Source organism: Podarcis melisellensis, assembly GCF_964234715.1.
Source record: "Podarcis melisellensis genome assembly, chromosome: 5".
NCBI classification, from domain to species: Eukaryota; Metazoa; Chordata; class Lepidosauria; order Squamata; family Lacertidae; genus Podarcis; species Podarcis melisellensis.
In genome coordinates, this window is record NC_138537.1 from 15,503,753 (window position 1) to 15,647,931 (window position 144,179).

At 43.7% G+C, this 144,179-nt stretch overlaps 3 protein-coding genes across 3 annotated transcripts; 1 reads left to right on the top strand and 2 right to left on the bottom strand.

The window, feature by feature from the left end:
* Window positions 1–11,001: 11,001 nt before the first annotated feature.
* On the top strand, window positions 11,002–67,186 carry SLC7A14 (solute carrier family 7 member 14). The gene is made up of 8 exons (XM_081910947.1): window positions 11,002–11,619; window positions 34,166–34,666; window positions 53,862–54,098; window positions 55,242–55,459; window positions 58,878–59,024; window positions 60,307–60,515; window positions 62,143–63,020; window positions 65,130–67,186. The coding sequence occupies exons 2-8, from the start codon at window positions 34,363–34,365 to the stop codon at window positions 65,447–65,449; spliced, it is 2,313 nt and encodes a 770-aa protein (XP_081767073.1). The 5' UTR covers window positions 11,002–11,619; window positions 34,166–34,362; the 3' UTR covers window positions 65,450–67,186.
* A 10,581-nt stretch (window positions 67,187–77,767) lies between these two features.
* On the bottom strand, window positions 77,768–91,142 carry CLDN11 (claudin 11). The gene is made up of 3 exons (XM_081911420.1): window positions 90,740–91,142; window positions 84,356–84,520; window positions 77,768–78,914 (listed from the first exon to the last, which is right to left on the bottom strand). Exons 1-3 carry the CDS (start codon window positions 90,963–90,965, stop codon window positions 78,682–78,684), a joined length of 624 nt encoding a protein of 207 aa, XP_081767546.1. The 5' UTR covers window positions 90,966–91,142; the 3' UTR covers window positions 77,768–78,681.
* A 22,807-nt stretch (window positions 91,143–113,949) lies between these two features.
* On the bottom strand, window positions 113,950–141,462 carry SKIL (SKI like proto-oncogene). Its single transcript, XM_081910997.1, has 7 exons — window positions 141,226–141,462; window positions 135,235–137,022; window positions 129,418–129,515; window positions 125,400–125,647; window positions 125,048–125,286; window positions 120,738–120,962; window positions 113,950–114,900 (listed from the first exon to the last, which is right to left on the bottom strand). The coding sequence occupies exons 2-7, from the start codon at window positions 136,327–136,329 to the stop codon at window positions 114,739–114,741; spliced, it is 2,067 nt and encodes a 688-aa protein (XP_081767123.1). The 5' UTR covers window positions 136,330–137,022; window positions 141,226–141,462; the 3' UTR covers window positions 113,950–114,738.
* Between the last annotated feature and the right edge of the window lie 2,717 nt (window positions 141,463–144,179).

Here is a 144,179-nt window from a genome sequence, read left to right on the forward strand (position 1 = left end):
CAAGCTTGGATTAAGGGACAGATTTGCCACAGCCATTACAAAAGGTAGAAGCAAGTAAGGTGCATCTACTACAAAAGTGGTTTCAAACTGATTTAGCTGTCATTCTTTCCTCAAAGGTATGCTGGAGATTATAACTCTGTAAAAAAACCAAACAAAAAAACCAGGCACTCCTGCTAGAAATCCTTTGGTTCTCCAATTCCCTAGGGTCTTTTATTTTATTTTATTAGGTTTTATAAACAAGAATAATGTAGCACAAGCAAGTATAACAAGTTTTCTCATGTCATTTGTATATCACAAAAACAGCTTAATAAATGTGGGAAAATATCTACAACATATGTTTCATTATTAGTGGTCAATACACAGGTTCTTGGTTCATGAATTGGTTTAAACAGTTGAAAGAAAGAAAGAAAGAAAGAAAGAAAGAAAGAAAGAAAGAAAGAAAGAAAGAGGGGAAGAGGGGAAGAGGGCGGGGAGGGAATGGTGAGTGGGGTGGTGTTGGGTGGTTATGCTTTTATTCTTCTTTTTAGTGTGTTCCTTGGGGTCTTTGAATGGGGTCAAGAACATTTCTTGTGGCCAATGGGATATTGTGAACAGTGCTGGACTTGTTAGAATTCCTGATCTATGATTGCAGTCATAGGATTTTTGTTTATCACATGATGGTGTATGTTTTGACGTGACGGAGACAGGATGTTTGTGTTACTGTGTTCCGTGAAGTGGGACTATTGTCCTAGAGAGAGAGGGAGCCATGTTGCAGTGCTCTCTGTGTGTTTATATGTAAATAAAGGTAGATTAGCCAAAATGCTGACTTGCTGAGGTCTGTCACGCAAGTTGCGCAAACTCTGCGGATCCCTAAGTGTGCCGGTGTTGGCTGGCATCGGTCGCTGTGATGTTGTGGCTGACGAAAGCTTATGAAGCTCCCGAACGATCAACCAGGAGGGAGAGAACATGCCAGTCGGGCATTTGTCTCTGCCAGAGTCCTACTCAAGTGTAGGCTGAACTCCTGACAGGACTTGGGTTGGGGAGGGTGGAGGCCTTTTTTTACTTACAAGCCAATCCAGGATGTTGCACTGCCTATCAGTTTCCTCCTCCTTAAGTCTCTGTGTTGTCCTTGTAGAATGCAAAAGGGAGGAAGAGGAGGCGGGCACAATGCTAGACTCAGTTGGGTCCACCTGTCATTGGCTCTGGTTCCACCCAATAGTGGGCTTCCCACGTTCTGCCCCACCAATGGGCACCAACCACCACTGCCTGAGGCCCCATCTCCTTGTCTGCCAAGCCCATGCCTCACTTGTGGTTTGCTGTATGGAACACGCTGAAAGAGTTATACGGCCAGTTTGTAATTTTATTGCACAAACATCCAACTTCAACACATTTAATCATAGGCTTGGCTATCACTCAGTGTCAGTGTGTGAAGCCAATCATTTCTCACTCTTCCTCCTCCACCTTCACAGACATCTGCTACCATTTGGAGCAGCAAGCAAACAGGCATTAATCCTTTGCAGCACCTGTCAAAGAGAAAGCTCTGATTCCGATTAACAAGATCTCCCTAATCTGCTCATTTCTACCTGTCTTCGGAGTCATTAATATACAGTTAAGGGAGATTATTTCCTTTGGTATCAAGATTAACGATGGCTGCTCATAGGAGAGGCCCATTAATTTTAGACAAATGCAGACCACAGGAACTAGGCTGATAGTTCGGCAGATCTGGAGGGTGCTGGAGATTTACAGTCAGACAGCTCTAAAATATTTAGATGTGCTCTGTGAGCTCCTCTTGCTAACGTGCATGAAATGTCACTGGCAAAAGGTTTATATACGAGTCTAGTCTCATATGGATTCACAACTCAGTATAATAATTAAAAGAATGAGATTCCATATGACTGAAGTTGTTTTAATGCAGGGTGAAGGTAGAATGATTTAGTGCAGATATATTGCCTGTATTTCTCTCTGCAAGGGAACCTCACATGTATGCCTGAGCTATGTAGTAAATCAGGCTCCTTCAAATGATTGATGTACCAAGAGTAATTTAGCCTAATATGACATGCTAGCTAATTAACTGCAGTCTGCTCTGAAACAAAAAAAACTGTGACTCAAGTTCTGTTGCTGCTCAGAATCCATGCAAACGCCCTTGTCTGCATCTTATTTCTTTATTACAAGTGGAATACACATCAGGAAGAGCTTCCAAACTGAAGTCAGTCAAAGAAAAAAGAGGGATTGAGGGCCATTTCACACTTGACTGTCAATCACAGCTCCCCAATATTTAGGCACTCCCCTTCAGAATTCACGGGTGGTACTCAACCGAGTTTTTCTCCTAATAGACACCCTGTAATTAATGAACATGACTAAGTTAGATCCATTACTTTCAATGTGTAAAAGTTAGTTGACTACCACCCCATGGCAAAGACAACAGTGCATCACTAGCAAAGTATGAAGCAGTGAGCAAGAGGCAGACAAGAAACCCAAAACAAAAAAGGGAGGTTAAGCAAACAGGGAACAGCAAGCTGCTGGTCCTCATGGTGACAGCACAGTGGGCAATCCTCACTTGAGAGCCAGTGTGGTGCAGTGGTTCAGAGCAGTGGACTCATAATCTGGTGAACCGGGTTCGCTTCCCCGCTCCTCCACATGCAGCTGCTGGGTGACCTTGGGCTAGTCACACTTCTCTGAAGTCTCTCAGCCCCACTCACCTCACAGAGAGTTTGTTGTGGGGGAGGAAGGGAAAGGAGAATGTTGGCCGCTTTGAGACTCCTTTGGGTAGTGATAAAGCGGGATATCAAATCCAAACTACTACTACTACTACTATTCTTCTTCTTCTTCTTCTTCTTCTTCTTCTTCTTCTTCTTCTTCTTCTTCTTCTTCTTCTTCTTCTTCTTCACTTTCCTTCTACCTCCTTTCTGAAAAGGGAAGTTCAGTATATTCTAACCAGAGCAACCAATAGCTCAGTTTCCCAGAGCTATCTAGAGACTGAACTTGAAAAGTATATGCTTTACTACCAAGGACAACTCCCTAATTCATTTGTTGTTGCCCAGTCCTATTGTCTCTGTCCTATCGAAGCAATCAGATTCTTCTTCAGACTTGCAGAACCCTTCTCTCTCCCTCTCTCTCTCTCTTTCTCTTTCTCTCTTTCATACACAAACACACCCCTCCATGGAGAAGAAAAGTACAGTGGTACCTCGGGTTACATATGCTTCAGGTTACAGACTCCGCTAACCCAGAAATAGTACCTCGGGTTAAGAACTTTGCTTCAGGATGAGAACAGAAATCATGCTCTGGCGGTGCAGTGGCAGCAGGAGGCCCCATTAGCTAAAGTGGTGCTTCAGGTTAAGTACAGTTTCAGGTTAAGAACGGACCTCTGGAACGAATTAAGTACTTAACCCGAGGTACCACTGTATGTTTATACCGAACACACTGGCGGTGGGCGTTGTTCTAAGGTTGGATGTGTATGTTTTGTTAGATATTTAAGACAGTCCTGTGTAGAAACTTGGGAATGGGTAGTTGTGCTGGCTAAATAAGGGTAATTGAATCTCACAGTCTAGATGTACAGTAAAGGAATCTTTGAAGTCATCAAGGCAAATATAGATCTATTGTGAATTGGCTGGGTTGGCTTTTCCTCACATAGAAGCAAAGATGTGCCTGTTTTCTGAGGGCAGTAACTATTCATTAAGGATTAATCTGGCTTGCCTAATTATGTTTTCATATCTTAATTGCAGGCGGAATATATTCAGAAATTATTTGGTTCATGGTTTGAGCTGCCCCTCCCCTAACAAATTCTATTTGCCATTCATACATTATGCCTTCCACTGTTTATAGTTTCCGGAAAGAAAAGACAAACTCAGATGCTTTGTTTAACCTGTGTCCTTGTTCCTTCCTGCCTTTGTGAGTTTTGAAACATCTCTAGCTTTTCAAGACCAAGAAGAAAACACATTTCTCAAAAGTCCTAGCTGATATGATTGTTAGAGCCTATGCTATCTTTTTATTTGGGGTGCGTATCCAGTGCACTCCAACTGTTGGGTTGGGAAGCTGCGTACACACACGGTTAGCCACAGTCAACATCTGTCCTGTATCTAGCCTGTCTTTTTAAATGAAATATTGATGCACACACACACACCCTAATTTGATCCAAATTGTTTAGGAGGAAGTTGCATCTAAGTTTTAAGTTGGTAATGTGCATGCATCCCAAGTCTCCTGTTAGCTTTGTCCTCAATTGACTCCTAGGAGTATGTACCCACATTCCTGGAACAGGATTTGTCTATGATCTGAGCAGGGAAAGGCTGTTTTGAGTATGGGCAGAAAGAGAAACCATTTGGATTTTTGAGCCTGATAACTAAAAGAAGCCTTTGGCAGCTGCAGCGATATGCTGTTGCTTTAGAGGGACAGATCTAATTTAGGACTAGCACCTGTCTGTCTGTGCGTCTGCTTGCCTCGTTCCACTTACCCTTTTATTTGCAGAGAATATAAAGGCAGGACACCTTTCCAGTCCCTGCACAGGGAAATTGACCCTCTTAGGTTACCCTGGAACTTGCTTGCGCTCAGAGAAATCAGGGAGCACAGGCATTATTAATGGGGCAAGACAATTGTTATTGGTTTTAGGAATATGGGAAAACAGGAAGCTCACTTAGGCCCAATTAAGTCAATACTGTTTACACTGATTGACAGCAACTCTTTAGGGTTTCGCACCTCTACCTGGAGATAGATTTTGGGGTCTTCTTCATGCACGGTAGGTGCTCTATCACTGAGCTAGGACCCTTCCCTCATTTTGAAAGGTGCACCTTCACACATAACCCAGGACATGGATTTCTTACACATGGGGAAATCTTTCTGATCCCAACCCCTTCTCTAAATTTGGACTAAATCCTGTTTGCATTTCACCTCCTGAGCTAACCAGATGCACCATTTGGTTCACAGGAACTGGCTGAAAAAAATCCAGCTGATTAAAAAGTCTCCCTTTGAAAGATGTGATTTGTTGAGTTTCTTTACAGTTCGCTTGACAGGTCATACATTTCCACCACGATGAGCTGCCACAATATTGTGAGTCTGGCCAATAAATTAGCACCAGTCTGTAGAACAGCCAAATGTGAAATGTAACCAATAGCACTGTTGGATTTTAACAGAAAAAGAAAAGGGAGGAAGAAAAATACTGTCTGGTCCTTCGCATTTCAACCCACACTCACTGTATCAAGCCATTTAATCTTCTCCTAGCTCCATGTCTCCCTCAGCTTCCTCAAAGCATTTGTCTTCATATCTGCAGCAAATCTGCCCAAAGACAAGAGAGATTGTTCCAATCTGGGGATTGGGGGAGGACCTGTGTGTGTGTGTGTGTGTGTGTGTGTGTGTGTGTGTGTGTGTGAAAACCCTGCACTAAGACCTTCCCAGCAGTCACTTTCACTAAGAATTGACAACTTTCCAACTCTCCTTTCCAGCTGCACCTTTAACAGCTGAATATCCTTCAGAGACACTCACCAGTGACCATGTTTATCTTTGTCTGCTGACCAAACTGGTTGCTTTTCTGCTCAGTTGGCCAATGCATTTGGTCAGCCATCAAAAAGAACCCCACAATAGCTCTTGCTCCACAAAGCCAAGTCTTTCATGGGGAGGGTGGAGCGCCTGGGACTAGCAAATATATCTCACATGTAAAGGTAAAGGTAAAGGTACCCCTGCCAGTACGGGCCAGTCTTGCCAGACTCTAGGGTTGTGCGCTCATCTCACTTAATAGGCCGGGAGCCAGCGCTGTCCGCAGACACTTCTGGGTCACGTGGCCAGCGTGACGAAGCTGCTCTGGCGAGCCAGCACCAGCGCAGCACACGGAAACGCTGTTTACCTTCCCGCTATAAAGCGGTACCTATTTATCTACTTGCACTTAGGGGTGCTTTCGAACTGCTAGGTGGGCAGGAGCGGGGATTCGAACCGCTGACCATACGATCGGCAAGTCCTAGGCACTGAGGTTTTACCCACAGCGCCACCCACGTCCCTTACATGTACTGCCTTACAAAGGATCTAAGCTTTATTGCATTGCTGGAGGAATTCCCCTGTGAGTTGAACCATTTTGACCCTTTTGCTGCTTGCATCAGCATCAGGGAGGAAAATATGTTAAGGCTTGCTCAGTTGGTAGAACATGAGACTCTTATCTCAAGGTTGTGGGTTCGCTTCCAACTCTACAATTCTATGATTCTATCATCACCATCATCGTTATTACTAACAGTAGCAGCAGAGAAAACATGTTCCCCTCTTTATTTTCAACTTTCTTGGGCACATGAAACTAACCACAATTACCTTGAATGTCTGCTTAACCCTCAAGAAAGAAGGGTATTTTCGGTGGCCAGGTTTAATTCAAATCCATCAAACCTCCTTTGGGGAAGGTTCTCAGGCAGGGTGGGAGGAGAAAGAACTTGCCCATGTGAAGACCACCTGGTGGAAACCCTTACACATATGGTTCTTAATTGTAAACTATATGCTGATCTCCATCAGCAATTTCTAGATCAACTCTGTATCCCCAAATGAAAACCAGAGTTGGAGGTCATACATTTTCTATTACTGGGGAATGATCAGGAGCTCACCAAGTTAGTGGCTAAATATCTCTATTTGGTTTTTTGTCATCGAAATACACTGCAGACCCAGAGATGTGACAATAGACTGCTCTGCCTCCTTTCTTTTAGCAAATGTTTTGTGCCACTGGGGAAGTGGTAAATCTGTATTGATTTGTTTTGGATGTTTGTATGTGATGCCAATAAAAGGTTTGATGATGATGATATTTCTATACCACCCTTCGATCACAGGATGGTTTATAATATATATTTTTTAAAAAATACAAATAGAGCATACATGCACCTTTGTGTTCCTTAGTCATCAAAAAGATATCATGGAGTTACTGAGGTGCTTCCATAGAGGTGCTTTATTCTGGAACTCAGACTCCCCCAATGAATATTTAAAATGTTCCAGGAAAACCAGGCACATTTCTGTGTGCGACTCGTACATCGTCCGCATGGATGCTTCACAGCTTCCTTACATATTTCCCTCTGGTATTACTTGTCAGATGGTATTCATAACTTACTGCCCACATTTCTTACTGAAGAAATTTTCACATCCAGAGAAACTATGGTAAGATGGTTCTGCTTGGTAAAGGGTGGTTTCAAGAAAATCTGCTTGCAGGGATGTAGAGTACCCCCAGAACATGTGAGTACACCCAGAACGTTGAGTGCTGGAACTAGCACAAACTCTTCACTGGTCTTGCAGGAGAAATATAATAAATAAACAAGCCAGCTCTTGGAAAACCACCAAATAGGGCAAGAACCAAACTAGACATGATATTAACTGTTGTTGTTTAGTGGTTTAGTCGTGTCTGACTCTTCATGACCCCATGGGGTGACCAGAGCACACCAGGCACTCCTGTCTTCCACTGCCTCCCGCAGTTTGGTCAAACTCATGCTGGTAGTTTTGAGAACACTGTCCAACCATCTCATCCTCTGTCATCCCCTTTTCCTTGTGCCCTCCATCTTTCCCAACATCAGGGTCTTTTCCAGGGAGTCTTCTCTTCTCATGAGGTTGGCCAAAGTATTGGAGCCTCAGCTTCAGGATCTGTCCTTCCAGTACAAATATTAATTGTACCTTTGCAATTAACATGCAGGTATTTGAAAATGTAAATAGCATCAAAAGGGGGAGCTGATAATTATTGGAAACACAGCGGGGAATGAAACCCCTCTCCCCAAGCTGCTATTTGCATTGGAAAGATGCTCTCCCCAATGTCAATAAGGTATTCCCCCGCCGCCGCTCCCCCAGCTAATACCAGTTTCAGAAGAGAGATTTCCCTCAGGATCACAGGAAAGGCTGGAAATGAAGTTGCCTTTGCAGGCCTGTGATCCAATTCACAGATGATGCTATTTATATTTTAAAATGCCTGCATACTTCAGTGGGCATGGGCAATGATTGAGGGTGATGGGAGTTGTAGTCCAAGGCATCGGGAGTGCATCAGGTCAAGGAAGGCTGTTCTATAACAGAGCATGATAAATAATAATATAAACCAAAAGCGATTCAGGACAAATTATCCTTCTTCCCTCAGATGGCGTATAGCAGTCATTGTGACCTCCAAAAGACCATTGTGACTCATGAGTACGAGGGTTTTAGTGGATTGTTGAACAAATCTGCACAAAACATTCACGTCCCAGCATTCTGGACACCTTTCTAAAAATAACTGTTAGAATCCAGGCTTCCACCTGGTCTTCATCCAAAAGCACAGCACAAATGATGACTCGAAGCAACTGGCTGGTCACGGAACGATCCTGCTGGCTGCCATTTAAACAAATTAGAATAAGAACCTTTGCCCGCTGAACATCCTGACTCATCAGACCTAAAGAATGGCCTGCAAAAACTAATCATATAATTGCTCCTGGCACTTCCTCTAAACAATGATTTTGCATTTTGAAATCCTTCTTATACAAACAGACTCGGGCACATAGTGTGGAGCTGTGCAAAATGTCCTGCACAGAACAGACATGTTGGAGTTAATAATGCCTGTAAGATACACAGCGCTTGTGTAAGGCTAGTGTTGCTCAGTAATGGGCAACATGGAGTCTTCTATTTTCAGTAAGGAACTTCTTCAAGTCCATGGAGCACGGGAAGCTCTGTGAGAGAACAGCTTAAGCCAGTGTCTTGCGCATTCACAGAGTGTGAGTCTATGGAGAGTCACCTAGCATTATGTAGCAGGTACAGCAGGGATGGGTAAGCTATGGCTTTCCACATGTTATTGGACTATAGCTCCCTTCATACCTGACCATTGGCCATGCTGGCAAAGGATGATGAGTGTTAAGTCCAACTGCATCTAGAGTGTCACAGATTTCTTATCCTCAAGGTTCTAACAGGTTCTAAGGAGCTGGGATGGCGTCAGGTTCTACAGGACCTGGGACAGCTCTCAGGGATGGTAGGCATTCAACAGTAGCCTTTTCTCAAATGATACCAGGATAAGAGGCCACATGGGAATCACCCTAAGAATGCCATATTGAGTTTCATAATGAAATTCTCCTCATCCCTGACCACTGGTCCTGCTAGCTATGGGTGCTTGGAGTTGCAGTCCAAAAACAGCTGCAAAAAGACCCATGTTTGGGAAACCCTGATAAACGGAGTAAGAACTGGCCCTAGTTCCTTGTTGAGTGTACACACATAGTGGCAAATTCAAGTTTGCCACTCAGTGATATGTGAATGTTTGTTTGTGCCAAGGCTTCCAAGTGAGCCAACAACCAAAATCAATAAAACACCCCCAAAAAAATTAACAAGAGTAACAAAACAATTTCAAATCTAACACAGGAATAACTGTGATTAAATGGCAGTTTAAAACAGCAATAAATGCAGCAATAAAACAGGGCTCAAGCAGCATCAAAAGTAAATTATACATTTAAAAACACTGGGAGAGAGAAAAGGATTTTAACATGGCAGGGAAAAGAACCAGTCAGGTTTCTCAAGAAAGAGCCTTCTGAATGCTGCTAAAAAGGCCCTAACCCCCCCACCCCCATCACCATCAAGCCTGGCATGCAGACAAATGTCTCCAGAGTGCTTATATGTTACAGATGAGCTAGAGTGTCTCTTATTCCCTGCCCCTGTGAACATTAAATGGGCTTTGTCATACATCGATTGTGCATGACTAAATTAAGAAGGGATACAGTAAGCAGCACAGAATGGCATTCAGAGACAGCATCAAAGGATCTGAGACATGGAAGCTGCTTGTAAAACCAGAGAAAAAACACTAAGTCTTGTTTATAATAGAATCTTAGAGTTGGAAGGAACCGTAAGGGGTATCTAGTCCAACCCCCTGCAATGCAGGAATCTCAGCTAAAGCATCCGTGACAGATGGCCACCCAACCTCTGCTTAGAAACCTCCAAGGAAGGAGAGTCCACAACCTCTCGTGGGAGTCTGTTCCACTGCTGAACAGCAATTACTGTCAGAAAGTTTATCCGAATGTTTCGTCGGAATCTCCTATCTTGCAACTTGAAGCCATTGGTTCAAGTCTTAACCTCCCAGGCAGGAGAAAACAAGCATGCTCCCTCCTTCATGTGACAGCCCTTAAGATATTTGAAGATGTCTTGAAGCCTTGGGGAACTACTGCAAGTCAGTGTAGACAATACTGCACTAGATACGCCAATGATCTGACTCTGCATAATGGAGTTTCCTATATTCCTAATTCCCACACCTTTCTAGCAAAGACTGCATCACAAGTTAACTTCCAGCTGCTCTGTGGGTGGCTGCCAGAAGAAGACACTATGTGAATGGACGGAAGGGAGATATATTTTTTACTTTATGTTTTCTTGCTACTTTCCCATGATTCTATACCTAGAGGACTGGTGGGGTTCCCACTCTGCCTCTGGTCAAGATCTTCAAGCAGAGACTGGACAACCATTTATTGGTGGCAACATCCAGGTAAGACTTTGGGGCTGATCATTCATTTTATTTATTTACTTATTTATAACCCACCCTTCACTATTTGGTCCCAGGGCAGTGACACGTGACATGCAATGCAGTCAAAGCACCATCAGAGGAATGGAGCAGTGGCAGCACTTACAACCAATTGAAGAAAGTGAAGTAACAAACATTTCCATTTAAAGACAAGTGCCCACCTTTTTCTCCAAAGGATTGAGTCCAGAGTCTAAACTTCCCTAACTGCACCACTTGGCTAGTGATGCTCTCAACGCTGGCTTCGGAAAGCATGAAGATGGGCGTTGGACTAGATGAACATCTTCAAGGCCCAACTCTTCTCATGCTATCAAGCCATCATTGGGCAGGAGGAATGTGGGGCGAGGAGGGGGCAAGCAGCTGGCGTAGAGAAAACACTTCATAGGAATGGATCGGTGGCTCCTTGTCAAAGTATTAGCACATGCACAGAGAGAGAAACTGCCTAGCTTCCTTTTTTGTCACACATAGACAAGATTACCCTATGAATTCCAGCCCAAAGCAAGAGGTTGGCTTCCAGGGTGTGGTGGGGTTATCTCCGTGGGGGCCACGTTAACGCTGTCTGAGTCTGACTAACACGTGGTGGGGAAGGATGGTTGTCTTCGCGGCTCCTGCTGCTGGTGCTGCTGAGCGGATCACGTGGGCACGGGAGGGAGGAGGAGAGAGAAAGAGAGAGAGCAGCGCTGAATAATTGAGGGCTGCAGCGATCCGCTTGCCTCCTGCCTGCAAGCCAGCAGCCCGCGGGAGCTGTCCTTGGTGCTGAAAGCAGCGCCGCGTCCCGGAGGTCTCCTGCCAGCACCAGAGGCGCCCGCCTCAAAAGCCTGCAGTAGCCTCTCCTCTCCTTGGAACAACTCGGGAGTTACCCCCGCTCCCTCCTCCTCCTCCATCCCAGCTGGATCCTCCCACCCCGGGCTTGATTGGCAGCCGGGGAGAGAGGGGAGGGGGTGGATTCTGTGCATCTGAGCGACAGCCGGCCTCTCACCATCCTCCCCGCGCCCCCTCCACCCCCGCTTGGGTCTCTCCAGGGAGGGAAGCCGCGGAGATCCTGGAGCGGCAGGTGCAGCCAGCCCCCTCCCTCAGCACCAGCCTCCTCCGGCATCCTCCACCGGGACCCCGCGCAGCTCCTGGACCACCCTCGCCGCCGCCGCCGCCGCCGCCTCTCCAGCCCTGAGCTCATCCAGCAGCATCCGCGCGGGGTAAGCGATGGGTCTTTTCTCTCCGCTTCCATTTTACGCCCTCCCTCCGGCTCTCCTCTCCCGCAGAGAGCCTGGTAAGGCGATTATTGGGGGGCGGGGAAGGGGGATGGGGGGCAGAGAGAGAGAGAGAGAGAGAGAGAGAGAGAGAGAGAGAGAGAGAGAGAGAGAGAGAGATATGAAAGGTGATGCATCCACCCTATTAGAATTAGTTTTATTTTTGCCCTCTCCCTCATTCCAAATTTGGGACGCCACAAGGGACACCACCCTTGAATTGAGGCGTGGTGCAGAGTTCCCTACGGGAAGTGGACCCTCGAGAGTTGAGTAGCTGCCTGTTTGGGCAGCCCAGGGTTTTCTGCTACATCCCCTTACTCCTCGGATGATGAAGAAGAGGGAAATTATGAAAGAGGACGCAGGAGCCGCCTTCAGCTCCCTTCCCCTGCTTGGGATGTCTCCCATGTGAGTTCCAAGGAGGGTCTTTTATAAGTACTTTCTTGATGTTTGCGGAATGGGAGGAGTTTCCCCTAGGGCGAAGGGGTAAGAGGAGCGCCCCACACACTCCCCCCGTGGTTGAGAAGGGGGTTTAGTCCGACTCCTTCCTCACTTGCAGAGGACTCCTGGCAATCACTTCCTTCTGTCCCCTGCTCTATAAAACTCCACTCATGGGCAGAGGCTCATTCAATGGACAGTCGAGGGTGCTTCGTCTGTCCTCAACATCACCATTGGAAGCAGCAGCAGCATTTGTGTCGCCCCCGCCCCGAATATACAAATCGCTTTAGTTATATTATCTCAGCACGCTTTGCAACCACTTTGTAAGGTGTCGTTTTCTTATATATCCCGTGTTGCAGGAAGAAGGACGTGCTTTGAAGCAGAGAGCCTTGCCTAATCTTAGCAGCAGAGGTGAAAATTTGATTCCAGCTGGGGTTTCCCCAAGTTACTGTTCAGTCTCGCCAGCTCCGTTTAGGGTGTTGTTGTTATTCCTGTTTCATAACTGAAGGGAGAAAAGGACTATGATGGCTTCATATACAGTACACCGTCTCTGGCGTTTGTGAGAGTAGATGGTAATACGCTGCCAGCAGGAAGGGTGCCGGGGAGGGTTGGAATGGTGTTTGGGCAATGGAGAGAAATTCGCTGGAGAGATTTGCCACTGTTCTTCCCCCAAGTGTCTTTCCGTCTACCCCCCCCCCCCGCCCCCGGCCCCCATGCAAACACATGCACAGCAGGCAGGGACATGCTCCTTTGATTTCAAGTTGCAAACCCACTTTCTTTCACGGCCCATATCCAAAAAGTAGGGGCATAATTTTGAGGGCTACCTAACATCTTAACTCGAGGGATCTCAGAGGAGTCACCTCAGAGGGTGGGTTATTGCTGTTGTTTTAAACTGTTAGTCGCCTGCATCGTAAATGAATCAGAGGGCACGAGGGATTTAAGACTGATGAGCTGAGAATTAATAGAAACTGAGAGTGAGAGATAGTGGAGTGAACGGATAAACACAAATGGATCACACAGAAATAATGCATCCATCATATGTCTCTGCCATCCCCCCACCCCAGAAAACCCCTTCTATGTATCAGATTATGAAACAAACTGAAAAAGAGCAAAAGTAAGGAATGCTAGGGCAGATGGAAGCAGAGAATATAGATGATGGCAAAATCATCAATATATTGAGAGGGAAAGAGTTGGGAGTGGGGAGAGAGAAATAAGCAAAAGACAGAAGATTGCAGTTATCTGGCTCAATCCATTAGATCTATCTCCTAGATTATTGGGCAGGTCTGATGTTGGAAAGGACTGTATCTGCCATTGCTATTATACAAGCTGTTGCTGTTAAAGGAGTTGAGGGTCTTCTTGCCAAAATCAGCTACAGATACAAAAAAAGGGAACAAAAGACTCTTCCCTATCCAAGAAAGCTTTTTATGGTGGTACTGGTAGATTTGTAAAACCTCCTGCAGTTTGCTCCAGAATAGTCCCATTAACAGAACTCCAGAGTAAATGTTTTGAAGGTTGTGGACTCTCCTTCCTTGGAGATCTTTATGCAGAGGTTGGATAGCCATCTGCATGGATGCTTTAATCGAGATTCCTGCATTTAGGGGGTTGGACTAGATAGCCCTTGGGGGTCCCTTCCAACTCTACAGTGCTATGATTGAAGTGTGACCACACAGGCTTTGCATTTTAAGTATTTCATTTATATTTATTTTTTGTGTTTCATTTATATTACACCTTTATTTTCTCAAGGTAGCATGCATGGTTCTCCCCCACCTCAGCCCCCACAACAACCCTGTGAGGTAGGTTAGTCTGAGAGGCAATGACTGGTCCAAGGTCACCCAGTGAGCTTCATGACTGAGTGGGGTTTAGAACCTAACCTGGCTCTTTACGGCTGTGTAGAGCAATTATATTGGCCCCAACTATCATGTCTCACTTGGCTATCCCAGTTGATCTGCCTTATTCCAATCCCTAACCCCTAATTGGTTCCTATACCTTTCAGAGCATGGAGAGGATGAACAGGTGCAGAACTTTCCATGACACAACTGTCATGGATGAAAAACCCTCACCTGCTGAACTCATCTTCTCTGGCATGAAGCTAGTGGTGGTTCAGAAGCATCTTTCACATGCCAGCTGCTTCACTCATTGCACATGCTGAAGTTATACCTGTAAATGATATTGCAAATATGTGCAGAAATGTAATATAATACTGTGGAGGTGTATGTTTGCAAGTCTGTGTGCTACGCAGATACAATAGTAAGAGAACTGGGACTGGCTCCAGCTCTGCTTGAGGGTACCCTCAGTTGTATGTCCTATTTACTACAACCTATTGTTCAAAATGGCTTTTACTTGCTGTCTCACCAGCACTCTTATAGGCCACCAAGCAAATGTGCTTGCGACCGCTTCATTTAGAAGTGAGGGCCAGATCTACCTCTTGGGTAAACTAAAAAAGGTAAACGGGGACCTTTTTATACAATACAGTTTTCACACAGAAAGTCTTTGTTATTAATTCATTGCATTCATTTACTACATTAAGGTCTCAAAGGCAAAAGCATTCATACCACAAAATGTAGAATACGTCAAAAAGATAAAAGAACGTCATTAACTAAAAGTGCTCATTCTGCAATAATATAAAAAAATGCAAATCCTACCCCAGCCTGCTAAAAGATGAACACCTATGTAGGCTAAGGTGTCTTTATGCCATGTGACCCCAATTGAGAGCCTAATATGTGGAATGTCAGTTGAGTCAGGAATGTCTTTGGCTGGTGCCTAAGAGTTGATAAGGATGGCACTAGGCACATCTCTCTGGGGAGAGCATTCCACAATCCAGGGGCCACCACTGAAAATGCCTGTTCTTCTGTTAACACCTTCCACACACCCCTCAGGGGGTGCACATGAAGCACTTCAGATAACAACCACGTGTATGCATGGCTTCACACATAATTAGCTTTCTGAATACATTACCAAAGAATTTGTAATAGTCAAAAGCTTAGATCAGGGATAGCCAATGTGGTTCCCTCCAGATGTTGGTGGACTACAATTCTCATCATCCCTGACTGGCTGAAGTTGATGAGAGTTGGAGTCCAATACCATTTGGAAGGCACCATTTCGGCTATCTGGCTCAGATGGCTTTTTTAAAGGATGAAACAAGCTCATGGAGAATATGAGAATTTATAGCGACATGATGACCAAATTAAGACTCCATGTTTAGAGGCTTATCAACAGAAGCTCTGAACCAGCAAAGGAGGACTGATGTCTTCACGCCCTGCTTGCAACCTTCCTGGAGGCATCTGGTTAGGCACAGCTGGAATCAAACTGCAGGCTGGCGGAGCTTTGGTCTGACACAGTGAAGGCTCTCATTCTTATGTTGGATATGACCTAGATGTCACTTTCCAGATTATCAGCACCATTTCTGTCATCCAGTAGACAAGGCAGTTTTCAATTTACATTTCTGTCCCCTATTACTGTATTTGCAGTGCCTCTAATTGCTGTGCATTGTTGCTTTGCTTTTAGAATTGGTGATTTGTTTAGTGATGTTGCCTCCAGTGTATGGTGCATGGCTCCCCTTCCGATCACATCACATTTCTTTGTTTGTGCTTGTTTAAAACACAATAAATGCAGGGCCATTTATCTGGGGTTTTATGGCATTCCATTCTTCCATGCTCACCTGCATCAGCGAATATGTTCTCCTGCACTTGTACCTTTGTGTCTCTCCATTGCGTTTCCACTTCAGGCATTTTTCAGAAACGTGCATCTTGATTTAAGTCCTAGCGCATTTTAAATTGTCTCTGTTTTGTGCATCTTCAGTTATTGAAGCACTCAGGCTCTCCTATGCTCCTAACCTCCACTGCCCATAACCTTAGTCAGTTTATTTATATACTGCGTATTCCACTAACACATTTGTTCTCTAAGTGGTTCACAGAAAACAGCCAAAATACAATAGCACAATAACCACAATACATACCTAACTATGGCATAGTGCTTAGCTATGGACATGGAATGACTGGAGGCACAAAGTGGTCAGAAATCTACTCAGCATTTAGGAGAAGGGTTGTCATTCAGTGACAGGGCATATGCTTTGCATGCAGAAGGTCCCATGTTCAATTGCCAGCACCTCTAGACAGAGTAAGGAAAGACCCTTGTCTGCAGACCCGAAGAACTGCAGCTGCCCATCAGCATAGTCCATAAATGGAAAGCTTGTGGCCCCTCCAGCTGTTGTTGAACTATAGCTTCCATCATTCCTGACCATTGGCTATTCTGGCTGGGCCTGAGCCACAGGTTACCCAACTCTAGTATTGATCTAGATGAGTCCATGATTTGGTAAAAGGCAGCTTCAGTGATGTAAAAGATGCATGTGTATGCCCAGATGAATGGATGAATGGTAGGGTAGGATATCAAAATGCAGAGGTGCTGTCCTAGGTGCTGAAGTTCCCATTCTCATAACTGTACCATAGAACAAGAATATATACCGGATTGATACTGAATGTTTTAGAAGTATAGTTAAGTATTAGGATAGTAACTGTTTGGGATCTGCTACTGTTTATTTCCAATTTCTGCCATTCAAGGTTTTTGGATTCCTGCGCCAGGCAGCTCATGCTGAGCATTCCTCTGTACCACAGGCTAGTCTCGTGTTCTCTTTGGCCATTCCACCTCCTGTGATAAGCCTATGTGTACTTGAATAGCTATAGTTTTAAGTGGCTTGGGCAAAAGGTCTGCCACTCAGTCTTAGCTGAAATGTAAACACAAGCATACAGTGGCAAGTGACGCTCAGACAGCTTCATTGGTTGGAGCCATCTGATGAGCAAATGATAAATGTCTTCCGCAGATGCTGGTTTGAGTCCCTGGTGGACTACTTCTGCCAAATGGGAGTCTGTGCCTTTGGTGCTGACTTAGACTAAAGGGGGATTAGATAATAGGCCTATCGATGGGTGTTAGGCGTGACACATGTGATGTGCAACAAAATGAGGCAGCAGATCACTAGCCCCCAAGAGGAGAAATCTGGGAATTTAACATAGTTGTATCTGGGCAGTAAAATAGGTCCTCTCTCTGCTCCTCCAACAACAAATGGGGTCCCTGAAGCAATCTCACCAGAACATCAGTTACTATTAACACCCAGAGGCAGCATGGCTGCTGTTAGGCAGCAAGAACGTGGGAGAGCTGTTGGCTTCTTACTCTGTTTTCACAGAGCATCTGGTTGACAACTGTGGGATACAAAATTCTGGACTGCACATACCTTTTGCTTTTTGCAGCAAAGATTCTGCTTATGATCTTACAACCTTAGCAAATGCAAATTCAAACAAGGCAAATTTTTATTTTATTTATTTCATTTTGTTAAGGCAAGTTGAGGACATTTGCATGGTAGGAACAAGCTCTACCCTCTGGACCTACTCCAGAACTCTAAAGGAACTTAATTACTAGGAAACCTTCTCCCACCATATATGTAGTTAAAACACAGTATTGGCCGAGGAAAGGTTAGCTATCAAAATGATGCCAGGTATAAAGCCATTTATCAATAATCATCTATAGCCATTTACCAGTAGGCTCCCAGGTTGTTGTCAGTGGCACTATATTCCATTCATAATATGGTCTGTTTTTGAATTTTCTCAAAGAAGAAAAAAAGAGCAACGGTCTCATTAATTTTAAATGGCATTCAATGTGTCAGTGACATTTTGGATATATATCACTTTTTCATGATCAACGGGTAAGGCAGCAAATTCATCTTAAAGGCAATGTGAATTTGGACAAAAAAACAATGCAGCTGTTAACCAGCATTCTTTTAACTTTTTTTAAAAAGCACTTTTTTGCATGAATTAGCCTGTATGAATTTGTATGATCTCAGAACCCTTTTAAAAATCTGGACGAAGCTGCAGCACTCTCAGAGAGGCACACTGGGTGTCGGTCAGATTGAAGAATATGAGCTGCCTTATTCAAATGATGATCTAGCAGAGAGGTTTGAATTCCTCCTGGGTCTCAGGGTCCCTTGTGACCCCAGAACTGCTAGCAGTGGGAGCTGCCGCTGTGCTTATTTCCCTTCACGCTGTTCCTGTAATGCCAGAAGCCCAAAGTCACATGGAAGGAGCAATGCCATAGATTCTACTGGCATACATTTTTAATATAACATACATATTTTATTCACACAACTTGGAACTTCTGACAAAAGAGGATTGCTACAGCTGCAACATGTGGAGCATAAATTGCACAACACCCTCCTACTTAGAGTCACAGAATCTTAGAACTCTAGAATTGAAAGGGACCCCAAGGGTAATTAGTCCAACCCTCTGCAATGCAGGAATCTCAAGGAAGGAGAGTCCACCACCTTCTGACAGTTCCACTGACGAACAGCTTTTACTGTCAGGAAGTTCTTCCTGATATTTAGTCAGAATCTCCTTTTTTGTAATGCTAAGCTATTGGTTTGGGTCCCCTACCCTCCTGAGCAGGAGAAAACAAGCTTTCTCCACCTTCCATGTGACAGCCCTTTAGATAGTTGAAGATGGCTATCATATCTCCTCTCAATCTCCTCTTCTCCATATCCCTAATTGGAACCAGAACTGGAGTCCAGATTTGTAAGTAGCTCCATCATTGAGTAGCAAAACATGTGTGTGTGCTTTTCGTGTAGACGTTCCCAAGTTCAGTATCCAATTAGAAGTGGCAGATGGTATGGAAAGCCTTCGCTTGAGTTCCTGCTGCAGATTAGTGTCTACAATACAGGACCAGTTGGGCAGATAGTTTGACTTGGTATAATGGAGTTTCCTAAGAGCCTCTGTGGTGTCAACAAATCTAGTATTAGCAAGCCAGGAAAGGCAAATTGCCCAGGCAGAAAAGAAGCAATTAAAAGAAAACCTTAGACCAAGTATCCATCCACCAGTTGCTGCATCAGCTCACATACCTGTCAAAGTTGTGGTGTCTTGTGGGAGACAAGCATTGTCTAAGAAGGGCCTGAAGCGTTTCTCTAGGTTTATGGCCTACAAAGTTGATCTGAAAATGGAATCACGTAACATCCTTGTTTCTCTGAAGTTTTGATTTAATTTATTTAGGCTTTCATCTCAAGCTCTCAGGGGCGCTCTGTAAATATTTATGATGTTATGCAAAAGAGGAAGAAGCTGGATTTCTCTCCTCAAATTGCTCACAGTCTAAAGCAGCTTTCCCCCAAATTGTCCCTAGCCAGATGTTTTGGACCACAACTGGCTGGGGCTGATGAGAGTTGTTCATCACAACATCTAGCAAGCACCTGATTGGGGAAGGTTCATTTAAAGTCTGTATCTATTTATGAATCACTGATGTGATTCGTAAAACCAGCGTCTTAAATGCATGTCAGTATCAGTCTTGACAAGGCTCAAACTGGGAGAGAAAATTGCATGTAATTGTTATGGTTTTAAGCATTCTAAAATGCCATCTTTGAGCTTTGGCCAAAATGTGAACCGCACCCTTTAAAGTGATATCTGGCACATTTCCAAATGCAGAACAAGTGTGGTATCAGTATCCAATACAAGTGCTTTTCAGCCTATAATTTATATGTTGTTAATTAAAAGATAACCCCCCCCCAAAAAAAAACAGAAAATAACACTTCTGTGATTTCCATTTCCCCCGTACTTAATGTGGGCATAGGCTACATTAGAGCATTTCTAAGGACATTATTTCTGCTAAATTGGTTTTATTCCAGAAAACACTAAATGGCTGCCAATTTATTTATTTTTTGGAAATGACTCCCACAATGCTTATGACATGAGCTCACTGCATGGAGGGGGGCGAGGAGTGAGTATGATGCATGCATGTTTGTTTTTTTCACCGCTCTTCCAAAATATGGCTTGTGACCAGAAGCTTGACAAAAGCTTTTACAGCAATCTGAGAGTAATGTGATGCCTTTGGTTCTTATTGCTGTACCCAGACCCCTTTTCAGGCACCTTCTTAGCTGGCCTTACTGGCAAGAGGCTCAGTGCTACTGACCATAATATCATTGAATGCTACCATGATACAGCCTAATACATGTGCTTGAACTTCCATGCAAAGCCACTAGAGCTTGAGAAGACTGACATAGCTACACCTTCTGATGCTTTCGTTGCTGCTACCCAACAACAGTGTGGTGCAATGGGAGTGATATTCTCCAGCAGAAGTCATGGGCCACCTCTTACCTTTCCACTTCCTGCCTGATCTGCCCTTTCTCTTATTGCTCACCAATGCATCCCATAGCTTCTCAGAAGCAGACACGCAAGCAGAACCATTCTGTCTGCTCACACTTGTGGTCTTCCAGACCTCTCTTGAGCAGCCACCAAGAGGGAGCATTTGTCTACAACCAACAGTACCAGTTATCTCGCCCGTAACTCATTTCAGGTACTTTTATGGAGCAAGGAACTCCAGACACCTGTACCTGTCATCTCCTGGAAGCAGCAAAAGCCTTCTGGGAAGCAGCGGAGAAGGTTGAGAGCCAGAGAAGGACCAAATGGGAAGCATCTCTTCAGCTTCTGCATTCTCTGCCTCTTGCTGAGTAAGGGTCCCCACTCATGGGTCTCTTGCCTCCTGTCCTGGAGCTGTGCTTGCCATGCCTTCAAAATCCTGAGGTGATAACCACATCTCTCTTATTGGTTGTGTGTTGTTAGCAGCTGGACTTGTTATGGCCCAGTTTTGGCAATATTTGGAAGGGACACCCTTATCAAATTGGCTTAATAGGGTTTGGCAATTGACCAACAAAATACAGCTAGCTAGGTGACAGAGACACAAAGACTCATTTCCAACTGATTGGTACTGTTTTATTGATTACATGAATAAGAAGGGGGGGCTGAACTTTCACAGGCATCCTCCCCCCCTCCATTTCTCTAGGTTAAATCATATTTTATGCTTTAGACCGCTGGCTGTGTATTCTTATGTTGCACTTTCACTTTTTACCTTAGGATTTCTTTTAAGGCACGGATGCTATTTTCAAAAAAACCAATAAACCTCAGACATCTGGTTGGCATGCCATATTTGATTAAATACGTATTTTATAACTCCTTCAAATAACATGCTTAAAAACGAACACACCTAGAATATATGGAACCTCCGCTATGTCACTACTTTACTATGCAATTTTGCAAGTACAGATCCCATCAGTTGGTAGAGCATGAGACTCTTAATATCAAGGTCATGAGTTTGAGCCCCGCATTGGGCCAAAGATTCCTGCATTGCAGGGGGTTGGACTAGATGACCCTCGTGGTCCCTTCAACTCTATGATTCTACCATAACTAGCATTCAAAAATGTGGAACCACCACCAGCATTCTGAAGTGCTGGGGTAAAGGTAAAGGGACTTCTGAAGATTAGGTCCAGTCGTGGCCGACTCTGGGGTTGCAGTGCTCATCTTGCTTTATTGGCCGAGGGAGCCAGCGTACAGCTTCCAGGTCATGTGGCCAGCATGACTAAGCCGCTTCTGGAGAACCAGAGCAGCACATGGAAACGCCGTTTACCTTCCTGCCGGAGTGGTACCTATTTATCTACTTGCACTTTGACGTGCTTTCAAACTGCTAGGTGGGCAGGAGCAGGGACTGAGCAAAAGGAGCTCACCCCATCGCGGGATTCAAACCACCAACCTTCTGATTGGCAAGTCCTAGGCTCTGTGGTTTAACCCACAGCACTACCCACGTCTCCTGAAGTCCTTGAGTACATTCTACCAATTTACAAGTCTACCACCTCAGCTCACTGCAGGCACCTTGAGCCACTGAGAGTAGAAACAAATTATTAGAACGGTCTTCCTCAGCATAGGGCCCTCCGGGGTGTTTTGGACTACAATTCCCATCAGGCCGAGCTGATGTTTCTGGATGTTCACATGAAGAAACACAAAGAGGATGGCAACCCCAATTTACCAACAGCATATTTATTCCCTGAACCTTATGCTGCCAAAATAGCACCATCCATTCACAAGAGAAACATATCAGCAGGCTTGGGAGATGTTTGCAGATGCATACAATGTTCTTTGAGGGGAAAACCCTAAAGTGGGGTATTGATGGGCTGGGCCACAAAGCAACCCAGTGAGAACTGAGCGTGCTCAGTGGCCACAGAATGCTGAGTGACTGATGGGAAGGGGGCATGGGAAATGTGGCTGGCGGGGGAGGGGGATGGAGTGGGATCCTGGGCAGCAACATTTTGTTGGAGGCCGCACCTGCAGATATATTAACAGAATTTTTGCAGGCCCCCACTTACAGATATATTCTTCCAGTCTGCAGCAGTCCAGACCAGCAACTGATTCTTTGCAGAATCATTCTGATGATTTGGTTCTGCTCTCTGAGTAATCGCTCCAGCAGAAGCTACTACTATTTTACACCATGGTGGCTGAGAAGGGGAGGGAAATGAGTCAGCGTTAGAAACATCACAGCCTCGTAAACGATTACTAATTCATGGAGGCTGAGGCACAACCGAGCCGTGAAGTAGCAGCCAGCTTGCTGATACAATTTTCATAGCTGGTCCGTCCGTGAGCAATTTTCATAGCTTTGTCCGTGAGCTATGTGGTTTTTGGTTCCAGTCCCAAACCAGGGTGTTAGGTGGGTCCCTGCTGTCCCTGAACCTGCCTCTTATTTTGTGCTTCATAAAGTCTCTGGAATAGAGCATCGCCACAGGATCCTTTTTCCTCCCTAGCATTTGTAGAAAATAAAAACAGCGAGTGGGGAATCCTGCCAGAAGGAGTCCAAGCAGATCACGTGGCTCCTGTTTTCTTCTCCTTTTATGTGATTATATCAATAATTTACTGAGCTCTATAATACTATAAATTAAGTCAACGGGACAGGCTGTTAAGAAAGAAGCAGGTATTGCAGTGGCATGACTCACACAAGGATTGGCCCCCCCCCACCCTACTCTTTTTAATTCATTTACATCTACAAAATTACAGAGTCAGGCAGGTTTTTTACAACCCTAGCAGGAAAGTGGATGATTGCTGGAATAAACAGGATTGTGGAATTAATGTGTCAGTGCTGGGGGACAATGTGGCACTGCTGAAAAGAAAAGAAATCTATGCAGAGGTGTGTGGGAATAATACAGATCTAGGCTAAATACTGGGAGGGGATCTAGAATTCTGTTTAGCCCAACAGAAATTAGGTTTTGAATAATGGTGTGTAAATCAGCATACTTTACTACTTTACTCTGTGGGCAAAAAAGTGTTGTGGCTAGAAGCATTGATGTCAAGCATGGGAGCCTGAGGGCCACATGGGGGACTTTCTAAGGGCCACCTGTCCTTGGTGGGCATGGCCAAAGGAAAGGATGAGAATCTTTCCTTTATACAATAAGATACATTCTAGGCATGCAAAAGTTAGAGGTTGTATACACACACACACACACACACACACACACACACACACACTCCTTTCCATCCTCCACCCAGGCAGACAGTATCACAGTTGAAGGCCACATTCCAGGCTGGCAGAAGCATTTGAGGCAGGTTGGGAGCAGGGCTGACGGTCCATGAACAAAGGGGGGGGGGGAATTAGGAAATCTATAGTCTTAGGAAGCTGAGTTCTGCATTCTGTATCATGCTTTTCACATTTCCAGCATTTGCGCACAATTGCAGCATGCTCACGTTCCTTTCCTATTCTTTCATCCTGCCTTACTTTGGCTCATGAAATCGCCTGCTTTCTGTGGCCCCTCGCTTTGATCAATGGGCCAAGGAAAACAGAGAAGTGGAGCAGCGAGTTGCAATCCTTCATAGCTGTATAACCAGTGGGAGACCTTGATCTTGCATTAATCAGACCACACAGCTCACAAAAGGAAGGTGTAGTTCATTTGCGGGGAGGGAACAAAAATCACATTTGAAAGACAAATGTGCTCACCGCTTGGAGAGTCTCAGCTGCGTTCTTTGTGTTAAATCGTCATAGGAAATGCTGGGAGGCTACTGAAAGGAGGAACTTTTATTAAGGAAGGAGGAAAACAAACCTCTTATCTAAGTGACCTGTGGCAAAAGGTCTGAAAATGAAAGATGTCACAATTCACACCTGCCTTTGCTGAAAATGAAAAAAAATAACAATTTCAGCATTAACTTGAGCAAGAGGCACAAAAGAGGCACTGCAGGGGAGAGGAGCCAAAGCTTCCTGGTAGGAGGGCCGGCCCTGTTATTAGGCAGACAGATATGGCCACTACAAGGCAGCTCATTTGGGACTTCATTATTATTCTCATTTGAGTGCATCCCATTTTGCTGCTTGAGGCCAAATGGGGATGCACTGCTGCGCTGCATCTGATCTTGTGTGCTCCATGAGATCTTGCAGGAAACTGGTGCTGCCACCAATGCACCACCTCATGGGCTTCTGCCGCTCAAGGCTGTTGCCTCACCTTGCCTCATGGGTGGACCGGCCCTGGGCACTTGTGAGATTTTCTGACTCAGGAGCCAAAATAACTTGCCTGGTCTTAGTCACTACGCACCTTGCTTTTGGGGGAGCAGGTGCTATTTGCTGCTCAGCTTCAAGCAGCAAAATATCTTGGGCTGGTCCTGCTGTATGGCACGCCGAAAGTTCCATGCTCAGTTGCTAACATTTCCAGTTAAAACTATCTCTGCATGAGACTATGGAAGGCTGCTCTGCAAAAAGAGGACACAGATTTGCATTGAAAAGCCATATGTAAATCTGTAAGTATAGATGCAGATTTGGAAATAATTTCTATAATTTAATGGAAATATAATATGCCTTGGCGGATTGGGGGAGACTGTGACTGTGTGCCTGCACAGTCTGCTTTCTGGGTTGTCAAATAAGCAACTGCAAGTCCCCTGCTCTCCCTTCCCATGGTTTTTAAAAATCTTTTAACCGGCTTTGTTGCCAGACAGTCCTTCAAACAGAGGACTGTGCTCCGTAAATTAAGACACACAGCCCCCCTAGAGCTGCAGCCAGTTAGTCAGCAGTACTGGACTAGGCTAGACTCTTATATTCATCCCAGACTTTGAATTTTAGATTCCTTGACATAAAAAAAAACATTTAGGATGGAATTTCTTATGCAGCAAATCAGTGATCTGATGGCCATCAAAATATTAAGTGCAGAATCAAATTACATGGCTGACGCACCGAAGAGTGGATAATGAGTGGATGAGTATCCTACCGAAGCAGGCATTCCACATTTTCTCTAGTGGTTGGTAGCTGAAGCTTGACTCATGTAATTTTATTGAAGACATATTGAATTGCACAGCTGATGTCATGCCTTTGCCTACATTAGAAAAGCTAAAAAAAAAAAGGAAGCAAAAACTGCTTCGCTAGGCTGAGATTTTACCAGACAAAGAGCAAGAGCAAAAACCTGTGGAATAGCTCCAAGAGGGCACACACTGGGGTGCAACGCTGCCAGAGCCCCCAAAATGTTCTACTAGAACCCATAGGGTGGATGTTCTGGAACAGAAAGCGACTCAGCATTTTGTCCACATATGTCCATTCATGGGCAATACTACATGCCTCAATGTATACATGCCTTATTTTCAGAGGTAAATCATATGGGTTCTTTGCACTCAGAAGGTCCAGGGTTCATCCACTGGCATCTCTAGGTTAGAGTCAGGAGAGGTATGTGGAACCCTGGAAAGTTGTTGCCAGTGAGTGTGACCCAGAAGTAGGCAACATGATGCCCTCTAAATAATTACAACTCCCATCATCCCTGGCTAGGACTGATGGTTGTTGTAGCCACTAGGGTGGGTGCAGCCAGCCCACATCCTCCTCCTTCTCTTCCCACCACCTCTTCCATTTTGTGTTGATGAAAACAGCACCTGCTTCCTCCATCCCATTCCTCCATGTATTTCATGCTCCACCCTTTCTGAGCCTCACTCTGAGAAAGGGCCAAAGGTATAGTGGAGAGCCAGTGTGGTGTAGTGGTTAAGAGCAGTAGATTCATAATCTGGGGAACCGGGTTCGCTTCCCCGCTCCTCCACATGCAGCTGCTGGGACCCCTTCGGGTAGTGATAAAGCAGGATATCAAATCCAAACTCTTCTTCTCTTCTTCTTCTTTTTCTTCTTCAGAGTGAGGCATTCTGGGAGAGGAAGTCTAGAATGGCTGAGCCACTGCTGTGGTTTGCTATGACAGCTTGAGCGCAGACTTTAAAAATAATTTCTTGCAACTTGTTTAAGCTGCATTTATAGCTGCTGGGGCAAAGGACAGGATTGGCAAAGGCATTCTCCAAGACACCTCACCCAGAATGCCTTGCTCTGAGAAAGGACCCCATTGGCCAGCCAGCCTGCCCAGTCCACCCAGGAACAAGGAGAACAGGGATCCAAAGGGCACCCCATGCTCACCACCTGAGACAATTCTCCTTCAACCTTGGCCCATCCTTGCCAACATCAGAAGGGCACAGAGTTGCCTATCTCTGGTAAAGATGGACCAATGGACTGACCTGGTATAAGCCAGTTTTCAGTGCACTGTCCTGCCCCATGCCCTTTTCCAAAGTGCAAAATGTCATTTCTGAGATGGAGTGTGCAAAGTCAGTCACTTGTAACTGATATCTGTGCAACATGACATTGTCCTCTGTCTTACCCAAGTTGATTGGTTGCTGGCTGGGGAATGTGCTAGAGTTTAGGTATTTGCATTTCTATCCTTCCTCTGCCTGAAAATATTAATAGCTTGTGTTACTTGGAAGAGGTGTGCTTACCCAAATGTATAAAAGGTAAAGGTACCCCTGCCCGTACGGGCCAGTCTTGACAGACTCTGGGGTTGTGCGCCCATCTCACTCAAGAGGCCAGGGGCCAGCGCTGTCCGGAGACACTTCCGGGTCACGTGGCCAGTGTGACATCGCTGCTCTGGCGAGCCAGAGCCGCACACGGAAACGCCGTTTACCTTCCCGCTGGTAAGCGGTCCCTATTTATCTACTTGCACCCGGAGGTGCTTTCGAACTGCTAGGTTGGCAGGCGCTGGGACCGAGCAGCGGGAGCGCACCCCGCCGCAGGGATTCGAACCGCCGACCTTTCGATCGGCAAGCCCTAGGCGCTGAGGCTTTAACCCACAGCGCCACCTGCGTCCCTACCCAAATGTATAGGGTTCCCATATTTCAAAAAGCAAAATTCCTGACACCCTGGGCAGACCTCCCCGCAAAATAGTGATTTTAAGCTTTTTCCATACATCCAGGTTTTCCTTGACATTTTGCCAGTTCGGCAAAATTCCGCCCTGATGCCATTTTTACACCCGAAAAAAAGGACATGTCAGGAATTTTCCTGACGTATGGCAAGCCTACCAAACGTAGTGCTTGATGCCTCAGTGACTCAGAAGACTCTGATTGGCATGATGCACTGGGGACTAGAGAACTTTGATCTAGTTGGCAAAGATCAGTTGGGAAAGGCCTTGTGTCCATATCAGTAAAGAAGGGAGCATCAGGGGACTGCCAGAGCTCAGTGACAGAGCATATGCTTTGCATGCAGAAGGGCCCAGGTATAATTCCTGGCCTTCTTAAAAAGATCAGGTAAGAGGTGATGTGATGGACCAGGTTGAGTCCTGGCTGCCAGTCAGAGTAGTCAGCACTAAGCCAGGTAGACCAATGGCCTGATCCAGTGTAAGGCAGCATAATATGCTGATCTCAGGCTGGTACTAATAGGAGTCCCTACTACTTAAGGCAACTCTTTCTCCAAGGGGGTGCTAATATGGGCAAGAAATCCAGGGCAGACAACAGCTAATAATTCTGAGACTTGTTTCTGGACTCAGACTCTGACTATATAATGCTTTTTCCAGGAAGAGCCTTAATGCCTGCTTTGCATGCAGGAAGTCTCAGGTTCAATCCTGGCATCTCCATCTGCCCAATCTTCAATCCTGGAGAGCTGCTGCCAGACAGTGTAGACAATACTGGCCTAGATGCACCAGTTGTGTGAGGTGACAGCTTCCTCTGTTCCTGCATTCCAATTTCCTGTCATTCCAAAGTCTGCAGAAGTGGTTCGAGGGGAAAGCAAGGAAGGGCGAAGGAGTTGCTCCTCCATACTGTGCTGGTTCCTGTCCTGTTGATCAATCCAGCAGCCAACAAGATCTTAGAGAGGCAGGACTGGTTGTGAAAAGTATGTCCAATTTTTGCAGTCACAAACATCTGGAAGAACTTTCCCACAGTGGAACAGACTCCTACGAGATGTATTAGACTTAGAGGTTTATAAGCAAACGTTGGATGGCCATCTGCCATGGATGATCTAGTTGAGATTCCTGCACTGCAGGGGGTGGGACTAGATGCCCCTCAGGGTCCCTTCCCAATTCTGTGATTCTATGATTCTATGAAAAGCTCATCCCTTTCCCACTGGCAGCTCACAGGAAAGAAGCTACTTCAATGAGCACGAGAGGAACAAGCCTCTGTGCTCGTTTCTCTCTGCCGTTTAATTCCTTTTTAGCAAGTCCATGACGTAACTCGTTCCACAGATGCGGCTTTAGCAGTGACCAGCCTTCACTGTGTCTTAGTACAAAGACCATCTGCTCCGGCCAGCTGAGGGTCAGCTGCCAGTGTCACCAGTGACTAAAATAGCCCAGCATCTCTCTCTGTCTCTCTTTCCATCTCCCACCTTCCCGTGTGCACATTCTTCCTGCACCAGGTGTGGCTGCCTTTCTGGATTCTCAAAACAAAAAAAATTCCTTCCAGTAGCACCTTAAAGACCAACTAAGTCAGTTCTTGGTATGAGCTTTCGTGTGCATGCACACTACTTCAGATACACTGAAACAGAAGTTTCCAGACCCTTCTATATAGTGAGAAGGTGGGGAGGGGTATTACTCAGAAGGGTGGTGGGAATGGGTGATTGGCAGATCACTGAAAACTTCTGTTTCAGTGTATCTGAAGAAGTGTGCATGCACATGAAAGCTCATACCAAGAACTGACTTAGTTGGTCTTTAAGGTGCTACTGGAAGGAATTTTTTTTGTTTTGACTATGGCAGACCAACACGGCTACCTATCTGTAACTGGAACTATGGAAGGCACCACATTGAGCCGCATGAAATGGAAGTTCATCAACCTCACCAAGAAACTTGCACAGGTACAGACATCACAGCTATCTGCCAATCACCCATTCCCACCACCCTTCTGAGTAATACCCCTCCCCACCTTCTCACTATATAGAAGGGTCTGGAAACTTCTGTTTCAGTGTATCTGAAGAAGTGTGCATGCACACGAAAGCTCATACCAAGAACTGACTTAGTTGGTCTTTAAGGTGCTACTGGAAGGATTTTTTTTTGTTTTGACTATGGCAGACCAACACGGCTACCTATCTGTTTCTGAATTCTGTACAAGGTTCAGCTTACCATAAGCAACGTTCAGCTCTCCTCCTGTCTAGCAGGCTGTAGTGCAGGCAATGGGTATCCCTGGGGAAAGAAGATGGGTTGGGTGGGCGGTCAGCCAGAATGCAACTAGTCTGCAGGCTATTTCGGGGCCCTTTGATATATGCCTAGGTAAGTCAAACCAATTGCACATATCCGGAGGCTCATACAAGTCAAGCTAGTAGCCAGGATGACTTTAAGTGCCACCATAGCAACAAATTGAACCTTCGCTGAATATGAATAATGCAGGAAATGTTTCCATAGATAGAGACGATTTGCGCCTGTAAACATGTTTCTCTCTCTATCTGCAATATGATTGCTGTTTTAGTTTAATTTTCCCTAATGAAGAATGTTGTTGTGGTGCAAACAACCCTTTCCTAATAATGTCTGGCATCACAGCAGTAGGTGGTAGACTTTTGATTAATGACAGTGAGAATGGGAAAAGCCAATTAGAATTCAAATAGAGATGGTTTTCTTCTCTCTTCTTGGGCTGTGGGGGGGCCATGGGCTGACAAAGTGTTTTTCTTAAGCTTTTGGGTATCATTGTACAAATTTTGTGTTTATCCACTCATAAGCCCATTTATTCCTATTTCTGCATCAATCTTTCAATTTCTTTTTTAAACTCACACCATTTTTTCATAAAACTTGTATTTTTCAGGTTTTTTTATTTAAAAAAATACATATTTGTGTATCCTGTAGTTTGCTGAGGGTACTGAGAGTTGTGAGGAGAGTGGTTTATCAATCGATCCCTCTTCCCAGGGAAGTCTGGGAATTGTAGCTCTGTGAGGGGAATAGTGGCCTCCTAACAACGGGTGGCGCTGTGGGTTAAACCACAGAGCCTAAGACTTGCCAATTAGAAGGTCGGCGGTTCGAAACCCCCCGACGGGGTGAGCTCCCATTGCTCTGTCCCAGCTCCTGCCAACCTAGCAGTTCGAAAGCACGTCAAAGTGCAAGTAGATAAATAGGTACTGCTCCGGCGGGAAGGTGAACGGCGTTTCCGTGCGCTGCTCTGGTTTGCCAGAAGTGGCTTAGTCATGCTGGCCACATGACCCGGAAGCTGTACACCGGATCCCTTGGCCAGTAATGCGAGATGAGCACCGCAACCCCAGAGTCGGCCACGACTGGACCTAATGGTCAGGGGTCCCTTTACCTTAACAACTTTTAAGCACCCTTAATAAACTACAGTTCCGAAGAATCCATGACTGTTCAAGTGGAATCCTAGTGCTTTAAATGCATGGTGCAGATGTGGCCTCACTTATTGGTCTAGTAAATGCAAATCACCACCATCAAGGAAAAGAACACTGTGGGTTGGACACCATCTTTGGAAGCAATTTGCAAAACCAGAAATGAACAAAGTTTTCTCCAGGAAAAAATAAATAAACCTGTACAGGTTTAAGCCCCTCACCAAAGTGTTTGTGCCATTTGCTGTGTTTAATGAGCAAGAAGGTAATTAGTGGATGAGTGAAAAATGTAAATTTGGCCATAGGGTGCATTATACATCTTTGAGTTTTCTATGTCCCCACAGTGGGATGCTTTTGAGCTGGAAAAAAACAGACAGAGTTTAATTATAAAGCACTCAGTTGAAACCCATCCAGATGTTTTAAATGTCACTGCTGAAGTTATGAAACTGATGTCTTTGGGTGCTCTTTGAAGCCACACAGATTAAAACTCTGAATGCACTTAAACTGAGCCAGATCACCGGCTCATTATACCTGCTGCTGTCTACGGTGCCTCTCCAATGTAGTTCCCACCAGCCCTGCCGTCTGAGATCCTTGCTTAAAAATAGCAGGTAAAAGGTAAAGGTAAAGGTACCCCTGCCCGTACGGGCCAGTCTTGACAGACTCTGGGGTTGTGCGCCCATCTCACTTAAGAGGCCAGGGGCCAGCGCTGTCCGGAGACACTTCCGGGTCACGTGGCCAGCGTGACAAAGCTGCATCTGGCGAGCCAGAGCCGCACACGGAAACGCCGTTTACCTTCCCGCTAGTAAGCGGTCCCTATTTATCTACTTGCACCCGGAGGTGCTTTCGAACTGCTAGGTTGGCAGGCGCTGGTACCGAGCAGCGGGAGCGCACCCCGCCACAGGGATTCGAACCGCCGACCTTTCGATCGGCAAGTCCTAGGCGCTGAGGCTTTAACCCACAGCGCCACCTGCGTCCCTGCAAAATAGCAGGTACCAGGGGCTAAATCTAGTGCAGACAAAGCTATGTTCCAACAGTAAGCTATGACATGTGTCCCCTGTCCTCAGAAAGCACAGTCAGTAGCACACTGGACTAGGCCTCCCACATTGGAAGTAAGAATTCGACCACTTGGCTATGAATGAAGAGCTCAACCTTGTGGCTATTGGCTGCTAGTTGGGATGGCCATCTGTCGCATCCAGGATCAAAGGCATTGTGTCACTGAATTCCAGTTGCTGGGGAACAACGGCAGGAGATGGCGACTGTGCTCCTGCCTGCCTTTGAGCTTCCCACAGGTCACTGTGGCTGGAAACAGGCCTATTCAATAGGTCTTTGTTCGGGTGGTCTTATATCCTGCTTTATAGAGCACAGTCCCCGATTTAAAGTCCAATCCTAGCCCTGTTGAAAGATAACAATATTGATGGCCATTGGTAAGAGGATATATTGGTTATATCTAGTCCTCTACAGACCCATGTGTGTGTGTTAGGAAACAAAAGAAGAAATGGCTGGTGCCTGGATTTTTTAGGAATGCAGGGCTTGTGCATAAAGAACCCTAGTAGCAGAGTTTAAATCCCATCGTTAGGTAGATGTAGTGAAGTGTAGGAATAGGCTTTTAAGCCTTATTTTAATATGCTCCAGCTACTTGAAGTGGTTGGCTCCCTTTACCTCTCCTGCACACCATACATTGAAGGAAGTTTAAAATATACTTTACTTACAGTCATGCATTGTTCTTAGCAGCAACGATAAATTCCTGGTAAATGTTCTTGGTTTAAAAGTACTATAAAGGGTGGTCTCAGACATATGTCTGGGACAGAGAGTTAAGGTGAGGGACGTCTACTTCCGTCACATGCAATGAGAGAGAGAGAGAGAGAGAGAGAGAGAGAGAGAGAGAGAGAGAGAGAGAGAGAGAGAACAGGAAATAAGAATTATTTCTTCCCTCTCAGGAGAAAAGGGATCTGACATCACTGAGTCTATTCTAGCAATTTAGAAGTCTGTGGTTCTTAACTCTTTCACATACTAACTCTGTCCTGAACTAGAGACTCTTGCCCCCTTGCTATCTATTCTGATTGGCAGTAAATTTTTTGAAGTCTTTTGTAGGACTTGAGCAGGACAATAGCACCCTCCCCTTTCCAGCAACTGGTATTCAGAAGCATACTGCCTTTAGCTGTGGAGACAGAGCATAGCCATTGTGGCTAGCAGCTACTGATAAGTCTTATCCTCCATGAATTGGCCTAATCCACTTTTCAAGCCATCCGTCGTCTCTGGCTGCTGTGGGAGTGAGTTCCACAGTTTAACTATGCAGTGCATGAATATGTACTTTCCTTTGTCTGTCCTGAGTTTTTCAACATTCAGCTTCGTTGGATGTGCACGAATTCTAGTGTAATGAGTGAGACAGAGAGAGAGAAAGTTTTCTCTAGCCACTTTCTCTATGCCATGCATAATTTTATAAACTTTGATCATGCCACCTCTTCCCCACCTTTTCTATAAACTAAAAAATCCTAAATGCTACAACCTTTAATCATGGGGTAAATATTGCTTAGGGTAAATATCTGGGGAAACTCTCTAGGTTTTAGTCAACCAACAGCAGTCAACTTAACGTCATGTTTTTGCTAACTTGGCAAAATTTCTGTATGTATTAAAAACACACATTTAGATACAAAGGAAGAAAATAGTTTCTTTTTAGCCAAAAATGAAAAAGAGACCATTGTTTCTTCCCCAGGCAGCTAGAAAGATATTGTTTCACACTACCCCTTTCCTAAACAGTGAAAAGTTCAAGGCACCATTTGCCCAGTAAATATCATTTGTGGAAGAGAACACAGAAGAAAGCTTGTTACCTTTCTAATCATCTATGTCCAAATATACAAAGTAATCATTTCTCAAGCACAAAAAGCAATGGATTGCAGAAGCAAGCACACAGACAGTGTATCTACAGCACAGTCCTATGCTTATTTACTTGTAAGTCAGGCTCATTAGCTTCATATTCCCACACAGTGTATGTGTGCATAAGTTTGCAGCCCAAGTGTAGAGCAATTAAGTGCTGAAAATCCAACTGATGTGCATAGATATGTGATCCAGGCCTTATTGTGCTGCTGACCAATTGCTCCATCCTTTTTGAATATATTCTGAACAATAGCACCAACTGGACAGGTTACAAGAGCCCTCTCAGCAGGACCCCCAAACCCAGCAGGGCTCTCTTACCACATTTTAAAGTACCGTAAGTGAAGTAATGCACATTATCATCTAATTACCACATACACATGCACACAAGACTATTAAGTCCAATGTTTAAAATTATCTAGCTTAACCACTGGTTCTGAGTGCCACCTATCTTGAGTGAGGAAGACAAGGAAAGAGAAGCCACCCTCATTGCTTCTGAGATTCCTGCATTGCAGGGGAGTTGAACTCCATGTCCCTCGGGATCCCTTCCAATTCTATGTTTCTGTGAAAATGATGCCACCACATGAACACATAACAGGTCTATCGTATGGGACTTAACAAGAACACCAGAAGCTGCCCATTACCAGGTCAGACCATTAATCCATCTAGAAATTAGTATTGCTTACACTATACACCAAATATGGCTGGTCCTCCAGCATATGCTGCTCACGTATGTATTACTGTAATCTTGGTTCCTAGGAGTGGGATAGAAATGTTTCGTGGTCCCACTTTCTTTCATTCACACAGGAATATATTTTCCTCCTCTTTCTCATAGGATCTCACAAGGCGAAACTGAAACCCAGGTTGTTAAAGCTGCAGTTTACATTCACACCGCAGTGGCTTTGAGTTGACATGGACCATCTCTGAAACTGACTACCTGTCTGCTAAAGTCTATGCTGTCAGACTTCGTTACGGGAGCTAACTGAACTCTGTGGTTTTCGTTGGCCTTTCTTTCCATCCCTTGACATCACAATGAGCGGCATCCTCTCGCACTTGGACCCCCGACGGATCCAGTGGGGTGCCACATGGTATGCCATGCACTCTCGAATCCTCCGCACCAAGCCAGTGGAATCCATGCTGGAGGGAACAGGCACCACCACATCCCATGGAACCAAACTGGCCCAAGTGCTCACTACCCTGGATCTGGTTTCACTGGGTGTTGGAAGTTGTGTTGGCACCGGGATGTACGTGGTCTCTGGCCTGGTTGCTAAGGAGATGGCCGGGCCGGGCGTCATCGTTTCCTTCATCATTGCAGCTGTAGCCTCCATTTTGTCTGGTGAGTCTTCCCAAACTGTATGCTTACTAAATGCCTATTTACTGAAGAACAGTTGTGGCTGATTCTATTTCTCATGAATTTCTAGGGGGGACTTTTTAGTTTATCTTTCATCAAGCACTGTCGTTGCTCATAATCCAGGGGTTGGGGTACCTTTTTGGCCCAGGGGGGCAGATCTTTATCCCCACCCCCACCCCTGCAAACCCACTGTGACAGGTGAACAAGTCTACCCATCTGTCAATCATCTTATATCTTGATGCCATCATGACCAGCTGATGAGCTAAGGGTTCAATCCTGCTGGATACAGGGGTCAAAGAACATGCTGTTGATGCAGCACCCAGTGGGACTGAACCCTGCCCATCAGCTGACATCACTCAGTGTCATCAGTGAGTGGACAGCTGGGGTTGGTTTGGAGAAAATGGCCCTGAGGGTCAACCTGGACCACCTGGCAGGCCAACATTGACCATGGGCCATGAGGTTCCCCACTCTTTTTCTTAAGCATTCCAGGAATACATATTTTATAAGCCATTTGTTCTTTGAAGTATGTATGTATTTATCTATTAGAAACCATTTTATGCCGCCTTCCACTTCCTGTCTCCAAGCTGTGTACAACCATATAGAAATACATGTCAAAACAGCATTAAACTACAGGAAGAAAATGCAATGGAAAACTAGGGCAGAGTTAAAAATATAATATACTGAGATCAAACACCAGCTTGGGAGCACAAATGTCTTTTTAAAATTAAAGAGGGATGGGACGACTATTGCCTTCAGGTGCTCAAACTGTCAGCCCAAAGTAATATGTAATGCTCATAAGTCATCATTTTACTTTTCAGGAAGCAGCATAATCGTCTCAGGCTATTGGGGTGGCACACATTGGTGTGCAATGCTGAATGTTCAGAATGTAAAGAAAGTAAGCTGTGCTATCTTTCCCTCTGATTAAGGACATTATTAAACTTGTTTATATTACCTGCCTTCCATTTTATGAGACCTGCTGAAACTCTCTAGATGGCACTGACTGTAAATGCCTCTCTGGGCCTAAGATGCTATTTGTTCAAGTAGAAAAAATGGCAAAATATACAAGAGCTAAGTATTATTCTTTTAATGAGTCAACACCTTTAGTAGCACCAACACCTCTGCCCCAGACTAATGCCAATGAATGATAAAACCTTTTGCATTACCAAGTGGGAAATTTTGACCATCTTACAATAAGTCCACCATGGCATCTGATTGGTTGTGACTACAGCACTCGGTAATCACTCCTAAACCTAACTGGATAGCATAATAATTATGTAAGAATTCTACCTCTATATTAAGATAGGGTGCAGTCAATTAGAACTATGCTCAATTTAAGGTTTAGCTGAACCATGACCAAGTTTTGTTGTGTTTCCACGATCCTTTTCACATATCATGAGAGTCAGCTCAACCACTATGCTGAATATGAAATCTTTGTAAACCTGGGGTCCCCACCATGGTATCCCCAGACCCCCTCTTGGGTCCTGCCTAAACCTCTTGCCCTCCCAATTTTTATTTAATTTTTTTTATTGAGGATTTTTTTGGCTTGGCGGGTCGTATGATTGGAAGGAGCTGTCTGTTTTAGGGGGCTGTTTGCTTTGTTTGTCCGGGTCCTATTTGTTTTTTTGGTGTAAACATTTCAACTTTTTTAATTAAGGGTCTGACCTTGAGCTGTTTTCCTTCTGGATTTTGTGGTTTCCAAATGTACCCTGGGCCCCAAACAAATGAGGACCACAGGAGCCAACTCCTAAGGGTCAAGGTCCCTTTGCTCCCCAAAAACATTTGAGGGAGCTGCCCCACTCAAGTTGATGGGCATTGCTATTCAAATGATGTGCGTGCACCATGTCTTGTGATCAGTAATGTGGGGCGGGGCTTTCCTGGGTCCCCCCAATATTTTATTCAAGTTGGCACCCCTGCTGAGGACCATTGTTGTAGACGTAGACTGTTTCAATGACCTAGCTTAACTGGATTTAGTCAAGTTAGAAAGCAAAGATACATACACTGTGCTTAAGATAAGGATTGCTTAGACCAGCTTTCTTTAACCTGATGCTGTCTGGGACTGATGGAAGTTGTAGTCCAATGACCTTTTGAGGACATCGCTTTAAGGAAGGCTGGCTTAAACTATCAGGGGAGTTGCATTGACATCATGAGAGCCAACAAATACATCCAGAGGGTCTCTGGCTACCAAATAAGGCTTGTGGATTACTCACCGGCTACACCGAACATATTTGTAATCCATCTCAGTCAATTAACGTAATTGGTCTAGCAATATGGTACGAACTGTACTTGTGTGGATTAATTAACATTCACTTCCGCTACCCTATAATAATGAAGATGGAAAGGAAGTTTTCAGGACCCTCTAGGACTGTCAGAATCTATTACCCATTATAGTTAAATGGCACCTCATGGTTTAGAGTTAAGCATCCTTTTGAATATCAGATGTCAGGAACAAACAAGAGGGGAAGGCTATTGAATTTGTACCCTGCCTGCAAGTTTCCCAGATGCGATTGGGATGCAACATTCTGGACCAGGTTGACTAAAAGAATGCTGGACCAGCAAGACTCTTCTGTTTACATGCCTGAAATTTGATTGCCGGTTTCAGAGTTGTCTGATTGAAATTTGATTGCAGGGTCTGGTTTTTAAAGGATCGCGATGAATAAGAAGAAGTTATCAAGTGTAAAGCAAAAGTCTCTGAATCCTGGCTTCATTGATTGAATTTAGCCAAGGGTATGAATTGGTCTATGCATGTTTTCCACGTGAGCCCGTTTACTGCTGGTGTTCGTCCTTTACAGTTCAATGATAGCAAGCAGACACAATGTTCCAACGCAAGCAGTTGAAAGGAGCCTTCTGTGCTTCCGAGGCGGGTTATTGATGCTTCAAATTTGATGTGGGTGTCAGTTAAGAAAACACTGATAAATAACAGAAGAACCTTGATTTGAATTCTGCATTGTAAATGCAACACAATGAAATATCCTGGATAAATTTAGCTTTTTAATACAAGCTTTTCTCTAATGCTTTTATCAAGGATAAAATAGTTGTTTTCATTCTACTTTCTCTTATGAGATTGGAATTTCTCATCCAAGGTCTACACCTGGCCTGGTGTAGTTTCAAGGGAAAACATTCAACTCATTGTTTCACTTAACTGTTTTTGAGGACTGGGAATGGCTAACTGGTGCCACAATGGATGGGCTAGAAGCAACTTTATCCACTCTGGTGGCACCTATCAGATTTTTATCAAGGTGGGTCAAGACAACAGTGGGCAGAAGACAACCATGGATCTGCCATTAGCTTCCTGGATGATTGGCAAGGACTTCCAACATCCACCTGATTTACTAGTAGCAACTAAAGGACAGTCCCCCGGCCCTGGCTCAAATTATACTGCTGAAATGAAGAAGGCTGTTGATAGATTTTGGCGTGGAAGGGCTGTGAGCTCCATTTAGATATGGTGCCTAAAATAAATTCTTTGGCTCAGAATTCTTTAATTCTAAGTGTATATCCTTTGCAGCAGGTTCCAGTTGCTGGATCACAGGGTCTACTAAAAAACCCCACCCAAGTATTTCCTGAGGTCTGCCCAACCCAGATTATGGGCTTATCCGCAATTAACTTTCCAGGCACAGCCCACCGCTTAAAGCTCTGTGTCCAAGCACTGTCCGAGCTCTGTGTCCCCTCTTTTGCAAAAACAAAACAAAATGAAACCCTGACCTATAAAGCTCAATAAAAGCAAATGTCAATCCGCAGAAAGCCCAAATGGATGTTTTCTCCAATTGAGCACTAAAGAGCAGGTTTTCATGGAGAAAGCTTGGGGCAAAACAAAAACAGAGACTCAGACACAGAGCTTTTAAGTATGGATAAGTATTATCCACAAAGCATAGAATCAAATAGGATGGTATTTATGTGGGTCTGGACCAAAACATCTGAACTTGCAAAGCAGAACTTCAGGAACTATAAAATTTAAGAAGGTAAAAGCCTGTTCAGGAGGAAAAAAATGACATAAATCCATGCCTATAAAAAAAATTAACACAACCGGGAGCTAACACTCTGACTTTACCTAGAGATGGAAAATGCTATTGAATGAAAAGACAATGCTTTTTTAGGCATCAGAATTCTAAAGAATAAAGCTGGCCATAATAATAATTCCAGAGTCTATATTAGGTCAACCAAAATGCCATAAAATAATGAACAAGCTTTTGAATTCCCCCGAACACTTCATCAGTTTTTTTTTAAAAATGGGTAGAAAAGGGGAGAAAAGGCAGCTGGTGTTTGTCAAGCCGTACATGTCTCAATTTGGCACATTTCAAGAGGCAGAGTGGGAGGAGCTAGCAGACATTCAAATAAGGCACTTTAAGTTTCAGATGTTTGCAGGTTTCATGTTGCCCAGTGGCCTCCTGGCAAGAAGAAATACATAATGGCTGCACACCCATCTCTGTAAATATAACAGCCAGCTGTCATTGATCCAAAGTTACTAATATGTTTTCTGACGGGCGTTTGTTCTTTTGAGACAGAGATAAAAATAAACCTCTGTGCTATCATAGCAGCTGGACTGCAAAATGTGAGGCACCACCCAAACTGCTGCTGAGAAGGGACGACAGCACACCTTGTCCGATCACAGTTTCAGGTAGAGCTCACACGACTCAGGTGGTGTTCTTAGCCAGTTGAAAGCGTTTCGGTTACAATACAAATTGGAACAAATGGATGCAACGAAGGAGGTCTGTGACTTTTACATGTTAACACGTACCAAGAAGGATTTCTGGGGTACCTGGTGGTTTGTTAAGAGAGCTGGGAATTGTAACCCTGTGAGGGATCTCCTAAGAATTCTCAGGACCCTTAAAACAGGGTTCTTTAGGAGTAGACCTGACTGTTATAGTGGCATAAGAGTGCTTTAGACACACGGGCCGCATGTGAACTCATAGAAAGCCATCAACTACCTGATCCTATAACCTTGGTAGCTTTCCATTAAGATATTACTTGGGTACAAACAACACAGCTACACACTATAAGCAAGAGTAACACACAAAACTGCCAATATTGTATCTCTACCACAGGGGTTATGTTTTAAAAATTTAAGATTATAGCAAGTTTGCTGTGTTGGTTATTCTTTTTCTTCTTTCATCTTGATTTGCTTTCATTCCACTGAAGAAAAACATTTTCCCAAGCACTGAGATATATTTTTATAGTCTCCTCGGCCATTTCCCCCTTTTTGATCATTCCTGAGTTTTGTTATTTATAACAGCAATGCATTCTTGGAAAGCAAAAGTGAGGCTGAGCTAGGAAATCACAAAGCACATGAAACTGAATCTTTCTCTTCACCTTCTGCTTAACCTTTTAGCTGCGGTTCTCATAAGCATCTGGGATATAAACAAAACCTTGGGATGGGTTCTCATGTTACTATTTTCAAGAGCCAGCTCTCTTTTCACTGAGCTAGCCTGAGTGATCATATCTCAGCTTCATAAACTGAGATAAGAATGAGCCTTTTCCCAGGACACATAGCCTCTTCTCCTGCTTGAATGTGAGCCGCGATAAAGACCTCCACTAGTGTAACTGGTGCATTGCTTCACAATGTCCACACCACAATCAAGGTTTACGCAGAATAAAGTTGAATAGATGTCAAGAACAATTCTTTCCAGGTAAAAATTATGCATAAACGTATAGGCAAGATTCAGACCCTCCAAATGTCCCTATTTTCCAGGATGTCCCTGATTTAGAGAAGCTGTCTTGGTTTCTGATCTGATCTCAGAATGTCCCACTTTTCCTTAGGATGTCCCTATTTTCATTGGAGAAATGTTGGATGGTATGGAGTTATCTAACCCCTGAGCCATCTGAAGGCAATCCTGTATAGGGAAGGGGTGTATATATATATATATATATATATATATATATATATATATATATATATATATAAATATATAATGTTTTATTATGGTTTTGTATATGTTGGAAGCTGATCGCCGAAGAATTGATGCTTTTGAATTATGGTGCTGGAGGAGACTCTTGAGAGTCCCATGGACTGCAAGAAAATCAAACCTATCCATTCTTAAGGAAATCAGCCCTGAGTGCTCACTGGAAGGACAGATCGTGAAGCTGAGGCTCCAATACTTTGGCCACCTCATGAGAAGAGAAGACTCCCTGGAAAAGACCCTGATGTTGGGAAAGATGGAGGGCACAAGGAGAAGGGGATGACAGAGGACAAGATGGTTGGATAGTGTTCTCGAAGCTACCAGCATGAGTTTGACCAAACTGCGGGAGGCAGTGGAGGACAGGAGTGCCTGGCGTGCTCTGGTCCATGGGGTCACAAAGAGTCGGACATGACTAAAAGACTAAACAACAACAACATATGTTGGAAACTGCCCAGAGTGCTGGGGCAACCCAATAAGATAAAATTATCTTTATGGAATGGGATGTCCCTATTTTCATCGGAGAAATGTCAGAGGGTATGCAGGTTTCTGGGTTGTGGCTGGTGGTGGCCCAGAAATATTTGGCTAGCTGAAGTGGAGACCAAATAGCGCTCCCTCCCCCCTGCTTTAAAAAGTCTTCCTGCATCATAGGGACACTGCCTTTCCTGATATCATCTATTTGCTCCTTCCACACCCCAGGGTTGTCTGAAGCAGGTCCTTTCACCTTCATTTGCTCCCATCTGATTCCAACATTCCCAGGGTCTTTGGTAAAGGCTTGTCCCTGGTTGTTTACTAGAACTCAGCTCCTGAGTCTGGACCTGCTGCCACTAACTCATGACCTTGCAGGGGCAACTGCCGAAAAAGGAAGACTTATATCAATCATAGGCTGAGTGCGTTCGAGCTGTTAAGCAAAACATACACGCAAGGACTGGAAAATATTTGCCACAGTAGTTCATGCATTGGTTACTTCAAGACTGGATTACTACAATGTGCCTCACACATGCACACTTGACCACTTTGATCAGCAGAATTGGCATTGCTGCAGGCGCTAAATAATAACTATCCCCCGACCTGGCCACAGTGATGGGCTGCATCAATAGGAGTATAGCATCTAGATCAAGAGAAGTAATAGTGCCACTGTATTCTGCTCTGGTCAGACCTCACCTGGAGTACTGTGTCCAGTTCTGGGCACCACAGTTCAAGAAGGACACTGACAAACTGGAACGTGTCCAGAGGAGGGCAACCAAAATGGTCAAAGGCCTGGAAACGATGCCTTATGAGGAACGGCTAAGGGAGCTGGGCATGTTTAGCCTGGAGAAGAGGAGGTTAAGGGGTGATATGATAGCCATATTCAAATATATAAAAGGATGTCACATAGAGGAGGGAGAAAGGTTGTTTTCTGCTGCTCCAGAGAAGCGGACATGGAGCAATGGTTCCAAACTACAAGAAAGAAGATTCCACCTAAACATTAGGAAGAACTTCCTGACAGTAAGAGCTGTTCGACAGTGGAATTTGCTGCCAAGGAGTGTGGTGGAGTCTCCTTCTTTGGAGGTCTTTAAGCAGAGGCTTGACAACCATATGTCAGGAGTGCTCTGATGGTGTTTCCTGCTTGGCAGGGGGTTGGACTCGATGGCCCTTGTGGTCTCTTCCAACTCTATGATTCTATGATTCTATGATCCATGCGACAGTCACCTCCAGGCTTGACTACTGTAATTCACTCTACGTGGGGCTGCCCTTGAAGCTGCCCCAGAAACTCCAGCAGGTGCAGAATGCTGCAGTGAGGCTCCTCGCGGGGTCTCTGCCATGGGAGCATATTCACCCAGTGCTTTTCCAGCTGCACGGGCTCCCGGTGGAGTACAGGGTCAGATTTAAGGTGCTGGTTTTGACCTTTAAAGCCCTTCATGGCCTAGGACCCTCATACCTACGGGACCATCTCTCCCGGTATGCCCTACCTCAAGGTCCATAAATAGCAACACCCTAGTGGTCCCGGGCCCTAAGGAAGTTAGATTAGCTTCAACCAGAGTCAGGACCTTTTCAACTCTGGCTCCGGCCTAGTGAAACGCTCATGAGACCAGGGCCCTGCAGGATCTGATTTCTTTTTTTTTAATAAATATTTATTGGAGTTTTTAATAAAAGAAATACAGAAATAAGAAACAGCATTACTTTGTTTTTACAAAATTTCATAACATCTTTAGACTTCCTCACATCCCCCGCTCCCACTTACATCATTAATGAGTTTTTATCAAGCAAATTATCATCTTATTTTCAATTTTATAACCACTTATTTAAATACAATATATTAGTTCTCCTACAAATTTTGTTTCTCTTAATCTCTCTTATCGTCAAATTCTAATCCAATTTAGTGATGGCCAATTATTTATAACCAAGCATCCTTCTTAATATTCCACTAAATCACAATATTTCTGTAGATAAATCTTGAATTTCTTCCAATCTTCTTCGATCCTTTCTTCTCCCAGGTCTCGGATTCTGCCAGTCATCTCCGCCAGTTGCATATAGTCCATCAGTTGCATCTGCCATTCTTCCAGTGTGGGTAGATCTTGAGTTTTCCAGTTCTTAGCGAGTAGTATCCTTGCTGCTGTTGTTGCATACATAAAGAATGTTCTATCCTTCTTTAACACCTTCTGGTCGACAATACCCAGAAGAAAGGCCTCTGGTTTCTTAGTGAAGGTATACTTAAACACCTTTTTCAACTCATTGTATATCATTTCCCAGAAGACCTTCACTTTAGGGCAGGTCAACCAGAGGTGAAAGAATGTTCCTTCATTTTCTTTACATTTCCAACATTTGTTATCAGACAAATGGTATATTTTGGCAAGTTTAACTGGGGTCATGTACCATCTGTATATCATTTTCATTACATTTTCCTTCAAAGCATTACATGCAGTAAAGTTCAGCCCAGTGGTCCACAACCTTTCCCAGTCTTCAAACATAATGTTATGCCCAATATCCTGTGCCCATTTTATCATAGCCGACTTAACCATTTCGTCTTGTGTATTCCATTTCAACAGCAAGTTATACATTCTTGAAAGTACCTTAGTCTTAGGTTCTAACAATTCTGTTTCCAACTTCGATTTCTCCACCTGGAACCCTAACTTTTTATCACTTTTTAAAATTTCTTTAATCTGAGCGTAGTGTAACCAGTCTCGCACTTTATCCTTCATTTTCTCCATACTCTGCAATTTCCAATTATCTCCGTCTTTTTCTAGCAGTTCCCAATATTTTGGCCAGTAGGCTTCCATATTGGGTCTTTTTCGGGCCTTAGCTTCCAAAGGTGAGAGCCACCTTGGAGTTTTATTTTCCAATAAGTCTTTATATTTTGTCCAGACATTAAACACTGCTTTTCTGACAATATGGTTCTTAAAGGCCTTATTGATCTTAACCTTATCATACCACAAGTATGCATGCCAACCAAAAGCATTGTTATAACCTTCCAGATCCAACACGTCAGTGTCTTCGAGAAGTAGCCAGTCTTTTAGCCAGCAGAAAGCTGCAGCTTCATAGTACAACCTTAAGTCTGGCAGGGCAAAGCCCCCTCTTTCTTTCGCATCTGTTAATATCTTAAACTTAATTCTGGGCTTTTTGCCCTGCCAGACAAATTTGGAAATATCTCTCTGCCACCTCCGGAAACACTCCGTTTTGTCCACAATTTGCAATGTTTGGAACAGAAACAACATTCTTGGCAATACATTCATCTTAATGGCAGCAATTCGGCCCAACAAAGAAAGCTTCAATTTTGCCCAGCTATCCAAGTCTCTCTTAATTTCAGACCAACATTTTTCATAATTATCCTTAAATAGACTCAGATTTTTTGCTGTTATGTTAACCCCTAGGTACTTTACCTTTTTCACCAATGATAATTCTGTTTCTCTCTGAAACCGTTCTGACTCTGTGTCTGTCAGGATCTAATTTCTTTCCACAGGGCCTGTAAGACAGAGTTGTTCCGCCTGGCCTTTGGCTTGGAGCCAATTTGATTCCCTACCCCTCTTTCTTTTCTTTTTCCTTTCTCCTCCTGTGATGAGGCTGCATTTTAATATTTTAATGTTTCAATATTTTAATATTGTATTTTCATCTTGTTTTTAAGTTGTATTCATTAAACTTGTTTTTATTATTGCTTGTTAGCCGCCCTGAGCCCGGCCTTGGCTGGGGAGGGCGGGGTATAAATTATTATTATTATTATTAATTATTATTATTATTATTATTATTATTATTATTATTATTATTATCATCATCTGTAAGAACCCATTTTTTGGTGTGGCAGCACCTGTCCTTTGGAACTCCCTGCCAATTGAGATAAAGCAGTCACCTTCACCGCCCTCTTTTTGGTGCCTGCTAAAACTTATTCCCGCTTAGAAAAGCCTGCCCAGATGCTTAGGAAAGTGAGGTAATGTTAAACTGCTTTAGTAATTCAACTCATGTATGTTGTAAAGCAGGGTTGAGAATTTTTCTTGATTTTATTGTTTTGTCTTTTTGTAAACTGCTTTGAGGTTTGTTTGTTTTTACAATCAAGCGGTGTATAAATTGTATGGCAAATAAGAGGCACCTATTGTCCCTCATGCAATCCTAGGCTGGATCTAGACACATCAAAGAAGTGTTTCAGTTAAACACGTTGTAAACTCGTACAGGGAAATCCTGTAGGGAAAGACGGGACTCAATAGCGCCATCTAGTGACACGGTTCTATATTGCATATGCAACGCATATAAAACACTTTATTTACCAGTCTAGCGGAGTCCCTAGCCATGTCAACTCGAAAATAAGTCCAACTGAATTCAATGGGACTTATCCCAAGGTACATGTGTGTATAGAATAGCAGTCTCCGACATATTCACCATGGAAAAAGTACCATTAAATTCAGTAGATCTTGCTTCGGAGTCGACATGGCTAGGACTGCATTGCTATGGAACTGAAGAAAAGGGGATTTTATTATTAAGAAGAAGAAGCAGAAGATGCTATAAATAGGAAATTATAGCCAGTCTTATGAAAGCCCTAACTATCCAGCTGTGTTTATTTGTTCCTGAATGATACCATCAAGCATATTATCATGCCAGCAAAGTTTTTGTTACACTATTTAGGAGCTGAGACATAAAATAAATAAATATTACCCATAGATCCGTTTCCAATCATCTGCTTTGTAGGTCTATTTCATTCCACTTTATCTTATTTTTAAAATCTACAGCCATGCCAGATTGGGCAAATCTAATCCTAATTTGAAAAAATCTTGCAAAGTCATGTTAGGTCCTTTTGCTAGAAGCTCTGGTCATTTTGTAAAAAATCGGGACCAGCTCTTGGCTTCCTGCATGAATGTTTAATAGGCCAATAAACAGGAAGATGTATTCCTGTCACATAAACAAATTGATTCAGATGCAAAATAATTGGGTTTCTGGCAGATACATCTGGCCTCAAGGTATCAGGAATGCATTAGATCTGTGTTGTTTTCCTGCAGAAAATAAAGGAAACAGCACTTGTCTCCACCCAAGAGAGACCAAAACATATTTTTACTTTGCTAAAAGAAACACACTGGGTAACGAAGCTCACAAAACATTAGATTGGCTCCATTAGAGACATTATTAATGGCAGGCAGCACAATTCCACCCATCCACCTCGTTCCAACACAATTTTCCAGCACAATTTTAGAAGTTACTGGTTTATCACTAGCTAAATGACCTTAATGGCTGCTGGCTACTGGCTGCTGACATTTGTGACGCTGGTCACATAGGTAATGGTAAAGGGACCCCTGACCATTAGGTCCAGTCATGACCCACACTGGGGTTGCAGCACTTATCTTGCTTTATTGGCCAAGGGAGCCGGCGTACAGCTTCCTGGTCATGTGGCCAGCATGACTAAGCCGCTTCTGGCAAACCAGAGCAGCGCACGGAAACGCTGTTTACCTTCCCGCCAGAGCGGTACCTATTTATCTACTTGCACTTTGACGTGCTTTCAAACTGCTAGGTTAGCAGGAGCAGCGACCGAGCAATGGGAGCTCACCCTGTTGCAGGGATTCGAACCACCAACCTTCTGATCGGCAAGTCCTAGGCTCTGTGGTTTAACCCACAGCGCCACCTGCGTCCCTCTGGTAATCATAGCTGAATACTTACTAGGGTGACAGGTGTGGAAGGTGGGCATCACTGAGGATAGCCTTGTTGACTCCCTCTCTCCTTACCTCCTTCAACACTGGGTTGAAGGACACTGGGTCATTTGCCCAACTTCTCCAGCCCATTGTCGGCACCTTGCATCTTATTCTTCCCTACTTCTGCTGCATCCGCAAGGCCACTGTTAAATTGGAATCTAAGGACACATTGCCACAAGAAAGATGGAGCCAGTTTGTTTTCTCCTCCTCTGGAGGGTAGGATTCGAACCAACGGCTTCAACTTACAAGACAGGAGATTACAACCAAACATCTGGAAGAGCTTTAGGACAGTAAGAGTTGTTTGACAGTGAAACAGTCTCCCTCGGGAGGTGGTGGACTTCTTCTTCCTTGGAGGTTTTTAAGCAGAGGTTGGGTGGCCATCTGCCATGGATGCTTTAGCTGAGATTCCTGCATTGCAGCAGGTTGGACTAGATGACCCTTAGGGTCCCTTCCAACTCTACAGTTCTATGACTGTATGCCACCCAGAGGAAACCATTCAGACTATACATCTGCATGATGCCACCTGTCGTAAAGGTAAAGGGACCCCTGACCATTAGGTCCAGTCGTGACCGACTCTGGGGTTGCGGCGCTTATCTCGCTTTATTGGCCAAGGGAGCCAGGTCATGTGGCCAGCATGACTAAGCCGCTTCTGGAGAACCAGAGCAGCGCACGGAAACACTGTTTACCTTCCCGCCAGAGCGGTACCTATTTATCTACTTGCACTTTGACATGCTTTCGAACTGCTAGGTTGGCAGGAGCAGGGACCGAGCAACGGGAGCTCACCCCGTTGCAGGGATTCAAACCGCCGACCTTCCTATCGGCAAGTCCTAGGCTCTGTGGTTTAACCCACAGCACCACCCAACACCCACTGTTTATTCACCGCTGTCCTATATTTTTGTAGAAAAGCCCAGGAGGATAGCCTGCTGAAATGCAGTGGGCATGAATAAAAACTGCATTACTCTCCAGCCTCTTTGCGATGGTTTCTCCTTTGTTATCTTCCCCCGCCGAGATGCTTCCTGCTTTTCCTGTGTGTGTGTGTGTGTGTGTGGTTTTGTGCACAAATGAGCCTCTCTGGATAACCAAGGCACAGGAAATTCTGCTAATGTTCCATATGAAAATTATAACGGGAGCTCGAGTTACCTTGGCATACTAATGAGATAGCCGATCAGTTACCGCTATGCATGCCCTCCAACATTTCTCCGATGGAAATAGGAAAAGCAGGACATTTTGGGATCAAATCAGAAACTGGGATGGCTTCTGCAAATCTGGGACTGTCCCTGGAATATAGGGACACTTGGCGGGTTCTCATTATGCACATCAAACACAAACCTTGCCTGCCTGCCTGCCTGTGGGCTAAAGTTAGCCACCAGCTTTGTTATGGTTTTTCAAGTCAAAGCCTGGAATAGAATACCTGTCTTCATCAAGGCATCTGTTTCATCAATCTTTCAGGCATGTACTTATTCTCTGGTCTCTTGTGTGTGCAGCTTGCATGCATTATTAATCAGCTTTGAATAATTACTTTATATGCAAGTCAATGGTTGAGGGGTCGGCCGGCGGGGAAGGGGGAGAGGAATTCGAATTGGTTCCTCCCCCACCTCATTCTTCCTTGTTCCTGGTCTACATGGTAGAAATAAAAGTCTCAGATATCCCCTTGAAAGATTTCATTATTCAAGTGCATATGAAAGTGTGTGAAATATAGAGGGCATTCAATAAAGAGAGCACTTAATATCCTCAGCCTGCTCCGGCTTGTGCCGTTTAGCACATTCACTGGACTTAGTGGGGGAAACTGGGGCAATGTGAAAATGACCGTCGTTTGAATCATCTTCTCAAGATGCCAGGCTAGTTGCAATCTCAGAAGGACAGATAGGGGAGAAATTTGATTCAGTGTTCATTCAAAGGCAAACTTCCCAGTTTCCAAAACAATATGAGAAATGCAACCCAGCGATCTGTCAACATTTTTGCTTCACCAGATTTTGCAGCAGCAGTACTCCAGCCGAGTAATGTGTACAAAATGCATAAATTAGAGTGAAAACGTACATAAAAATGCATTGTATTGGGGAAATTTGCTTTGCAATAATGCATACATTGGGCAGAATTGCATACAAAAATGTGCCTCTTAGGAGAAATTGATCTGGATACTATCCTTCTGTTGATGCAGCCTAGAATACCATTAGCGCTTTTTTTGCTGCTGCATCCCACTGTTGACTCATGTTAAGCTTGTGGTCTACTAAGACCCCTGGATCCTTTTCACATGTACTGCTAGTAAGCTCATGGGGTTTAAATAACTTGATCAGTACTGGGGTGGAGAAATTAAATTTTAACGCAAGCCTACCTAATTCACACTTCTCAATATAATATGAAAATATATATACAAAAATCCATATGCAGGGGAAACCACTTATAAAAATAAGCAAAATCACACACAGAAATTTATATATTAGGGGAAATGCTCCGCAAAATGCAGATGAATTTTCACGAGGACTTTTTCAAAAAAAATCACAAACTGATGTATGAATTGAATTGGAAAAATGTGAAATGGAAGTAGACCAATTTCTCCATCCATTGACCGTGTATGTGTGTGCGTGCGCACGTGCCATTTGTTGCTCTGTAAATGAAGAGGCTGGGTCTGCTCATGGTAGCTTTGAATCATTCATATTCTTTACAGCATGCTAGAAGTTCTGACAGCATAACAACCAAGCGGCAGTATACACTTTAGGAATTGACTGTGAAATCAAACAGAAGGCCGGGGTGGGGGGTGGGAGGAACCAATGAATGCTCCTAGAACAGAATGGAATTGGCTAGAAATTGTATCCTTCCTACCTGCTTATCATACTCCAGAATGAAAGAGCAGAGGTGGGCATACACATTTCAATTACAGGGTATTATTGACCGCTGGGGTTAGTGTTGTTCCCATTGATCTAAGTGATGTTAATAACAGTCTGTCTCGCTATCAGAACAGAGGAGGAGGCACGGACCTGAACCAGCAACAAGTCTGCAGCTATAAACGCCAGGAGGGACTGGTTAGAAAATATGGGTTTTATTGGTGCTTTCAGTAATTCGTTTTATTTGTTTTGTTAATCAATTATTTCCCATAAAACACCCTGAAACGATTCAATGAAAACATCAACAATGAAAATATAAATGAAAGCAATTTCAAGTCCAATATGGAAACAGATTTTGTGTGTGTGTGTGTGTGTGTGTGTGTGTCTGTGTGTCTGTGTGTCTGTGTGTGTGTGTGTGTGTCTGTGTGTGTGTGTGTGTCTGTGTGTGTGTGTGTGTGTCTGTGTCTGTGTCTGTGTGTCTGTGTGTGTGTGTGTGTGTCTGTCTGTGTGTGTGTGTGTGTGTGTCTGTGTGTCTGTGTGTGTGTCTGTGTGTGTGTCTGTGTGTGTGTCTGTGTGTGTGTGTGTGTCTGTGTGTGTGTGTGTGTGTGTGTGTGTGTCTGTGTGTCTGTGTGTCTGTGTCTGTGTGTCTGTGTGTAGGCTTGTTTGAAAAGGAAGGTCTTTAATAGATAGCAAAAATATAATAGAATTGGAGAGATGGAAGGAGCCCTGAGGATCATCTATATCCAACCCCCTGCAGTACAAGAATATGCAGTTGCCCCATACAGGAATCAAACCTGCAATGTTGGCATTATCAGCACCACACTCTACCCAAGTGAGCTCTCCAGGCTGATGGAATTCACTCTTTCCTGATATCTAACAGGAGGACTTCCTAAAAGCCTGCTACACAAAAGGCCTGATTCCTGCATCATATGGAAAGGACCTCCTGACCATAAGGTGGTCTGCACAGGAGGCTCCCACCTGCAGTGCCCAGTGTTCAGTTAAGTATTTAAGCAGTGAGATGAGCTGCTGGGTTTCCTGGTCCCAAGCTGTATAGGACGGGTGGTGCTGTGGGTTAAACCACAGAGCCTAGGACTTGCCGATCAGAAGGTCGGAGGTTTGAATCCCCGTGACGGGGTGAGCTCCCATTGCTCGGTTCCTGCTCTTTTTTTTTTTTTTAATATAATTTTTATTGAATTTTCAAATTTTAATACAAAGCAAAAAAGAAAGAAGAAAGAAAGGAAAAAGAAGAAAAAGAAAAGAAAAAAAAAGAAAAATAAACACAAATAGATTCTTTCATAACCCTCTTTCATTGACTTCCCCCCACCCCCACCCATGCATCCCAATTTTCAAACTTAATTCAGCAAGTTCTTGTTTCATTTCTTAAACCTCTTCTTATTATATTTAAACTTAATTCCCTTTATTAGGCCCAACTTATTTATCCCATTTTCTTATATACCTTAAATTCTTTTTCTAAGATCGATCGAGGTTCTTATACCATAAATTTCCCCATTTTCATATTAAAATATAAATCAAAATTATAAAACCCAAAAGTCATAAACTAGTTTTAAAACTTTCTATTTTCCCCCTCCCTCCTTGTCCGGATGTCTGTCCCTTCCTAGATATCTGCCCTCTTATAAAACTCCTAGCCCGGATTCCTCACATCTGAGGCCTCTAACACCATTTGAGTCTCTCTCTGCCTGTTTTGTTGATAATCCTTCTTATTGATCTTCAAGTCTCGAGGGATGTCTAATGCAGTCTCTTCGCCTTCTCTCCAATCAATCCTAGTTGAAAAGACTTGCTGCAGGGGTTCTGCCAGATGTTCCCTTAAATCACGTTCACCAATGCCAGAAAAGAGGAGGAAGTCCCAGTTATATTTCTTCATTATTTCAGCTTCCCATCTATAGTGTCCAAAAACTTCCTCCTTTACTTTTCTCTTTTCAAAATCCATAATCCAATAAACTTCTCTGTCCCCTTGCTGCATGAAGTCCTGTTCCTGTACTTTTTGCCCTCCAGACTCCTTGTCCTCCAACTTCAAAGAAACTTTTTCCAATTCAGCTGCAGAATCTTTCAAGGTCAAATCCTCAGTTCCATCAGCAGAGTTGCTTGTTTTTGAAATCAAAGCCGTAAGCTGTTTGTCCATAGCTATCTCTTGCTCTTGTAGAATTCCCACGAGAAAAAGGGTTCTCTCTATTTCCGCTTGTAATTTTCCTTCTGCAGCCATTGTAATGTCTCTGGTTTCCCCTAGGCGGATTGCCATTTTTTTCCCTTTACCAACAGTCTATTACTTTGTTATTACTTGTTGTTACTTAATTTCCAGCCACTTCTGGTTAAATGTAACACCTTTGGATCAGAGAGATATAAAGATACAGTTCTTGTCTTGATTCCGCTGTTTGGCAGCTCAGATGACAGCTGTCAAACTCCCTTTCTTTCAGGCTAGGCTAATGCGGAACACTCCCGGATCCCGGGTGGGGGTTCCCAAAAATTTTCCCATATACACCTCTTCCTCCAGCACAACTTAAAAAGACAAAAAAAAGCTTGTTTTCACAAATCGATGGAATCTTTTATCAGTCCCAAAAGACAAAAAGAAGATCTTTTTAATCCGATCTTAGGCTTTCGCTCCTTGCTTCAGATCGTGCATGCAGGGGGGGGGGTGCGGACTTCCTTTTGACACAGCCCCCCCGTTCGCCAAATTAAAGAAGTTAATTTCTTTTAAAATCCAAATTTCGTTTTACTCACAAGGGTGTTTGTTTCAGTCCAAATGTCAGGAAGAAAGTTGACGCTCTCCGGCAATGGCTTGCGGCTTCGCTCCACCGAGGTAGCGGTCTACTCTCAGCACCGCGCCGCTCCTCAGACCTTCTCCGCAGCCTTTAAAAAGGCTCTTCGACTGTCAAGGAGGGCGCTTAAGGTGCCCACCGAGTCACCAGGTCCACAGGTATCAGCACCTGTGGTTTCTAAGGGCCCCCGCGTCGCCGGCGCGGCAAGACCCGTCCTCGATGGAGCCGATTCCCTCCGGAGCTCGGAGGGAATCCGCCATTAAACCGATCGCGTCAACCCGGAAGTCGGTTCCTGCTCCTACCAGTTCGAAAGCACATCAAAGTGCAAGTAGATAAATAGGTACCGCTCCGGCGGGAAGGTAAACGGCGTTTCCGTGTGCTGCTCTGGTTCGCCAGAAGCGGCTTAGTCATGCTGGCCACATGACCCGGAAGCTGTACGCCGGCTCCCTTGGCCAATAAAGCAAGATGAGCACCACAACCCCAGAGTCGGCCACGACTGGACCTAATGGTCAGGGGTCCCTTTACCTTTACCGACACCTGGAGCACATTTCCATGTTAGCATTTCATTGGAATAGTACATTATTGTAGTAAACAGCCCTGCTGTTGGGCAGAATGGGGCAACTGCCTCACATAGCCAGCACTGGATGTCAGTGGCTATTAACTTGCTCTTCCACCCATCTTGGACTGCAGTGTACTTCTTTGCATTCTGGCAGCCTCCAGCATTCCCTCTACCAAACCTAATTCTAGACAAGGGAGAAAGCCAACCCTGTGGTTTTATTTACCTGAATGGTGGTAACACTGTTACCAAACCTCTTTACCTGCCTCTTTACATGCTGTCCGAATCCAAGCCGTGTTTTCCTGTACCTCTCCCTCTAAACATGTAGCCTGGCCCTTATGGCTTAGCACATAGGTGAGGCACATCTTTTGGGCTAGGCAAATCATGGAAACAACTCCTAATTTGATTTGAAGAGGGTTTTTTAGGGTTCAAGGTGTGGTGGGGGGGAGGGTTGGAACTTGAGTCCAACAGCATCTGGAGAGCCACATATTCCCCAGCCATGGCCTAGGAAAGGGTTTCCCAAACTTGGATCTCCAGCTGTTTTTGGACTACAATTCCCACCATCCCTGACCGCTGGTCCTGCTAGCTAAGGTTGATGGGAGTAGTAGTCCAAAAACAGCTGGAGACCCAAGTTTGGGAAACCCTGGCCTAGTAGATGAGCAGTTGATGCTTGCCACTGCCAGGAAGGGCAGGGCAAGCAAGAATAATGGTGCCATGCCAATTCCACAAAGGCTAGACCGATTTAGCACCCCAAAACTCTTCCTGTGGATTTAGAGAGAAAGAAAGAGATATACATATCTTGCCCACTTCTCTAACAGAGAAGGGACTCTTTGGACAAAGAGAGGAACTCTTAAAGGGACAAACCTTTAAGGGCTTGGATATTCCTTCGCAAGAGCTCAACCATTTTCTTGTTTTGACACCAGCTTATAATGGATTACTTTTCCTTCAGCCACATTTCCTTATGGTTACATGCATTTCCTGTGTCTCTGTCCAGGGGTTTGCTATGCTGAGTTTGGTGTGCGAGTTCCAAAAACCACTGGCTCCGCCTACACTTACAGCTACGTCACGGTGGGAGAGTTTGTGGCATTTTTCATCGGATGGAACCTAATCCTGGAGTATCTGATTGGCACAGCAGCAGGCGCCAGTGCTCTAAGCAGCATGTTCGACTCCCTGGCCAATCACACCATCAGTCGCTGGATGATTGACACCGTTGGGACTTTGAATGGGCTGGGTAAGGATTATCCAGGATTGTGACTCTTGTCTTTGCCTGTTCGTGTAAGTTAGGCTCCAAGAGGCCATGGTATTCTGAATGGAAACCACAGCATACCAAGATGGTTTGAAATTGAAATATTGTGTGCATTGATTCAACATTTCCAGTCCCCAAGCTTAGGAAAATGTGCATCTAAGTTTTAAAAGCTTTCCAGCTGCCACAGAAAGACTTAGTGGCAACTCACTTAAAAGGTTTGGTCCTTCCCAGAGTCCCAGCAAGGCCAGGCCATATTCAAGAGGCCAGTCACACACCACAGCTAAAATACATCTGGTCCTGGGTCCAACAGGGGAATGGTGAGTGACTGGGTAGCAGGGTCAGGACCCTGGGGGACCTTACTTGGGGGACCTTACCCTAGGGCCCTTGACCAACTGCTGCCATTGGCCTTTTTATAAGCAGAGCAGGGACCACCATACTGAAACCCACCTTTTAGACATTTCCAACACTTGTGTTTAAGGCGCTTTTTAAATTTCAGCACTATTGTGCATTTGCTTTTTAAGAGCATTAAAAAGTAAACAAGAGGGGGGGGACACCATGGAGATAAATGCAGGGTTATAAAGATGGCTTCCTTTCAAGAGATGGGAATCAAAAAAATTATTTGCACTAAAAAAACACACCCCACCCTTATCTTTAAGCACTATGAATTTTTTTGTTTCATTTTCATTAAATATATACCGTACGCAAAACAAAATTGCAGATTAACACCAAAAGGTAATAGTGAAGATGCACATAGATGTCCATGTGTGACAATGTGCTCAGCTGCCCAATATGCCATAAGAAATAGAACAGGTGGTGCTCAAGTTTCCTACAGTTCTGGAGACGGTTCTGCTCTTCCATTGTTTGGGGAACAAGTCAGATTTTCTGTGCTCTGTAAAGAAAACAGAAAAGAACTGCAGAGAAGACACAGGAACAAAACCATTTGATGGCAATGCCATGCCAATGCTCCTATAAGAAAGAGTTGACATAGCATGTCTGCTGTGCCGTGAATACTAAGTGCAGAAGGATTTCTGAAACCGACACATTCCCCCAGAAGATTGTTTATTTGCCTTTCCTTTGTTTCTGCTATATTTCCAAAGTTCCATATATACCTATGTTTTCTTCTCATAGGTAAAGGAGAAGAATCTTACCCAGATTTGCTGGCTTTGCTCATTGCTGTCATTGTAACGATCATTGTCGCTTTGGGAGTGAAGAACTCTGTGGGATTTAACAACGTCCTCAACGTGATTAACTTGGTGGTGTGGCTCTTCATCATGATTGCTGGACTCTTCTATGTCAATGGAGAATATTGGGCTGAAGGGCAGTTCCTGCCATTTGGATGGTCGGGGGTGAGTGATTTAGATAAAGAATTTGGCCATTATCAAATGATGTGTTTAAAGGTATCATGTTACATGGATCTCCATTTTTATTATGGGCAAAGAGAAATCCACAGCAGGCACGCCTTTCATATAAGGATCCTGGGTTGTATCCAATGCTGTACAAGTGGCTCAAGCAATGGGATTTCTCTTCCCTCCCCTCTCCCCATGCATCCCTTCTGGAGCAGATATTCAGGTCTGGAGGGGACTGCAGAAGAGATTAGTGGTGGGAGTTCTGCTGAGGAAATCTCCTTCAGTGGTGAATCTGCAGCACTGGATACAACCTCCTCTTGTCTACTTGGCCTGACTCCTCATGTCATCTCAATAATGACTACTCAACAATAACATAACTAATAGCTCTCTTTATCTTGTGCGACTGCAAATTCCATCATCCTTGGCCCCATGACTGGGACCGATGGGAATTGAAGTCCAAGCACATGTGGAAGCCCACAGCTTCCCTAAGGTAAAGGTAAAGGTACCCCTGCCCATACAGGCCAGTCTTGCCAGACTCTGGGGTTGTACGCCCATCTCACTCAAGAGGCCAGGGGCCAGCGCTGTCCGAAGACACTTCCGGGTCACGTGGCCAGCGTGACATCGCTGCTCTGGCAAGCCAGAGCTGCACACGGAAACACCGTTTACCTTCCCGCTAGAAAGCGGTCCCTATTTATCTACTTGCACCCGAGGGTGCTTTCGAACTGCTAGGTTGGCAGGCGCTGGGACCGAACGACGGGAGCGCACCCCGCCGCGGGGATTCGAACCGCCGACCTTTCGATCGGCAAGCCCTAGGCGCTGAGGCTTTAACCCACAACGCCACCCGCGTCCACAGCTTCCCTAAAAAGAAGTAAAAATACAAGCATCAGGAAAGGAGGGGTGGGAAGTCAAAAATAAATTTATGTTAAATTTTGGTTGTGTGTATGACAATAAATGTTTTAGAATATTTTTGGAGATTTAATAAAAATGATATATATAATAAGATACCCACAGTTCCCCCACCTCTCCTGTACCAAACCATGATGTAAATCTCCAATTTCCACTTCCAAGACAGATTTCTGGATGTCTCCCTTAAGATTTCCTTGAACCTCCATTGAACCTCCATTGGTACCTTGAACTTAGATACCTAAGAACATGAGACTGATGGAGTGGTCCTTCTAGTTCAGCATCCTGTTGTCACAGTAGCCAACCAGATGCCTGTGAGAAGTTCACAAGTAGGGCATGAGTGTGACAGCCTTCTGCTCACCTGCGGTGTCAGAGGTAGAGGTAGAACTTAGCCATTGTGGCTTGTAGCCCATTGCTTAATCAACATTCCTTTCTTTTATTAGTCAATTTGAAATAAATACCACCCCCAAAGTATGTTCCAGATTTTCCTTCAAGTTCAAAACAAAACAAAACACCACTTCACTCTCCAGCTGGCAAAATTAAAGGTGGCTAAAACAGAATTGCTCAACCGAGTGAAATTAACAATGCATAAACACAATTATCGCGCTCTCTGGAGAGCTGATGACTTAAAGGCTAATTACAATTGATCCCATAAGCAGAGTATAATAAAACGCACAGCATCAACAGGCAGGTAAATGGTTTGCTGAGAACAAAAAATGATATGGGTGAAAAACATGATGTCAGTGGGTGCAATCTAAAAGGAAGTATATATGCCTATGGCTACAAGGTTGTGCACACTTTTCTGGGATTATGCCCTATTAATCGGACATGGTGGGACTGACGTCCCTAAACATGGCCAGGATTGCACTGCATGGCTGTAATCTTATGCATGCTTGCTTGAGCATTAACACTACTAAACTCAGTGGGACTTATTTCTGAAGCTTAGGATCAGGCTATGCACACCATTATAAGCCATGGGACGACAACCCCCTTTGCTTTCAACTGTATCTAAACAGGCACCAGTGTGTGTTAAAGTGGGTCTGAAATAAATAGTCTCCCCCAACCTGGTACCTTCCAACACAGCTGACTGGGACTCATGGGCATTGTAGTTCAAAACACCTGGAAGGCAGCAGATTGGGGAAGTCTGAAGTAGACTAGGATGCACTGATATGTGCTTTGGTTGCTTCTCAGTACTGTATAGCAATGGGCCTAAGTCATTAGGTGCTTTATACGCACTTCCTAGTGCTGCCCAATTAGTGCTTGTTACGAATGTGTCAGCTTAAAACTCAGCTGGGAATTCAAACAGATTTGGATTTCCTGCCTTGCAGAGGCATGTTCTTCTCCAAGGAGGAGCAGAGACTGCAGGTATTCTGGCCTGGCCCCCAAGCTAGTGAGTTGGATTTATGCTGCTTGCCTCTTGAATGTCTGGCCCAGAAAATGCAGCAGCAAAGAGGAAAGATGTGGTGGCTTTCAGTTTTAAAACTAACTTTGCTAGATTATTTTTAAAGAGATGGAAGGACTCTTCCATAGAGCCTAAAGTGGGATTTCCTGGTTACTGGCCATTCTGGCTGATGGGAGTTGAAGTCTGGAGTGCCACCAGTTAACCATCCCTGGCATTTGGAGAGACTATGTTTCTTTCAAATGATCATTTAATTTGTTGCATGCAAGGCCATCTGTCCCTGTGCTGTCCCAATCTCTGCAACTTCTTCCCATTGTTCCCCTTGTTTAGTGCAAGGGTAGCAAGCGTGATAAGGTATGCGGGTGGCACTGTGGGTTAAACCACAGAGCCTAGGACTTGCTGATCAGAAGGTCGGCGGTTCGAATCCCCACGACAGTCCCTCAGTCCCTGCTCCTGCCAACCTAGCAGTTTGAAAGCATGTCAAAGTGCAAGTAGATAAATAGGTACCGCTCTGGCGGGAAAGTAAACGGCGTTTCCGTGCGCTGCTCTGGTTCACCAGAAGCAGCTTAGTCATGCTGGCCACATGACCTGGAAGCTGTACGCCGGCTCCCTCGGCCAGTAAAGCGAGATGAGCGCTGCAACCCCAGATTCGGTCATGACTGGACCTAATGGTCAGGGGTCCCTTTACCTTTACCTAGCAAGCGTGGTGCTCCCCAGATGTTTTTGGACTCCAGATCCCATGAGTCTGGACCATTGGCCACTCTAGCTGAGGCTAATGGGATTTGGAGTCCAACACCATCTGGAATGCACTGCATTGGTTGCCCCTGGGCTAACCTATTCCCTTCTATTTTCTCTTTCTTTGCTACCTACTTGAATTGCCAGTCAGGGCTCTGCCTACCTTGAGGCAGGATGAGGCAGCCACCTCAGGCAGCTGATTTGGGGTGTCATAAAAGTAGGGTGGTCACATGCAAAAGAATATGGACTCCTGCACCATTAATAGCTGTAAAGAAGTGTGCAGGTTGTCATTAGGAATGTAAGAAGGCATTGTTAGTTCCAGATAAATGGATATGATTTGGAAGCCACGATCAGTCTAACTTGAGTCTATTGCTTGTGCAGGTGCTACAAGGTGCAGCCACCTGCTTCTACGCCTTCATTGGATTTGACATCATTGCCACCACTGGAGAAGAAGCAAAGAGTCCCAACACTTCCATCCCTTATGCCATCACTGCTTCACTTGTCACGTGCCTGACCGCCTATGTGTCCGTAAGTAAGCTCTCCGTACAATTCTATGTTTTGCAGGAAGGTGTAACGTGGTGGCTGAGAATGTAAGGTGCAAGCTGAGGAATGTCTGAACTATGTGGCAATACAAAAGTGTTTGTTTGAGCTTAAAAGGGGGGGGAGAGAAACCTTGGCAAACCATGCCTCCCCCTCCTCCATTCAACAGATCACCTGTGCCACCTGCTCTGCTTGCTTCCTCATTTGCCGAGCATCGTTGTCACGCTGGGGTTGGCATGGCCGCCTATTGATGGCCTCGCGAACCTTGGTGTGAAGACAACCTTTCATTTTTATGTATATAGGAAGACAAGCTTCTGATCCAGGCTCATGGTTGCTTGTCCATGTGGACTGCAGAATTGGTTGTACCATTAGGGAGAGAGAGGCAGCTGCCTCCACCAGTAGATGCTAGAGGACAGAGCTACCGTATTTGGGCCACACGGTCTGCCCTGTACACACACACACTCAGGTGACCCTCAGGTGCAGTGGATGATGCTGCCCCATTGCCAGAGTCAAGGTAAAATTCACCTGCCGATCTGGTACATGGAATGCAGTGGGTGGGGGCATCTTTTCCTTCATCTCCAGCAACAAAATGTATTGGGCGAACCCTGCTGATGGGTTTGCGGTTGGTTATCTTTTCTGTGCCCATTCTTCATTCACATTCTCTCTCGCTCTTACACACACACACAATTTATGCACAATGTGCATACTACTCACACCCCCGGATCACATAGCACTCCCACGCATGCCAGCCACACACTCAGCCTAACAGTTAACTACTGTTGTCATAGTGCTGCTTCCTGGCTCCTCTGCAACCTTCCATAAGAGCTCCCTCTATCCCTTTTACAAACTTCTGAACTAATGGAATATTCATAAACATTCCATGAGATCTCAGCAGCTTCTTTTAATCAAATGAAGCTGGAGCTCTGCATTTGTGAACGGAATGTACGATTGCTTTGGGTTTTGGTTTTCTTTTCATAACGTCCAGAAAAATAGGATGCTGCCTCTTTCTCCTGTACTGCTGGTATGTGTGTGTACACATACGTTTGTGTGTGTGTGTGTGTGTGTGTGTGTGTGATTATATTGCTGTTTTATCTATTCTATTTTTATGATTCAATTTTTCAACTGGCCCTGGGATCAATTAGTGAAGGGTGGTAGTAAACAAAAGGAGTGAGTTGCCCAGAGAACTACAATGGGGCACCCAAAATAAATAAAAAAGCAAACCCCGTTCCACTTCTAACCGTACATCACCTTCACTCTTCCCACTCAACAGGTGAGCATAATCTTGACTCTGATGGTGCCATACACTGACATTGATACCGAATCGCCCCTGATGGAGATGTTTGCAGCCCACCGATTCTACACTGCCAAGTTCATTGTTGCCATCGGGTCTGTGGCTGGGTTGACGGTGAGCTTGCTGGGCTCCCTCTTCCCTATGCCCCGGATCATTTATGCTATGGCTGGCGATGGGCTTCTCTTCAGGTAAGTCCCATGTCATCAGAGGCAGTTGGGGAAGGGGCCTTGGAAGATCTTGCTAGGGCTAGCCAGAAGTTGTTGGGCTCCATTAGCCATCAACCCTCCAGCCAGCATGGCCAATAGCCAGGGGTGGTAAGACTCCAACAACAGCTTGAAGGCAGCACAGTGGCTGCCTCTGTTATACCAGGTGATTCAGACTCCCATCAGCTAGTCAGCATTGACAGTAATTAATGATGGGGATTTTAGTCTATCTACACGCACTCTATATAGCACATCCCTCGCATTCGGTCCAGAATCTGCAGTTAGTGCAGAATGCTACAACACGATTGCTGACAGGAGTGAGGCCTTGTCAGCATACAACACCTAGCCTCAGAGATCTGCACTGATTACCAGTTTGCTACCTGACTGAGTTCAAGATGTTACTACTAGCATATCATCCTCATTTAATGTGTATGCTGCCTTTTTCATAGTTAAAACCATGCTCAAGGTGGCTTAGGACATGAAAAGATTTACATAATTACAAGCAGAAATACAACACACCAAAAAGTAAACAACCATAACGTAACAATTTCCACATAGTAAAGGTAAAGGGACCCCTGACCATTAGGTCCAGTTGTGACCGACTCTGGGGTTGCGGTGTTCATCTCGCTTTATTGGCCGAGGGAGCCGGCATACAGCTTCCAGGTCATGTGGCCAGCATGACTAAGCCACTTCTAGCGAACCAGAGCAGCGCACGGAAACGCCGTTTACCTTCCCGCTGGAGTGGTACCTATTTATCTACTTGCACTTTGACGTGCTTTCGAACTGCTAGATGGGTAGGAGCAGGGACCAAGGAACGGGAGCTCACCCCGTTGCGGGGATTCGAACAGCCAACCTTCTGATCGGCAAGTCCTAGGCTCTGTGGTTTAACCCACAACGCCACCTGCATCCCAATTTCCACATAAACTGTTATAAGATCCAAAAATGAAGGTGAAAATAATAACAATAACATTAATAATTGCAGCCAAAAAAAGAAACAACAACAACCACCCCAAAGCAATACCCCAGCCCAAGAATCTGTACAGCAGCCACAGCTTTTGTAGTTGGAGTCAGTCAGGGCCCCACACTCCCAAGGCAGGTAAGAAAAGGCCAGCAAGGAAGGGGGCAGGTCTTCCGGGACACACAGCCAAGATGGCATATAAAGCCCTTAACAACTTGGGAGCAGTTTACCTATGAGATCACCTTACATTACATTTGCCCATTCACCCACTTTGATTGGCAGAATTTGTGCTACTACTACAGATGCTCGTATTTCTGAGTTACTCCTTGCCTATTGAGATTGAGCCTTCACTGTACTCTTTTTGGCATCTCTGTTTAGACAAACTTAGAAAGCTGAGGTGATTTTCATCTGCTTTAGTATTTTAACTTTGGCATGTTTTTGAAGTAGGGTTGTAGATTGTTCTTGATTTTCTTGTTTTATCTTTCCGTACAACTTTCCTTGAAGTTTCTTATTACCATCAAGCAGTGTGTAAATTTTATGGAATAAATAAAATAAAATAAAGAAACATACATATGGTGGGCTCTTCCTCTGTCCTAAAAGTCAATAATAGGGAGTTTATGGTGTTTATGCTAATTTTAACTCTTTCACGTCTAGATTCTTGTCCCATGTAAGTTCTTACACGGAGACTCCAGTGGTCGCCTGCATTGTCTCTGGGTTTCTCGCAGCCCTGCTCTCCCTGCTGGTAAGCCTGAGGGACCTGATAGAGATGATGTCCATCGGCACGTTGCTCGCCTACACTTTGGTCTCCGTGTGCGTCCTGCTTCTTCGGTACCAACCCGAAAGCGACATTGACGGCTTCGTCAAGTTCCTTTCTGAAGAGCACACTAAGAAGAAGGAAGGGATCATTGCAGACTGCGAGAAGGAAGTCTGCTCTCCGGTCAGCGAAGGGGAGGAGTTTGCAGGCCCGCCCACCAACACTTGTGGCGCTAAGAACCTGCCTTCCTTGGGCGACAATGAGATGCTCATTGGGAAATCGGACAAATCCGCTTACAACGTCAACCACCCCAACTATGGCACGGTCGACATGACTTCTGGAATAGAGGCAGATGAGTCTGAGAACATCTACCTCATCAAGCTAAAGAAACTCATAGGACCACGATACTACACGATGAGGATCCACCTGGGACTTCCCGGGAAAATGGATCGACCCACTGCAGCTACTGGCCAGACTGTCACCACTTGTGTGCTCTTGCTGTTTGTCCTAATGTTCATCTTCTGCTCTTTCATCATTTTTGGGGTGGACTACCTCTATGACCAGAGTTGGTGGGCAATTCTTCTGGTGGTCCTGATGGTCCTGCTGATCATTGTGTTGGTGTTCGTCATCCTTCAGCAGCCAGAAAACCCCAAAAAGCTCCCTTATATGGCTCCTTGCCTGCCTTTTGTCCCAGCCTTCGCTATGCTTGTGAACATCTATCTCATGCTGAAACTTTCAAGGATCACCTGGATCCGGTTTGCTGTCTGGTGTTTTGTGGGTAAGTTCTAAACGTGGGGTGTGAAGGTTTGGGGAAAGTGCATGTGTCAGGGTCAGATGCAGGTCAGCACAAAGAAGCAGAGACAGTTGCCAGTGAAGTTAGCTCTTTATTCAAGGAAATGGCATACAACTCAACAACAATTCCCAGTAGGTCTTGCCCCTATAGAGCAGTTGCCAGGACTGAAGGTCTCTGCCTTCCACTCCTTCTAAGACTCCTCCTCTCCTGGATGTTTCCCAAGCAGTCTCAAACTGTGTCTGCCCACCTTTGACCTCTGTTCCACTCTTCTCATTATCCTGCTCATTCTTGGAGACAGGGCTGGGGAGGGGAGCTTGCCAGAGCAGGAGATGTAGACTCCCTGGATTCTTCAGCAGTTTCTTGATCTCTGCTTCAGCCTCGGAGTCTGAACTGCTCCCTGTCACAGGTTCCTCCAGCTCATGAAACCCTGTTGTCCCTTCAGCATGCAACTCCTCCCCCTAATCTTCTCCCTCTGACCACCACCAATTCTCAGGCTCTGAACCTTCCTCCTCTGCAATTTCCCTCAGAGGTCCCCTGGCTGGCAACTCCTACTACCTACTACTCCTTGTCATCCAGCCAATCCCTGGCAATATGGGATAATTCCACTGAAGAGACCACCCAGAGTATGTCAGAGTGCTCAATTTCAACCAACCTTCATTGGTTTGGAGAATGGAAACCTCTTCTTAGAGCAGATGTGGGGAAACGGTGGCCCTCCAGATGTTGATGGACATCAGCTCCCATCACCCCTGACCACAGACCGTTCTGGTTGCAGTGGATGAGAGATGGAGCCCACCAACTTCCAGGGGGTCACAAGTTTCCCATACCTGTCTTAAAAGAAGCATCCCCCATTTGGCTTTACGAAAGTTCTATCTATGAAGTATTGATTGGTGAGTTATGGCATGACAGCACAAGGCAATACTGTATAATATCAGCATGGACCCAGTGAATGGCTTGAAGCATCTGTGACTACACCTAACTAAATCTTCATTTGGATGGGTCACCGCTGGGTATCCCATTTCACAGCAGAATAGAATAACTACACAAAAAGAAATTCAGTAGCTCTTAAACCCTTCCCTTGTGGAGTTTCTCATGCTAACATATCGATAGGCAGTGAGGTGCCATCTAGATGTTGTTGAACTGCAACTCCCATCAGCCCCAGTCAGCAGTGGCCAATAGTCAAGGATGATGGGAGTTGTAGTCCAGCAATGCCACGTTGGCAACCTCTGTTGTTCAACAGGAGAATCTTTGATACAGCAGAGCCTTTCACCAGCTGAATATGAAGGGATATGATTTGTCATTTTCCACTTCCTCTGCAGCCTCCTTACCCACATGCCCCCCAAAACCTTCTCCAAAGGGCTGGGGGACCCTTTGGAACTGTGAAGAAGGTGGCATGGGAGACTGCAGAGGGAAAGGGGAAATGGAGGAAACGCCTCTCTTCCCTTTCCACGGCTGGAAAGAAGTTCCCTTTCTATCAACATGAGGCACAGCATAGGATACAACTCCTATATTTGCATGTGACTCTCATCTCTTGCCCTGCTTCTTATCCTCAACTTGTTTTCCTCCTTCTCAACCTCTGCTAGTCTGCCATTGAAATGAGAGGAAGCAAAGGCCGCAGAAGAACATAATCAAGAGATCTTTTTCTTTGCGTTTATCCTCCTTTTCTTCATTTTTTTTAAAAAAATAGCGATGTGGTTTGTTTTGTTACTAAATCCTGCTTCAATAGTGTGCCAATGAAAACCTACAGGTGAAAAACAAAAATATAGCACAGCAGGTTGTGTAATTATTCTACATGTTTCCTTTTCTGCCCTGGGGGTTTTGCTTTGCAACTGAAACATCTAGTAAATAAAATGTGTTTTCAGAAAAAGAGCTCAGCAAAAGGAGAAGGAACGGCACAATCAAGATAGTTCTGGAACTATCCCACAGAGTATATAACCCATATGGGGAATTATAGATAATAAACCACTCAAATTCTGCAGCGGTGTTTATAGATTCATTAGGGCTTGGAACTGTTTCATGTTGGATTGCCTACAAGGCAACCCTAATTCAGACTACAGTACAATATTTTTACCAGCCAAACTTTCCCCTCTCCTGCAGGGTTGCTGATTTATTTTGGCTATGGCATATGGAACAGCACACTGGAGATCACAGCTCGGGAAGAGGCGCTGCATCAGAGCACATACCAGCGCTACGATGTTGATGTCGACCCCTTCTCCGTCGACGATGGCTTGGCCTACGCCGAGAACGACAACTACCAGGACTGGGATCCTGCTGACGACAAAGGTTTCTCTTACCAGCATATGTCGGAAGCAAAGGAAAACAGTCGGACAAGTAGCAAATCAAAGAGCAAAGGCAAACACAAACAGAACTCAGATGCACTGATTTCAAATGACGAGTTAGACTACTCGCCCGAGTAGATGAAATGGAAACACGACAGTTCCACTCTTTGTCACTAAGCTAAACCTTGGGCTAAAATTCAGTGGCTTCTTTCGGCTCTCATTTCAAACCCATCTTTTCCCGTAAGGTTTCTGTTTCCAGAAGTCATATCACTCACTCTCTCAGACACCTTTCTGTTCTTCAGGATGGTTCTGTCATCCTGAATCAACAGAAGATCACATCAAGGAAAACATCATGTCTCTGATCTCACCACCACCATCCACAGGCCTCTTTCACTGAATGTTGCTTCCGATAGGCTAGTTGAGCCTGTTGAGTTTTTCTGGGCCTAGGAAACCCATTGCATAAGACACTTCCTCCTGCAGCGATAGTATAGTTTCAGTGGAACCCACACTCAATGAAGTGGGTATCCGATAAGGAAATGCAGTAAGATTCCCTTGGCAGGGGACATGTCTATGACCTCTTTGCTTTCCGTTGGAGAAGGATGGGAAACACGTTACCCTCTGGATGTTGTTGGAATTCCATTATCAATGACCGTTGGCCACGTGGACTGGGATTGAGAAGGAAGCTGAATCCTACAATATCTGAAGGGCTACAGGTTCCCCAACCCTGCCAAAGAAAATACTCACTTGCAGTCATACTAAGGACCGTTAAGTTATTTGGCAAAGAGCAAGTCAGTTTTTCATGTTGTGAATGCAAACATGGACTAGATGGGTAGGTTTATTCAGGCAGGAGCCATAGTTTTTTTCCCCTGAGGATATTCCAGAGATAAAAAGAGCTCCAGTGATCAGGCTGTGCAGACCAGCACCCCCATTTTCACCTATATAAAACTACTTCACCTTTTCACTTAGCAAAATATTCTTGCACTTTGGCGCACTTGTGCTTCACTTCCCGTGTCACCATCTCCATTCGTTTTGTCTCCGTTCTTTCCTGGTGAACTATGGTATGACACAACATGACTCAAACACAATTTAATTGTGGTTGGAATTTGCATCTTGGTGAGTTCGTTTTGGATATTTTGTTTGATCCATTTAGCCATTTTATCTAGTAAGTAAGAATGGAGACTTTGGTTGTCAGATTTCTGTGATTTGGTTTATCTGAACCGGAATAATTTAGCAGGCGGGACCCGTACAGTGACAGTGTGGTTCAATTTGATTTCAGTACCATGACCCTAAAAGCTGATATTCATGACTAGCAGAAACATGTGGCACAAGCAAGAATGGTACCATGTGATTCTGCTGAACATGTAGTTCAACACCAACTTCAAACATCTGCATTAGGAATAGATGGGAGGCTAAACCTAGAATGTGACTAAAATCCTAATGTTATATCCATGGGCTACTTCAGATGGACTGAAACACAGCTCAGGCCAATATCAGAACTTCTTGGATTTAGGTCATCTATAACCATGGTACAAACAAATCAGTACTCATGTAAGATCACTCCACTCCACTCAGTATCTAACTCTGAATATTGCAGAATGGTTGCCTTGGAGCTCCCAACTTTTCCTATTTGATACACTAAAAGCTGGTTCCTGCTTTATGTGCAGTACCAACCATAGGTTCCCAAGGCAGCATCAGTTCCCAATGAGGCAACAGTCCAATTCTCACTTACCTTTAAAATCCAAATGAATAAATAAATCTATTGTGATAAATTAAAATTTAAACATTACATTATTTGATACTACAACAAAAACAGACTTCTGTCCCATTTATTATGTCCACAGTTATTATTCCAATAAACAATACAACTTAACTACTTGTCTGCTATATTGATGACCTGTTTTTTCCCCAAATCTTTGATACCTTCCATTATAGCTAGGTCCAAACATTTTAATACCAATTCCCAAAGGGAGGGAGACTGGGTGTTTTTTCCAATATCAAGCCTATATTATTTTAGCATCAATCATTAAGTGGAGGATCAATGATTTTTAGATCTCAGGAATACCAAGCCGAGTTACATTGAAAAGGACCAATGAAGGGTTTAAGCCCCAGTTTGCAATATTATGCCCCAAAAATGTCTCCAATAACTTTTGACGTGTTGACATTCCTGCCACATATAAGGGAGACTTCTTGTATTTCCAACATTTAAATCTAGCTGTTGAGAATACCGAGCTTGAGTTAAGTACCAATGGTGTTTACGTTGGTGTTGCATCTTCTTCACTAACCTTACTGGGTGACAAATATTTCCATTTCCATTTCCCTTCAGAGATAGAGATTCCCTGAATCCTGTCCCGGTAAACCATGAATTTGTGCCTCCTTTAACATGGCATAAAAAACATTGCAACGATCCTTCTAAGTTCCCATGAGTTAATAAGTTTTTCTCCATTGGTGAGTTTCCTTAATTCATATGGTTAGTGAGACCCATTAATACAACAGGCCTTATTTCCAAACAATCTTGCACAGAATGTGGCTTCGGATGTCACATCCTACACAGCAAACAAGAACTTCGCCTTTCCTTTTATGCAGTCCTGCAGACCTCTGCAGCCTATGTGCAATCAAGTCACTGGAATTGGGATCCATCAAACATCCACAGCTTATCAGATATTCACTGGCCCTTCTTTACTTTTTCATCTGGCCATTTGAGATTGAGCTCATGGGATGCACCTGTACGGAACTATTTGTCCATTTGCTTGCATGTCACTGTTATTACCCATATGTCCTAAGACAGGAGTGAGGAGCCTTGTTCATTGTTGTAGTTTGGGCCAACAATTGTAGTTTGGGCCACCTGTACGGAACTAGTTGTAGTTCCATCTCAACCACAGGGTGAGGAACCTGTGGTCCTCCAGATGTTGTTGGACTCTGGTTCCCATTGGGCAATTGCCAGGGATAATGGGTGCCGCTTACTCTGTTATTTATCTAATTTAGGAATTGCTTTCAACGTGAGTCTCGAGGCGATTGCCACAAAACAAGCAACAACAACTAAAGCCGACAGAATAAGCGCCTATGCTGAAATCCAGCAACAACTGGCTACCCACAGCTGCCCGAAGAAACAAAAACTCCAAGCCAGTCAAATATGCTTTGGCAACTTTAAATGCTGACTACATACCTCTAGGATGAAACTCAGGGTCTTTCAATCCCTTTTCTAAAGGAAAGCTTAATGATATTGCAAGGTACAAAAATAGAGAACTTCTTGGACTTGATCCCTAGTACAAACAGTGCTGCCCCTCTCCGTAAACAATCATAATATATTTATTTATAACAGCACTCGCAGCCAAGTGTGCACAGAGTTCTGTACAAATACTGCATAGGTAGGATTCTAAAATGGTCTGGAGCCACATGGAGTGCTCAGTGGTGGCCATGGGGTCAAGCAGAGGAGAGGTGGTGGCCCTTGGCTGAGGCTCATATAAAGCAAAAACCGCGAGAAAGAATTCTCAAAATAAACATTTCCTAAGGAATAAGGAAGGGCTTTGGGATTTGTGCCATTTACTGTATTCTTCTGCCAAGCTTTTCCCTGGTTGCAGCAGCCTACTACTGAGCTGTTGTCCATTCGCAAAGGATCCTACTCTTTTATCTCAGAGAATGAAACCTTGGAGGAGTGATGAAGAACCTGGAGTCCTCAAGATGTTGTCGGACTCCAACTTCCATCATTCCTGGCCATTGGCCATGCCAGCTGGAGCTGATGGGAGTTGGAGTCAAACACCTTCCACGAGATCACAGGTTCCACACCTTTTCCTTAGAGGAGAAAGAAGGTCCTGTATGACCTTCTTTCATAGAACGAAAGGAAGCAAAATTCCCAGACACTCTGAAGGCATGTTCTAAATGTAGAAATAAATAAATAAATTCTTTACCCATTTTATGTCACTTCTTGCGAAATCATGATGCACTGGCAACATTTTTCTTTTAAAAAGGGGCATGGAGGAAAGTACTGCAGAGCTGTTGTTGTTTGTAATCTTTATATCATAATCTAGGTGAGTGCCTTCATATATACCAGGAAATCAAAGTTAACCCACAACATACACATGAGGGATTATGTTTGTAGAGATCATGGAACTCATAACAAGCCAAACCAAATGTCAGAATGGAGATGAAATTTAGCTCACCTGGTTCAGGTGTGATTTGGTGTGTTTTTCACACTCCTGCTCAGTAACAGTTATAATGATCAGACTACTATAGTGGGAATATTGAAGAGAAGGACCCGCCCCCTTAATGGAGCAGTCAAGGGCACTCCAGTTCTGCTTCAACACAAACCCTTTTCATGTTAATAACGTGAATGCTTTTTATTTCAGCAGAGAGAAACATGCAGAGAGAAACTAATGGATGTTTTGACTGGGAATTTTTATTGTCAACTTGGTTTTTGGGAGCCCTCTGACGTCTTTTCCAAAGCTGGAAAAGCGCTAACTAGGCCTTGGGAAGGAGGCAGGAGCATTCTAGGACCCTGTCAGAGCCTTCTGGCTCCTTCTCAAAGATGCCCTCTTGGCTCAGCGCCCCCTGTTTGCACACCCATAAATCCACCCCAACAGGAAATTCATTGGGAATTTGTCCCACGGAAGCCCAAGCGAAATAAGCAGCAAAAGCACATTGGAAGGGTCAACCTCTATTAGAAACTGCTGTTTTTAATTTGAGATGTGACTCTTGAATGCAAATCATCCAGTGAATACACACTTCCTGTTCCTGTGATAAACCTGAAATGTGTTTTCTTGCTGCCACAGTGTCTTCGGTATAAATCAGGGTGGCAAACCTGCGGCCCTCCAGATATTGTTGAACTCCCAACTCCCATCAGTTCCAAACAGCATGGCCACTGGTTATTGATTGCATTTCTATCCCAGGTGTGGCATACACACTTTCCCCTCTCTTTGTTTTATCCTCACAACAACCCTGAGAGGCAGGTTAGGCTGAGAGGCAGCGACTGACCCAAAGACACCCAAGTGGGATGGGAGGTGCTGACCAGGTAGATATGAAGGACCATAAGTCTCCCAACCAACCACAGCATGTACACAGTGGACATTTTTCCTGCATGATAAAATAGGAGATTGGTTTGGGGTGGGGGGTGGGGTGGGGTGGGACAGAGGTGAGGGATGGAATGCAGTGTTTTTAAGAGAATGAAAAAAACATTTGGAGATATTACAATGCAGCTTGTTGTGACATCATTGTACAGATGGAACCCAATTTGAGTGTTCTCTTATAATGGCAAGCGTGCCCACCTGAGAGGTGCTAGAACTGAGTTCGAGTTCCAGCTGGGGGGGGAAGCCCCGTTTGCAGCTATTAAACACACAACAACAAGGCCAAGGTTTTGGGTGAAACTAACATAGCTACATCTTGATGCACCTATCCTGCTCTTTCCGGAAGAAAATCGTGAAAGTGTACTGTTGATACGTACCTCAGTTAACTCAGAGCATCAGCTATCGCTGGCCAAACAGCACGGGTGGAAATTCCACCTCAGCTCAGTCTCAAATCATGCTTTGTGATGGAGCCATTTCAGATGTTCAGCGGCTAAGTGATGAGAAATCAAGCAGTGCGCCGGCCTGTGTGCAAACAGGCCCGTGAGAGCTGAATGGCCCTCAGGAGTTTTAACTAAGGATGGGAAACTTTGGCGCTCCCAGATGTTGTTTGCCTACAGCTCCCAGCAGCCCCTGCCTCTATGGGGCAATCGGTCAGGGATGATGGGAGTTGTAGTTGAAAGAGCATCTGGAGGCCCACAGCTTCCACAACCCGGATGGACAGGGCTCCACACATCCCAACAAATGAACAGTAACTTGACGCATGCAACCTTTTGCACATTCCAAGCTGTTCCCTCTATGAAAGCAAATGGAAGGCCCTGGAGAGCTTGTGAAGCCCTTGTATCTGCAAAGGGTACAAGTGGACTGGAAGAGGGGGCCACTACAATTATGTTATTACAAGGCCCTGCACTCAAGCTTTGTTGCTGCAAAAGACTGTCACTGTGTGCGTGTGTGTGTGTGTAGACGTAACAATGGCATTTGTGTCCAACATTCAAATCTTTCTTGCTTTCGTTTCATTTGGTTTCTAGATTGTCCAAGTTGCAACTGTGTTTTATTTGTTTTTTTGCAGGTAGCATTTCCTGCTGTAACAATTCTCTACAGTTCTGGTATGAAATTGATGTATTTGTTTAAAAGGGAAACAACATGTTTGTTCTCTGACTTTTTTTTTGTGGTTCCTGAACCCCATTGGTGCACTATGCAATGGGCTTTTGTGGTGTGTCATGACGAAAGTTTATGCAGATATCTTAATGGAGTGACCTTTATTTTGAGAATGATTGTGTTGTTGACTATTATATAATATATATAAATATAAATATGTTGACTTACTGACACATGGAAAAGAAATCTAAATTTACCAAATGTGTATATTTTAATAGATGCATAAAGCTTCATTGTGTGCCTTTATATTTACAAAAATAAAAAACAGGGGTTTATAAAGAAAGCCAGAGAGAGAAAAACATGTCAACTGAACTGTCCATACCTTTTAAATGAAATATTAAACCAAAAAAAGAGAGGGGAGGCGGGAAGAAATCCCACAGCCTCTATGCTGATATATACAAATATATGTTTAACTTGCCAGTATCTGAAGGTCTGATATTTTTCAATGCTAAAATGAATTAAATGTAAACAAATTTTGCCTTAAGAGCTTGGGTGGGAGGGAATCCTTTGTAGAGAAACAGTTGAAATGGGCTGATTTTGGAATTTATTTGCATTGTTGTGGGGGTGGATAGTTGTTCATTTACAAAATAAAACATGGGGGGAAATGACTGCTGACTGAGTTTTAGGGGCATTCCTGTCATCCTCTGTCTACTTTTTATTCTATCTTTCTCCCTCTCCGCCTACATTAAACTGGTATCAAATTTTTAATAGTTTAACTGACATAGCTCGAAGAATCTTTGGGAATGGTTTGAAAAACAGAACCTACAACAAAATGCTGCAGTGTTCCTGTTCAGCTATGCCCTTTTTCCAGGATCACTTCATTCCATTCCTTGCCCCTCCAACCATTTCCCATATACAGTGGTACCTCAGGTTACGTACGCTTCAGGTTACACACTCCACTAACCCAGAAATAGTGCTTCAGGTTAACAACTTTGCTTCAGGATGAGAACAGAAATCAGGCTCCGGCGGCGCAGCAGCAGGAGGAGGCCCCATTAGCTAAAGTGGTGCTTCAGGTTAAGAACAGTTTCAGGTTAAGTACGGACCTCCGGAACGAATTACGTAAGTCCTTAACCTGAGGTACCACTGTATTCTCATTCTCCCTCCAATAGTCAGATGACATTCTGTGTCCAGTGGGCATGTTCAAGCTTCCCTTAACTTAGGCAGTTCCTGGAGTTTCCCTCCCAAATATATTTTCTACTTCCACACACCCGCAGGGTTCTCCCAAGCCTGTTGATACCTCCCCTTTTGTGCTTGCTGCTGTCTCTGCTGGCATTGGAGAACTTAGCTTGCTATTCATCATTATCCCTTCACCAGCAGGTCCAAAAGTGGGTTACAACAACATAAAATTCTGCATTCGCAATTTAGAAGATAGAAGGTGGCTGATATTGGTCACAGGAATCATAGAACTGCAGAGTTGGAAGGATCATCTATTCCGACCTCATGCAATGTAGGAATCTCAGCTACATCATACATGACAGATAACCGTCCAGCCACTGCTTTAAAACATCCAAGGAAGGTGAGAAGGAGGAATAGGGTGGGTCTCAAAAACTCAGGGGCCTTAGGTGTCACACGCCAGGGCAAAGGTGTGTGCCCAGAAACTTAGTTCAGTAGGTACAGGGTGAGACTCAAGGTTGTGGATTCAAGCCCTATGTTGGGCAAAAGATTCATGTATTGCAGGGGGGTAGACCTGATGGCCCTCATGGTCTCTTCCAACTCTACAATTCTATGGTTTTATTATTCTTCAGCATATGATGAAAGCTGTACAGTGAAGGTGCCCAGGGACACATCTGTGGGAAGGAATTTCCATAAATCCCGGAAAGAGGGATTAAACCATTTTGGAAGCTGTAGCTCTGGGAGGGGAGTAGGAGGGTCTCCTAACAAATCTCATCACCCTTAACAAACTACAGCTCCCAGAATTCATTGGGGGAAACCATGACTGTTTAAAGTGGTATCATAGCACTTTAAATGTATGCTGTGAATGTGAACTGAGTCGATCTTCTCAGTCTTTCTGCCTTCTCAAAACTCTGAGCTCTACATGGTAAGCGAGGCCATGTTGCAGATTGCAAATGCAATTTCCTACCCTTTGGTGGGCACATCTCGTCACAAAGAAATAAGAACCACGAAGCAACGGCATAATTAAGATTGTGGCGTGCCTTTTATGCTGAAAAGAACCCATCATTCGAACTGGTTCTGCTTCTGCTGGTGCGGCAGCTTGCAAGATTTAAAGTCACACATTACTTTCCATGCAAATTTGACTCCATGCTCTTTCACCGGCAGTAGCTGACCTCATAGCTGATAACAATGTCCCCCTTTGTATTTCATCTTCTCCGAGGCCAACAAACTCCGTGGAATGTCTTCCTTCTCCAGAGTATCCACAGCTGAAGCTACAGACAGTGCGTAAGAGTCACTCCTGCCTAGCACCATTAGTGGCTTGGAGGGTGGGGGAGGGGAGGAGGAGGAGGAGGTGGTGCTGCTGCTGCTGAAACCATTGGCATTTGTGACTCTGCCCCTCCTCCATCACCCACTTGGAGAGCAAGGGAGCTTCTTGCCCAAAGACAATGCCTCTCAGTGATCCCATCAGGCTGCTAAACCTTTACATAGCTTTTTGGGGTAGCCATGTGACCTACTGTTAGCCACTATTTATAGCCTGCCGAACACAGTACCACCCTTGTGCGGTCAGCTTTTGTTGTGGTAGAGAATGTTATTATCCTCACTCCCATGCCACCCCCCTATGCATACATCAGGCATGGACAATCCATAAACTTCCACAACACAGAGTTTACATGGCATGTGGATGTTGCACCCGAGAACCCAGAGGAGGACAATTCAAAGGCAGAAGAGTCAATGTCCTATTTATTCAAGGAAGGAGCTATGGAAGAGTCCGCTCCACCTGTATACCAGGTGGCAAGTTCCTGCAATGTTATCGCTTGGTAAGCTGGCCATCAACATTGTCCTGCTAGGTGTGGGAGAGTGATAAAATGTAGATCGCTATCTAGAAGGAAGAATCATAGAATTGGAAGGGACCCCTGCCCACAACCATCCCGAGTGGGCTCGAACCACCAGCCTTCTGGTTAGCAGCCAGACGCACTGACCCATTGTACCAGAGGGCATCAGATGTGACTCAGGCTGTGTGTACACTCCCATTCACTCTTCATTCAGTGTGCTCCCACCACTGGTTTGTGAAGCTGTGTCCACACAGAATTAGCCACAATCCACATCTATGCTGTGGTGTCATGAGAAATATTGTGTTTTGATGTATTCCCCACCCCAAAAAACCTAGCTCTGATCTGACTTGAAAACATGAACATAGCCAATGATCAGGGGATGGTAACCTTTGATGTGTACAGTTGGGGTGGAGGTCCAATTTGGAGGCCAAAGAGGACATACTGTGAGTTATGCTGAATCTTTGCTTCCCTATCTGCCGCCTGTACCCCAGCATCACATCTACTTCTTCATTTATTGCAGTTATATCAAGGCTCCCATCCAGCCACTGACCACACCCAAACCTGTTTGGCTTCAGCAAGGTTGCATGCCTTGAGATCAGGCCATGGGCCTATTCCCTCAGTGGGGCTCCCATTATCAGAAATAAACTCAGACATTGGAGAGAAATGGCTGGTGGGAGGAGAGCCTAACAAAGACAGTCAACAAGACAAGTAGCAATGAGAATAGTGCAAATAAAATCCACACCATTAGTGTGTGGAAAATACTTTGCATATTTTTTGAATACTGAGTGTAGGATTATATTTAATTGTTCGGAAAATTTAAAGTGGTACTCTTGTTTGCCCCCATATTTTGTCCATTGTGAAATTTGCCAGTGGTGTTTGTTCTTGTGCTCTTCCTTTGCCTGTGGTTTTACCCCAGTGCATGCTTAAAAGCCAAACTCCACACTACCTTGAGGTCTTCTCAAGGAGACACAAAGAAGCGTAGGCTGTTTGCTGGAGGCAGCCAAGGGAAACAAAGACTTTAGCAGCAGAAAGGTCATGGGAGGGGAAGGGCAAACTAGAAGGAGATATTCTGTTTGGTCCAGTCTCCATTTCACAGGCCAAGGTGTAGTTGGGCCATGGGACACCCTTCCTCCAAGGAGCTCAGGATGCCTTGCAATGTTTCTCATTCACTCTTTTATCCTCACAAACATCCTGTGAGGTGGGATAGGCAGAGAGAGTATTTGTTCAATCTTAGTATCATAGAACCGTAGAGATGGAAGGGACCCCAAGGTCCCCAATCTCATCTACCCCCTGCGATGCAGGAATATGCAGTTGTCCCATATGGGGATCAAACCTACGACCTTGACATTATCAGCACCATGCTCTAACCAACTGAGCTACCTCAATTTCTTAATGTGACCCAGTCCACTTTCTAGCTTGGTGGAGTTTTGAAGCTAGGTCTCCCCATTCTTAGTCTGGCACTCAGCTCACTATGTCACACTGGCTGGGATGTCTAGAGAAGCCACTGCTCATTTTACCACCTCATGTCACGTTGCAAAGGGCAGGTTTTGCGCATTTCTGCACCTATACTATCAGGTAATCAAACTGTAAGTTGAGAAGGCTCAGGCTGTTTGAGAACACCTGTAACCGAACATTTTGTTGGTCAGGCAGAGCAGCAACTCAGAGTTAGCAGCTTGATATGACTAGGTGGAACGCTATAGGTGCTGCCCTCCAGGGATCCAAAAAGGTAGTGCTGAACTCCAGCAGAGAGCAGGCCAGCCCAGTAGTATTCCCTTCAGAAAAGCTCAGGGGAGCACCTTTCCCTTTCATCTAAAATACCTGGTTCAAGACCACAGGTGCTTTTCATATATACATATATACTGGAAGATAGGCCAGGTTAGTAAAATAACGGAAATATGAAACACACCGAGTCTGAACATTTAACAGAATCCAAATGCTTGCTGTTAGCATTGCATGTGCATGTGAAACTATTGTTGGAGCACTAAACTTGGATGCAATATCCAAAAAAACAACACAACCCTGCCATGCCAGAAAGAAGAGATCTGCATATGCTCCTTGCTGAAGCCATCAACAAATGCAATCAAATTTGTCATTGAATTCCAGCTGTGGAGTCTCTTGCTCCAATTGCCCTCTGAAATTTGTCTATGATCAGAGATGGAGCTTCCATTATTCCCATGCTGCTTTGCAGCTTACGCATCCCGTTACAGCTTTGGCTCAGCCCCATCCCAGCCATCTGAATGGGATCCATTCAGAAGAGAGCAGCATGCATAAAAACAACACCGTCCACAATCTCAGGCCAGTTTTCACAAAGCTGCACATCTGTGTGTTACACATTCCATTGTGGCGCCCACATCTCACAATGGCAGCGCTTATTGTTTCTTTACGGGGCATAAAGCAAGTAACTGTACGCGGAGCCTATGATGTAATGCGCACAAATGTTCTGCCAAGGATCTGTGGAATGATAGTTCACATTGTGAACATTGTGTCAAGAGGGAGAAGGAGAATGAGAAAACAATATGAAATTGACACAACAAATTACAGTGAGTGACAAAACATGCATTTTGTTCGGAATCTGCTTGATTGCAAAAGGCAATTCAGTGCCAATATACCCAGTGTCAATGTGGCGATCTTAAACTCTGCATCTTGCTTTGGATATTACTGCTTTTGACATCAAATTGTTCCATTTTAAAGTTTTATGTTTTATCATGACTTTTTGAATTGGATCAGATTACTATAAGGTGTTCTTTGCTGCATATTTTGTTGCTGCAAACTGACTTGTGTATAGTAATATAGAAAGGCGGCATACAAATTAAAGGTGAAATGAAATGAAATTTTTCAGCTGACTTGGGTGATGTAAGTCATCTGCATCTTGTAGCAAACACTAAAATCAATGAGATTTGGTTACTTAACTGTGCACAAGGAAGATGGTATGAGTTTCAATTTATTATATAATTTAGCTATTAGAATTACAAATTCCAGAGAAGTAGTTATGTTCATTGCAGTAAAACCAGTAAAGAGCCACCTTAAAGACTAGCAAATTCACTGGAGCATTGGCTTTGATGGCTATCCCTTACTTGGTCAAATGTTGAAACTGGACAGAATCTCAGGGTCCATTAAAACATATATCACACTAAATTTGCTAGTCTTTAAGGTGCCTCGGGTTGCTCTTGTTTGTGTTATCATCATTATTCCTACAAATATATTTATAGCTATACAACACACACATTCAGATCTACTAGAAAGACAGAGTGAAAACAACACAGGACAATAAGAGAGCCACAAGCACAAGGAGAAGAAAATAAACTAGTAATTTCAACATTTATTTCTGTGTATTTTACAGTATTTCACTTAAAGACCAAAAGCATCATCAGTATTCATTGGATTTTTTCACGGAACTGGCAACTGATAGATTATAGTAATTTTTTAAGATAAGTTCCACTTCAATAGTGCATGTCAGAATACAAATTAATTGGAACAAAGTAAAAAATAAAAATAAACTACATTTAGCAACAAACCTGTACAAAAGAAGGGGAGGTTGCGGGGAGCAGCCCCACCGCATGTATTTTAAGGCTATGTACAACTGTTATTTACCTTGCAATTAGAAACTTTTCGCTTCATCTCCTTCATACTGATGCGTTTAGACAAAAACACTGTTACTAAAGTGATCAAATTCCTTGAAAACTTTTGCCGAGAAAGCAAAGAGATTACTCCCTAATCTCGTGAAAAAGAAAACATTTGTGCAGATGGGAAAGTACGGTGTCTTCCTCTCCTTTTGTTGTAACTTTCCCCCAAAGGATGACCTTGGATCTGGGGGAGTTGGGAAAGGAAGTAGTTGGTCACTTTTTCTGAGAAAAAGACTGGCAATTCAAACAATCCAGGTGTGTATTTGTTAACTACCTACCTAGACTGAGGGAGAAGGAGGAAAGAGGGGAAAACTTAATGTTTCAACAGTGAATATATAAGCCTTGGGCAGTGAGACTTTTATAAGGGCTGACCTCGTCATTTATTTATTTTTGCTACAGGTTTCTATTAAGGCAAACCAGTGGAGTTTATTGCTTAAGAAATATCACACTGTTTCTTTGAATCTTCTGCAAGGGATGTGGTCAACCTTTGCGCAAAGATGCAAGCAAGCGCAACACCTGGAGCACAAAGAAAACCCATCCACCCGTTTTGAAACATTTGGTGATAAAGGCGCAGGAGGTCTCAGGATCATTTATACATGGGCGCTTTTAGCATGGGTTGGGGAGCTGGATCCTGACCCATAGTAGAAACGGTTCTGGCCAAATGTTTCCGCGTCGCCCGAGCAGCAGACAATGATGCAACCGCCAAAAAGGCAAAGAGCAGACCCAATCCAGCCCGTGTAAAGGGAATATCCAAAGCTCATGATCATGGTTTCACGGTGAGCACTCACGGGGAACCAAATCGTAGCCACAACGCCACACAGAGCTGGGGAAATATTTGGGGGAAAAGGAAAGAGAAAGATGGTCATTGTTCAGCAGGGAGCACAGAACATCATGCAAACATGTAATAATTTTAATTGTTCTTTTCTGTGATATCTGCGCTGAGATAGGGTTGCTTTCATTTATTTGCAAAAAATTATCTCCCGCCAACATTAAGGAAAGGGTCACAGAAATGTGCAGCACAAAATCAACATTAAAATTGCATCCGTGAAACAAACAGAAAATACATCACAAAACAGTAGATCAAATTAGTACACTAAAATAGGTGGATCACCCCTTGGAGAAAGATATGGGGTAACCCAAACTGTGCACAGTATTCCAAAAATTAGATGTTCTTCATGTAGTGATTCAGGGATTGGGAATGGTTTCCTTTTAAGTCTTCCAGGGCCTGGCCTAATACCTTCACTTCCTGTTTAAGCCACAGGAATCAAAGGCAATAAGACCCTCAAAAGATAATATGCATCTTAAAAACCACGCTTTTTAAGAGGGAAAGAAAACGGCTTCCACATCTGAGAATCATCAAACTGGGCAATACTTTATTTCCTGTGGAAGAGAGCTGCGCTGGATTTGGTCCCTGAGAAATCAGTCAAATAACAACAAAACTTTGGTACGGCTACATTTGTTCCAGAGACCACATCGAAAGATGTCTTGAGGCAGTGTCAAAGTGCTGAGGTTACACAACAGAGAGAGAGGGAGGGAATGGAGGAAAGAAAACAGGGACAAAAGTTGGGCTTAAAAGCAACAAACACGCTATTTAGCCGGTGGGAGAATGTGACACAAAATGGCGGCGGCTATTACCGTGTGAGAGCGGGTTGCATCAGGTAAGGGGACACCAGCCTTAGGGGGCCTTTGGGCACTTTTGCAAGGTGGAGGAACTGCTGTGAGCATCACAACAAACACAGCCCTGGAACCAAGCACACACTGTCTCCTACCTGTCAGCTTCCTTTAACCCTAATTTCATCAGGTGGGGGAGCAAAAGAGCAGGCACCCAAACCCTCTAACATTTTTCCGATGAAAATAGTGACGTCCTAAGGAAAAGCGGGACATTCCAGGATCAAATCAGGAACCCAGACGGTTTCTGTAAATCCAGGACTGTCCCTGGGAAACCGGGACATTTAGAGGGTCTGCTGTTGCCTAGATGGCCTAGGAGATGGTGTTGAGAAGGAATCAGCAGCTGTGGTGCATGTTGGCACCAATGGCATGAAGAAATGTTGCCACGAGGTCCTGGAAGCATGAGCTGGAGGGCAATGAGCTGAAGTGGCTCGCAGTGTGAGACAGAGCTGCTCTGCTGCATCCTAGCAGGTGCATCATTGTGTGGCTCACAGGAGGGAGAGGCTGCAGGGAGGTCAGCGCTGTGCAAACACAGGGCAGAGCCAACCGAGTGCTCTTGCCAGCACGTTTGCACCACACCAACCTTCCCTCCCTCTTCCCCTCCTGGGAACCAGCAGCAAGCCCCCCGCTGCTGGGAAGCGAGCAAAGCAGCTCCATCCCATCCAGCAAGCCACTTCTGGCAACTGAGCTGCTGGCATGAGGGGTGGAAATGAACACACTAGTTCTCACTCACCTTGCTCACGTATAGGGTTTGCATGTCCTACACGCCCCTTAAATCCGTTCTGGGTTTTCTCCAACACTTCAGAGCAGGATTTGAGGAGGACATGGGGCACACGGGAGAGGAGAGGGCAGAAAGTCCTATTGCGCGAGTGGAGATCCTTGCACTGATCAGACATGCCTAGATATCTGTTCTCTAGATATTCTAGAACGTATTTTATTTCTCTGTTGTGGAAAGGCTTTTAATCTTCAAAACCCATTAAAGGTATCTTTTTCACATTCAAATTCCCCCCCCAAAAAATGTGTCTGTTTGAGAAGAAAGCTTGTTGAACGCAAAGGAAAATCCCTACAAAAAAGCTTGCAGAAGAATTGCTGGAAGTGACTGGGGGTTACCAAAATAGTGACTTCCAGATGTTGGGGACTACAACTCCCATCATCCTTGACAATGCTTTCTGGGGCTGATGGAAGCTGTAGTCCTATACGGCTTAGGACCCTCGTACCTACGGGACCGCCTCTCCTGGTATGTCCCACGGAGGACCTTACGGTCTTCAAACAAAAACATCCTGGAGGTCCCTGGCCACAGGGAAGTTAGGCTGGCTCCGATCTGGTGGAACGCTCTGTCACAAGAGACTAGGGCCCTGAGGAATTTGACATCTTTCTACAGGCCCTGCAAGACAGAGCTGCTCCACAAGGCCTTTGGCCAAGGCACAGCCTGACCCCCTCCTTTAGTAATCCTCAGAGAACTCTAGCCCAATGGTTGCCATTAATTTGATTTGAACTGATTTTATAATGAATTGATTTTATAATGCTGTATTATTTATTGTTGTTAGCCGCTCTGAGCCCGGCTTCGGCTGGGGAGGGCAGGATATAAATAAATTATTATTAATTATTATTATTAGTCCAAAATACCTGGGTGGTACCACATTTGTTACCCCCTGCCTTACTGAATATTTGTTTATGCCTCATTGCTGCCTTTGATCAATCGTATTATGGTTTTCCAAACCATTTAAAAAACATTCCACACAGCCTAAAGCACTTTGAAAATTCTTTTCTCTGTTTCCAGCCTCATTTGGTGTATTAAAACTCAAGTATGCTGTCAGATATGATGAGCAAACAGGGTTACAGGGGGCATTTTAAAAACCATCAAGCAGGATGGAAGGGTGGGCACCTCTGATATGATTGTCAACCTCTGTTTTCAGCTGTCATTAAATCAGCTGGAAGATCAGAGCTTGCTATTTTCCTGGCAAGCCGCCAACAGCTATTCTGCGTTGCCTGCTGTCTTCTGCTGTGGCCTGGAGCAGATGCACTGCTGCCGGATCTCCCAACCGTGGTTAGGAGGCTGCCACTATCTAAATATTTAATATGCTGTGCTCTTTGCCATTCGCACAGCAGGCAACATGGCTTACAACAAAAGTAGAAGCACACAGTCATATAGGAACCTGCCTTGCACTGTTAAGACCATGAGTCCATTTAGCTCAGTACAAGCAATGACTAATTGATGCCTCATTGGATCATAGAACTGTTGAGTTGGAAGGGGTCCCCAGGGTCATCTAGTCCAACCCCCTGCAAGGCAGGAATCTCAACTAGATCATCTGTGCATTTGCTTTAAAACCTCCAAGGAAGGCGAGTCCACCACCTCAAAGCAGTTTACAAAAAGATAAAGCAATGAAATCCAAGAAAAAATTACAATACTTAAAAATATACCAAAAATTAAAATGCTGAAAAATAAAAATTCCCACCAGCATTTCTAAGCCTCTGGGTAGGCTTGCCTAAACAAGAATGTTTTTAAGCAGACCTTGAAAAGAATACAGCGAAATTTCCTGCTTGAAAAGAATACAGCGAAATTTCCTGCTTGCTGTCAATAGGCAGGGATATGCAGACCTATTGGCTTAAGAGACAAGTATATCATGGAATCATGGAATTGCAAAGTTGGAAGGAACCACATGGGTTATCTAGTCCAGGATTTTTTTCCCTCAGCAGGAGGAAGGAGGTGGGAAAAGCATGAAAATAGAACCTTTCGAACATAAGCTTTCCTGCTTGCTTGCTTGCTTGCTTGCTTGCTTGCTTGCTTGTTTAAGTATTTGTTTGTGAAAGAAAATTGGGGGGCAAATAACATTTAGGAGGCAGCCCCCCATTAACTATGGGCCAGCCAAGCCCTGTTTATTTCTGATGTTCTCCTCAGTCTGCATTGCACTTTGCACTACCCTAGGTCCATCTCTGCAAGACACAGCAAGAAACTAGTCCACCAGTTTTTGCCTGACAATTCCTACCATTCTGGGTTTATTGCTTAGATCGTGTGGCCTGCAGACAACTCGAAGCCTCTACTGCAGCTGGACACGTCTCCGCTTAGCCTCTCTGGCATGTTGGGGGGAACCGCACAGAGCGCCTGCTATAAATAAGGCATGATGTCAGCTTTGGCTGCCACAGGGAGAGAGCCGACTTCAGGGCAGGACGGCACAAAGAGGCAACTCTCTCCTCAGCCGCCCCCCACCTCCCCCTCAGCTAAACAAGCGGGTGAAAACAAGACACCGAGGCCTGTTGTTAGGAGATGAGGAGGCCTTGAGAATACGCAGGTGCTGGAGAAGACTGTGGAGCTCATTGTTATCAGGGTGATACTGACTGGGTCTTCCACCCCACTGGAAGGGGGGGGGACATAGACTGGACTGAGAGATGCTCCAAGCCACTGCCAGGGGAGCACCCCACACTGAGCAAAGCTGTGGAAGGCACACAGGGACAAGGGTTTTATAGCAGCAAGGTCCACAGCTGTGAACCAGGCCTTTGCACTCTGTTAGCTGCTCCTGGGATAGGGCAGGGGAATAGTAATAAGCCTTCCTGCAGCCTTCCCCAATTTGCTGTCATCAAGATGTGGGCTACAATAGGGTTGCGAGGTCAGGGGTATCTCAGACCCTGAGATTTCAAGGCCCCAAACTGAGATTTGGGAGCAGCCCCTGGTGATATTCCTCTGCTCTCCCTCCCATCACTGAGCCCTGGAGATGGAGGTTAATTGGGGAGCAGAAGTGTAGGAAGGTCAGGTGGTACCCGGTGCAGAAAGTTTCTTGTCAACCCCCCCCCACATTGTTTGTTTTTGTTTTTTGCCTGCAAAAATGGTTTTACATTATTTCATATTTTCTTACAAAGGAATGTGGATTCCTTTGAAAGGCAACTATGGACAGGGAGCAAGGAGGGCAGGACCCTCCTTCCCTTTGGAGAAGCCTTTCTCAACTTGTGGGTGCCCAGATGTTGTTGAACTACAACTCCCATCACCCCTAGCTAGCAAGGGCCAGAGCTCAAGGATGATGGGAGTTGTAGTCCAACAACATCTGGGGACCCACAGGTTGAGAACTGCTGCTTTAGAGAGTCTATGCAATTATTTGAGGCTGGCTTCAGCCAGGTTGAAGCTTGCAAGCTGCACATGTAGTCTTCTCAACAAACAAACAGATTTAAGGAACTTTCTTCCACCTGGAGATTCAAGCCCTTCTTCTGCCACCTAGAAGAGGCAAGGCAACCCTGGAGACTGCAGGTCAGTCCTGCAGGTCTGGCAACCCTAGACTACAAATCCCATCAGCCCCAGCTAGAATGGATAGTGCTCAGTGATTATGGAAACTGTAGTCCAGCAACATCTGGAGAGCACTGGCTTAGGAGAGGCTGCCTTAGTGTGTACTGTATTTTTTTTTAATGGACCCTCTAGGTCATTCTGAGAGTCTGGGTTCTGTAATGTTTGCAAAGTCCTTATCTTTCTTCCCAGGTTCCTACAAACTCAGGCTTTCCTTTAGGACACCTTGAAATACTACTGCATCTCCCAGTTGGAAAACGTGGCCTTTTGCAGATTAGGTTGGCGTCACTGGCAAGTGAGTGAGCCAGGCTGTGCCCATATCTTACCCAAGAGTATTAGCAGGATTCCTCCCAGCTGGGAACGCCGGTACTTGGCCACTCCAGGTTCGTTGCCCATCCGGATGCAAGGCAGGACAGTCACCAGCAGGAACACAGCTGGCAGTCCCAAAACAGAGGCTGCAATCATCAGAGCCCGACACGCCTGGACGTACCCTGCCAGAAGGAGAAAGCGTTCAGAACTCAGGTGCCTCCTAAAAGGTGCAGTAAGGTATATTCATACAGGAGATCTGGAAACCTGGAGACAGTTCAGATGCCTTTTCCAGACAGCTATCCATTTACACAGAGGAATGCATGCACGCCCCTTCCTCTCATCCGTGCCCTTTGAGTAATGGGCATGTGTCCTCCTTTGCAGAGCACAGCCCTCTGTTTGAAGGACTCCTCTGTTTGAAGGGCTGATCAGTTCAAGTATGGTTTGAAGGTTTAGGTGTTCATTTAAAGGGCATGACTCCCCCTACAAAAGAATCCTGGGAACTGTAGTTTGTTGAGGGTGCTGGGAATTGTAGCTCCGTGAGGGGTAAGCTGCAGTTCCAAGGATTTGGGAGGGGGGATCTCACACGCTTTAAGTGATTGCTTCACACGAAGCTAAAAAAAACACAGAAGGGCCTTGAAGTTGTCCATCAGCAATTAGCATGTGATTTAGGCATCTGTTCCACCACTATAATGAGGTGCATTGCGTTTCAATTTACAACAATTATTTATTAATGTGAATCTGTGTGTCTAAGTTGCATATGCAAATTTTTATGCAAATCTGCTGCGCTCTTTCGGCCTCTTTTCTTGGTGATGCACAAGGGGCCTCCCCCCCCCAAAAAAAGCTGGTGTATGTGATATTCTGCTTCCGAAGCAAACAAAACAGCAAGCTCTCCACAGGTGTGTCCACGAGAAAACAAAGACTGGAATTTTGACTTTTCAAACTCTCCTAAGAGTATTTCGAGACAATTCGCTTTCTGCACAGCAGAAGTGCAACTGTTACTCCTTACCTGCAAGAGATCTAAAGTCTGGACTGCATGTATCCAGACATTCTGCTGCAGCGATGCTACATTTTCCCAGCACTCAAGCCACAATGGCTAAATACAATACATTTACGGTGAAGCACACACACACTCTGAATCAGGCTTCCTCAACTTTGGCCCTCCAGATGTTTTGAGACTACAATTCCTATCATCCCTGACCACTGGTCCTGCTAGCTAGGGATCATGGGAGTTGTAGGCCAAAAACAGCTGGAGGGCCGAGGTTGAGGAAGCCTGCTCTGAATCCTGGGAACTGTAGTTTCACCCACACACAGTTACAATTCCCAGCACCCTTAGCAAACTACAGTTCCTAGGATATGTGAGGGAGGATTCTTTAAATGCCTGGTGTGTATGGAGCCAGTATTATTTTTACTCTGAAAATGTTGTCTCCACTAACTGGAGAGCACTATACAGTGGTACCTCTGGATGCGAACGGGATCCGTTCCGGAGCCCCAGAAGAGAACGCAACCAGCATCTGTGCGTCTGCACGTGCACGGGTCACGATTCGCCGCGTCTGCGCATGCGCGAGCGGCGAAACCCGGAAGTAACGCGCTCCGTTACTTCCAGGTTGCCGCAGCGCGCAACCTGAAAATACTTATCCTGAAGCTACTTCAGCCCGAGGTATGACTGTATAGAGAGAGAGACTGGGGGCAGAGGGACTTGGCTTTTATTTATTTATTCTGATTTATACCCACCCCCTTTCATCAAAAGACCTTAGGATGGGTAACAACATGTAAAACAGATAAGCCAAACTATTGCTCTTAATAATGTAATGAGGAAAACTCACACACCTATCTGTATCATGCAAACAGATCAAAAGATCTCATCACTCAAAGGTCTGGAACAGGGGTAGGCAACCTAAGGCCTGGGGACTGGATGTGACCCAATTGCCTTCTCAATCTGGCCCATGGACAGCCCGGGAATCAGTGTGTTTTTACATGAGTAGAATGTGTGCTTTTATTTAAAATGCATCTATGGGTTATTTGAGGGACATAGAAATTTGTTCCCCTTTTCCCCCAAAATATAGTCTGGCCCACCACATGGTCTGAGGGACGGTGGACCAAAACTGAGGTACCATTGCCAATAAGACCCTCCTGCAAACCACAGAATATCACCCAGCAGGGCTGTCCCTACCATTAGGCAGAGTGAGGTGGCAGCCTCAGCCAGCAGATTTTGAATGTCATGAAAGGGCAGTGAAAATGTAATTTTGTTATTGTTGTATTTTTACTTCCAAGGCACTTGCAGAGGCACTTGTGGGATTTTCTGCCCCAGGTATATAAAAAAACACACATCTTGGATGCTAAGCAGATTAGTGGAGGAGGAAAAAAAACAGAGGACCATTCACTACTCTGCCTCAGGCAACGAAATGCACTGGCCCTGCCACTCAGCGGTGATATTACTAATAGGACCCCTTCAGATGATCTTAGAGCCCAGGCAAAACAGAATGGGTGAGGGGTTTGTTAACTACAGTGCTTCTTCAAGTAGATGAGTTCTAAGCTGGTGAGGCCTGTGTAAGTCAAACCTAAAACTCAAATTCTCAAACCTAAAACTCTGAATTGGACTTGGTAACAAATAGGCAGCAAGTAGATTATTTTTTTTAGGACTAATGTGATGTGGTCCATTAAAGCTCTGGCTGCTGTATTTTGCACCAGTGGTAGCCTCCATATTGTCTTCACGGGTAGCACCACATCAAACAAATTATAGTAGTCCAAACAAAAAGTTACTTGACTGTGAAAGGGGGAGGCCGTATCCAGGAACAGCTATAGCTGGAGAAACAGCTAAAGTATGCATGAGTATGCTCTTGAAATTAAAAATTCTGGAGCCTGAATGAAGTCTAGGCCAGAACTCATACAGTGAGAACAGCTAGAGGAAAACCTGGTATTTTGAAAGGAAAGCCCTTCTGGATCAGAGCAAAGTTCCATCTAGTCCAACGTTCTGTATCCTACAGTGGCCAAGCAGATTCATCTGAGAGATCCACAAGTAGCATTGTGAAGGCATAATACCAGAACCCAGAGCTATCCAATGAAGCTGAATGTTGGAAGAATCAGGATAGACAAAACAAACTACTTCTCAGAACCGGTCCAGCCATGAGGCAAGGTGAGGCAAGCGCCTCAGGCAGCAGATCCAAGGAGCCCATTCTCCCTGCCGACCCCCACCCACTCCTCCCTGGCCTCCTTCTACTCCCCTACCACTGCAAAGAGGCAGCTGTGTGTGTGTGTGTGTGTGTGGTTGTGGTGAGGACTGCAGAAGAAAAGAAAGTGAAGGGGGAGCGCCATTTTCTTTTTTCCTTCAACCAGCAAAATGTCCTGGCTTGACCCTGGTACCTCTTCACAAGATTTGGTGGTGGCCACTGACCTGGATAGCTTCAAAAGGAGCTTAGAAAAAAATGTGGAGGATAAGGCCATTAATGGTTGGTGGGAATCACAAGTGGGAAGAGTGTTGTTGCGGTCTTCCCACGGGCATCTGGTTGGCCGCTGTGAGAACAGAATTCTGACCCAGATGGGCCTTTGGTCTGATCCACTGCTACAGCAATGTTGTCAATGAAGGCCAACAACTGCCATAAAAAAAAAGAAAAGAAAAGAAAGCAAAGAGCAAAGAGCATTTATATTAGGCGTTATTTAAAAATTAAATTAAAAAATCATAGCAAAGATGCTTAAGGACATAAGAAGAGCCTGCTAGATCAGTCCACTGTCCGATCAAGCCTGTTCTCACACCAGCCAACCAGCTCCCTATTGGAAGCAAGCATAAAACCACCAGGCCCAAAACAGAGCGTTCCAAACTTTTCATGCTGGTGACACACCTTTTTGAACATGCCTCATTTCATGACACAGTAATTCAGTTTTACTAGGAAACTGGAGGTTCAACTAAACCCTTTCCAGCCCCAAGAGGAGCATGGGGAACGTTCGTGTGACACACCGTAGCCAGACACACAGTTTGGAAAGCAACAAAGGACGGTGCAACAGGAGGCATCCTTTGACCCACGGTTTTCTGATTCATCATGGACCACGCTTCCTCTGCTGACATTTACACTGGGTAAACGTTAAGCAGTCAACCTGTGTGCCCTATTGTGTAAGCAAACTAGAGACTGGCAAAGAGGAACACTGAGTGTGCAAGGAGCCTCTGTGCACAACTGAAATGCTGCTGCAATGCAATGTGGGATTCCCAGCTTCAGAGGCACTCTAAATGCCAATTGCTAGGAAACAACAGCAGGAGAGGCATTCATAGACTGCTTGTGAGCTTCCCAGAGCCATCTTCGTACCTACTGGGAAACACATGAAGCCAGACCATTAATTAGATCCAGAAGCAGTCTTCTTATATTCATTCGAACACTGCACTAGCATGCAAGCATGGCAAGGAACTTTTAACGCAGTAGTGCTCTGCATGAGTCCCTGCACAGATAGGCTCCTCACATTGTATTTCAGGCTTACAGGTTGCCCACCCAGGAGAGCTTACAGCATGCAGGGGGTAACAGTGTGAAACCAAAAGGTCTCTGATTCAAACTTCCCCTCGTCTTTGAGCTTATAGTAGGTGGCTCATGCTCATCACACTAATCCTATACATTATCAGCACAGCAAAAAAAGTATGATTATAAGAAAAGGCCTTCTGGATCAGATCAAAGGTTAGCCATGTCCAGCATCCTATTTCACAGTGGCCAGTCCAATGCCCCCTGGAAACCAAGAAGCAGGGCTTGGAGGCAATAGGCCTCTCCCATTGTTGCTCCCCGTAAGCTCATATTCTTCAGAGCATTGTGCCTCTGAACTTTAAGACTGCATATCAGCCTTAAGACAGGTAGTCAGTCAGCAGCAAGCAGACTTATACTGAATTAGACCACTGGTCTAGCTAGCTCAGGGACCTGGGTGGCACTGTGGGTTAAACCACAGAGCCTAGGACTTGCCGATCAGAAGGTTGGCGTTTGAATCCCTGTGATGGGGTGAGCTCCCGTTGTTCGGTCCCTGCTCCTGCCAACCTAGCAGTTCAAAAGCATGTCAAAGTGCAAATAGATAAATAGGGAAGGTAAACGGCGTTTCCGTGTGCCACTCTGGTTCGCCAGAAGTGGTTTAGTCATGCTGGCCACATGACCCTGAAGCTGTATGCCGGCTGCCTCGGCCAAAAAAGCGAGATGAGCGCCGCAACCCCAGAGTCGGTCACGACTGGACCTAATGGTCAGGGGTCCCTTTACCTTTACTAGCTAGCTCAGTATTGCCTCAGTGACAGTAGCTCCCAGTGTATCAACCAAGGATCTCTCTAAGCCTTGCCTGGAGATGCTAGGGATTAGATTTGAGGCCTTCTGCATGCAAAACAGATGTTCTGTCCTTTGGTGGAAGCCTTGTACAAGGGCTTCGTTTTGCACAATTGAACCTGGGACATTTTGTGTACGCGGCATGTTCTCTCACTGATCCACCACAACCCTTCTCTAACCCTTTGTGAATTTTGTCTGATCTCCTCTTAAAGATTCCTAAGCTTGCGACCGTCACCACCACCTTGTGGCTGCAAGTTGCATAAATGCATTGCAAGCTGTGTGAAGAAGCAGCCCTCTCTTTTGTCTCTCCTACCAATCGGTTTAAGAAAGAATGTCAAAGCAGCATGCACGTAAATATAACAAAAAAGAGCAAAACCAGTATTTGCTCTTCTGCAGACATTTAAATATCTTCTACCATCGTAATAGCACAGAGTGCAAGCTCAGAAGCCCTCAGTTTGAATTCAACCATCCATACCCACTAAATTAAACCTGGAGAGACCCCTATCAGCATCCAGATGTGAGGAACCTTATTTGATCATTACTCCCACTGAATTCAGTGGAATTTAAAGCATATTTGTGTATACTTGGGACTGAACTGTAAGAACCAGAGTGGGGTTTGGTGGTAAAATAATATGCTGATCCATCTTTCGTCTGTGGAGTTTCCAAGATTTCCACTTCTGCAAAATAATAACCGTCTGCTTGCCTGAGCATGCACAGAGTGCATTTCCCTAACCACAACATACAAGATTAAAGACCAATGCTGCCTGGTCAAACTTTCAGCAAAAGCTGAACCCAAGCAACCTTTTCTTTAAAAAAAAGAGAATAATTTCTTAGCCAGATTTTGCATTTACCAAAGTCAATATACCCGCACACACTTCTCCCACTTCGTAGAACTTCTTAACTTTCCTGAATGCTTAACTTTCTCCTCCCATCCTCCTTCCCTCCAGTCCCTGTTATTTTCCCAGCAGTGGATTGTAAGATCCTTGGGACAGAGACTTTTTGCTTGTTACTCTGTAAAAGCACCTTGCACATGAATGCAACCAAATAGCCATCGGAGCCGCACTGTTGATTTCAATCTGCCCTAAAGTCCCAAGCAGCCCTTGGGAGTTTTTGGATAGCCCATACCTGGCAAGATGAGGATGTCCACCAGCGGCTTGCAGTGATAGAGGCCCGTTGCCATGACACAGTCTGCCCACAGCCCTTTGGACCCCAGCTCATCCATCTTCCTGCAGGTGGTGATGGTATAGCCGCAAGTCACGACCCAGTCATTGGTGGAAGTTGCCACAATCAAGCTAATCCAGCCGACAAAGCTAGCCACAAATCCCGTGAGGTGCAAGCAGGTGGCAACCATGATTCTCCCCCGGGCCGGTGAGCCAGGCAACCCAGCAGCTTAAGAGAAGAGGGTGGCTGAGGGTTGCTGCAAGAGTCAAAGAAGCGTCGAGGCTGAGGAGCAGAAAGTGGCAAGGTCTGCCTTTGAGCTGTCAGCAGAGAGGACTGGAGGCTGATGTGATGATGGGCTGGAGGATACAAAGATGCCTCACATCAGTTAGTTCGGCCTCTGGGAGGAGTCCACTCCCACACAGCTTGATGGGAGGTGTCGTGCAAAATGCCAAGGGTGTGTTTCATCTCCCTCCCCCCCTTTTCTTTTTTTAAAAAATATCTCTCCAACGAAACAATGGGAGAAGTTAGCCTACTGAACTCAAAAATAAAAGCCAGAAGGAAGAAGCTACAACACAGATAGGGGCTCAGGGCTTCCGTGTGACACTGAAGAGCCTTCGATGTCTGTACAGTGGTACCTCGGGTTACATACGCTTCAGGTTACACACTCCACTAACCCAGAAATAGTGCTTCAGGTTAAGAACTTTGCTTCATGATAAGAACAGAAATCGTGCTCCGGCAACGCGGCGACAGCAGGAGGCCCCATTAGCTAAAGTGGTGCTTCAGGTTAAGAACAGTTTCAGGTTAAGAATGGACCTCTGGAACGAATTAAGTACTTAACCCGAGATACCACTGTACTGAATTTGAAATGATTTTTGCATAGGAAAGTGTTTGTAGTTGTTATATATGGAATTTTGTACGGGGAGCTTGCTGATTGTGTGTGTGAAATGGCTTTGAGATATTTTATGGGAAATGATTAATAAACGGAGTTAAGTAATTGCAAAACTCCATCCACTGAAGCGTGAGGACAGATTTTGCAAAGCACTTTTGCCTCTGTCCCAGAATGAGAGGCAGTGATTTATTTTTTTCTAGAGAGGAAGTTACAAGACCAGGAAGATCCCATGAATGGCAGTGGCCCCATTGCAAGGGCCATGGGCCTCAGGAGATGCCCAACAAGGCCTACTGTGGATGATATTGATCATTCTTTCATTCCAGAGTTTTAAATGCATTTCTCCATGTGGTCTCCTGACCACAAAAAGTCTGTTGTTGTTTTTCCAAGTGGATTTGTCACAGTGGAGCAACAGTGTTTTAATCCACTTTACGTGTGCAGCCTAAATTCCTCAGTATGTACCTGTATCACTCCTGCAAAACACTGGCATTCTGGAGGTGTCCTCTATCTGAGGGGGGTTTGGATTCTTGGATGATTAAATGTACTGCATACCTTACTGCAGATGCCAGCTGGCCTGCCAGAACCTCCCTCCCCCCTCCAAAAAAAATACTGCATGCTGGATGCTTGGCAGGGAGGTAAGGGTACAAACTCATTCCAAACAGGTTGAATATTGAATCCACAAACAAACTGCTCATTAATAGCATCCATCTCATCAGGATGAGGGTTTTTTTAGGGGTAGAGCATCATCCACTTTATTATTAATCTCAGACACCAATTCAGCACTTTTATTGCCTTACCCAAATCGGGGGGGGGGCAGGTATCTGGAGGGTCACAGGTCCCCTGCCCCAATCTAAGTGATTTTTATTATTAAAGATTCCAAGGTGGCTCACAACACAAAAATACAAGATAAAAAGCCCAAAATGCATAATAAAAGCAAGAACAAAAACAAACCGATAACCGCCCTCCTTTCCGCACATAAATTTAAGAGGGTATCAGATGTTAATCAGCCGAAGGCTTTTTGTCTCATGCCTGGCGTATAATGAAGCTGCCAGCTAAACCTCCACTCCTAAACACAGCTATATGGAAACAATGCATTTAAAATCAAGGTGTAATTTATGATGCTCAGAATAAATTCTTTTAAAAACATACTATTTTAATATGCATTTTAATTTAGTATAATGAAGTTCTGTAATAATAGAACAAAATTCACTCAGCATCCTGGCTGTCTGAATCTCAAATGAGAACAGTCTAAAGAGAATCTGCTTCTTCTGGTGCTTCAAATGTTCAAATATTCTTCGTTCTGAAAGTGCCGCAGAAGAACATCTGGGTTTCTTTCCACTGTCAAAATATGCCTGCAGTGACCACTAGTGGATTTTTTCTGGATCTGCACTCCAGACTGATTAGGTACACAGCTCCAAGCCCGGGAGAGTTAAGTTTGCTGTACATAGGCCTGGTTCACACAATGTATGTGCCTATCACATGAACTATTCACAATCAGTGATTCCACTAGGGATCGACCTCAAGTCCAACATCCAGGACTCTGCTCCCCCTGCCCAAAGACCAACCTGAGAGCTGCAAAGATCCTGTGGATCCATGCTTTGTAACCACGTTTTTGCACCATTGCAGCTCCAGGCAACAGTGGGTGCGTGATTTTTTTGGTACAGACTGTAGCCATGGACATGTAATGTGATCTGATGGTGAATTTGGGGTGACCCGATGCAAAAATCCTGAGGATCCATGTGGATCCGTGCTTTGTCACCACGTTTTAAATGGGGAGGGAAGGAAAAACACAGAAGGGACAAGAAGCACAAGAGGGGTGTGCGGAGAAGCAGCTGGCTAAGAATGCAGGGGAGGAGTTTAACAGGGTGGGGGGGGAGGAAAGGAAGGCAAAAGTCCCCCCCCCCAAGCCAGCCCTCTCTCTCTCTCTCTCCCACCTGCATGTTTTTCGGCTGCCTGCGAGTCCCTAGAGCACGGAGAGGAGGAGGTGGTGGGCTGGAGCCTGCACGCAGTGTGACTAGGAAAGAATTAGAAGGAAGGACTCGATCCTTTCCTTAACCCTCTGCTTGCCAGGAGGGCAGGGGATTCCCTGCTCTTTGTTGAGTTTGAGCAAACGCAGCAACAGAAGCGGGTGGGCAGTAAGACCCTGAGGCAGAATGCAGGAAAGCAGCAGCTTCTGCCTTCCCTCCGCCCGACCGTCGACCTACCGATCTTATTTTTGCCTGATTTTTGCCCCTGCGCTCCGGCTCCAGGGACCACACATTCGCTCAATAACACGCACAGACATTTCCCCTTACTTTTTAGGAGAAAAAAAATCTGCGTGTTATAGAGCGAAATTTATGGTAATAATTTTCTTAAATTATTGGGGGGGCGGAGCCCCCCCAAACGAATTTTTGAGGGGGCTCGGGCCCCCTCAGGCCCCATGGAGTCGGCGCCTATGTTGATGACTGCCAGGTGAACATGTGAAAATGTTGCTGCTTATACAATTCCTGCTGCTGTTTTTCAATCTGTGGTGGCTCATTCACATAGAAGGCACTACTTTGGATTACTCTGCAGTTATGGACCTGCACAGAAGAGCCAGCCCATCATGTATAAGGGAACAACATACACATTTCATTCCTTGCCATATAAGGCATTTTTCATTTAGATCTTTTAGTTTTTTAATGCTCTTTTATGTAATTTTCTGCTGGTGCTTTTCATCTATTCTATTTTTTTGGCTTTTAAATTGCATCACTCCCTACTCAGAGAATGTTCTTTATTGGGTGATATACAATTGTTGTTAATAATAATAAATGCTCCGATCCATTACGTGTAAGAGGAGCAGCATTGGCAGCCAGGCAGAATTTTGCCAGCCTGGTCAGAATTTCACTTACTGGTCAATTGTCAGATTCACGTATAGCCAGAAAGGTGTGTTTCTTCTTTATGGTAGGACAGTATTTGTGTAGTATTATTAAAAATGTATTAAGGACAGTTTCCATTGGATCAAAATGTCTTAATTCTCTCTCTCTCTCTCTCTCTCTCTCTCTCTCTCTCTCTCTCTCAGGAAATCCTTTTTTTTTTTTTTTTGCTGTCACATACTAAGAATTAAAGAAATAAACTAGTTTTCTTGAAAAGGAATACTCTACACACACACACACAGACACGGAACTGAAAGGGAATCCCCTTTCATGATATTTATGTTCAAGCCACTTTTGCCTTCATTGTACAGTTATTTACATTAACTGAAATACCTGAAAAACCTCTTTGAATAGAAGCAAACATGGGGTAACTGAAATGTGCAAACATGATGTCTCCGACGGCATTCAACTCTCTTAAAACTATTGTCTGTCTCCAGCCTTACAGGTCTGCTGATCTATGCCGTTATGAATACTAGAGTGAATTGTACATTGTCAAATGCACAAAACTAGCATTGAGAAATATCTTGAACAAACACCCAATTCACATACTATATGTACAAAGTACACAAAACGTGAAGTGCTTGACATTAGAATTGTTTTTATTTGTATGTGGATCCACAATCTATACAGGATATTTACAATGCATGAAAAATGGAAAACTGCACAAAATACAATTGAGGTATAAGCTAAGAGCACAGTATGTCATGTTTCAATAAATAGAATTCAAAATTTGTAAACTAAGTGACCAGATAAATGCATCTTGTTTTACTAAAACCATACAAAATATCTGTTTTTGTATCACATGAGGTAGAGGCCAGCTTTGTGTGTCATGTAATGCAATTACAGCAACTCCAACCGTAGAACTGTACATCATTGGCAAAACGTCAAAAATTATTGGTATGCACCAACCTTTTAAAAAACTTTTGATTTATTTTTTTTAAACTCCAGTAATCTCACCTGTTGCCTTGAATGTTTTGCAGGACCTATTAAGTCTATAAATTATTTTCTTTAAAGATCTTGTCGCAATCCAGAAAGGTATTATATGTTTGTCCAATAACTTTTGTATATGCCCAGCTGGACAGCAAACCATATATGTGAGATATATGAACAGCAAAGCATAGGACATATTGCAAACTAATTTTTAAACTTCAAAAATGATTTGAGTTTGGGTATGATAAATTGCTGGTCCAGGTAAATACCAAAGGTCCTGCTGAGCAAACAGAAGGTGGTCACATGCTGCTCTAGATTGTGGAAATATATTAAGGTATCAGCATCAATAAATACTTTCAAAAGCATCATGAACACATACAAAATAGAAGTTTGTCATAGTCTTGCTTATTCTGGAAGGCAACACAGCTGCATCCGGACATTTACAAACCAATAATTTGTATGGATTCACTAGAGTGATTTAGATACATTACAACTGTGCTTCCTTTTTCTTTAAGGTGAGGTATTTGAAAGAATATAATGGATTTCTATACTTATCAGGATATTCATTTGGGGGGGAGATAAGAACTTGTTTCACCGTGCTTGAATATTTCAGAGCACCAGAGAATTCAAAGTATCCTCTATATTGTGGGTTTACAAAAAGAAAAAGAAAAAAGTTGTGCAATCTGTTTAATGTGTGACTTTTGCTTTTATAATAGAGAGCATCTGCAACAACAAAAAATATCAAAAGATTTCCAGGACGGGAATTATGGACTGCCTCACATTACCACAGATGTAATAGATGAAAACGTTGCAGAGCAAGTATAACAAAGAGATCAAGCTGCCAGTTCCTGGACAGAGATATTTTACAGCTGCAGCATAAATATTTCAAGCATAGGATTACAAGAGAATTTAAGTATTTTGTTACATTATATTATCAGGGTTTTAAAACATGTTAATGGTATATATTTATCCGCGTTCTCCTGTGCAAAGAAAAAGTTATGCTTTTCTAAGATCAAATGATCTTTAGCATAGGAAGCTGACTTGGAAAGTGTTTGGAGGTCAGCTACATAGCCCTATGAAAATGACTCCAAGGTACATCAGTCAGCCATTTACGCAGCTGTTTTTATGGCAAATTCTGCCCTTTCAAACGGAAGCTAAGGGAAAAGTGGAAGTACAGGTCACTAGAGGCTCCAAGAATGCGGAACTAAGCAGCAGCAAGTAGGCAAAACTGCTTCATAGTACTCTACAGTCCCCACAGCCTAGTCTACTGCAGGGATTGCATTACGATATCTTAACTATGTACAAATGATTTTACAGCTATCAATATATTAAATATATAATAAAATTAATCCAAGAATGTAAAATATACCCCATAACTACCATGTTTACCTCAAATACTCAAGCTAAGTGATATAAGACCTACTGGAAAGTAAAAGAACAATTTGTCTGAACACACTTTGCTAAAGCTTTTTGATCTAATGTCAAAGGGGTTGTGTCTTGAAGTGTGGATGAAAGTCTTTAGGACTGCCACAATGGTAAGATACTTCGCTCCCTAACATCTCCTGCAGAGTCTATTGCACCCTGCACTATTTGGTTTTTTAAAAGCAGGGATACCAAGAAGCAGATTTTTTTAAAAAAAAGTATTCTTGGCAGCCTTGCTTCTAATGGTATGGTTTTTAGTGCTTTTCAGAAACATTAATGGAGAAGACAAATTGGAAACAAACCTATCTAAAAGGCCAACACAGGGATGACTTTTTAAAGAAAAGCCTTCAGTAATTATTAACATACAGAATGAGCATGCTAAGTCTAAAAGAGCAAATTTGAATTTACAGGAAAATTTGTCATAGGTCTCTGTAAATGGGCAAAGCCTTGTATGCAATTCAAGCTATAGAGGCATGGAGTAAATCACCCATTAGGTACGTCATGTTAAGAGATAAACGTAAGAAACTAGCTGCTGTAAAACATAGACTATTTACAATTTACTACAAAACTATCTCTTGGTGGCTATGGACACCTATGGCACACTTCTATGTATTAATTACTTCTAGGGAAGTCTTATGTAAAGGAGACTGAAATTAACTGTTCAGTTTAAGGGTTACAATTATGATTTCTTTGATTATAAGTTGGTGTGTCATTTGGTTTTACAAATTTTCAGAGACGTTAAACAAACCTGAAAGTGGCACACTCTCTCTCTCTCTCTCACGTCAACCAATTATTACTACTATGAACACATCTAAAATATAGTCAAAGTTGCCACATGTTCATCTCCGATATGTGTTGCAACTATAGCAATGTTTAGGACAAACACTGCTGATCCTGGCATTTTAGTTACCAAATCCTGTCTAAATAGAAACATGATAACAAATTGGGACATCATTCGTTCTATAAAACTGCTTTTATAATGGAAAATTGGGGCAGAAAAGAAGGAAGGCATTATATTGCAGTAACATTCAGGAAGGATTGTGTCCAAAGTTCAGTGGTGGCTCAACTCTTTCTGTAGCAGAGGATAGAGAACCTGCTGTCCTCCGGTAGTTGCTGGGCTCCAAATCTAATCAACCCCAGCCAACTGGGAATGGTCAGGGAGTGATGTGAATTGTAGTCTAGCAGCATCTAGAACAGACCCATCCCTGCACTAAGATCAGGCCAGGCAGTTTCTCCCTGTATTCAGGACAGGAAAGCAAACATTGGCTGACTGCTAGCATCCCAAGAGAATTAATTACCAAATGGCTCAAACACTCTCTTGGAGTCAGTTCAAACATTACATATATTACTAATGAAAGCTGTTAGCAAGCTAACTTGGTTACTGATCAACAGCCACCTCCCCACCTCCTACAACTAGTTATTACCACTGGTCAACAACACACAGCATCTACTTAATGCTTTCCATCTCTACATGAAAGAGTCTCCTGAGATAACTGCATGAGAAGCAAAATTTTATGTCTGAACTCACCTTTACCTTGCAAAGGGGGAAAAGTACTAGATAAAACAGACTCAGAACTTTGAAAATCAAATAGTAGCTTCCATTTCTGACACCCAATAGCAGAACAGTGACCACAATTCAACACAGTCAGAAGTGCTCACTGATTTTAGTGGGATTACCATTATCACAAAATAAAAGATGATACCCTATGCTAGTCATACTTCCAAGAGTAGACCCACTGAAATCAATGCATCTGAGTGAGTTAAGTCCATTGATTTCAGTGGGTCAATTCCAACTATGACTAACATTGATATTCCCCATAGTTTTCAGTTTTTAGGTGTGCAATCAATGGATAAATAATCTAGGTTCAGTGATTTTGACCCAAATATAACCTTTTCCCACATATCCCAAGAACTGCTTCAGGAATCTACCTCTGGTGACCACCCTGAGCTACTGGCAATAGTCTTTCTGATTCTGTTTATAGGATCATACTTCCTAAGAGGAAAGTAAGAGAAGTGCCAAGAGCAACCAATCAATTTACTTTTGACTGATCACTTGAATGCCTAAACAAGTTAAAGACTGAAACAAGTACGGAGTTATTACCATAAGATAACTTATAATGTAAAACAAGCATGTGTGATATTTAGCTCTACTTCTTCCCCCATTTGTCTGAAATGTGCTAAATAGCAGCAAAATACTTTAGCATGCAAAAAAAATAAAATTCACAAGCATGTTGTACTTGAACTAGCAGAATATATGAACAAATAACCTGTTAAGACCAACAGTGGAATATGCTTACCTGCTTTGAAAATGAACACAATCATAATTTATTCTGGCAAAATAAAATATTGGTATATTCTACTGCAATAATATTTAAGGATGCAAAACACCCAAACATGTGAGCATAATATTTCTCATTAAAATTTAGCTATTTCTTCAGTAGTACTGCACTATTATTGAAACAGCAAATAAAGGCATGCAAAACCTATTACATGTTAGAAGCACTATGAGGTGAAGAGTTAAATGTGGGCAGAGACAGCATTTAGCATTTTTAGCTGCTTAAGATGTACATTTTAGGCAGCAATGTCCAATCCCAAGACTTCCGTTTTCTACTAGGTTCAGCTCCAAGCAACCACTTTTTTAAAAAAGCTTTGTGGTGATGGCACAAGCTGACTGCTTGGGATGTAAGCACACAATTGTTTCACCAGGTCTTGATCTCCACCCACAAACTTGGCAGCTGTGTTATGGAGTCTCACAAGTTTGTTTTCCAATCCCTGTGTTATTTAACATCTACATTCAACTGCTGGGGAAATTGTCCAAGAACACAGGGTGTCATGTTATCAACATCACTGAGCCCTTCTATGCTCTTCTTATGTCCTTAAGATGCTTAAGGACATAAGAAGAGCCTGCTAGATCAGTCCACTGTCCGATCAAGCCTGTTCTCACACCAGCCAACCAGCTCCCTATTGGAAGCAAGCATAAAACCACCAGGCCCAAAACAGAGCGTTCCAAACTTTTCATGCTGGTGACACACCTTTTTGAACATGCCTCATTTCATGACACAGTAATTCAGTTTTACTAGGAAACTGGAGGTTCAACTAAACCCTTTCCAGCCCCAAGAGGAGCATGGGGAACGTTCGTGTGACACACCGTAGCCAGACACACAGTTTGGAAAGCAACAAAGGACGGTGCAACAGGAGGCATCCTTTGACCCACGGTTTTCTGATTCATCATGGACCACGCTTCCTCTGCTGACATTTACACTGGGTAAACGTTAAGCAGTCAACCTGTGTGCCCTATTGTGTAAGCAAACTAGAGACTGGCAAAGAGGAACACTGAGTGTGCAAGGAGCCTCTGTGCACAACTGAAATGCTGCTGCAATGCAATGTGGGATTCCCAGCTTCAGAGGCACTCTAAATGCCAATTGCTAGGAAACAACAGCAGGAGAGGCATTCATAGACTGCTTGTGAGCTTCCCAGAGCCATCTTCGTACCTACTGGGAAACACATGAAGCCAGACCATTAATTAGATCCAGAAGCAGTCTTCTTATATTCATTCGAACACTGCACTAGCATGCAAGCATGGCAAGGAACTTTTAACGCAGTAGTGCTCTGCATGAGTCCCTGCACAGATAGGCTCCTCACATTGTATTTCAGGCTTACAGGTTGCCCACCCAGGAGAGCTTACAGCATGCAGGGGGTAACAGTGTGAAACCAAAAGGTCTCTGATTCAAACTTCCCCTCGTCTTTGAGCTTATAGTAGGTGGCTCATGCTCATCACACTAATCCTATACATTATCAGCACAGCAAAAAAAGTATGATTATAAGAAAAGGCCTTCTGGATCAGATCAAAGGTTAGCCATGTCCAGCATCCTATTTCACAGTGGCCAGTCCAATGCCCCCTGGAAACCAAGAAGCAGGGCTTGGAGGCAATAGGCCTCTCCCATTGTTGCTCCCCGTAAGCTCATATTCTTCAGAGCATTGTGCCTCTGAACTTTAAGACTGCATATCAGCCTTAAGACAGGTAGTCAGTCAGCAGCAAGCAGACTTATACTGAATTAGACCACTGGTCTAGCTAGCTCAGGGACCTGGGTGGCACTGTGGGTTAAACCACAGAGCCTAGGACTTGCCGATCAGAAGGTTGGCGTTTGAATCCCTGTGATGGGGTGAGCTCCCGTTGTTCGGTCCCTGCTCCTGCCAACCTAGCAGTTCAAAAGCATGTCAAAGTGCAAATAGATAAATAGGGAAGGTAAACGGCGTTTCCGTGTGCCACTCTGGTTCGCCAGAAGTGGTTTAGTCATGCTGGCCACATGACCCTGAAGCTGTATGCCGGCTGCCTCGGCCAAAAAAGCGAGATGAGCGCCGCAACCCCAGAGTCGGTCACGACTGGACCTAATGGTCAGGGGTCCCTTTACCTTTACTAGCTAGCTCAGTATTGCCTCAGTGACAGTAGCTCCCAGTGTATCAACCAAGGATCTCTCTAAGCCTTGCCTGGAGATGCTAGGGATTAGATTTGAGGCCTTCTGCATGCAAAACAGATGTTCTGTCCTTTGGTGGAAGCCTTGTACAAGGGCTTCGTTTTGCACAATTGAACCTGGGACATTTTGTGTACGCGGCATGTTCTCTCACTGATCCACCACAACCCTTCTCTAACCCTTTGTGAATTTTGTCTGATCTCCTCTTAAAGATTCCTAAGCTTGCGACCGTCACCACCACCTTGTGGCTGCAAGTTGCATAAATGCATTGCAAGCTGTGTGAAGAAGCAGCCCTCTCTTTTGTCTCTCCTACCAATCGGTTTAAGAAAGAATGTCAAAGCAGCATGCACGTAAATATAACAAAAAAGAGCAAAACCAGTATTTGCTCTTCTGCAGACATTTAAATATCTTCTACCATCGTAATAGCACAGAGTGCAAGCTCAGAAGCCCTCAGTTTGAATTCAACCATCCATACCCACTAAATTAAACCTGGAGAGACCCCTATCAGCATCCAGATGTGAGGAACCTTATTTGATCATTACTCCCACTGAATTCAGTGGAATTTAAAGCATATTTGTGTATACTTGGAACTGAACTGTAAGAACCAGAGTGGGGTTTGGTGGTAAAATAATATGCTGATCCATCTTTCGTCTGTGGAGTTTCCAAGATTTCCACTTCTGCAAAATAATAACCGTCTGCTTGCCTGAGCATGCACAGAGTGCATTTCCCTAACCACAACATACAAGATTAAAGACCAATGCTGCCTGGTCAAACTTTCAGCAAAAGCTGAACCCAAGCAACCTTTTCTTTAAAAAAAAGAGAATAATTTCTTAGCCAGATTTTGCATTTACCAAAGTCAATATACCCGCACACACTTCTCCCACTTCGTAGAACTTCTTAACTTTCCTGAATGCTTAACTTTCTCCTCCCATCCTCCTTCCCTCCAGTCCCTGTTATTTTCCCAGCAGTGGATTGTAAGATCCTTGGGACAGAGACTTTTTGCTTGTTACTCTGTAAAAGCACCTTGCACATGAATGCAACCAAATAGCCATCGGAGCCGCACTGTTGATTTCAATCTGCCCTAAAGTCCCAAGCAGCCCTTGGGAGTTTTTGGATAGCCCATACCTGGCAAGATGAGGATGTCCACCAGCGGCTTGCAGTGATAGAGGCCCGTTGCCATGACACAGTCTGCCCACAGCCCTTTGGACCCCAGCTCATCCATCTTCCTGCAGGTGGTGATGGTATAGCCGCAAGTCACGACCCAGTCATTGGTGGAAGTTGCCACAATCAAGCTAATCCAGCCGACAAAGCTAGCCACAAATCCCGTGAGGTGCAAGCAGGTGGCAACCATGATTCTCCCCCGGGCCGGTGAGCCAGGCAACCCAGCAGCTTAAGAGAAGAGGGTGGCTGAGGGTTGCTGCAAGAGTCAAAGAAGCGTCGAGGCTGAGGAGCAGAAAGTGGCAAGGTCTGCCTTTGAGCTGTCAGCAGAGAGGACTGGAGGCTGATGTGATGATGGGCTGGAGGATACAAAGATGCCTCACATCAGTTAGTTCGGCCTCTGGGAGGAGTCCACTCCCACACAGCTTGATGGGAGGTGTCGTGCAAAATGCCAAGGGTGTGTTTCATCTCCCTCCCCCCCTTTTCTTTTTTTAAAAAATATCTCTCCAACGAAACAATGGGAGAAGTTAGCCTACTGAACTCAAAAATAAAAGCCAGAAGGAAGAAGCTACAACACAGATAGGGGCTCAGGGCTTCCGTGTGACACTGAAGAGCCTTCGATGTCTGTACAGTGGTACCTCGGGTTACATACGCTTCAGGTTACACACTCCACTAACCCAGAAATAGTGCTTCAGGTTAAGAACTTTGCTTCATGATAAGAACAGAAATCGTGCTCCGGCAACGCGGCGACAGCAGGAGGCCCCATTAGCTAAAGTGGTGCTTCAGGTTAAGAACAGTTTCAGGTTAAGAATGGACCTCTGGAACGAATTAAGTACTTAACCCGAGATACCACTGTACTGAATTTGAAATGATTTTTGCATAGGAAAGTGTTTGTAGTTGTTATATATGGAATTTTGTACGGGGAGCTTGCTGATTGTGTGTGTGAAATGGCTTTGAGATATTTTATGGGAAATGATTAATAAACGGAGTTAAGTAATTGCAAAACTCCATCCACTGAAGCGTGAGGACAGATTTTGCAAAGCACTTTTGCCTCTGTCCCAGAATGAGAGGCAGTGATTTATTTTTTTCTAGAGAGGAAGTTACAAGACCAGGAAGATCCCATGAATGGCAGTGGCCCCATTGCAAGGGCCATGGGCCTCAGGAGATGCCCAACAAGGCCTACTGTGGATGATATTGATCATTCTTTCATTCCAGAGTTTTAAATGCATTTCTCCATGTGGTCTCCTGACCACAAAAAGTCTGTTGTTGTTTTTCCAAGTGGATTTGTCACAGTGGAGCAACAGTGTTTTAATCCACTTTACGTGTGCAGCCTAAATTCCTCAGTATGTACCTGTATCACTCCTGCAAAACACTGGCATTCTGGAGGTGTCCTCTATCTGAGGGGGGTTTGGATTCTTGGATGATTAAATGTACTGCATACCTTACTGCAGATGCCAGCTGGCCTGCCAGAACCTCCCTCCCCCCTCCAAAAAAAATACTGCATGCTGGATGCTTGGCAGGGAGGTAAGGGTACAAACTCATTCCAAACAGGTTGAATATTGAATCCACAAACAAACTGCTCATTAATAGCATCCATCTCATCAGGATGAGGGTTTTTTTAGGGGTAGAGCATCATCCACTTTATTATTAATCTCAGACACCAATTCAGCACTTTTATTGCCTTACCCAAATCGGGGGGGGGGCAGGTATCTGGAGGGTCACAGGTCCCCTGCCCCAATCTAAGTGATTTTTATTATTAAAGATTCCAAGGTGGCTCACAACACAAAAATACAAGATAAAAAGCCCAAAATGCATAATAAAAGCAAGAACAAAAACAAACCGATAACCGCCCTCCTTTCCGCACATAAATTTAAGAGGGTATCAGATGTTAATCAGCCGAAGGCTTTTTGTCTCATGCCTGGCGTATAATGAAGCTGCCAGCTAAACCTCCACTCCTAAACACAGCTATATGGAAACAATGCATTTAAAATCAAGGTGTAATTTATGATGCTCAGAATAAATTCTTTTAAAAACATACTATTTTAATATGCATTTTAATTTAGTATAATGAAGTTCTGTAATAATAGAACAAAATTCACTCAGCATCCTGGCTGTCTGAATCTCAAATGAGAACAGTCTAAAGAGAATCTGCTTCTTCTGGTGCTTCAAATGTTCAAATATTCTTCGTTCTGAAAGTGCCGCAGAAGAACATCTGGGTTTCTTTCCACTGTCAAAATATGCCTGCAGTGACCACTAGTGGATTTTTTCTGGATCTGCACTCCAGACTGATTAGGTACACAGCTCCAAGCCCGGGAGAGTTAAGTTTGCTGTACATAGGCCTGGTTCACACAATGTATGTGCCTATCACATGAACTATTCACAATCAGTGATTCCACTAGGGATCGACCTCAAGTCCAACATCCAGGACTCTGCTCCCCCTGCCCAAAGACCAACCTGAGAGCTGCAAAGATCCTGTGGATCCATGCTTTGTAACCACGTTTTTGCACCATTGCAGCTCCAGGCAACAGTGGGTGCGTGATTTTTTTGGTACAGACTGTAGCCATGGACATGTAATGTGATCTGATGGTGAATTTGGGGTGACCCGATGCAAAAATCCTGAGGATCCATGTGGATCCGTGCTTTGTCACCACGTTTTAAATGGGGAGGGAAGGAAAAACACAGAAGGGACAAGAAGCACAAGAGGGGTGTGCGGAGAAGCAGCTGGCTAAGAATGCAGGGGAGGAGTTTAACAGGGTGGGGGGGGAGGAAAGGAAGGCAAAAGTCCCCCCCCCAAGCCAGCCCTCTCTCTCTCTCTCTCCCACCTGCATGTTTTTCGGCTGCCTGCGAGTCCCTAGAGCACGGAGAGGAGGAGGTGGTGGGCTGGAGCCTGCACGCAGTGTGACTAGGAAAGAATTAGAAGGAAGGACTCGATCCTTTCCTTAACCCTCTGCTTGCCAGGAGGGCAGGGGATTCCCTGCTCTTTGTTGAGTTTGAGCAAACGCAGCAACAGAAGCGGGTGGGCAGTAAGACCCTGAGGCAGAATGCAGGAAAGCAGCAGCTTCTGCCTTCCCTCCGCCCGACCGTCGACCTACCGATCTTATTTTTGCCTGATTTTTGCCCCTGCGCTCCGGCTCCAGGGACCACACATTCGCTCAATAACACGCACAGACATTTCCCCTTACTTTTTAGGAGAAAAAAAATCTGCGTGTTATAGAGCGAAATTTATGGTAATAATTTTCTTAAATTATTGGGGGGGCGGAGCCCCCCCAAACGAATTTTTGAGGGGGCTCGGGCCCCCTCAGGCCCCATGGAGTCGGCGCCTATGTTGATGACTGCCAGGTGAACATGTGAAAATGTTGCTGCTTATACAATTCCTGCTGCTGTTTTTCAATCTGTGGTGGCTCATTCACATAGAAGGCACTACTTTGGATTACTCTGCAGTTATGGACCTGCACAGAAGAGCCAGCCCATCATGTATAAGGGAACAACATACACATTTCATTCCTTGCCATATAAGGCATTTTTCATTTAGATCTTTTAGTTTTTTAATGCTCTTTTATGTAATTTTCTGCTGGTGCTTTTCATCTATTCTATTTTTTTGGCTTTTAAATTGCATCACTCCCTACTCAGAGAATGTTCTTTATTGGGTGATATACAATTGTTGTTAATAATAATAAATGCTCCGATCCATTACGTGTAAGAGGAGCAGCATTGGCAGCCAGGCAGAATTTTGCCAGCCTGGTCAGAATTTCACTTACTGGTCAATTGTCAGATTCACGTATAGCCAGAAAGGTGTGTTTCTTCTTTATGGTAGGACAGTATTTGTGTAGTATTATTAAAAATGTATTAAGGACAGTTTCCATTGGATCAAAATGTCTTAATTCTCTCTCTCTCTCTCTCTCTCTCTCTCTCTCTCTCTCTCTCTCTCTCTCTCAGGAAATCCTTTTTTTTTTTTTTTTGCTGTCACATACTAAGAATTAAAGAAATAAACTAGTTTTCTTGAAAAGGAATACTCTACACACACACACACAGACACGGAACTGAAAGGGAATCCCCTTTCATGATATTTATGTTCAAGCCACTTTTGCCTTCATTGTACAGTTATTTACATTAACTGAAATACCTGAAAAACCTCTTTGAATAGAAGCAAACATGGGGTAACTGAAATGTGCAAACATGATGTCTCCGACGGCATTCAACTCTCTTAAAACTATTGTCTGTCTCCAGCCTTACAGGTCTGCTGATCTATGCCGTTATGAATACTAGAGTGAATTGTACATTGTCAAATGCACAAAACTAGCATTGAGAAATATCTTGAACAAACACCCAATTCACATACTATATGTACAAAGTACACAAAACGTGAAGTGCTTGACATTAGAATTGTTTTTATTTGTATGTGGATCCACAATCTATACAGGATATTTACAATGCATGAAAAATGGAAAACTGCACAAAATACAATTGAGGTATAAGCTAAGAGCACAGTATGTCATGTTTCAATAAATAGAATTCAAAATTTGTAAACTAAGTGACCAGATAAATGCATCTTGTTTTACTAAAACCATACAAAATATCTGTTTTTGTATCACATGAGGTAGAGGCCAGCTTTGTGTGTCATGTAATGCAATTACAGCAACTCCAACCGTAGAACTGTACATCATTGGCAAAACGTCAAAAATTATTGGTATGCACCAACCTTTTAAAAAACTTTTGATTTATTTTTTTTAAACTCCAGTAATCTCACCTGTTGCCTTGAATGTTTTGCAGGACCTATTAAGTCTATAAATTATTTTCTTTAAAGATCTTGTCGCAATCCAGAAAGGTATTATATGTTTGTCCAATAACTTTTGTATATGCCCAGCTGGACAGCAAACCATATATGTGAGATATATGAACAGCAAAGCATAGGACATATTGCAAACTAATTTTTAAACTTCAAAAATGATTTGAGTTTGGGTATGATAAATTGCTGGTCCAGGTAAATACCAAAGGTCCTGCTGAGCAAACAGAAGGTGGTCACATGCTGCTCTAGATTGTGGAAATATATTAAGGTATCAGCATCAATAAATACTTTCAAAAGCATCATGAACACATACAAAATAGAAGTTTGTCATAGTCTTGCTTATTCTGGAAGGCAACACAGCTGCATCCGGACATTTACAAACCAATAATTTGTATGGATTCACTAGAGTGATTTAGATACATTACAACTGTGCTTCCTTTTTCTTTAAGGTGAGGTATTTGAAAGAATATAATGGATTTCTATACTTATCAGGATATTCATTTGGGGGGGAGATAAGAACTTGTTTCACCGTGCTTGAATATTTCAGAGCACCAGAGAATTCAAAGTATCCTCTATATTGTGGGTTTACAAAAAGAAAAAGAAAAAAGTTGTGCAATCTGTTTAATGTGTGACTTTTGCTTTTATAATAGAGAGCATCTGCAACAACAAAAAATATCAAAAGATTTCCAGGACGGGAATTATGGACTGCCTCACATTACCACAGATGTAATAGATGAAAACGTTGCAGAGCAAGTATAACAAAGAGATCAAGCTGCCAGTTCCTGGACAGAGATATTTTACAGCTGCAGCATAAATATTTCAAGCATAGGATTACAAGAGAATTTAAGTATTTTGTTACATTATATTATCAGGGTTTTAAAACATGTTAATGGTATATATTTATCCGCGTTCTCCTGTGCAAAGAAAAAGTTATGCTTTTCTAAGATCAAATGATCTTTAGCATAGGAAGCTGACTTGGAAAGTGTTTGGAGGTCAGCTACATAGCCCTATGAAAATGACTCCAAGGTACATCAGTCAGCCATTTACGCAGCTGTTTTTATGGCAAATTCTGCCCTTTCAAACGGAAGCTAAGGGAAAAGTGGAAGTACAGGTCACTAGAGGCTCCAAGAATGCGGAACTAAGCAGCAGCAAGTAGGCAAAACTGCTTCATAGTACTCTACAGTCCCCACAGCCTAGTCTACTGCAGGGATTGCATTACGATATCTTAACTATGTACAAATGATTTTACAGCTATCAATATATTAAATATATAATAAAATTAATCCAAGAATGTAAAATATACCCCATAACTACCATGTTTACCTCAAATACTCAAGCTAAGTGATATAAGACCTACTGGAAAGTAAAAGAACAATTTGTCTGAACACACTTTGCTAAAGCTTTTTGATCTAATGTCAAAGGGGTTGTGTCTTGAAGTGTGGATGAAAGTCTTTAGGACTGCCACAATGGTAAGATACTTCGCTCCCTAACATCTCCTGCAGAGTCTATTGCACCCTGCACTATTTGGTTTTTTAAAAGCAGGGATACCAAGAAGCAGATTTTTTTAAAAAAAAGTATTCTTGGCAGCCTTGCTTCTAATGGTATGGTTTTTAGTGCTTTTCAGAAACATTAATGGAGAAGACAAATTGGAAACAAACCTATCTAAAAGGCCAACACAGGGATGACTTTTTAAAGAAAAGCCTTCAGTAATTATTAACATACAGAATGAGCATGCTAAGTCTAAAAGAGCAAATTTGAATTTACAGGAAAATTTGTCATAGGTCTCTGTAAATGGGCAAAGCCTTGTATGCAATTCAAGCTATAGAGGCATGGAGTAAATCACCCATTAGGTACGTCATGTTAAGAGATAAACGTAAGAAACTAGCTGCTGTAAAACATAGACTATTTACAATTTACTACAAAACTATCTCTTGGTGGCTATGGACACCTATGGCACACTTCTATGTATTAATTACTTCTAGGGAAGTCTTATGTAAAGGAGACTGAAATTAACTGTTCAGTTTAAGGGTTACAATTATGATTTCTTTGATTATAAGTTGGTGTGTCATTTGGTTTTACAAATTTTCAGAGACGTTAAACAAACCTGAAAGTGGCACACTCTCTCTCTCTCTCTCACGTCAACCAATTATTACTACTATGAACACATCTAAAATATAGTCAAAGTTGCCACATGTTCATCTCCGATATGTGTTGCAACTATAGCAATGTTTAGGACAAACACTGCTGATCCTGGCATTTTAGTTACCAAATCCTGTCTAAATAGAAACATGATAACAAATTGGGACATCATTCGTTCTATAAAACTGCTTTTATAATGGAAAATTGGGGCAGAAAAGAAGGAAGGCATTATATTGCAGTAACATTCAGGAAGGATTGTGTCCAAAGTTCAGTGGTGGCTCAACTCTTTCTGTAGCAGAGGATAGAGAACCTGCTGTCCTCCGGTAGTTGCTGGGCTCCAAATCTAATCAACCCCAGCCAACTGGGAATGGTCAGGGAGTGATGTGAATTGTAGTCTAGCAGCATCTAGAACAGACCCATCCCTGCACTAAGATCAGGCCAGGCAGTTTCTCCCTGTATTCAGGACAGGAAAGCAAACATTGGCTGACTGCTAGCATCCCAAGAGAATTAATTACCAAATGGCTCAAACACTCTCTTGGAGTCAGTTCAAACATTACATATATTACTAATGAAAGCTGTTAGCAAGCTAACTTGGTTACTGATCAACAGCCACCTCCCCACCTCCTACAACTAGTTATTACCACTGGTCAACAACACACAGCATCTACTTAATGCTTTCCATCTCTACATGAAAGAGTCTCCTGAGATAACTGCATGAGAAGCAAAATTTTATGTCTGAACTCACCTTTACCTTGCAAAGGGGGAAAAGTACTAGATAAAACAGACTCAGAACTTTGAAAATCAAATAGTAGCTTCCATTTCTGACACCCAATAGCAGAACAGTGACCACAATTCAACACAGTCAGAAGTGCTCACTGATTTTAGTGGGATTACCATTATCACAAAATAAAAGATGATACCCTATGCTAGTCATACTTCCAAGAGTAGACCCACTGAAATCAATGCATCTGAGTGAGTTAAGTCCATTGATTTCAGTGGGTCAATTCCAACTATGACTAACATTGATATTCCCCATAGTTTTCAGTTTTTAGGTGTGCAATCAATGGATAAATAATCTAGGTTCAGTGATTTTGACCCAAATATAACCTTTTCCCACATATCCCAAGAACTGCTTCAGGAATCTACCTCTGGTGACCACCCTGAGCTACTGGCAATAGTCTTTCTGATTCTGTTTATAGGATCATACTTCCTAAGAGGAAAGTAAGAGAAGTGCCAAGAGCAACCAATCAATTTACTTTTGACTGATCACTTGAATGCCTAAACAAGTTAAAGACTGAAACAAGTACGGAGTTATTACCATAAGATAACTTATAATGTAAAACAAGCATGTGTGATATTTAGCTCTACTTCTTCCCCCATTTGTCTGAAATGTGCTAAATAGCAGCAAAATACTTTAGCATGCAAAAAAAATAAAATTCACAAGCATGTTGTACTTGAACTAGCAGAATATATGAACAAATAACCTGTTAAGACCAACAGTGGAATATGCTTACCTGCTTTGAAAATGAACACAATCATAATTTATTCTGGCAAAATAAAATATTGGTATATTCTACTGCAATAATATTTAAGGATGCAAAACACCCAAACATGTGAGCATAATATTTCTCATTAAAATTTAGCTATTTCTTCAGTAGTACTGCACTATTATTGAAACAGCAAATAAAGGCATGCAAAACCTATTACATGTTAGAAGCACTATGAGGTGAAGAGTTAAATGTGGGCAGAGACAGCATTTAGCATTTTTAGCTGCTTAAGATGTACATTTTAGGCAGCAATGTCCAATCCCAAGACTTCCGTTTTCTACTAGGTTCAGCTCCAAGCAACCACTTTTTTAAAAAAGCTTTGTGGTGATGGCACAAGCTGACTGCTTGGGATGTAAGCACACAATTGTTTCACCAGGTCTTGATCTCCACCCACAAACTTGGCAGCTGTGTTATGGAGTCTCACAAGTTTGTTTTCCAATCCCTGTGTTATTTAACATCTACATTCAACTGCTGGGGAAATTGTCCAAGAACACAGGGTGTCATGTTATCAACATCACTGAGCCCTTTGTTCCTTTGCAACAGGTGCAGGTGTAATGGTTAAGGCCTAATTATAGACACTGGATGTACAAATTCAATCCAGTTAAGATGGATCTGTTTTTGTTGAGAGGTTTAACACCCCAAGAAATTGTGGATTTACCTGTTCTAAGACGGTCATACTTCCCTTGAATATAAATATAAATTTGAATTAGAAAAAGGATATAAATTTTCCAGGTTCCTGAATTCAGGGGGTCCTTCTGAATTTTCATTTTTATGTGACCAGAAGTGTGCTGTACCAGCTTCAGTTTGTGCAACAGCTGCATTACTTTCTGGGTGGCAAGGTCCTTGCTATTGTTTTGCATGCTCTGGTAACATATTCACCGAACTACTATAATTTGCTTTATATGGAGCTGCCTTTAAAGACAGCCTGGCTCCTGATTTGTGGACTTATCAAAGAAGACAGACTGCGCAGATCCTGAACCCTTAAATCCAGAAATGCACTTATACATTTTATTTTGCCCGGCATTTAGTCTGTTTCATTTTATACTGTCACCTGCTTGTTGCTATGCGTGTTATACTATCGTTTTATGATGCCATTGGTTTCTTTTTATTAATTTAGATTGCTGTGATCACTCTGGGGAGCTGAAGAGCTGAAAAAAAGAATTTATTTTATTATTAAGTTTCTATCCCACCCTTACTCCCCGCAAAAAGCCCAGGCCAGCAAAACATAACTGGAAATGGTATTTTTAATGGTCCCTAAATAAAGAGTGTATATTTTTAAAAAATTAAAACATACCGTATTTTTCGCTCTATAAGACGCACCAGACCACAAGACGCACCTAGTTTTTGGAGGAGGAAAACAAGAAAAAAAATATTCTGCATCCCGGAAGCCAGAACAGCAAGAGGGATTGCTGCGCAGTGAAAGCAGCAATCCCTCTTGCTGTTCTAGCTTCTATGATAGCTGTGCAGCCTGCATTCGCTCCACAAGACTTACACACATTTCCCCTTCCTTTTTAGGAGGGAAAAGGTGAGTCTTATAGAGCAAAAAATACGGTAAATGTTCCGGGTCTACATATGTAGCAGGCCTCCACAACGTGCAGATCAAATGGGGATGCACACAGAGATGGACATCACTATCTGTAGTTGTAGCTTGCAGAAGTGGTTTGTCAAGTGAGACAGAGCCACTATGTTAGATTCCTAGCAGGTGGGGATGCTGTTTACCGGGAGGGAGTAGAGGATGTGGTAGGGAGGTTGGGGTGCAAATGCAGCTACCCTGTGTGTGTGCTTGCCGTGATCTGACATCTCCACTCATTTCCAGTAAGCAACAGCAACTCACTTACTGGAAAGCTAGAGCAGCAGGTCTGTCCTACCAAGTGAGCTGGATCTGGTTGTTTGCGCAAAGGCACCGTCCCATCCCACGATGCAATGCGTAGCCCACACACATTTTTATGGTTTCGGTGGCATGCAGCACCTATAGCTAGGACAGGGCAAAGTAGCTAGAATTTCTGTGAAATATATTGGTCACATTGCTTTTTATGTTCAATGATCTGAATATATGCCTAGGTTTTGAATATGATTACCCTGCCCCGCCCCTCTTCACCAAAAGCCATTCAAATCCAATACTTTTGAGCAATTAGATATTTGTCTACCTGATCTATTTTACCTTCTATATAACAGAACTGATTTTCCTTCTGGATAACCCAAACTGTACTCAGGTTTCCACCAACAAAAAAATTGTCCATTGAAGTTTATACGTAAGCATCTAATTTTTTTTTTTAATAATACACCAATTTATTTCCCTTCTGTTAATATACTTTATCTGTTTGGTTTCCATTGGAAAAAACACTGGAACTGAACTACTTGATTACTGGCACCAACCTATAACCACACTAAACGTTAGCATTTCTTTTCAAAAGAAGTAAAGGTTTAATAACTATGTTGTTTACAAATGACAGCAATTTTACTTTGCCGTTTAAATGAACCTTATTAGCATCACTTTCACAATATCACAGACTCCATTTGTTCCCCCTCCTTTTAAAATACTTTTAAAATGTCAAGACCACCCACTTTCCTGTGCTCAAAGAAAATCCAGGAATGAGAACTTTATTGCTAATGAAGTAACCCACTCAGCTGAGGGTTAAAATTGCCACTCTACAAAATAAGGCTGATATTTTCAAACTTCCGAAAGTGTTTGGGAATCCTCAAAGAACTGTATCAAAAGTGAAATTTTCTGTCATCATTGCTTGAAGAGTTACCCAGAGAAGCTGAGAGTGAATAGGAAGCTTTGAAAATAAAATATCTCAGTTTCTACTTCAGCAACTCCTTTTCATAATAGCATTCAGCAGGGTACTGAAAGAATTGGCATTTGGCATTTTAACAGTTAATAACGGACAGTTAACTGTGTGAAAATCTGCATTTTGAAAAATGTTTGCTGTTGAATAATTACCAGTTCTCAATCCAGCTTTAATAATCAAAATTAAGTATCAGGCAAGAACAATGCATGGCAGCAAATTCTCTACAATCTCTTCTTTCTGCTTTAGATTCTTGGAACTACAAAAACCATTTTATGAAAATGGACTGCATGCAATAGAAAGCAAATATGCAGCTCCTGCATATTTTGAAAGAAACCAAAGTTGCATTCAGTAAAAAGTATATAGAGCCCTCGAAACAGCTTGTAAAAGAAAGTTACACTGAGGAGTGTAAAACACTACGGGTTGTATCCAATGCTTCCTCTTCCTCTCCTTGCATGTCCCCCAAAATCTGCTCTGGAAGCTCCCCCAACCTACAAGAGCTGATTTGAGGATATGCAGAGGGTTATAGGGAGAAAAGAAGAGGAGGAAGTTCCACTGTACAAGTGGAAGTCTGCTTTGCGAGCAGAATAGCAGTGCTGGATACAACCAGTGGTTTCAACACTGCTCAAAACCATTAAAAAAAAGAAGGGAAGAAAGCAACATAAATACAGATTTTGTCAGTCTGGAAGTTTTACAAAGGTGTATCATTACAGATTTAAATGCATAAATCGGACACAATCTACTGGGAACTTCTCTTGTGCAAAACGTCATTGAAATGATTGGGAATTGCAACAACTCCTACTCCATTGATGCTCTGCTCACATAGGAAAAGTTCCCCATGACTGTCCCAATACCTTCACTGATCCATGGCTTGACTTCCCCTTGGCAGGACACTTATTAGCCCTGCTGAGAAAGTGCAGATACAATCTCGTTGGCACTTTCATTTCCCTTTGCCGTTTTTTGAAGACTTCTGAATCTGAAGTTTTAATTCCTTGATCATCATCTCCAACTTTTGCCTCGCTTCTCGTTCCTGTCTCAGTTCATCTTGAAGCTCCTGTCGATCGGCCTCAGCGTGATCCAGCCTCTGCCTTAGCTCTGCCAGCTGCACATTTTTAAAAGGAGAGAAAAGGTTTAAAGACTTCTTAATGTATCCCCATCCATGCAACTCTAGAAACCACGCAGTTGTTTCTGAAGCAACATTAAGTAAGGTATGTACCACCGAGCCTACTGGTGCGGCAATGTGTGGTGCCTGCTTCAAAAAGTGGAAGCCAAGTGGCAGTCCCCAACTCGCCTCCAATTAGCCACCAGCAGCACTAGTTTCCAGCAAAATCTCACCACGCAATGCAGTTAAGAGAGGTGCAGAGGCGGGGTGACAGCAAAGGGGAGGCCACAAGCAGCAAAACAGGACATGCAGAGTATTCAGTGCATAATAATCAGCATCACATTCTATCTATCTATCATCTATCTATCTATCTATCTATCTATCTATCTATCTATCTATCTATCTATTTGACTTGTATCTCACCCTTCCTTCAAAGCAACTTAGCAAAAGGCAAAAATACACACGCATGTGTGTGCAGGAGCGGACCTTGGTAATATGCTGGCCTGTGCGAGGCCATAATTTGACCTAAGGCAACAATGACTGTAATCAAAATTAAACCACAGTTCATGTTTAATTGCGATTTAATGCAAACAAGCAGGGTGCTGGCGTAGTCAGTTCAAACATTCCCCCCTTGCTTCTTCCCCACACAACACTGGGAGCAACAAACCACAAGTCATGACTTCTTGTGTTGCCTGAATCCAGCTCATGGTTTGTTTTCCCCAAACAAAGAAGCAGTAAACCAAGAGCTAACCTTGGCTACTAATCACGGCTAGTCTGGACATAAACCACAGTTCTAAGTTCAGATGTCACAAGAAGTCAAGGCTTGTGACCAAAAGTGAGGTAGGACCAAAATGGAGAATTTCAAGAAGCATGCACCAGAACATTACTCATTCACATTAAACCACAGTTCAACATTATGAACCGGGCCATTCTGTCCTCTGGGAAATGCATTCCTCATGACACACATAAGCCAATTTACCAAACAGAAATATATAGACCAAGATTTCTGTTGTATTAGTGAGCTATAGAAGCCATCTAGTGGAGAGCTTTAGTATAAATTTTACATTTCAGAACAAATGTAACAGGGTTTCTTTACTACCAGCATACTAGAAAGTGTTCCTAACAAATGATTTACAATCTAACGATGGGATCTTACATGCACTTACTTCGAAGTAAAGTAAGTGGTATATAGGGCCAATTCATGCATGGTTCAGATTGCTTAAGCTACCCACGTGCAGGAAAAATTGTGACCTTTTCTACCACGTACAGTGGTACAGTGGTGCCCCGCAAGACGAATGCCTCGCAAGACGGAAAACTCGCTAGACGAAAGGGTTTTCCGTTTTTTGAGCTGCTTCGCAAGACGAATTTCCCTATGGGCTTGCTTCGCAAGACGAAAAAGTCTTGCAAGTTTGTTTCCTTTTTCTTAACACCATTAATACAGTTGCGACTTGACTTTGAGGAGCAACTCATAGAACGCAGTGTACATAGTAGCCTTTTTTGAGGTTTTTAAAGACTTTGGTGATTTTTGAAGCTTTTCCAAAACTTCTTTTGCAGCCATTTGGTAAGTTAAGCTTTTAAAACTTTTTTTTTGGGGGGGTGGATTTTGGGTTGGGGTGTTTGGAATTCAAGGACTTGGTGTTGGGAAGGGGTTTGCAAGAATCTGGAAGCTTGTGGGTTTTTTCCTGCATTTTCATGATTTTCTGTGACCATTGGACCACTCTGCTGTTTTTTAAAAAAAAATCTGGATTTGAATTTCTGTGTTCTGGGTGGCTGGGGGAACAGTTGGGGAGGGGTTTGCAAGAATCTGGAAGCTTGTGTTTTTTTCCTGCATTTTTATGATTTTCTGTGACCATTGGGCTACTCTGCTGTTTTTTTAAAAAAAATTCTGGGTTTGAATTTTGAAATGCTCTTTACAGTATGTGTGACTTTAAAGAGCACTTAATAAACTCTTGTTGTACCAAATTTGGCTTTGTTTGGACTTTTTTTGACCATAGGAACGCATTAATTGATTTTCAATGCATTCCTATGGGATTTCGTGCTTCGCAAGACGAAAAATTCGCTAGACGAAAAAATTTGTGGAACGAATTGATTTCGTCTTGCGAGGCACCACTGTATCTTGGTTGTTGAACAAATCGGCTCCCAAACGCCACAAACCTGGAAATGAGTGTTCCAGTTTGCAAACGTTTTTCGGAAGCCAAATGCCCGACGCGGCTTCCGATTGAGTGCAGGAAGCTCCTGCAGCCAATCAGAAACCATGCATTGGTTTTCTAATGGTTCCGGGAGTCGAACGGACTCCTGGAACAATTTAAGTTTGACAACCAGGGTAACACTGTATAACCTTTAATGAGAACTGGAGTGTTTATACATGAACAGCTCCATCATTAAGTCAGTCTTGTATTTAATGATTCAACCCTGAGGCAATAGTTGATCAGGAATTACATGAATAGATTCCACACAGGTGTGTGAGAGGGGAGGCAAGAGGGATGGATGTCTCCATTCCTCCTCTAGCAATCTGCTTGGTTTCCAAGATGGCTGTGGAGAAAAGGAAACCATTTTTTCCCTCTTCAGGTTCTGATCCTCCTCTGCTGGGCCATTTGACCGAAGACTTTTATTTACACTAGCCTAGCATCTTGTGTTTCCATGACAGCAATGGGATAAGGGTCTTCCCTTCTTCTTCAACCAGCACAGAAACACCAGCTCCTGGCCTCCTACAAGGCTAGTAAGAACATTTGCAAGCTTGTTTACGAGCGGAAATTCGGCTTGATAACCTTTGGGGTTTCTTTTAACGCTATGATTCTAGGATACAATCTAGGATAACAATCCATTATTGTTGTTATCCTAAGTGAAGAAGTATGGGCTTGACTCCCATTCAAATTAGAAAAGAGGAAAAGGTCTAACTCTAGTTTCCCCTGTCAGATATCATTCTAATCTCCTCTTCAGAACTAATGCCCCAATGATGTCTTAGATCTGGGCTTCCAGTTCCTCTCTGCCTTAATGGAGGCAGCCTCCATGACAATGGGAGATTGTTGGCAAAGGATTGAGGGTAATTTTCCTTGCAAATTCCCCCCAGGGGTGGGGGCAGGGAACGGGCTTCACATGCAGTACTGGCTCTTGCTCCGGCATGGAATGAGAGGGGCAGGGAGGCTCTGAGTGCAAAAGCACTTCGCCTGCCAAAAACCCTCAAATAGCGCCATTAAGAAGCAGAGCTTCTCCTGTTAACTAGAGCTTAATTGGACTAAAGTACAGGTGAGTACTAGAAGAGATGAGATCACAAACTGTGGAACTAACCAACTGCAAGGACTTTAAGATCTGAACCTGAGATAAGACTTAATTCGGTGCAAAAGATGGTGGGGAGAGGGGAGCCTACGGTTTCTTTAAAGTTTTCTTCTCTACATTTATGATTCAGCAACTCTCCTCTGAATGTTAGTTCAAATTATAGTTGTACAAGCAGGGATGGAAGAAATTGGATTATAAATATGGAATATAACATCAAACGGAACTGTGTGTAAAAAAAGGGAAAGCTCTGTTTTGCAAAAGGTTTACGATGTAAACTTAGATCTGACTCTTCCCAGTCTGTTATTATTTACGAAGGGAACTGAATAACACTAAGAGGACTTGGGATTTGATTTAATTGGAAGTATGATTGCTCATTTATCTTCAGTTGGAAGGAAGGATGAAGGAGTCTGTGAACTGCCAAAGAACTGATAAGGTTCTTTACTGAGTCATCTGCAGTTCGACAGATCGCTCTTCTTCCCAGGCGGAGAGGAAAAATGGTGAAAACAGGTTGTTTACTGGGACATAGTGTCTTTTGCAGCTGCAAAAAGTTGCAAAGCAATGACGCACGGGACAGAGCTATGGATAAACTTCTGGAACAATGAGATATCAGCTCCAACCAAGGCATGACAAATAACAGCAACAACCGGGGTAATCTTACAAGGGGCATCTTACAAGGACAGGAAGAAACACCACAGAATAATTGCCATACACAGGAAGAACAAGCATATAGTTTGAGTTCCTCGCTTGTAGTTTTATAAATCATTTAATGTGTCAACACTAGAAGACGTTATTAATATTGCAGTTGTTGTATAAGGGATTATTATTATGACCGGAATGTAATGGAAATTACCGTATTTTTTGCACCATAACACTCACTTTTTTCCTCCTAGAAAGTAAGGGGAAATGTCTGTGCGTGTTATGGAGCGAATGCCTACGGATGGCGGCGGGATCTGCTGCAGTCGTGAGCAGAGGATCCATGGTTCCCCTTCCTTCCCTCCTCCATGGCTCGCTTTGAAACAGCAAAGCGGGAGAAGAGCCGCTGAGTGGGGAGGAGAGAGGGACAGAGAGCCGGGGAGGAGGGAGAGAAGCAGAGCCTTTAAAGGAGCAAAGCGGGAGAGGAGAGGAGCCTTCTCCTCTTATACCCCTCTTCTGCATTATTAATAGCATCCTTCTCCACCCACCCCAGGCGTGTTCCTTGTCCCTTGAGTGCTTTTCCTTCCCTCCCCACTTAAAACGTGGTTACAAAGCACGGATCCACATGGATCCTCAGGATTTTTGCACTGGATCACCCCTAATTCACCATCAGATCACATAGCATGTCCATGGCTACAGCTTGCACCAAAAAAATCACACACCCACTGTTGCCTGGGGCCGCAGTGGTGCAAAAACGTGGTTACAAAGCATAGATCCACATGGATCCTCAGGATTTTTGCATTGGGCTAACCCAAACTCACCGTCAGATCACATGTCTGTGGCCACAGCATGAACCACAAAAATCATACACCCACTGTTTCGTTTAGATTTTTTTTCTTGTTTTCCTCCTCTAAAAACTATGTGCGTGTTATGGTCGGGTGCGTGTTATAGAGCGAAAAATACAGTAATAAGATTTTGGCATGCAGAAATATAGAAAATTATCAAATCTAGCAAGCAGGGGGGCACTTTATCTAAATTATATAATATGGAATTTGAACAATTGGTATTAATAAACTAATAAAAATTATTATTTTAAAAAAGGATGTCTTAGATCTAGAGAAATTGTAAACTCATTGTAATCTGCCAGTCAGTACACCCAAGGGAATACTACTCATGACACCCAAAGGTATAAGCTTCAAGCCACAATTCAGTGGGAAAGTAAAATCCCCTGCCTTAAATATATCAAAATTATGGTTCTTTTGGATTAGTCAGCTGACTGTGGTAGAGCCAACTCACTAGCATCTCTAATAAGGGCTTTAGTCCATTTATTAAGAAGATAAAAGATATATGGGGGAAGAAGGGGAAGAGAGACATACCTAGTTAATAAAACTGAAAAAGCTTAAATTAATCCATAATAGAACTAAGGCACAAAAATAGATCAGTGTATTGACTGGAACTGAAAAATGAATTTAACATAAAAACTATATAAGGAATACTTTTTACAGGCCCTGCTTGGTACAGAAAATCAACCATACTCAACACCTGCCAGTCTTTTAAAGCATGCTGATATTTGTGGTTCCAGTGGTGATACCAAATGCTTAATAAAACGCATTCTATAATCAGAGAGGATAATTTTTAAACAAAAATTTAGGAGACATACCAAACTTGCATCAAAAATTTAAGTCAGGCATCATCATCATCATCATACATTAAACCATCTTCTTTAAAACTGTCTATAGAGGGTGTATTGGCCCAAACCCACTGTATTTATGGCTTTAAATGAACAATTTCTGTATCTGTTACAAGTTTTACATGCCTTTGCAATATAAAGTATTTTCTGCTATTTACTATGCTCCAGCAGCAATTTCATAGGTAATTAACAAGCGAAGACCTCCAACAACCAGGTTAAACTAATGTTTTGTGCTCACCTGAGCTGCATATTCTGCTTCTTTGTCCTTTTCCAAGTTAGAATCGCAGGTACATTTTTGCTTTATTACCTGCTCTAACTTCTTCTCCAAGTCCCTTTGCTCAACATAAAACTCTTGCATTCTTTGAGCATGCTCAGTCTGCAAAGATTCAAGTTCTTTTTGCAAATTCTGCTGCTCTTCTGTTAACTCCTTCATGGCTTTTGAACTACTTAACATTTCTACTTCCTGTGAAGAAAATGAGCAGAATTACAGAGAGTTAGCAACACCACAAAAGCACAAAGCATTTATTTCTATATTGCAAACTTCTACGGTCACTGTCATTTTTGTTGTGCAGAATATAGCTTCAAGTTTTGTGGCACTTATTTGAAACCAGAGAATGGATAAATTTCATGTTCTTGGCAGCTCTTCTTACAAAAATATATATAACTATGTTTGGCTTCTACAGTCCATAAAAACTAGATTCAGTTTGATGTATGCAAAAATCATACTGTAGGCTCAGTGGGAAAGGATGTACTTTGCATGCAAAATGTTCCAGCTTCAATCCACAGCATCTCCTGGTAAGGGTGGCAAAGACTCACTCCTGTAAGAAACTCTTTAGAGAGCTGCAATACTGTGCAAGGTGGACCAACAGTCTTGACTTGGTATGTGGTATTGTTCATCAATACAGACCATTTCAGTAAGTTTGCACACATGCTGTACAGTCATAGCTCATGTTACGTTTGCTTCATGATAACGTTTTTTCAGGTTGCGTCCCGTGGCAACCCGGAAGTACCGGAAAGGGTTACTTCCGGGTTTTGCCACTTGCGCATGCGCAGAAGCACTAAATCATGCTCCGCACATGCGCAGAAGCACCAAATCGCACCGCGCACCTGCGCATACAGCGCTTCAGGTTGCAGGCTTTTCATGTTGCGAATGGGCCTCTGGAACAGATCCCGTTCGCAACCAGAGGTACCACTGTATTACCTATTACAAGCTTGCACATCATGTCAACCTGACAGCTAGTGAACTAAAACCAGTTTAGCAGCGTTACAGTAAAATTTGAGTAACCTGAGTCAGCCCTTCAAATCCCTGGTGTATGTATATGAAACAGGAACACTGAAAAAAGAATGAGCTTGGCACCGTTGTTGTTTTAATTGCCTCACTGGAGAAACTCATGTCTGACCATTCCAATTTACAAATAATATGTTTCTTTAGCTATTTTTCAGTATGTCTGTAAAACCCAAGATGATCCACATTAACACTGGAACAGCTGTTTTCATAGAGTTGTAGAGTTGGAAGGAATCCCAAAGGTCATTTAGTTCCACCCCTGCAATGCAGGAATCTCAGCTAAAGCACAGAATCATAGAATTGTAGAGTTTGGGCTTCTCAATCGTCTTTTACTTTCTTGACACTTTACCCAGATACGCTTTGTGCTCTCGTTCAAACTCTTTAAAATGTTCTCAAAGCCTAATGTTATTTAGTGCCATCACTATATATTTTCTTTAAGCTACCTTCAATTTTGAAACCAAATATTGGGATGGGAAAGTTTTTTTAAAAATGTTTAATGCTTTATTATGATTTTGCCATGGGCAACCCAGTCAGATGGTCAGGATACAAATAATAAAATTATAGACATACGTGCCTGAAGGAACTGCACGCCAACAACTGATGGAATCTAGCAAGCATATTTACATCTAGCCAGCAACTACATTGGGGTCAGCAAGGTTTACCTTGCCTGGGCCAGTTCACTCCAGCCGAGCACGCCTGCGATTGCCAGCATCTGCGATTTCCGGCGCCGCAGAAGCAAGTCTCCACGCCATGCTGCACCGGTTTTGCACAGCGCACGGGGATTTGCTGAGCGGGCAGCTCGGTTCGGGGGCGGCTCACTGGCCAGTCAAACGACCCCCGTGGGCTGCTTGTGGCCCATGGGCCTTAGGTTGCTGACCCCTGAACTGCATGAATGTGTAAGGGGGGATATGAAGTATCTAACAGTGCACCCAAATTTTTGTTCATGCTTCTCTGGCTCACAGGCTATATGATTCAATTTGATATCTCCACTTGTTATGCACAAGCAGCTCTTGCTACTTACTCAGGGCGCACTGCAGAATCAGGAGTTTAGCATATGCCTTTCAAACGTACACTGATCATATTTACTCTTATCTGAATGAAGTCTCACACTGTCAAAGGGCAGTGTACACCAATCTAGAAATACTTAACAATTTTAAACAATGCAAGCAAGAGTCATTAATAGACACTCAAACCACAGAAGGGCTCTTGTGTTAAGGTTTCACACCACAAGTAAATAGAAAAGCTGGCAGAGAGCTGGTACAAAGATAATCGCACTAATTAAGCCCTTAATCCTTTGCAGCAGAGTGAATTTCATGCTTATTTAACATGCTAATGTTACACATAAGCGTAAGATTGTGTAAACACCTAAAGTCTACTTGATTCACTTTTTCTGCACAATACTGGAGCCAAGTGTTAAACTGTAGGCTTCAGCAAGGCACTCCTAATTCAGAAAACTGAATCAGGCCCCAGTCCAGGTCCCAAATGCAATGAGGTGGCTTGAACAGCCTCTAATTAAAAATTAGGATTTAAAACCCTAATTAAACATGTGGTTGGTAGTGGTGAGAAAGAGGCAATGCCTCCATAATCTCCTTCTCCCCCCACACCCCTTTGATAGCTATGGTTTGCTCCAGGTAGATCTGACCTGAGGTGATCTGGAGCTGCCTCAGCCCACTTTAGATAAATCTCGAATCAGGTCAAATCAAACTTGGTTCAGTTCAGGATCCAGGATTTGTCTGGAACCAGATGCACAACCCTATTCTGTAGCAGCGGAGTACTATATGGAAGAAGAGACGCGGGTGGTGCTGTGGGTTAAACCACAGAGCCTAGGACTTGCTGATCAGAAGGTTGGTGGTTCAAATCCCCGCGACGGGGTGAGCTCCCGTTGCTCAGTCCCAGCTCCTGCCAACCTAGCAGTTCGAAAGCATGTCCAAGTGCAAGTAGATAAATAGGTACCGCTCTGGCAGGAAGGTAAACGGCGTTTCCGTGCGCTGCTCTGGTTCGCCAGAAGCGGCTTAGTCATGCTGGCCACATGACCCGGAAGCTGTACGCCGGCTCCCTCGGCCAATAAAGCGAGATGAGCGCCGCAACCCCAGAGTCGGCCACGACTGGACCTAATGGTCAGGGTCCCTTTACCTTTACCTTTTTACTATATGAAACGCTGAAGGATTGTTCCATATGGCTTCAGATAGTTTTTTGTATATACTAAATGATACCCTTTCTCCCACATTCAAGTCAAAATTGTACTGGCGATGGTTAAATCAGTCTTGTAATTTAATCCACAAAATTAATCACCAATATCAATTTACAGGAGCCTATGCTAGTTGCCAGGGACGCGGGTAGCGCTGTGGGTAAAACCTCAGCGCCTAGGACTTGCCGATCGTCAGGTCGGCGGTTTGAATCCCCACGGCGGGGTGCGCTCCCGTTGCTCGGTCCCAGCACCTGCCAACCTAGCAGTTCGAAAGCACCCCCGGGTGCAAGTAGATAAATAGGGACCGCTTACAAGCGGGAAGGTAAACGGCATTTCCGTGTGCTGCGCTGGCTCGCCAGATGCAGCTTGTCACGCTTGCGACGTGACCTGGAAGTGTCTTTGAACAGCGCTGGCCCCCGGCCTCTTAAGTGAGATGGCCGCACAACCCTAGAGTCGGACACGACTGGCCCGTATGGGCAGGGGTACCTTTACCTTTACCTTTATGCTAGTTGCCAGTGATTTGTGGCCTAGAGGTAGAAAAGGGGAGGAATGGCAATCAGTGTTGTAGAACTCCCTACTTAATTCCCTATAGGCAATTCTTAGTGGCTATCTACAACCTCAGTTTTACGTCTAATGCTATCTCAAGTATCCCCTTTGCGGACTTCTAATCCTTTGCATTTTGTGTAAGGAACCTATGGATAGAATATTTCCAGAGCACTTCCTCCAGTGCAGACACACAGTCTACAATGTAAGAATTTATAAATATGTAGCCATGGCATTTTAGCATACAATAATAAAAAAGCATATCCAGGTGGTGACTTTAGACTCTAAAGATTATTCCAGTAACACTTGAGGTTTGGCAGCCAAGTCAGCAATTTCAGGATTATATTAGTTTATAGTATATTAAGTTAATGTGACTTGAAATGAGGAGACAAGCCTTTTCCTTGTACGATCCTATCTGTCTATTATTGTAGTTAACACTTCACGGTAATCAAGATTTAAAACCACTACAAAAAGTTATGCAACAAGCAGGTTTCAGAAGACAGAACGAAGCTAAATCAAATACATGCCATACCATCTGAAGATGTTGCTTCTTTTGCAAAATTGTATGTAGCTTTTCTTGCTGTTTTATATAGGTTTTCATTACATCTTCCATCATTTTCCCTTTGTCATCATCACAGCCAGTATCACGTGGAAGAGTCTGAGATGAAGTTTGTGCACTGCTGATTACTTCTACTACGTCTTCTGTAGTCACTTTGGAAGAGATCAGTTCAGCTTTCCTTCTGCTTGCAGGTTTAATGGATACAGGCCGCTCTATAGGAGTCAAAAAGGTAGGAAAAGTAATGGTTGTTGAAACGCTACACCGGAAAGCAGCTGCACGTTACAAGATGCAAGTGTACAGAAAGATGTTTCTTTTTCCTACTCACCTGAATTAGCACACACTTCTGTACTAAGTTTCAAATCAACTTTCTCTTGTACTTCAAGAGAAAGATCCTGAAAGAAAATGGCTTTTTTACGTTTGCCACCGCTGTGTTGCTTCACTGACTGTCCCGGTAGAGATTTAATTACCTCTGAAATCTTCTCTGCGGTTTTAGTAGCGTCTTTACATTGTGGCACAGAAGAGGTAAGGGAGACATTGGGAGCAACCATTTTATCACACATATAGAAGTAGTAGCTGGAAACAAAAAAATAAAAATGCAGAATTAATTTTTTAAAAAATTAATCAACTGAATTTGAACCAAGCATGAATTATTATTACATCTTAGGTTTTAAAACCTGGGAACATGAATTAATTTGGCTTTGCTTACACCAGAACAGATTTAAAATGGAAATCTGTTTTAAAGCAGTTGTGCATATTCGTTGTTTAGTTTAACAGGATAAAAAACAAATCAACTAAGGAAAGCCAGGCGGAAACCAAATCAACTAGTTGCTATCATGAGATATGAATGTCTCATTGGCAAGGATGAATAAAGAGAAAGTTTTTGTTTTTGTGTATTACTACCGTACCTCACCTTATTCAACTCTGTACTCTTGAAAATTTGCATAATGCTTTTAGGCTATTGCTTTATCACATAGATTTAACTGTATATTATACAAAACTATGAGTGCTCAAATTGTGCAGAAGATGCCACTCATATTGCATAAATAAACCACATTATAGTAATGGAGCAACTTCGCTTTTCCCACAGATGGATATCAGCAGGGTTACAGCTGTGAGTTAGTTTAAAGACAGAGCAAATTAATTCCTAGTAAAACCAGTTCCTTCCCTTATTAACTAACAAAGGCACCCTACCATTTTAAATTTTCGCTTATTTACCTGAGGACTGCATAGTTTCTTATGTGGGAATGGCTGCAGCAGTGTTTCTGCTCCCAAAAACTGCATCTGCAAGCAAATTGCTACAGAGCAGGTGATAAATGCCTGTGTTCTCAGATTGAAGTGGAGGCACATATAGGAAAATTATATAGTGTAAAGAAGCTGCACCGCAGCAGCTAAAGAGCTGTCATCAGCTTCGTAGACAGTCTTAATACATTTAAAGAAAGACCACCCTTTAGTATAAGATTCCCATGGTGGCAGACAACTCATGGAGATGCAAATAATAAAATAATTCTCAAGTGGAAATGAAAAAAAATTCTATGTGTAGCAGGCATAAAATATGTCCAGCATAAAAACACAACCTAAAGCCAGTTACAGAACATGCTGAAATGTCCTTTCAGTGCTTGGCATTTGTATTTGCCCAGACATCAGAGCTGGCATCAGGAGAAATCCTCTAAGGAGGGCGTGCTAAATATGGCCTTCTCCCACATCACTATCCACTGAACTTCAGGTGGTGTAACCCTCAGATGAGGGCCACTGATGAATAATGAAGAATCCAGGTAATCTCATACTGTAGCAGATGACCCTTCATATATCTTAGTCCAAAAGCCTCTATTCTTCACATCCGTCCCAGCCTCCAAAATTTACAATATAGAAAGTGATAACACCACCACTGTGTTCTGCAGGTTCTTGTACACTACCTCGGCAATCCTGTGTATATGGAAGAGCTTTGAACACTAACAGCAGCATATAAATCCTAAAAGCATATTTTCAAAAGTGCAGCGTTGCAGCCTCAGCTACTCTTATTTCCTACGCAGTTTAAATAATATTTTTCCCCCCAATATCAACTACACGGGAATTCATACTGCTATTTAGAAAAGGAAGGTGCAAAGAACACAATTAACTCAGCAAATTTTAGTCACGGAATCATAGAAATGCATAGTTGGAAGGGAATATGAGGGTCATCGAACCCAAGACCCCGCAACCCAGGAATCTTTTGTCCAACATGGGGCTCAAACCCATGACCCTGAGATTAACAGCCTCATGCTGTACTAAGCTTGTTTTAATGTTTTCTCTTCCATTTTCCATTTTTTGCATTTGTGTTACGCTGTAGAAATCTGAAATAATAATGTGCAATTTAAAAAAGTGTTTTAAAGAAATTCTCTTTGGGGGGATGGAATCCAGTTACATTTTGAAAGCTATTACAAATACTTGGGACAGAGGGAATCTGTTTGGCTGGTAGATATGTGACCATAATGAAGCAATGTGCTCTGTTTGTGAAATTAGCTGAGGAACGGCGCATGGGATAATTCAACTGCTACATCAGCGTTATACAGACATGCCATCAGCAGAGCAGAGCTTCCCATGGTTTCAGTGAGCTGTGAAGCGTGTCAACTCTTCACATGGTTGAAAGGCAGCTGCGTTTAATTTGTGAGACTGACAGACAACTATACAGCACAAGTGGAGTCTCCCATGCAGCAATTTAATGTTAAAACAACTTTTGAATATAGATTGAAGTTGCTATTGCACACACCCCCACACATACACAGTGCAACAATATATGCCCAATTAACTCTGGACCAAATCTAGCCTGAGAAAAGCAGCTCCTTGACAGGCTGATACAAATCACCCCTCACCGCCATCCGCTTTAGGAATCTGCTTCCTAACTACATTGGTACTTGCTGCTGTAACACATCCAGCTTTACATTAGCCTAAATTGTATATGCCAGCAAGTCTAAGAGAGAGGCAACAGAGAAATCTGTGTCAACTACAAGCAGGGTAATCAACCTTGCAGGTAAGTGGGAAGAGCTCAGCTTGGAGAAAAAGGTGAGTGGGGCACAACTGGATTGCTTGCAGGGCTAAGTCCATAGCATAGTAAAGAGAAAGCTCTAAAACAAAAGGTGCAGGTAACTGAAGGGCTGAAGAGCTGGGATAGAAGAGCCAGGAAACACAACAGGTTCCAAGAGAACAGTGAAAGTGCTGTTACACTTGCACTGGTCTGGTCCCAAAGGATGGAAGGAGCAAGGAACAAAGAATCCACTTCCTGAGCCTCTTCCTTTCAACATCCGCTTGACAAAGCTTAAAAGGCCCATATCCTCAGCAGCCAACTTCAGTCACTCAAGCAACTATGTAGTAATTTTCCCTACATATGCACCTTAGTGTTCAAGCAGGTCTTCTCTTAGCAGCTGGTTTAAGTCTCTGGAGGAAAAGAATGAAGGTGGTCCCACACAGGCGTTTATTGCAGAATCAGTGCTGCTCAGGCACAGATGTTTTTCACCGTACTCACAAGACATCACCAAAATGCCATAACAGCTGGATGTGGAAGGTCATTAACAAATTTTGGGGGCTGGGCTGTTTGTCCTGTGAGGTGACATTTGGGTGTGTGGCCTTTATCGCCGCACCCTACCTTCATTTGCTACCTGATCACACAAGCTAGCTGTTTTGTTTCTGGGGACTGAAACTTCACAATTTAGTTTGATCATTTCCATCAATTGCCCATGCTGAAGTCACAAATAAAGGTCAGCAACCTGGTGCAAAGGAACTGTTCTCTGAGGAATGCCACAGAGTACATGTGATATTACCTTGGAGTCTGCAGTACATACACTGGGCTCTATTGATATATGTTTGTTAATAAGGTGCTTTTGCACAAAACCTCTATGAATCTTATACAACTTATACAAGTCAGGTAAATATCACTCTTGCACAAAAGCTCAGTTTTACAAAGAAATCAAGAGTTGTAAAACAGCAAGAAGAAGAAAAAGAGTAGAAACTGCTTTGGAAGAAGTGGCCCATAATACCAAAGTTCAGCTCTAGATTGGTCTAGAGCAGAATGGGGTATATCTGGCCCTCCATATGCTTTTGGATTACAAATTCTGTAATTCCTGGCTGAGGCCAGGATACTTATGATTCTGAAGGGAGATACAATCCAACAATATATGGAGAATCACAGCCTCCACATCCCTGGCTCAGGAGGCCTATAATTATTTCTTAAGAAATAATTTCTTAAGACACATGTTACATATGTGACCAAACTCTAGAACGTTCACTTATCCTTGCGCAACATATGGACTACACCTCTAAACTTCAAGTTGTGCATTCACTGCTCATATTCTTGACAAAAGGATGTTTACCTGGGATGCATGAATGAGTGCGGCTGATTAACGGAATCTGCTTCCTGCTTTACAACTGGATACCATTGTTGAAATTCCAGGTTATACTGAGAATCTGCCTGAGAAGGAGAAAAAAAATCAGCATTTATGTTTTATGATACAACATTCCAGTTGTGAGAGTTATGATCTGGAGGAACTGCTTTACAATTATTTCTCCAATGTCATCAAATTAGGCAGGAGAAATTACAAGGCAACAAAACAGAAGCAACAGTAGAAAAGCAAGATTACCTCAGTTTCCCCCATTCCAATTACAGATGAAAGAATTAGCAGCTTTCTTGAAAACTGGTCATCTTCCAGCTTTTTTACTACAATAAATATACTATGCCACACATAGGACCCTGCTCTGGACAATGCTCCCATACTGGCATGGGGTGGGCTTGAAAGCCTCCCATGAGTGACCAAAAGTGATCCTGTGCTTCTTTTGATCAAAGTACATGCTTCAGAAATATTCATATATTGCGTCAATGGCAGCATGTGGGATTTTAATTCAAGGTTCTTAATACCATCGTCATAGCAATGTATATCAGTATGAAACCTTTATAATGGATAAAGATGGGAAAGGAGCTAGGGTTTCCATGGCCAGATAAAATACTTATTTCAAATATGACAGCTTAAAAGAACCTTGAGAATTTCAACTTTCATTTCTGAAGGTTCAGCAAGTATAGGACATGACTGCGTAGAATGAACAAACAATGTTGTTCTTCCCCCAGTGAAGGAGCACCCGTAGAATAACTGAAAAATCTCAGATCAGGAAACCTAGTTACTGGCTTCAGCCTCTTTCTTTTAATCAGGAAGCAAATTAGTCAGGTAGATTTTTATAGAAAAAAGTAACGAGGAGGAGCTGGTAGAAGTCTAGATGCAAACCTTGTCTGCAAAAGCCACATGGCTTTGCCACTTCAAAATGTGTTTCACACGTATGCATCAAACAATGTTTCTTCTGTAGGAAAAGTGTTGTATTGGGATAAATTGGGCCACTTCAAATGGGATGAAAAACCTAAATGGAAAGCACTACTGCATGTGAAATAGCATCTCAATTTGTGTGATAACTGCAAATTGCTATGAGTGAGAATTTCAGAGATGTAGAATTAATTCAGTTTTACCATTAGCCCATGACCTTGCCCTCTCGTTGTTCTATCCCAGCTAACAAAGCATAAATCTGAGTTCTTAAAAAACCGTTTCTGAGAATACCTGAGAGCCAGCGTGTGCTTTGGCTACTCATTACTCACCACTCAGTTATACTGTGAAATTAAAAAGCAAATTTGTTCCAAGAACCAACTTTGCAGAGAGCATTCATAGTGAAACTGAGAAGCAGAGAACAGAAACAGAGTTTTAGTATGTTTGTGTTTAGATCACAGATGGTGAAACTTCAAGACAGGGATCCTCCCCGGGGCAAATCTGTTTCAGCGTATCAAAGTGCTTACATCTGTAGGCAGATCTTTTTCTTCCCCTTTGCACATTTCATGTATGTGCTGAACCATGATGAGTCATTTAATATGCTTTATGCGGAGGAGACGAAACACTATTTTCACAAGACACATGGAGATGTATATGTGCACCAGAGGAACTAAAAACAGCTGGAGTTCCTTGCCTTCAAAAACATTTGTTTCTCCCAAATTGTGTCACAAGGAGGACACGACATCCATCATGAGGTTACTAAAAAATGATGGAACATCTCAGCTCCATAATGCCAATCCTTTTAACAACTCTGCACTTGAAGGCAACAACACCTTGCACTATGGCTTCAGATACTGTACTTAATTCGCTTTTCAACCTTCCCCAAATCATAATTAATTAAAAACCTGTTTTGACATATGCAAACATATTATGAGAGTCAAATAAAAATTTGCTACAGCATTATGTTTTTAAAAGGATTGGACTAAAAGTTTCAACAGTAACATTTTTAAAAAATAAAGTCTTGAATTAACCCCTACCCTCCTGAGTAATTCTTATGCAGCACTGCTTCTCTGATTCTTGCATTTTCAGCACTTACAATATATTTAGAGTCTTTGGGAGGGGAGTGTCAGCCAAAGCCAGCTAGGTGTAGTTCATATTAGCAGAAGGGCATTCCTCTACCCCTCCTCCACACCCTTTTTTTTCTCATCAAAATGTGAAGATCCCCAGAATCACTGCATCTCAACTATTCTTTTGCTACTTTGCTTTTCACATCTCAGAAGTGTTAGAAGCACTGCTGAAGCAGCAGAGTGTTTCTAGAATTTCTGTGAATGCTGGATAAGGATGTTCCTATTCTCACACATATAAATTCTCCTTATAAAAGCTTTAAGTAGCATTTTACATTCTGTTAAGCTGAAGGAGAGGATATAGTTGTATCATTCTTACCCAGACGTGCAATTACTCCTGGGATAATGTTAATTGTCTTGCATTTTACAGATAATTTGCCCAAACCCAACAGCAATAGTTCCTCTAGAAATAAAGAGGGGGAATCACCACAACTCAGATGTAACCAGCTTTCTTTGTATATTTATTTCCTCCCACTATTGAAATAAAGGGGATTTGGAATGATGTTCAGAAATATGTTCAATACACATTAAGATCAGTGCAGTCCCTTCTGTTTCTTCATGCAAATGCATAGTTGCTCAACTACAAACATGCTAACACCCGGCCTCCAGCAGGAAGGGAGGGTGGTAGGTAGGTGAACATGCGTGTTATTATAAGGAATGGTGTTGAGTGTAGAATACTGATAAAGAGGTCCTTAGCTCTACGCTTCTTCCATATTTTAGGTAACCACCCATTACCAAACAAGCACTATTCTACACATAAGATGAGATGAGAATATAATTCCCTGAAACTTTATTTTAATATTCTATCCACGAGACAGCCCTGGCCTATTAAGTATGAGGAGTCTTCACAATGGCACATCAACAAAACCATAGTCTTCATAGCAGTCGTCGTGTCCTTATTTAAATTCTCCCTCTCGCACAAATCACTCATTAAAACTCATATTGTGAAGGCTCATGGAAAGGTCATCTGTATTTATACAGGAATATGTAAATGCAGCACAATATTTTGGTAATACATAGCCCTTCATTAGCCATATTGCAAGAATGCAACAAAACGATAATGAGGTTGTTTATAAGCCTTGAGACACAATGTATCAATCATTTTCTTTTAAGGTAAGCCAAAATATTGTCTAATGAGTTACCATACCTTAAGCTGTGTTGTCATTTAATGAATAGCAGCACACTTGCTACATCTTTAATGATCATATAAACCTGATTAAGCTGGGAAAATTATAGTTTCTGTTGCCATAACAAGTTCTGTATCTTCTTGGCCTGTGTACCTAGAACAAGTAAGCTCCCAATCACCCATCTGTGGTCCAACATTCATTTAGAGCTGTATTATTGCCAGTCAATGGACAATTCATGGCTGAGATGACGCCTCTAGGCAAAACCTCACATGAACTGTACTTCTCGCTACTTTATTTTACTTATCCTCCACTTCTCCCAAAAGGCAGACAGCATAAGAACAATGAAGAAGCTTGCCTATGATTAAATGGACTGATTTATATATTCATCCATGAACAGAAGTTGATCCACCAAAATCCTACAACTTTTATCTATTTACTATGACTATTGGAAAAGCAATAAATGGAAAGGGTAGTGATTAGCTTTTTCCCCTCTCCTAAGTTTCGCCTCTAGAAAACCTGGTCTTTTAGATGGAGTAAGTTAGTGCTGTTTCCTTTGTTGCTAGTTAAGCTTTTGCTAGTTATGAATTCTGAGTTCCCACCTCCTGCTTTCCCATCAAGCATAACGGGGGGGGGGGGGAGAGTGTGTGGGGTTTTTTGGTACATATCATGGACATTTGAAATTTACAGATATGGAAAGTTCAATGCAGGTATGGTGCTGGAGGAGACTCTTGAGAGTCCCATGGACTGCAAGAAGATCAAACGTATCCATTCTTAAGGAAATCAGCCCTGTGTGCTCACTGGAAGGACAGATCCTGAAGCTGAGGCTCCAATACTTTGGCCACCTCATGAGAAGAGAAGACTCCCTGGAAAAGACCCTGATGTTGGGAAAGATGGAGGGCACAAGGAGAAGGGGGCGACAGAGGACGAGATGGTTGGATAGTGTTCTCGAAGCTACCAGCATGAGTCTGACCAAATGGTGGGAGGCAGCCTGGCGTGCTGTGGTTCATGGGGTCACGAAGAGTCGGACACGACTAAACAACAGCAGCATGTGCATCCACCAGTATAGCAATTGCTCTCCATAAAGGAATTGAGTTACAGCTTGCCACTACCCTTATAAAGGTACACGCAACGATTCCACCCAACTTAATGCCTCCTCTCGAGAATTCTTAGGCATGAAGCATGAAGCTAAAATGGCTACAGATATGCCCAAACTGCATTTTGAAATGACTGCATCGCACTTTGTGGATGAGGCTTGCTGCCTTCATCAGATGGGGCCACGTAAACATATGAAGATGCCTTATAACCAAATTAAACTACTGACTCTTTTAGCCCATTACCATCTGCTCTGTCTGGCAACATCTCTGCAGGGTTTTCCCCCAGCTTGCTATCCAAGACTATTAATTGGAGATTCCAGGGACTGATCCTGAGTCACTCTCAATAAAGGCCATCGCTCAGTGGTAGAGCATCTGCTTTGCATGCAGAGGGTCCCAAGTTCAATCCCCCCTATCTCCAGGTAGGTCTGTCAGAGACCCTTGCCTGAACCCTGGAGAGCCACGGCTAGCCCCTATTTCCCATCCTCTCATCTACACTGGCTTAAAAAGAGTCTCTTGGTGCTTCTTGCTTGCTCTCAGTTTCTGACAACCTCCACCCATCAAAATAAGCTTTGCTGAGTTTTTAGAGTGGAACCATAGTTCAATGATAGAGCTCACAATTTGCATGCAGAAGGTCTCAAGTTCAATTCATACTATTTCCAAGCCAGCTTAGATGAAATCAAGCAAGCAACACATGCTAGGAAAAGGCTGAAACATTGGGGAACCTCTGTCAGGCAAGGCAGATGATACAAGGCTCCTTTGTATGTTTGTGCATTTGTAGTTTCTTTGATGTGTTATGAAAGACACAGTATATAGACAACGAAAAAACTCCTAAAGGCTACTTATACATAAAATTTCTCCAGGTGTTCACATCTCTGAATTGAAACAAACAACATATTTCTATTTAGAAGGCAGAAAATACGAGGTGCTTCTGGGATTTTAAAAGTAGACACAATAATAATCGAGAATGGAAAAAATAATTATAGATATTTAAACACTATGCTCCAGCATAAAAGATATCTGTGGGTCTCATTATCTGTATTCTTTTGGTGCTCTTTTAAAATAAAGCACAATGACTTCTATCTATTTTCTTTAGCCATATTCAACTGTGGAACAGTTTACAACATATAACACCTAATGAAAAAGACAATAACTCATATTTTGTAGAATGGACAGTGCTCCATGGTTACATTTATCATTGCCTGGTGCCAAGCTATTTATAACAACTATGCATGCGTGTGAAGTAAAATCAAGCAGGCAAGTCTGTACATCAATGTTAATTGATGTTCCATGCACTTAAGTCAGTTAGGAAGCAAAAAGTAAAATTCCAAACTTGTTAGCTTATCTAATATCCCTGGGTTTTAAAACACTGAAGTGTTATTTTGTTGTATTTGCCATGGTAACACTTCCTGATAGCAACTTAAGTTTTTCAAAAATTTAAAGGGTCCAATTTACATTTAGGAAACACATATTTAGAATACTTTTAATGCAATTTCAAATCTTAATTAAACACAAATATTTTACAACTATAAATAAACTTACTTTAGCCTGGATTATTTTCTGATTTTTCATACTGAATTTTTCTTTCATTTCTTCCAAGAGACGCTTCATATTTTTCTCTTCTGGCTTGCCTAAATATTTTTTGTTAATATGAAGATAGCAATGCCATTTAGCTGATTCAAAGCCCCAGTGGCAGGTCCTCTTGTCAGGAGCTCGATGAGAATGCATCACAAATGTTTGGGGAGAAAACATCGAATAGCATTCTAAACATTGGATACATGGCGAATCTGGCTGCAGATAAAACTGTGGAGCAAATAAACCCTGGCACTTTCCCAAGCACTCATGCTCTACTTCAAAGGCACCGCCTGTCTCTTTTAGCTGGGCCAGTGAATTCTTCGCGTGAAGCAGGCTACCATTTTGAGGGAAAGTGCGAGGGCGCAGCAATGCATTGCATAGTCTCTGAGCATCAGTCAGTGTGATCAGCCCACAAGACGGGGCATTAAACGGAAGGATTCCCAAAACTTTTAAGATGTGAAGCTGGTCTGAAGTGCACCTAGAGCAATAGATGTAAAGTTCATCGCACACTGTGTTAATTTGCTGTAAAGAAAAGTCACGGAGCACAGAATTCAAGACTTGAGGCAGGCACAGTCTCTGTTCCCCTCCAACGTTGAAACAAGATATAGACTCCCCTTCCAATAAAGTCTGTGTCAGCTCTGTAGAGCTGTCGGAAGGAACAAGCAGTGGACCAGGAAGGATCTGAGGCGATGGGAGAGGTACAAAGACAGAAGACGAGCTTTCTTGAGAATGGCGAGCCGAAAACGCTGCTGGTCCTCCCAGCGAACTCTGGCTACTTAAGTGGAATTGTGCCAGTGTATGTTTCAGCCCTGGATTTAAGTTCAAGGGCTCAGATGCTGCAGCAGTGTTTGGTTTGGCATCTTCCTCTCTGTCCTCCATAAAGTTTTCTTCACATTCATCCAAATGTTCCTTCTTTATTGTTGACAATTTATTTACCACCGTTTGTTTTACATGCATTTCTGTCATTGCTTTTTTTGCTGGAGGACTGTCCTCTTCTTCTGCTGCAGTCGCCTTTTGCTTTGACTGACAACCACGGGGAAAGTTTGTCTGTGCAGCTTCCATAGCTAAACTTTAGAGAGGTGACTCTGAAGTTTGATCACTGGCAGGTCTTTCAAATCTCAATTCCTGGTTGTCTCAGCTGCTCAACCAGTATGGCTGCTTTTAATTAAATAAGACACCAAAGTAGGTAAATGCAAAGTTCAACACTCTGCATTTAAAATCACAGCCTTTGAAGTTAAGGAATCGCCTAGAAATATGTCATTCAAAAATACTTTTTCTCTAATTAACTAAATATAAAACCAACAACCCAATGCACATATAAAAAGGTTTCCCTCAAATCTTCAAGTCACTGGTCTTGAAACTGATCCAGTGATTTTGATCCAATAGAAAACTGTGATTTAGTACAAAGTTAAGCTTTGAAGGAGATTTCAATGTTTACAGGCTCTTCCATCAGAACACAGAAGTTCTCACAGTCTGAGATGTGCTGCTTTCAAACCTACACTTCTCTAAGAGGGGGAGCTTTATGTATCAAATCTTGTTGTTTGCACTATCATAGACAAGGTTTTGGATTTACTGTCCAACAAAGTTTTCCAGTTCCATCAGTTTCAGTGTTAATTCACCAATAAACTTTCGAGTGGAAGCTGATCCTAGATTGTTGGTTGTAACTATATGTATAAAGGCGACCATTGCGAAGAATGAAAATTAGCTCCCAGCCATCAGCAAAATTGATTTCTTGGGTTCATCCTTTCACAAAATCTGAATGAGGGGTAGAAAAACAGACAGGTATTTTATAATCAGAAATGTACCAAAGCAATCAAACAGTTTCAAATTAAATTCATATATTTTAAATATGCACACTTAACACAGCAATAGTGTTTCCTGAACTAACATATTTTGATCGGTGAGAGTGCAACCTTGAGTTACAGAAGCTTTATCTTGTTAAAATATTCTGGGCATTACTTTCAGACACTTAATCAAGAATAGTCAAATAAAAGAGATTGCTATGCGTATTTTTCCTTAGAACCAAAACTATTCACAAGAAATCCATGATCTCTCAAGATCTTGCTTTGGTAATGGACTGGATGACAGCCAACAAACTGAAGCTCAATCCAGATCTAGGGCAGCTCTCTAGACTGGATGGATGTAAGGTTATCTGCTCTTGGAGGGGTTGAATTGCCTCAGAAGTAGCAGGTATGCAGTTTGAGGTACTTCTGGATCCTTTACTGTCCCTTGAGGCTCAGCTGCCTCAGTGGTGTAGAGCCCTTCTATCAGCTGCACTCCTATCTGCACCTCTATCTAACCATTGTTGTCTATGCTCTGGTAAACTTTAGCTTTGATTACTGTGATGTGTTATACATAGGACTGCCTCTGAAGACAGTTCGGAAACTTCCAGCTAGTGCAGGAAATTTGTGGCCAGGTTGCACACTGGGGCAAGATGGTTTGAGCACGTTACATTCTGACCCACCAATCCTGACTGCCGATTAGTTCCCAGGCCCAATTCAAAGTGCTGGTTTTGACCTATACAGCCTTGAACAGCTCAGGATTTCCAAAAGCTGCCTAGCCCTACTTGTGGGGGAAGGAGGCATGTTTTCTTCCGGCACACATCTTTGTATTTCCTCTCCCTGTTCCCCATTTATTCACCTGTGCATATTCAACAATACAGACATGTGCACTCCTGATATCTTATCCACCCCCTCCATTTTAATGTATCAACTGTTTAGACATATTATGAAATGACAGCCTGTCCTGCATATAATACAGGTCCTGAAGTTAGCTAGGCAGAATGTAAGCAAAGCAGACATTCCACTTGACTTCTTCTCTCCTCCCCTACATATTCTGTTCGCTTTACTCACATTCCACTGAGTATTTACCCCATAACCTATTTTGAAGGGGAATAGATCAACGTAGGGACAGCAAGTGTTAGTTTCTCTCCCACCAGCTTTGTTCCCTTCTCCTCTTGCCCCAATTGCTATTTCCTGGTCTCAGAATTCTCCAACATTTCCCCATAAATCTCGCTCTCTCTCTGTAATGCATTTCTCACCCCCTCCCAATTCACATATTTGTTATCTCTGCTGTCTCCAGCCCCCATCACTAGGAACTAACTCCTCTCAATTACGTACCTTTTCATCACACAGTGAATCTACACAATATAGGCTACTTAGAAATACAGGGGTGATGAGAAAACAATAATTGTTTGGAAACAAATTATTGCATATTTAAGTAAAATAAAATACTCTTGGAATTTGTAGAATTGAAAAAAGGAGCACTTCTCTCTCATACTTGGTAAATTCAGAATCTACAGCAGAAGTCCTAGGAAAATCAAAGTTCCCTTTAGCCTTTTGAAACTGGTATATGAAACACAAATACTTGCACTGCAACCATACACATTTTACATTTGGAACTTATATTTCTCATGCAATAATAAAGAATGACAACACTCCTATTGCTTCAGACAAAGCAACTCCAACATAATGGATTTTCCCTTTCAACGCATGAACTGCCTATACCCTTCCCTTCTAGTTTTTGGTTAATACTCAGCATTTTTGGTGGGGTGTGGGACAGGACACATTTAGCACAGGAGTTCCTCACTCCCTAAAATCACTAGTTTCAAAAATGTACCACGTAAATCAGCTCACTTCTCCCATGCCTAAATGTATATGCTTTCAAAATAGTCTTTCTCCAGACTTCCTCAACACACATACCACAATTACATGATTTATTTTACCCCAAAGACAATCAGAGCTTCCCACTTCCCAGAGTAACTTTTTGTCAAATTACCACACTCCATCCAAACCTAGCCCTACAAAAAAAAATAATCACAGAGAAAGACTTTTCCCTAAAAATCATTCAAGATGTCACAAAGAACCATTAACCTTACTCATATCCACCTAAGATTCCCTTTAGTCTACCCTCCCAAAGACATGCAAAATCTCACAGAATTTCTTCTCCCAACGTCTTTTTGCAATACAGTGGTACCTTGGGTTAAGAACTTAATTCGTTCTGGAGGTCTGTTCTTAAGCTGAAACTGTTCTTAACCTAAGGGACCACTTTAGCTAATGGTGCCTCCCACTGCCGCCACGAGATTTCTGTTCTCATCCTGAAGCAAAGTTCTTAACCCGAGGTACTATTTCTAGGTTAGTGGAGTCTGTAACCTGAAGCGTCTGTAACCCAAGGTACCACTGTAATTCTTATACACCCATCCACAGTAAGCCACCTCCTGAAGAAACACTCAAATATATAAATACCTGTATTATTATTATTTAAATTTGCATACCACCCTTCATCCGTAGATCTCAGGGCAGTTCACAGCATAAAAATACAAGAATGATATAGGATGTTAGTCAGCTCAAAGCCTGGTTGAAGAGGTGTATAATGAAGATGCCAGGCAAACCTTCCACAAACAGGGAGCCACTACAGAAAAGGCTACTAGCCTCCATTTTTAAACTGCTTCAGAGGATTCCTTAGAAAGGTATAAGGGCGTCCTTAATGAGAATATGGTAAACAAGCTTCCTTGAAAGTTCACTCAGTACTTTCCACCACCCTGCCTTTGCAAACTGGACCTGTCTATTTTAAGATACACTCTTTTTAGTTTACACTGAGCAACGGGGAGGCCCACTAGATTGCAGGAACAGTGTGCACACCCTAGAACATTTCCCAGAATCCTCCGCAATATGCAGGCATTCCAGAGCAGGTGAGCAAGGGGTTCCTCAGCAGAAAAGTCAGTCTGAGCGAAAAAGGTTCCCTGCAGCTGGAAATCTTTGAAAGCTACTCACTCAGTACCTTATAGTCTGGAAACTCCTTGTCCACAAACACTTCTGTTCTCATGAAACATCCTAAAGCAATGACTTAACATTCCCACAGCCAATGCATGTGTGCCTTTGCTTGCAAAGCCCGGGCTGCGGTCTGACCAAAGCGGCCCTCCGCCCCCCCCCCCAAGGCCCCCTCCCACATCCTGGCTGAATCATTCCTGGTAGAAGCTGCTGCTGACCTGCCCCCACCCCCGGTTCCCCCCACCGCCTTCTACTAGGAATCTCCTTCCACACCTCCAGCCCCAGAACCCCAACTCCTCCTCCTCTTCTTCTTCTCGTGGAATTTCCCTGCCCTGCCCTGAACTAAACTCCTTTCCCTTCTGGCATCAGACTTAACCTGCTGCTGCAGACGCTCCTCCCCCGACAGGCGGCGAGGAAGGTTAAGTCTAGCTAGCAGAGAGGCGACGGGGGGGGGGGGGGAGAGAGAGGGAAGGTTAGGCCGTGTGGGGCGGAGTGTCTGCAAAGAGTCTCTCCAAAGACGCCCTCAGATTTTCACCTCCTCCTCCCCCCTCCAGCCGTATCGCCCCTTCTCTCTCTGTCTTCCCCCAACCTCTCCCCCCCCCGACGACGCCACAGCTTCCCTTCCCAGGCCGACGTTGCTCTCCAGAACAACCTCCCTCCACCCACCCCACTCGTGCATATTTGTCTAGTTTATTGCATTAAATAAATAAAATGTTTAAGGAAATCCTTCCTCCGCCCCCCCTCTTTGGAGGGAGGTTGTTAGTCCGATCTCCATTAAGAAAGCGATCCTTCCCCGAAACACACACACAACACTAAGTAATAATTACCCCCACCTCCAAAAAGGAAGCCTATTTCCCATCCCCCATCCGGACAGGAGGCGAGTCTTTCTTCCCCCCCCCCCCGGCACCCTATTTGCAATACACACACACCATCCCTACACACACACACACACTGCAACTGCTCTCGGCTAACCCCACTCCATTCCCCTCCCCCATCACCCTTCCTCCCTGGGACCATCCCTTTCTCTCTCCCCCCCCCACCATTGCCTCAGTATAAACACGGAACCCCCCCCCCCGCCAATACATACACCCTCGTCTCCCCCCCCCCCACACACACGTCCAACTCCCCCTGCCCCGCTCCTCTTCCTCCTCCTCCCCGAGGGTCCCGCCGGCCAGCCGGCCGGCCTCACCTTCTTCCCAGGGAAGCGAGCGTCCTTTCCCCCCGCTTCACCGTCCATACCTCACAGCCGGGCTGCCCCCGACAGAGGAGCAGAAGCCGCTGACGCGCCGCCCACCCGTGACCTCACTGCGGAGACAGAGGAGGAGGAGGAGGAGGAAGGAAGGAAGGAGGAGGAGGCGGCGGCGGCGGCGGCGGCGATGGTGGAAAAACCTCCGTGACTGAGACGGAGGCGGCGGCGGCGGCGGCGGCGCGCGGGCACGAACCCTCCAGGAGCGCGCGCCCCGCCAAGCCCCGCCCACTGTCTGGGCCATCTGCTGGCTCCGGCGCTGCGTGTGTGTGTGTGAGGGAAAGAGCGCGTGAGGCAATACTTTCCCTTCCCTCTCTGTTTGCCTGGGAGAAAGCCAGCCCGTCTGCGCCGCCGCCGCCGCCGCGTCCTCCTACTAAACGCGGAATTTATAGAGCTGTTCCCGCTCCGCTGGTGTCCGCCTCTTCCCACCAGGCTACCCACCCCCCCCAGAATATAAACACAGGAATACGTCTTCCCCTCGCACCCACCATCCCTCCCTCCCTCCCTTTGCTCTTCCCAGGCCACACAACAACCGAATGGCTCAGCTGCCCGCGTCTTCCTGTCTGCCCTCCGCTTCCTTGTGCCGTATTTCGCCTCAGCGTCGCTTCACACGTTACGCGGGGATCGAAAAGCCCAGGTTGGGTTTCCCGCAGCAGGACGCGTGCAACTGGAGCGGACCGCAGCGCCCTCTGGAGTGCACGCGTCTTGTGTCACATTCGGGCTTTAGGACTTCTCGAAAGCAACGCTAGTGAGGGGAAGTCAGCTGAAAACTGCGGTTTTCATGTTGTTTCTTACTAGTTATTTCCTTGGTTTTGTCTGATCCGTCTGCTCGTCTCCGCCGCGGTTGTCGGGGATAGCTACCCCGGAGATTTTGGCGTCTGAGACAGGAAAGCCAAAGGCATTCCCCGCATAACAATTAACTCGAGGGCACTAGACTTCCCAAGTGGATTGTGGCTGTGACTCACATCTTTGTCTGTCTGCCTCCCGGGGTGACCACCCTTATCTCACGGTGAAACTGCCTGTGCTTGTTTGTCCTCAGCTTGCCTAGTCAAAACACTTCGCCCAGTTTTGCCTTCTTCTTTGCTTCTACGTGCCAGTAGGTTAAACAGTAATTGGGTGAAAGTTTGTCACTAATTCAACTTTTTTTAAGCTGAAAAAGCATATTGCCCAGCAACCAAAGTGTAAACATACAGTTGAAGACTCATGGGCACCAGCTGTTAGCTTTTCCAGTAAGCTTTCGCCACAAAGATTGGGGTGAAAAGGAAGGAGAAAATAAATGGCTGTGTAATAGCCTGCACATTGTGCAACGCACATGTATGCACATGCACTGTTTTCTGTCAACAGATGCCATCAAATGTATGGGCCACAATCCAGATACAGGTTCACGCAGCCCAATAAATTGCTAGGAAGACACTGCACATTCCCATCTCTAATGTAAACCACCCTGAGCTTCTTTTAATTAATGCAGTGTATCAATATGTACGGCAGGTCCTTGCTAAAGAAGTTTACCCCATCCAATTTTTGGCAAAGGAAAGCAAAGAAAGAGGTAAAAGGATTAATTCAAGCAAATTTATTTACATTGGACATAGTTTAACTTTAGCCAAAGGGTTAGGCAGCAGGGTGCAATGGGAAGCAAACTGCCCTGGATTTCCACATAGCTGCCCCCCAGCTATGTAGGTAAAACAAACGAGACTGTATTTATTCTCCAATTCTTCTTAGTCTTACTCTGCCTTAAAATCTTGTTGCTCTTCCTTAACCCCAGAGTAACCTAACCATTACTAGCACAGTTACATAGGTAAGTGGTAGTAGAATGCATACTTACCAAATTTCTTCAATTCCATTCACAGGAAGGAATTGGGATTGGGGGCAGCCTATCTAGTTAGGGTTATCTCGGAATCTCTGTATTATTGTGTTCACCTAACAGACAACAAACAGAAACATTTTAAAAATATTCCTTTATTTTAACTCAAATACATGCTGATTCTTAGATTGTAAAACAACAAAAAAACACCTGGGCTAGAAGTTCTTTGCGTGAAGCATGTCAAGCTCCCAGCTCTTTCCTGGCTGGCCTAACCAGGGGAACAAGACTGCTAGGGAGCAAAGCCACTCAGTATGTGAATGCCTCACGCTGTAGGTAAAGCCGGTTCTCTTCCTTGCCTGAGGATTTTCTCTTTTCTGGCAAATTATTTTAAATCCATGCGTTCTCTGTTGGAGGGAGGGAGCATAAATGTAAAACATTAGTTTGAGTATTTTCAGTTCTAATTGAGTATTTTTTATTCTAATGTTTGGATGGGGAATGTAATAAAACATAGACAGTACAAGCCTACGGGCCAGTCATGTCCGACTCTAGGGTTGTGCGCCCATCTCATTTAAGAGGCCGGGGGCCAGCGCTGTCCGGAGACACTTCCGGGTCACGTGGCCAGCATGACAAAGCTGCATCTGGCGAGCCAGCACAGCACATGGAAACGCCGTTTACCTTCCCGCAGGTAAGCGGTCCCTATTTATCTACTTGCACCCGGGGGTGCTTTCGAACTGCTAGGTTGGCAGGCGCTGGGACCGAGCAACGGGAGCACACCCTGCCGTGGGGATTCGAACCGCCGACCTTTCGATTGGCAAGTCCTAGGCACTGAGGCATTTACCCACAGTGCCACCCGCGTCCCACAAGCCTAATTACCTATTAGAAATAGAAGTCGGTCCTACTGAATTCAGTGAGGCTTAAAAAAAAAAAAAAGGTAAAGGACCCCTGACCGTTAAGTCCAGTTGCAGACGACTCTGGGGTTGCAGCGCTCATCTCGCTTTACAGGCCGAGGCAGCTGGAGTTTGTCTGCAGTTATCCTGGTCATGTGGCCAGCATGACTAAGCTGCTTCTGGCACAACGGAACACCGAAACCAGAGCA

Bases quoted from the DNA above. Each gene is read 5' to 3' on its own strand.
- SKIL (XM_081910997.1), bottom strand. From the start codon at position 136,329: ATGGAAGCTGCACAGACAAACTTTCCCCGTGGTTGTCAGTCAAAGCAA. The intron at 125,648-129,417 runs GTAAACATCCTT...TTTTGTTTCCAG, and splicing joins CACTCATTCATGCATCCCAG to CTACTACTTCTATATGTGTG. The intron at 120,963-125,047 runs GTATGGCATGTA...TTTTCTTCACAG, and splicing joins AGAAGCAACATCTTCAGATG to GAAGTAGAAATGTTAAGTAG.
- CLDN11 (XM_081911420.1), bottom strand. From the start codon at position 90,965: ATGGTTGCCACCTGCTTGCACCTCACGGGATTTGTGGCTAGCTTTGTC. The intron at 84,521-90,739 runs GTATGGGCTATC...TCCTTCTGGCAG, and splicing joins GGACATCCTCATCTTGCCAG to GGTACGTCCAGGCGTGTCGG. The intron at 78,915-84,355 runs GTAAGATATGGG...ATATTTCCCCAG, and splicing joins AATCCTGCTAATACTCTTGG to CTCTGTGTGGCGTTGTGGCT.
- SLC7A14 (XM_081910947.1), top strand. From the start codon at position 34,363: ATGAGCGGCATCCTCTCGCACTTGGACCCCCGACGGATCCAGTGGGGT. The intron at 34,667-53,861 runs GTGAGTCTTCCC...GTCTCTGTCCAG, and splicing joins TGTAGCCTCCATTTTGTCTG to GGGTTTGCTATGCTGAGTTT. The intron at 55,460-58,877 runs GTGAGTGATTTA...TTGCTTGTGCAG, and splicing joins TGCCATTTGGATGGTCGGGG to GTGCTACAAGGTGCAGCCAC.